Genomic DNA, 143226 nt, shown 5'->3' with positions numbered 1-143226 from the left:
GCATCCACAGCGTACGGAATCGAGTTCTTCAGATGTTCGACTTTATCAGCAAAGTGCCTTGCCAATTTGTCACAGGAAGTCTTTAAATGCTCCAAGGGTTCCTGAGCGACTGGACCGACCAGGCTTCGGACCACCTGGAACAGCTTCCTGGGACAGCACTCTGCGGATGCAATAGAGGCAGCAAAGAAATCTTTCTTTGTTGCCTTTATTGCCACCTGGTAGGCAGCTATTGCTATCTACACACTTAAATCCTGTGTGAAATGTGGCCTCCATAAGGCTAATCTGGAGGCAAAGTTTCCTCCTTCCACTCATTCGATAAATTGATTTCCCAACACATTCCTCTTTCCTGTCCAGCTGGAAACCAGATTGTGGAGATGCTTAAACTAGTGGGGAATGGAGTGTAGATCTCATGCAGATAGATTCTCTCTCTCTCTCTCTCTCTCTCTCTCTCTCACACACACACACACACACACACTTGCAAATCACCCACTATTTATAAACTAGCCTAAAAAGTTCCAGTCTCAGTGGAATTGTCTTTTGCAAATCTTTTTAAAACTGGTGGGAACAAGGGCCTGTAACAAGAGCTTCAAAACATTGTGCTGTTATCTGATTTGGCAACTGCTCATGACCACACCAAGTGACACTGAAGGAACAAATCCATCCCATCGCTCCATGAGAGCCCCTGCTTGGACTTCCCATAGCTTTCCACCTTATTATTCCAAGTGGGGGGACAGTTCGCAACTGGACAAGATGCAGGATATACTCAATTAGGGGGGAATGTGGAAGGCGTTATCGAGGGCCGGGTATACCCGATTAGGATCTCCCGTTGTTTTTTCTAAAAAAGTGAAAACTAAGGAGGAGGGACACAACAGAATCTGATTAGTGCTGTGGTAGTGGTAGGGGGTTCACCCCTTACCCTGTATTATTTTCCCAGTATAAATTGTTCCTTTCAAAGTTGCATACACCATATGCCCACCATCAGCACCAATAAAGCATGTAAGTACCATTTTAGTCATTTGTTTATTTAAATCAGTCCAATCCATCAATGTATAGGCAGCTTAATATATGTATTTAAAAAATCTCTAAGCAGTTTACAAAATAAATATAAATATAATTAAGTGATTATATGAGTAAAATGCGGATGCCCACTGTCAATAAAAACCCATTCACCTATTTTGACCAGTGTTTGGCCACACAGCTGATTGTCTGCTGCATCCATAGACGCCTACGGGACATGGCCATTGCTTCTGTCCTGTTTGCTGTGATCATCTAAGAGCAATGGGGAATGCAGCCTAGCTTTCACCAACATGGTGCCCTCCAGATGTTTTGGAAAAGCACTCACATCAGCTGTGCTGGCTGGGACTGATGGGAGTGCTTATCCAAAGCATCTGAAAGGCACCAGGCTGACAATAGCTGGTGCAGGTAACCACTGCCAGTGACTTTCTCTGTTCTTGAAAGTGTGGAAGGAGCAAGGAAGAACTTCAGGAGACCTAATATAACATCTTAATGTGAGCATAACATGTGAAACAGATACATTAGCCCAGAGCAACAAGGAGGAAGGAATTGAATCAACAGAGAGGCAGGAACAGATTGCCGCTGTTCATATAACTCTGATACTGCCAAATTCTTACCATGGTGGGGAACAAATGACTTGCTCAAGTTGTGGTGGTGACAGAGAGGGAGGACAGAAGAGCTGATAATGAGGCTCACTGTGGACTGAGGTCACTTCTGTTGCTCAGTCATGACTGTCCCATCCCTCAGTGAGAAGAAGGGGCAGTCAGGATGGCACCCGAGGCACTCGTGATGATGATGCACGCGAATCACCAGCGTGGCTCTTCAATCCATGGCCATGGGGAGAGGGAGGCATTTCTCAAGCCCCCATAAGAGCCTCACAGGCCTCTCCACTTGTTAAAACTCATTATGAGGTTCCACACACCAGAGAAATGTGCTGTGTTCCCTAGGAGCCTGCTGCATTGTTGGTTTGCTCAGGGCCTGTGCGGTTTACTCATTGCCTGACTGTTTAAACACAGAGAAAGACATAAACTACATGAATGGTACAATGCAGCTATTCTGGGGTCGGTATTGACATCGGTGCTTCTGTGGCAGCTACACTTTGCTGCGGGCCCTTGTGCAAAAAACTTACTGGGCTTCCCTCCCTCCCAAGCAAATTCTACTAGAGAGCTGTATCCAGTTATGTGCCTTTTGATCAGAGATGGAATGTTATTATGAGAAGAAGAAACTTAATTAAATATAAAGTACGTATCTTCAGTGTGTATATTATTGTTATCGTTGTTGTTATATCGTCACCCTTTCTCCAAAGGAGCCCAGGGTGGGAAACTTGTCACTACTAAAGTAATACCATTAAAACTTCTAAAGACAGTTAAAAATGTTGGACTATGGCCTGGGAGACCAGGGTTTGAATCCCCACAGAGCCATGAAGCTCACTGGGTGACCTTGGGCCAGCCACTGCCTCTCAGCCTCATGAAAGCCCTATTCATGGGGTCGCCGTAAGTTGGAATCGACGGCAGCACATACAGCTTACATAGATCAGGGATGAGAAGCCTCAGGCCTGGGCCAAATGCGGCCCTTCAGGACTTTCTGTCTGGCCCTCGGAACATTTCCCAGGCCACACCCCTCACCTGGTTTACACTCTACCTAAGTGTTTTTTCCTGGCTGGAATTATGTGTCCTTGAACTCTGATGCCTCTTGTTTGTCCAGGTGGAGGACGAACAGGGTATGTGAGTGTGTGTAGAAACTAGCCTGCTCTACGAAGATAAAATTGACATGAGCTGCTCCGCCCACTTTTGCCTCTGGCCCCGCCTACAGCTGGCATGTGGCCCTCGGAAAGTTTCCTAGAAGGGAATGTGGCAGGGAATCTCCACCCCCTGCTAGAGATGCATCTTTATATGTAATATTAATAGATGTGGCAATTGGCACGGTGCATTACTGTTGGAGAAAAAATATAAACAGCCTGAAACTATCATATAACTATCATATAACTACTGTGTACAACACCATTGTTGTAGATGATAATTTTAGTTTAAAAGATTTCTGGCTTTTCTGGCTGTGGACTCTTGTGCACTGCACACCTTGCACACCCTAAGTGGCCACCAATGCTGCACTTTCTTCTGCAAACCTGCCTCCACTTGTATCAGCATTACTATTTTCTTAGATCTGGGGAGGCGGGGGCTTAGTACCACCAGAGCTACATCTTATGGAGACCCAGGCTAGGGCCTTCTCTGTGTTGGCACCCCAACTGTGAAATGCCCTCCCCCTGGATGTATGACTGGTGCCAATGCTGTTGGCATTTCAGCACCAGGTCAAGACCTATCTGTTTGCCTTGGTGTTTGTGGGATGCCAGAAATGGATTGCTGGTTCCAAAAAGTTGCTGTGTTTGACTCCATTGGTGTTTTAAACTGATTGTAGGATGCATAAATATTGCTTCTTATTGGCACTGTTTCATATTTCTGTGTTTTGCATATTTAAATTGAATGTTAACCTGCTCTAGGATGAAGTATGGGTTAAAAATATAATGATAATGTCATGTAAAGTAATATCATACATAACATAGCTTTCCTTAAACTTTACTTATTTTCATGCCAGTTACTTTTCAGCATCAAGACTGTGAGGAATGCCTTGCTAGAGAGTCTGCAATACTTCCTTGGTTGTGTCGGCAAACTGGCATCTTCCACAGAGACCTGAGACTATACAGATATAAGGAGATGCCAACAGTAGCCTTGGAGAAGTCTCTTTCCATCTCTTGATCTCAGCCTCATCTCTACATGTTATTGAAAAAGAAAGAGCTCTCTTTGATGAGAGCTCATCAAGGACTGATTTATCTCCCAAAGCCCCTCTCTTTCTCCCACCTCATCTGTTTCCTTTGTCTGGCTGATTCTCAGCTGAGTGCCATTGGGGGGGGGCTTAAAATCAGGCAACAACTCTAACAAGGATGGAAATTTTCGCTGTCAGTTTTGCCTGCTAGCCCCTAGGAGGATGGACTGCTGAGATGGATTCCCTGTGATCTGTGGCCTCTCTTCCCCACATCTCCCTTTTATCTATAAATGAAGTGGTTTCCCCATCCCCGGCAAAAGTTAATGAGGCTGTATGCAGCCAGACATAAAGCAGCTGAGCCGCTAGGTTTAAGGCAAGGAGTCAAAGTCATTTGCAAAACAGCCCATGTATGCAAACATGTGGGTTAGCTTCTGTGTGCCTGGGCTAAGGCCACAGAGACCTCCTAGGTTGGGAAAATGGAGACAGAGGAGCTTCGGACAGCCATAGGCCAGTTTTTCCATCCATCTAGATTAAGTCTGATTTTTAAAAAATATTGTTTAGGTGTCTTGAGGGTTGTTGGACTGAGAAGGTGATTTCCCCCCCCCCCGGCTGTAATTATGCACTTGTGAAGGCCTCCACGAAACGCTATGTGAAGGCGGTGAGGATGGCGAAGAAGCGATACTTCGCTACCTCCATTCAGTCATTTTGTAACCGCCCAGCGGAACTTTATAAGGTTGTCCGGAGACTTTTAAACTCTGGTTCTCCGGACGCAATATTACCATCAATAGCCCGCTGTAATGAGTTTGCGAGGCACTTCCAAGACAAGATCATAAACATCCGTCGGGACCTTGACTCCAATATTGTAACAGTTGAATCTAATGAGGTGTCCAGAACACAGTCTTGTCCTGTTTTATTGGATGAGTTTCAGTTGGTACAGCTCGAGGATGTGGACAAGGTGCTTGGACAGATACAGGCGACTACTTCCGCTCTGGACCCTTGCCCCTCGTGGCTAATAAAAGCTAGCAGAAATGGAACGGCCGGCTGGGCCAAGGAGGTAATTAATGCCTCGTTACGAGAGGGAGTGGTCCCACCTTGCCTGAAACAGGCGGTAGTGCGACCGCTCCTAAAAAAGTCCTCCTTGGACCCTGATAACTTTAACAACTATAGGCCGGCAGCAAATGTTCCATTTCTGGGCAAGGTTCTAGAGCGCGTGGTCGCTCGCCAACTCCAGGCCCTCTTGGATGAAACTGATTATCTGGATCCATTTCAATCCGGCTTTCGGCCGGGGTTTGGTACAGAAACAGCCTTGGTCGCCCTGTATGATGACCTCTGTAGGGAGAAAGACAGAGGGAGTGTAACTCTGTTGGTTCTCCTTGATCTCTCGGCGGCTTTTGATACCATCGACCATAGTATCCTTCTGGGGCGACTCGCGGAGTTAGGAGTTGGAGGCACTGCTTGGCAGTGGCTGTGCTCCTATCTTGAGAATCGTCTCCAGAAGGTGATGCTTGGGGAACACTACTCGAGTCCCTGGGTGCTCCAGTATGGGGTCCCGCAGGGCTCAGTTCTGTCCCCCATGCTTTTTAATATCTATATGAAGCCGCTGGGTGAGGTCATCAGGAGTTATGGAGTGCGTTTCCAGCAATATGCTGATGATACGCAGCTCTATTTCTCCTTTTCATCTTCTTCAGGTGAGGCTGTTGCTGTACTGAACCGCTGCCTGGCCACGATAATGGACTGGATGAGAGCAAACAAACTGAAGCTCAATCCTGACAAGACTGAGTTGCTGTTAGTTGGGGGGCCCTCTGCTCAGATGGTTGATGTCAGACCTGTCCTAGATGGGGTTACACTCCCCCTAAAGGAACAGGTCTGTAGTTTGGGGATCTTATTAGATCCGCTTCTGTCACTTGAGGCCCAGGTAGCCTCGGTGGCACGAAATGCGTTCTACCAGCTTCGGCTGGTAGCCCAACTACGACCCTATCTGGACAGGGAGAACCTAGCATCAGTTATTCACGCTCTGGTAACCTCTAGATTGGATTACTGTAATGCTCTCTACATAGGGTTACCTTTGAAAACGATTCGGAAACTTCAGCTAGTGCAGAATGCTGCGGCCAGAGTTCTTACTGGGACGAAGAAATTCGACCACATAACACCTATTCTGGCCCAACTGCACTGGCTTCCAATATGTTTCCGGGCCAAAGTGTTGGTCCTTACCTATAAAGCCCTTAACGGCACTGGACCGCAATATCTGATGGAACGCCTCTCCTGCTATGTTCCTACCCATTCACTCCGCTCGACGTCTAAGGCCCTTCTCCGGGTCCCAACCTATACAGAGGCCCGGAGAACAGTAACAAGATCTAGGGCCTTTTCGGTGGTGGCCCCCGAATTATGGAATGCCCTCCCAGATGAGATACGCCTGGCGCCTTCTCTGTCATCTTTTCGGTGCCAGATAAAAATCCACCTCTTCACCCAGGCATTTTAAAGTATTTAAGCTTTTAATCTTATTTTTTTTAGTTTTCTTTCACTTTGTTTATATAATATTTATATTGTCTGCGCAATACACACTTGCTGTATTTTAAATATTGTGGTTTTATCATGTTGTACACCGCCCTGGGAGCTGCTAGCTATAGGGCGGTTTAGAAATGCAACTAAATAAATAAAAATAAATATTTAGGGACCCTCCAGATGTCCTTTTCAGTGAGCATTCATGATTATTGGTGCACATGATGGTATTTGGGGTGATTATACATAATCCTGCTTTCAATACTGTTTGCACCTTCAAATGTTTTAGGGTGCGCATACTGTTTTGTTTCTGATCAGTGTATGTTGTGTAACTTGCTGCTGAAATCCTGTAACATTTGATAATACACATGTTTCCGTTTATGTTTTCTCCCACTTTTGTTGCACTATCGCGCAAGAGTGCCCCTCCAGACAGCAACAATTGTGATAACATTGGGAAAGTGCAACAGAGCAACTAACAAAGCAGAAAGATGTGTGGACAGTCCAGTATAAATCTACCACTAATGTGCTATTATTACATCAGTGGTATGTTGCAAAAAAGCACCCATGTGGAGGGGCCCTTATTTGTTTGTTTTGTTTTAATCTGTGCCACCTTTCTTAAAAAGTTCAGGGAAGCTCACAGTCAAAATAACAAAAACAATCTGGGGGTCTGCATGATTTCTAGTCAGACTATTATCTTAAAGAGAAGGGTCTAGGTGTCTTTGTGTTGATCATGAGGTGATCATCAGCCAGCAGTGCAAGGCTGCAGCTAAAAAAGCAAACACAATCTTAAGACTGCATTGACAGAAGGAAAGTGTTCAGATCACAAGAAGTACTAGTTCTTCTCTTTTCTTAGCTGGTCAGGTGGAATCTGGAGTACTTTGTCCAGTTCTGGGATGCCTCATGTTAAGAAGGACATTGGCAAACTGGAGCACATCCAGAGGAGTTGAGTGGTCTGGAAGCCAAGGCTACTCCCAGACTTTCACTATTTTATGGGTGGGATTCAATCACATACCTGCAAATTCAAGTGAGGCAATTAAACTGGATTTGGTGCTCATGTGCAACACATTCTGAAAACATTAGGACATGAAACATTCAATGTGCAACATTAAAACTTGCCCGCTTGTTAGCATAAGAGCCCTTGTTAGATGCTGGATAGAAGCCAAGATGTGTCAACAGATTCATGGAGGACTGGTGCATATCTGCATATATTTACCATGCTAGCTAACGATGGATCCTCCATGTTCAGGAGGACTATACCTCCCAATTATCAGATGCTGGAGACAAAAAGCAGAAGCTGAGTTTGGCTCTGGAGAGTGTTCCTCCCCTTGCAGAGCACAGCTAGGCCAGCCATTGATCTGTGGATTCACTTAGGCACTGGATAAACATCTCCGCTTAGGAAAACAGATCAAATTGAAACATGGAGTCAGCAATAATTCAATCTGCTTCTAGGAAAGAAGTTTGGGCACCTCAGGGAGGCTGAAGAGGTCCCAGCCCAAGTGATACAGGGAGGGTGAGGAGTTCTGAAGCAAGCATCTTTTTCAGATTGGCAAGAGGTTTGAAAAGTCATTTCTAAAATCATTATGAGCGATGAGGAGAAAAGCACAGAGATAAACAATTATCTTTCTCTCACATAAAAGTAGTATAACTCGCTATTGTCAAAAGAAATGAATTGTTGGCATCCCCAAGATGGACACAAAGGAAGTGACTGAGTGCTTCATTATCTTATGTAATTCAGCTCCGCAGGAAGTTATGATGATAAATACATTGGGTGCATCAGGCTATCAAGGACTGTGAGCTGAGATAAGCTCAGAGGCAATTTACCTCTGTTTGGGAGACCCAACTGTACCTCGTTCCATGTTATTGGTGCGTTCAGCGCTGTCCCTCTCCATCAGTCTGAGATAGTGGGATGCAAATATGCCACCCTGGCATTTCAATAGCAGGTAACAGGGAAAAGGTCCAACTAGGAGCCATGATGGCTATGATCTATCTCCACTGTTGGAGGCAGTGTGTCTCTGACTGCCAGTTGCCCGAAATCACAAATGGTGAGAGTGCTGCTGTGCTCTGATCCTGCTTGCAGGCTTCCCATAACAGGCATCCGTCTGGTCACTGTGAGGAGGCCGGATTAGATGGGCCTCTGGACTGATCCACCAGGACTCTTCTTATGTTCTTATAACTACGCCCCTGGTGAGCTGCTGCTAGTCAAAATCAAGGATTCCACACTGTTAGCATTTTGCAAGAGAGATTCAATTGCACGTCGGGAAATTTAAATGTGCACAAATAGAGTGGATTAAAGGGCTCTTTCATCATAGCACAACAAATCCCCTCCCTTTTTTTAAAAAGTAGACTTTTGTGGCTAGGAAAATGACAGGGAAATGCACAGAAAAGTGTGGGATGAACGACTGAGTCACGGGAACATGTATGACCACAGTGGAAGCAAATTGGGATGAACTGAATGCTCCATAAAAACTGGACAGTAGACATTGTCTAACATCTACGTAAGTGCTGAACAAGCACAACAGGATGAATGCTCCATAAACAGGTACTTTGGAACTGGAGCTCCTATTCCCATTTTGAAATCCTGGAGGGCGGGGGAGGGAGGAGAAGGGAAGCCAACATATTGCAGAACTCCTTTACGTCTGGTGGGCAGGGGGCAGTGCAGCTTGAGATTTGCAGTTATCTCAAAGTATCCCCCAAACCCATTTGTGTGAGCCTGCTAAGTGGTGCCCATAGAAAGCAATATGTGGGGGTAGCCATAGCTCAGTCTTTCCTGCAGGGCTCTGACTGGGACAGGGGCTGGCCAAGGCTTCTTCTCTGGTCCCAGATTTTCCAGTGTGAGAACAGCAACCCAATTTGGGTGAAAGGTCCTTTATTTTTAGCAAGGGAAGGAAGCATGCTTTCTGCATGCTTGCCCAAAATAGGCCTCACTGTGCTCATTTCCCCAAATATTTCTGGAATGCGCCCAGCTGCAGAACTTTCCCAGTGTCCGAGCAAGCTGCAAATCTCCTTGGGATTTCTGGTCTCACCTGGAGGCTTCAAGGATGCTGGGAAGAATGAATCTGATTGGTTTCACCCAGCACTCATCTTTTTGGCACCAAACCAGTTCCCCTCAACCTCTTTACCAAGCTAGGTCAGGAGGTTTGATTTGACTTTACTTTTTTGTGTGTGGGGGTAGCATGCTTTTGGAGCTGAGACCGTGTAGGGGAACCCAGATGATCCGACCAAAAGCAAACCTTAGAGGACTGAGAAATGTGGAGCTTCAGACTGACCTGGGGCGATCTCAGTTTTTACCAACAAATGACCTCGGCCTCCCTGCCCAGAGAAAGCACTGTCCAGGTCAACTCTGATGACGGACATCTATTGCGAACGACGCTTGGACCATAGAGCCAGAGCCCCGGGCTGTGTCAGCAACGTAACAAAGACATGTTGTATCCTGCATCCTGGGGCTTTCACAGTAAGACTGGAACATCAGCAGGAGCCAACATTCCCCTGTTCTCTCTCCCCACACCCCAGCTGCAGGATCTGGAGCAAAAGGGGGCCCTCCGGCTTCATTGCTTTCCCAGATTTTGTTTGTTTTTGATAGAACATAAAAAATTGCTAGAACAAACCAATGGTCCACTTTAATTGTGCAAATGTAAATTTCCCAGCATGAGCCTGTGTCCCTCCCACAAAATACTGACAGGGAGCCAGCCAGCCAGCCAGCCTGCCTGGGGGGGGGAGGGGGGGGAGTCCCAAGGCTAGACAGAGTCCTAGAGAGCTGTATTTGGCCTCCGGACCTGAAGTTCTCCAACCCTGAGTTAAAGGCATGCTTTTATATCTTTCAAGGCTCAGGGGGTGTTTCTGTATTAGCAAATGAAAGAGGAAATATTAACGATGGCCGTTACTTTGAATTCAATGGGACCTGCTTCCGAGTAAATATGCACAGGGTTGGGCTGTAAATTTATTGCATTTTAAATGTCCCTGTACAGCCTTCAGCATCTCAAGAAAGGCCTACATTGAGGGAATAATTATATGCAACCTTGCTTAGATTTAAATTCATCACTTCATCAGTTCAGTGATGGAGGATTAATCAGATTGAAGTTTTTTCATTTCTGGCACACAAGAAATGAAACCCTCTTTTAACTCTCTGCAGGGGGGAAAAGGGCACCCACTTGTCTCTTTATTAGGCTGTGGTAAAAGGCACAGGAGCAGGGATTTCTTCTAGTGATTAAAAAAACCCACAGCACTCTCCAAACAGAGATGTATGTTTTTCCTATACAGAGGTTAACAAACAAAATGCCACCACCTGAATCTTTTCATTATTTTAAAGACTTCTAAAATGTTCTGAGAAAGACAGAGTAAATATGTACATATACACACCCATTGCATACAGGCAGCATAACCTCACAGACTCAAAATGTACGGGGAAAATACCCTCATGCATGAGACCAATCTTATCAACAAGATCCGTTCTAGAGTTAACTTGGCCAGCAAACTTTCTAACTCTGGGCTGAGGGAGCCCCCTAGTGGTTAATGCACACCATGCATCCATATCAGCTGGGCTACTGCTTGGGGCATGAAAGGGAATATATGGGCCATTTCCAATATATATATTCTTTGAGGCCATGCTGCGAAGACAGACGGCGTACTTGGACAGCATCCTTGCAACCCTTCTCTTGCCCCATGCTACCAGACAGGAAAGAGGCGCTGTGTCTACACACCCTTGTGGCAACGTTTTGCCTTTCCTTACCAGAGAAAGCAAGGAAACTACACAGCCAGGGAAGTGTTTTCCATTTTTTGGGTCAGAAGAAAAAATGAGGGTGCAAAACGGGGTGAGCAGTGATGGCCCGTTCCTTGCTGGGAATGTTGCCCAAGAGGACCCTGGAGCTACAGTTGCCTGTAATGGTTCCTGGCACTTTCTGACAACCACTACAGGCGACCATAGCTAGAGAGTGCAGGGAGGCTTCTGTGCATGCGGTACCCCATTAAGAGCATAACGTTGAACAAAACCCATTCAAACTCTTACTGTTGTTTCGAATAATGATTTCTGTGGTATTTTTCATTTGCACAATTCCTCTTATTTCCCTGTGCAATAATGCCTTGTAGCAAGTTAGATTGATGTCACGGCTGATAAACGGGGCTTTGAACCCACCTCCCTCTCCTCTGCCCTATTCTGGACTCTCTTCAGTAGGGAGCAGAGAAGTTGGGAAAATAGCCCCTGGCCCTACCAATCTGACTGCTTCTGAGGACAATGTAGGAACGGGTGGCCTGTATACTCCTCAAAGACTAGACTGTTTGCTAGGATGCGGAAAGTGTGACTTAGCTTCTCTGCTGGACAGCTACCCCCATCGACAATGGGAGGAACCTATAACCTCTTTATGGGCATTAGCTAAAGGAGCGTGACACTCCTTGCGTTAAGGAAGAGCACATTTATCCTCGCTGACCACAGCAGTGGCGGAGCCAGGAATAGGAACCCAGGAGTTCTCCGCTAATGGCAGGGCGGCACGTGGTCGGTCAGGCAAAGACGGGAGAGTTTTGCCAATAGGAGTAGACTAGGAATCCAGTGAAGGTGCTGTCTGTCTTGACACTGGAGTAGAAGCCAAGGTAGTCTCCCACCCCGACCTGCACCCAGACTTCATCCTCTGGCTCCAGCCGCACCAGGGTGCCCCCAGACAACGAGGTAGGCTTGGGCCAGTTGCCATAGAACTGGAAGAAGGAGGCCACTGACTTCCCATTCTTCATAATGTCGAACTGGAGGCTCATGCGGTACACGGTGGCATGGACGGCAAAGTAGTACAGCCCCGGAATCTCGCAGAGGAACTTTCCCGTGGTCCCGTCGTAGTGTCCCTGCTCGTTGATCAGCACCACGTCGAAGACAACTGGCTGGTCGGCCAGGGGAGGGCTACGTGACTCAGAGCGCTTGGCACTAAAGGCTGAGCGGGGCGCCACTGCACACTCTCCTGGCACGCCCTTCTCTCCCGGAAGCCCATTTATTCCAGGGCTGCCGCCTTCTCCTCTGGGGCCGGCAGGTCCTTGACAGGATTAATAAATATGATAATTAAAGGACAGCGTTAGGACATGGTTGAGAAGCAGAGATACAAACCACTCTGAACCCAGGATCAGCAACTTCTGCACCAGCCTTGATCAGTTTCACAGACTGGCAGAAGACCATGAGTTCTGTCTTGTCTTCCCACAAATTCAGGGGCTTGCCCAAATAAATCACAGCAACATGATTGGGCGGGAGGCAGGGGGATCAACAGTAGGTGGCGCCAGAGCCAAAGACAAGAAGAGCCACCCCTGGCTGGTTGTAAGTAAAACGGCAGGCAGTTGGAGTCTGGCTAAAGGTGGTCTGAAGTTGGTGGAGCAGTGCCCCATTTGCCCTCACAGATCAGCCTTCACTGGATCACAGGTGGTGTTGGGAGAAGGAGTGTAGGATTTGTTAGGCACTGGGGGATATTTTGGGACAAGCACTGTTGCAGTCAAGTCCTGCTGGTGGGCTTCCCATGGGCATCTGGCCGGCCACTGTGAGAACAGGATGCTGGACTAGGTGGGCCACTGGCCTGATCTGACAGCCTGGCTCTTCTTATGCTCATATGACCCCCCCTCCCCACATACACCAGACAAAACAGTCTGGTAAATGCTGCAAGGAGACAAAATACCAGGCAGCCAGTACGAAACCCTCCACAGAACTGAGCACAGCAGATGACTCAAGGAAGCAAGCCAAGCTACACAGGAATGCAAAAGAACGGAACAATTCAGCACACAGCAAAATGTCGGCCAGCCCCTCTTCTTGCTTGCTGTGGCTACAACGGTTAGAATCTCGGCTTGAATACGACGGCCTCCTTTCCCTGACAGAGCTTGCTCTATAGGAGGCGTGGAGAACCGCCAGCCCATGGCCCTAATCAGGCCCACTAGCCCCCCCCCCCCATTTGGACCACGCGCCTGTTTTGGCCAAGCCATGCCCACTTGCTGATTGCCAGGGCTTGGCTATTTCTGATAATCAGCTGATTGTCCACATGGGCAAAAATGGGTCACCTGACCCTATTGTGAAGTCAGGGGCAGTGGCGGCCGCTGACTCCATGTCAGCGGGGCAGCGGAATCCACTTTGGGTTTAAGTCTGAACTTACAGAGTGATTGAAATCGGCCTGGAACTGTAGCTGCTTTGCTGCCCTAGCCCCCATACCACGCCTGAAGGCCCAAGGATTTCCCTTTGGCACCTGGAGGTCTGCAGAAGCTTACCTGGTTGGCCATCTTCACCCTTTTCTCCCTGCATGCCTGGAGCTCCGTCGCGCCCGTCGCGCCCATCTCTGCCCGGCAGGCCTTGGTTGCCATGGCTACCCGGGGTCCCTGGGATTCCAGGCTGCCCAGAGCACAGGCTGGGGATCTTGTTGTCCTCAAGTTGGACAGAGTCCCTGGCCAGTGTCAGGAAACAGAAGAGGAGGAGGAGGTAGGGGGCGTGCTCCATTTCTGAGGGGCCTGCGGAGAGAGGAGTCTTGTCAGCTAGCTTCAAAGGGCAGCCTTGCAAAACACTCCCACCAAATGCTTCCGGATGGGAGAACATAACTAGATGCCCCTGGGAAGCAGCCTGTAAGCAGGCCCTGAGCACAAGAGCACTCTCCGCTCCTGCGGTTTCCAGCAACTGGTATTCAAAAGCTATACTGGTCCCAGGCTACGGTCTGCAGGCACATGAGCCAGCTCCCTGCTGAAGCTAAGCAGGGTCAGCTCTGGTCAGTACCTGGATGGGAGACCGCCCGGGAACCATATGTAAGCTGCCTTGGGTTTCTAGCATGGAAAGAAAAGCGGGGTAGAAATGTAATAAATAAATGATGCCTCCAATAGTGGAGGTAGACTTTCTGATCAACTGTTGAGCATCTGCAAAGAGGCTCTCTCATGGGGGTGGGGAGACCATCCTCATCGCATATCCCAAAGGCCAAAGAGATGAATTGTACTTATGTATTTAAGTTTAGATGATTTCTTTTGTAATATTGAATTTATTTTATGTTTGCTGAATTGTTTATTTTTGTCTCATTTGAATGTATTGCTATGTTTCGTAAACTGACTTCTCTCCCCTCCCCCAGTGCTTTTATTTTGAGTATTTGTTGTAAGCTGCTGTGGAAAGGTGGCATATAAATAAACCCAATCAATCAATATCCGATTCGGGAGGGCTTCAAGATCAAGCCGGCTTGAATCAGAATGGCATTCTACATTTATTTATTTATTTATAGAATTTATTAGTCGCCCATCTGGCTGGCTGTCCAGCCACTCTGGGCGACGTACAACGTAGGCATACAATACCTAGACATTGAAAATCTAAAAACGATGAAGATAAAATCTAGCCCACCCCAAAAGCCTGCCGGAAGAGCCAGGTCTTCAAAGCCCGGCGGAAACTCATCATAGAAGGGGCATCTCGCTGCAGAAATTAATCACAGCACACGTTCCCTGAAAAGCAGGAGGAACTCCAGCAAAGTGTGTCACCCCAGTATCCTAGGAGGGCAGAGCATTGCCCCTTTGCCACCCTCTCCATGGTTCCTGTCCCAGGGCTCACCGCCAGTCCTAATCCATTTGTAAGAACAAGTGCGCAAGCTAAGACCATGAATGGATTTGATTCCCTGTCTAACGACATGTCATACTTGGAAACATCTGGAGCTTCCAGTGGCTCAGAATTCCCTAGATTTCTCAAGCTGTGTTTGTGTATTTTGTGATGAGTGACAGGGCGGTGGAGGTGGGGGGGAGAGAGTGAGAGAGAGTGAGAGGAGACATTCACTGGCTTATTAAGCAACTGCCTGGGATGTCACGCTTCTTTTGTCCTCTTTCTCTCTCCCCATGGAGTCAGAGAAAGGAAGCCAGCCTCCCAAGCAGCTAGTCCTCCAGAGGCATGTTGGATGCCAGGAGCCAGCTGGGCATGCAAACAGGATTCAAACCGCAGAGTCAGTAAAGCGTCTGTGAACTTTTATTTCCTTCCCAGCCTCCTCCTGCCTGCAGGCTTGTCCTAACAATCTGCTGGTCTAATCATTCGTCCTTTCTGCACCTCTGCCTTTTCTGTCCAACCCCACTCCCCTGCCCCCCCCCAATCTTTTACCACTTTTTGAAAGTGCCCAGGTTGTTTTCGGAGCTCGAGACATTTCGGCTTCAGGATTTAGCTGTAGCTAATGGGTCTGGAATGCAGTGAACCCATCCAAAATCTCTGCTTTACATTCTTTCAGCATTGCCTCCGCCTGCCCACATTAGGATGGGCGGTGTAGGGGGCTGGCATATCCTTTTTTTGGGGGGGGGAGAAATCTGGGAGGGGGAAAACTTAGCTCCTGTGTGGCTTCATCCCACCCTTCCTCCTGGAAGGAGCTCAGTTCCTTATTCAACACAGCCTGAATAATGCCCTAAGCACCCATGATCCAGCACCCCAAAATGGGCTACCACATATCATATCCCTCCATGGCTGGGGGTGGGGGCAAGGAATGACTTTTCCCTTTAAGATGGTGAACCAGGATTTTCTCCAGACCAAATTTATTATTTTTACACAACTTTTCTTGAAGATGCAATGCCTCCAGGCCACATATAGGAATAAGGAAATGGGGGAATTGCACCCTCAAAATAAACGTTGGGATTAAGGAGATGGGAAATTAGGAACCATCTTCAGCCTCGTGGAGAGGTGGGCCTAAAAACAGTCCAGGAAATGTGTTGTGGTGGTATGGCAGCAATGAGTAAGCCTAATGGGGAGAAGGTTGCACCTAGGAGAGCTGGGTTCAAATTCCACTTTTGCTGCCAACTGGATGGTTTTGAGCATGTCAGTATGTCTCAGCAGCGCAATCAATCGCTGTAAAATAGAGAAAGGCCCTCTCAATGACACTAAAACCTCAGTTAACAAATCCTCCAGGAAAGAAGCTCCTTTTAACAAAGTCTTTTTTGGGGTGTGGGGGGGCACACACTCTGACACAGTCAGAATGTGCCTCCTTGTCTACTGGATTGCAGCTGCTGCACTAACCTCTCTCATGTGTGGCTGGAATGGCGCTCCTAGCCAGGTGGCAAGAGCACCTTAAATTACACCCAGAAATGAACTGGCAACCAATGCAGCTGTTTTAAAACAGGGCTTATATGAGATCTGAAGAGAACCCCCGCCAGTAATCTGGCTGCTGCATTTTGGACCAGATGAAGTTTCCGAGTTGCCTTCAAGGGCAGCCCCACGTAGAGCACATTGCAATAATCCAGTCTGGAAGTTACCCGAGCATGGAGCACTGTGGCCAAGTCTTCTCTGTCCCAAAGGGGCCGAAGCTACAAAAAGGCACTGAGGCCACCTGAACCTCCAGTGACAGTGATGGATCATGGAGTATGTGATGTGATGTGTCACATGTGGTGTCAGTAGCGGTGGGATACGAACAACAGAGAATCCAGATACAGTGGTGTGGCAAACAGAAATAACAAAACAAGATTACTTGTGAGAGTGACTGGCAAAGAGTGTGTGGCAAAGAGTGAGTGAACTCAAACACCATGGCTGAATACATAAAAATGAAAAGGGAGGAGCTGGTGGAGAAGTGCATAACATTCAATTTACCTCACGAGGGTAAAGGGGTAGATGAATTGAGGGTAGCACTTATAGGATTTGCAACTGCCCAGCAAAAACAACCTGTCAGAGAAGAGACCCCAGAAGGATATTTAAGCAATCCCGCTTATATAGAGTACTTGAGAGAGAAGTTAAGATGGGAGGCTGATGAGAAAGAAAAGCAGCGGGTCTTTGAGGCTGAGGAAAAAGATAAACAGCGGGAGTTGGAAGCTGAGAGATTGAGGATGGAAGGTGCAGAGAAGGAAAAACAGAGGGAGTTGGAAATTGAGAGAATGAGATTGGGGTTTGAGGAGAGGGAGAAGCAACGAGCATTGGATGCTGAATTACAAGTAGAAAAGTTAAAATTTGATAGAGAGAAATTTCACTCTGAGGAGACAAGGAAAGAGAGAGATGGAGCAAAAATAAAAATTACTCCAAAGGACTTTGCTGTCTATGAGCCTGGTCAAGATCCTCAAATTTACCTCAGCACCTTTGAAAAAGCAGCTCAGTTGTGGGGGCTACCTGAAGATAAATACATGCAGTATTTATCAAACCTGATTAAAGGGGAATTGGCTGAGGTATACCAATATTTCCCCTCAGACAGGCCCGTCACCTATGCTGAATTCAAAGAAGCAGTGTTTAAAAGATTCAGACTGGGGCCTGATTATTTTAGAAAGCTTTTCAGAAACTGCCAGATACAGACAGGGAGGTCTTTTGTGGAACTGGGAGCAAAGTTGATGGATACATTTGGAAAGTGGATGAGTAGTGCCAAAGCTCAGTCAGTGGAAGAGGTGAAAAGCCTCATGATACTGGATCAATTATACCATCAGTTACCACCAGAAATAAGGCTCCTGGTCAAAGACCGTTCCCCTACATCTGTGCAGGAGGCCGCAGAGATGGCGGATCACTTCGCCTCCAATAGAACTGGCTGGGTGGGGAAAACATCAAGAGAGTTTAAACCCAGACCATATAGTGCTGGCAGAAGGGATGTGGTTCCACAGCGAGTGAGTCCTCCATTAAAATCTGAAGGGCACAGGACACCCCAGAGTGGATCTGTGTACCCTAAAAGTGAGGAGAAATTATGCTACAAATGTGGTAGACCGGGGCACCTACGTTTTCAATGTGAGGTTGCCAACCCCATTAGTAATCCTGCTCAGACAAGGGTAGTGAAAACAGAGCCCAAGGCTTTAGAAGCAGCAAAAAAGGTTCAGCTCTGCCAGATAAACTGGACAGAAGTAACAGACCTGGATTCAAGTCTGAGAGAGGAAGTGAGTGTACAAGGGGCAAATTATTGGGCATTGCTTGACACTGGTGCCGCTCAGACGTTACTGAGGCCAGATTTAATAAAATCTGAAGAAATATTACCTCAGGAAATGGTGAATATCCAAGGAGTGAGGGGTCAACCAGAGAGTTTGCCTGTGGCCCTAGTGAAAATGGAATGGAGAGGCCGAAAGGGCCAATATAAAGTTGGTATTAATGCCCAGCAACAAGAACCAGTAATACTGGGAAGGGATGTCATGGGCGCCCAAGGAAAGATCTATGTAGTGACCAGACAGCAAATTGGCAGAGAAAAAGAAGCCATATTAAGGGGGGCTGAAACAAACAGGGTGGAATCTGTTAACCAGCCTCAGGTCACCATAGCAACCACTAGCAGGCCTGCTGAAGAAGACAAACTGTATCAAGTGGTCTCTGGGGAAGAAGCAGATCAATTCAGGGAAGAGCTGCATAAAGATATAAGTTTGAAGCAGATAAAGGAAGAGGCTGTGACCCAGCAGATTCCTTTCGCTGACAAGCTGAGGAGTCAAGTTGTGTGTGAGAATGGGATTTTATGTGGACTGTGGATGCCTGCTGAGAGAGGGGGTGAATGTGAACCAGTGAAACAAATGATGGAAGTAGTGAAAGAGAATTTGAGTCATGCACAGGAGAAGGAAAGTTACTGGTATGACAGAACAGCCAGAGAACGTGTGTATGATGTGGGAGATATGGTTATGGCGTTCATACCCAGGAAACATGACAAATTACAGGCTAACTGGGAAGGACCATATACCATCAGAGAAAGGCTTGACACAGTGACGTATGTAATCACCACAGACCAATTAAACAAAAGCAAAGTGGTTCATGTAAATATGTTGAAGCCTTACCATACCAGGGATGCACAGGTGTTGCAAGTTACCTTATTCCCTGAGGGAAGTGGGCCTGAACTTCCAGATTTGGTACAGGAAAGCAAAGACAAAGGAGGGGTAGATCAAGTGGAATGGTCAGAGGAGGTAGAGGAGGAAGTAAAAGAAGAGATTCTGAGAGTTTTGAAAACCTGTAGGAATCTCTTTAGCAACAAACCTGGCCGAACCAGTATAGTTATACATTCCATTGATACTGGAGATCATGCCCCAATCAGATCTGTTCCGTACCGTGTGAATGGGAAAGTTTTGAATGAGATCAAAAAGGAGGTGGAAGATATGCTGGAATTAGGAGTGATCAGGGAATCCATCAGTCCCTGGGCCTCAAGTATTGTCCTGGTTCCGAAAAAAGATGGAACGACAAGGTTTTGCATTGATTATCGCCTAATCAATAAAATTACGGTCCCAGATGCGTATCCTATGCCTAGGGTAGACGCTATGTTAGAGTTATTGGGGGCAGCAACCATTATCTCTACACTAGATCTCTGTAAAGGATTTTGGCAAATGGAACTAGACGAGCAATCCAGAGCCAAAACTGCCTTCAGTACACCAGATGGGTTATATGAGTTTGTGACCTTACCCATGGGACTAAGGAACTCACCAAGTTCATTTCAGAGGCTAATCAATACTGTGTTGCGAGGCATGTCAGATTTTGCAGTGGCCTATATCGATGACGTGGCCATTTTTAGCAAGTCGGTGCCTGAGCATGTCCAACACCTGACAACAGTATTGGAGGCCTTAAGAAAAGCAGGCCTCACAATAAAAGCTAAGAAATGCCAGTTTGGACTAAAGGAAGTAATCTATTTAGGACATAAGGTGGGGAGTGGGAAAATCACCCCCTTATGGAGCAAGGTGGAGGCAATACAAGCGTGGCCGATCCCCTTAACCAAAAAACAAGTAAGGGCATTTCTGGGTGTGGCTGGATTTTATAGGAAGTTTGTGAGAAATTTTGGGGAAATAGCAACCCCCTTGCATGAATTAACAAAGAAGAAGTGTTCTGAGCGTGTGGTATGGACGGATGAATGTCAGAAGGCTTTTGATCTGCTGAAGCAAGCCTTGTGCCAAGGACCCATATTAATAGCACCAGACTATGAGAAACCATTCATTGTGGCTACAGATGCGTCGGACCTCGCGCTGGGAGTCATCTTGCTACAGGAGAGAGAAGGCACTAGACATCCAGTGGCGTACCTGAGTCGCAAGCTGACGCCGAGGGAGAAAAACTATTTGTCGGTCCAGAAGGAGTGCCTAGCGGTCGTGTGGGGACTGAACAAGTTGCGCCCATACGTGTGGGGACGAAGATTCACAGTGACTACGGATCATCGGGCCTTGTTATGGTTGCAGACTATGAAAAACCATAACACTATGCTGCAGAGGTGGTCCTGGGCCCTACAGGACTATCAAGTGGACTTCCAGTTCATAAAAGGCAAGGACAATGTACTGGCCGATGGACTTTCCAGGCAAGTGGCTGGGACTGCAGTGACGTGACCAGACAGAGGAACAAAGAAAGACATTTTCCCCATAGAGACTTTTATTTGTTAACGCGACGTATAAATCCTGGAACAGGAATAATACTCTGCTGTTGTTTAAGGGGGGGGAAATGTGATGTTCCTATATTAATGTATATATGGTAAGTGTTGTTGTTTTAGAAGATACATGGTAAGTGGAGTGAAAGAGGAGGGGGAGTGACTGGGCAGTAGAATGCGAGATGATTGGCTGAGTGTTTAAAATGGCTGAATGTATAAAAGGAAGAGTGAGAGTGGAATCGGGGGGGGGGGGAGAAGAGAACTGAGTGGGTTGCTTGGTGGGGTTTAGAGAGTTGTTTGCCAGGAGAGAGTGAAGAAGGAGGGAGGTGGAGTTCGGATTAGTATTGAGTAAAACCATATGCTTATGTGCCTTAAGAAGAAATCTTGTTAATCTTGTTAGCTTTGTTATCTGTAATAAATACTTAATTTGGTTTACCAAAGGCCTGATCCTTGGCTGGGGTTTCACAGACCAGAAGGGAGGGTAAGGTAATGACCAAGGCTGAAGGGGAACTGTAACAAATGGTGGCAGCGGTGAAGAGAATAACAATACCAGTATTCAGAGTCTCTGGGAATACTAGTATTGGGACGTTACTGGTGGTTGCCTAGCAGGGGGATCTGTTGAGATCTGTGCTAGAGCGGATAGGTAAACCATAAGAGAGAGCGGTCCGGACTGGTGGAGTCCCTGGTGGTGCCTAGTGACAGGCAGTAGCCACGTGCAGGTAGGAACCTGACAGGGAGAGCCAGGGAAGGACGCCTCACAGAGTACCCCCAGGCTCAGACCTGCCCCTTCAAGGAAAGAGCAACCCCATCCAGAACAGGCCGTCTTCCCACCTCGTGGACATGAGAACTGTGGACACATAGCACCTCTGTCTTTTCAGGATTCAGCCTCAGTTCATTGGCCCACATCCAGCCCATCACCGCCTCAAAGCACTAGTTCAGCACCTCAACTGCCTCTCCCAATCCAGATAGAACAGAGAGATAAAGCTGGTTATCATCTGCATATTGATGGCACCTCGCTCTGAATATCCTGATGACAGCTCCCAGCGGCTTCACACAGATGTTAAATAGCATGGGGGACAAGATGGAACCCTGCAGAACACCACAGGACAGCTCCCATGGTGCGGAACAGTAGCCTCCCATAACTACCTTTTGGAAGTGGCCCTGGAGGTATGAGTGGAACCATTGAAGCACAGCGTCCCCAACTCCTACCTCCCTGAGATGTTCCAGAAGGATACCGTGGTCAGCAGTATCAAAACCCACAGCGAAATCAAGGAGAATGCTAGGGGCTAGATTTCCAGCAGGGATAAAAGAATCTGTCCACTTCAATTCTCCCAGTTTCTAATTGTCCAATCTTTTTCCAGTTCAGTTCTTCACATTTCTGTAGCAATTTGTGATTTTTTTTAAAAAAAAATCCTAATGAAAATTCTTCAGGGTTTTAGTGCAAATTTCTCATAATAAGCACAGCAAACAAATCTGAAAAAATGCTCAATCAAGACCCGCTATCATCTAACCTTCCAGGTAAGCTTTGTGCAAGCAAATCAGGATGAATGCTCAATAAACAGATCACCTGGATGAGCCATCTTTTCTGTCTTTATACCTAGCCTACCTGACAAGGTTGTAATGAGGATAAAATGGGGGTGGGGAAAGCCATGTATGCCCTTCCGAGCTCCTCAGATGAAAAGAAGGAGGGGATTTTTTTTACAAAAATGTTAGAAATGAATCAGCATAGACTCTGACTTTTCCTGATCAGACCATTCCTCCCTAAAAGCCACAAACTTTCTCTTATTTCAGAGCAGATGAAGTGTCCAACAGTGCCCCCCCCCACTGAAGCAGCTGTTTTCTCCCCCCGACAATGCATTTTTTGGGTGGCTGAGATCAAACCTGAGTTGCCGATCAATCTGCCCCCCACTCCAGAGAAAGAAAGTTTCTTCTCCCTACTGGGGCCAGGGAGGGACACAAGCATTTCCCTCCCGCCTCTCCTTCTAGGGGACAGAGTTTGGGGGTCAGTACCAGAGGAGCCGCGGCCCCAAAGAAGGCACCCCATCGCCGCCCAGCCACCAGTGGCTCCCCATCACCGACTCGAGCGCAGCGTGCGGCGCCCTACCTGGCAGGCTTGGCGTCCGCGGCTTCTTTGGGAAGGGCGCTTTCGCGGAGCCTCTCTGGGAGAAGGAGGCCGCAAGCAAGCAAGTCAGCTCTGCCGGCCGGCCTGCCTGCCTTTCCCCCTTCCCCACCCTCCTCTCTCTCTCTCTGTCTTTCTCCTCCCCCCAAACTCTGAAGGAAACCGGAGAGCCGAGTAGCGCAGCCAAGAGCGACGTGCAAAGGGGGAAACGAGGGATCGCGCTGAGTCCCAGGGAGAAGTTGCGGGGAGGGGAGCGGAGCGGAGGGTTGCCTAGTGGTTAGAGTGTTGGGGTAGAGACACTCTCACTGTGCTGCCGGTTCCAGTGCGTCTCTACCGCTCTGTTCTGAAAACGGGGCCACAAGACGCTAGTTAAACTCCACCCCTTTTTGCTGTAAAAGCTGATGGGATCAGCTCCAGTGCGTTTTGTTTTTAATTCAGCTTCAAAGAGATTTCGCAACTGATCGGCAGATCGACCCGTTCCCCCTCTAGGTGTGGCCAATGGAAACACTTTGATCTGGCCACTAATACTTCGTAGCCTTGGAGCTGAGAGAGCCAGCTTCCAATCCCCTGCTCAGCCAGGACTCGGAGTCTCGCAGTCTAGCCTACTTCACAGGGTTGTTGTGAGGAGAAAATTGGGGAAGGGGGGGAGACGCAAGGCCAGGCGCACGTTCTCAGCTTAACCTGCCTTACAGGGTTGTTGCAAGGATAAAATGGTTTTTCAAGTATGTATTTATCCAGTTGTGTGGTTTTTAATGGTTGGTTGACTGCAATAAAATGTTGTTGTTGTTGCTGATAAAATGAAGGGAAGGGGCATGCTGACTGCCTTGAGCTCCTTGGAGGGAAGGTGGGATTTAAATGTAAAAATAAAAATATCTTTTAAAAAAAAACAGGTTCCCAGAGAAATCCCCTTGCCACAAAAAAATCAGAGAGGGGATGAAGGATGGGCCATTTCTGCACTTTCATTCCAGGGCCAGAGCTCCAAGTCAGCCCATCCTGGGATCTCCTGTGCTCATTTTTGCAAAGTCTGAATTAATCAAAATCAGAGCAAAGCACTCACTTCGGTGAGGAAGGAGGGTAAATCCTTCCAGCGCCCTCCTGGGAGGAATCCAATTGCCATCGAGTGAGCTGCCTGAGGGAAGAACTGTGAGGCAGGAGCTGCCCTGTCTGACTGGCCTGGAGGTTGTCACCAGCTGTGCTCCTGGATCAGCTTTGGGGGGGGGAAGGAGTGCTGAGGGGGGCACTCTTTATCAAGACAGCCTGAACTACCACTTGAGATGGGGTGTAACTTGAAGAACTTGTGCTTGAGCTTGCTTTCCCCTCCTCCCTCCACTGCCTTTTTCCTCTAGTGTCATGATGGTGAGCCTGAGCACAGGGACTGCCTTAGAAATTATTTTTGTAGGTTGCTCTGAAACACTTTTTGGTTAAAGGGAGGGGCATAAATGGTGTAAACAAACAATAAAACTGCAATCAAGAACTGGGTTGATGATTCTCTTTGCTCTCTTGCTATTTCTTGTTTTTACCTTGGGTGGACAGGCATTAAGGCTCACCAAGGCTTAGGCTCAAAGTGTGTTCCACCATCAGCCTCAGAACAAGTAAAATAAATCAAGGAGTATCATTGAGCATCTACAGAGTGCCTGTTGGTCATTACTGAGTTAAGGCGAATTAATAGTATTGTGATTTTTGTAAGTGGTTTTAAACCGTTTTAAAGGTTGTATTTTAAATTGTTGTAACCATCTTGGACCGCTCTTTGAGAGTTTGGATTAAAACCTGGACCTGATTCCACTGCCCCACTGACATGGAGCCACCAGTGGCCACTGTTGCTGTTAAAATACAGGATACGGATAATGGATGGTAGCACATGCCTTTTGAACAATGTATGTTTTATACTGCAGTCTGGGTAAACGGAAGCCCTTGGATAATGCACATACAGACCGTGTCTTCTTATCGTTGACAAAATCCACGTCTGCCAGAGAAGGGGTGCAATATACACCTTGCAAACTCCCACTGCATAAGGAGAGCCCTTACGTGGCCATAGCTCAGTGGGCAGAGTGCCTGCTTTGCACGCACAAGCGCCCAGGTTCAACCCCCAACGGCATCTCCAGGAAAGACCCCTGCCTGAAATCCCGTAAGACTGCTGTCAGGCAGTATCAACGATACCGAGCTGATTCAGTATGAGGAAACTTCCTGTGCTGCTCCTGGATCCGACCAAAGGCCCATCTAGTCCAGCATCCCATTCTCAAAGGAACCAGATGCCTATGGGACATGAGCACTCGGGATCTTCAGCATCCGGTAGTCAGACAGGCACGCTGTCTCCGACACTGGAGGTAGCGCACAGCAGTCACTGCTCGCTTTATCCCCCATGGATTTGTCTAACCCCCCTTTTCAAGCCCTCCAGGGTGGTAGCTATCGCTACCTCTTGTGATGGCAAATTCCATAGTACTGTGTGAAGAAGACCTTGCTTTTGTCTGTCCCGAATCTTCCAGTATTCAGCTTCCTTGTATTCTAGAGCTTTATGAGATGAGGGTGGGACTTCTCACCCCTCATGTATGTGCACAAGTGTACTGCAAACACAGTCAGGCATGCATCCCACCCACAACTGGTTTGCAGTGTTTGATAGACTGGACTTGACGCCCAGAAGGATCTGGGTGTTTTTCTGGTTTGACAGCAGCAGCAGCAGCAGCTGGGCAGGCTTTGCTCCCAGATCAGTTTTGCAGACTCTGCCGTTGCCAGCTCCCTTCTGCAGAAACTCCTCCCTTGTCTTGGGGCGATACTTCCCAGATTTAAGCATGTCTCCGATGATCTCAGAAAATACCACGCAGCAGGCACGTGATTATGGAGCATTACTAGAGAAAAACAAGCCACGCTTGTGGTGCAGAGCTGCTAGGACTGCCCCATCTCACACTGGGCTCCTGCTGTGAGGAAGGGCCAGATATAAATCAAATAATAATACATACATACAGCTGGGCATTTTAGCATGTTTGAATAATCTTCTAAAACGTGTGCACCTGCATGCATATGCGCAGTGAGACTAGATCTCTCTTACTGACATGCTAGTTTTCTATGGGTGGGGAAATGATAGGAAATAATTAACTGTGTTCTCCCAGCTAAAGCCTGAAATACTACAGTGTCAGGAATAATGCATGTAGTTTCTACAGGGAAGGTTTCTACAGTGGTAGAACACATGCATTGCATACAGAAGATCCCAAGTTCAATCTCCCAGGGCTGGGAGAATGTATATGGTTCTCCATCTCTCCATTTTATCCTCATGACAACCCTGTGAGGCAGGTTAGGCTGAGAGACAGTGACTGGCCCAAGGTCACCCGGTGAGCTTCATGACTGAGTGGGGATTTGGACCCTGGTCTCCGAGGCTCTAGTCCGACATTCTAACCACTACACCACACTGTTGGCAGCAAGGTGGAAGAGATGTCAGGTGGTTAAAAGTTAAAATCCCACCATCAGAGTGGAGGAGGAGGAACAATGTGTGTGTATGAATGCCCGTTCAGCAGAAACTACTTGTAAGTGGAAAAGTTGCATAGCAAGAAATGAAGCTCTCTCCCTTACACACTAGCTTTCTTCTTGTGGGTTTTTTTTGGCTTTTGCTTTGGTACTATTAAAAAAAACAAAAATGGGTATCATCTCCCACCTGCATTCTGAAGTAGTACAGTCTCTTCGACCGCATCGGGCCACTGCCACCTCATTCTGCTGTGATAAAAGGAAGAAATTCTGCAGCGCTGACAATTATTGGGGGGTGCTGGTGTGGGGCAGTGTAGAGCACTTCCATATCACCACCCACAGGTCAGAAGAATCTTCCTTTGGATATAGGATTCCAGGAAACACTGGAAGCCCCCAAAGCATTTGCCTGCCTTACTTCAGTTACTCTGCGGGGGTCATAACAGCTCCATCTCCAAATGAGGCAACTCTGAACTCTTCATAACCCTGGCACAATCATTATTCAACCAAATGTGTTCTGGTTTGAAATAGATTCAAGAAGGCCTTTGCTACAAGGGCTGGATGCATTTCACAGTGCCCCCACCCTCTCAGGATGAGCAGAAGCGGAATACGTTTTGCAAAATAAGGAAAAATGTACTGAATTTTGCTTGATTTGCATGGTTTATACAGGATCCTCAATCCAGCTCTCTGACAAGTAATTTTGAGGTTTTTTTGTTTTCCATACATACAGAGTCCTGAATGAAGGGCAGAGCTGAAATGGAGACTCATGTAAAATCACAACGCAGTGAACTGCTACAGTGCAATGTGGTGCTGCGTTAAATGGAACAAAAAGTTCTTATTTGCTGATATATAATCAATAACTATTAGGGTTGTCACTCAGATTTTTATTCAATGCATGAATCACCTAAGTCTGAATGAATCTGCATACAAACAGCATAATTCCCATGGACAAAACTCTCATTCTTTGTTTTCAGATGATACACGCATATGCCACTGACGCATAACTACATGTGCAGCTGCAGGCATCCATTTCACAAGAGGCTTTTGCTCCCATGCAAGAGAAGAATTCCTCCTCTAAGAAGGGGCTCACAAGCTGTGGATTCGTACATACGTATGTTAAAAATCATTAACATTAATCATTAATTTTGTAAAAATCTGCCTTTTAAAATCGATCATAAAGACTTCTAAATCAGCCAAACTAAATAGTGCAGCTCTAATTCTGATGGAAGGCCCTGCAGCCTCCGTTATATTATCATTCACTTTATTTATACTGTGTCGTCAAGTTGCATAGAGCTTTACAAAGGATATGAGGATGGGGACAGGTCTCAGCCTTGAGGTGCTTATAATCTAAAATTTGACCCAATAGTGCCACTTGGGCTTCTGATGTTGAGACTCCACTCCACTGATTCCTTAGAGAGACATTTGTGAGTGATGCCGAGAGAGTGCTGAGGCTGGACTCGATTTCAAGGCCCTTCCGGAAGGAACTTCCACTTGGGAACTGGCTGCCTCCAAAGGTTCTCCCACCAAGGCGGGTGACGATGAGAGGGGTGTTCTGCTGACATGGCACCTCAAGTGGAGGGTCCTCCTGACTAAGCAAGGGCAGCCCCTTTATGGCAGGACGCACTCCAAAGGGTTGGTGGACTCAGGCAGAACATTACAGTTCAGGGGCCATGGGAGACCCAAAAGGGTGAGGGACTGCTGGCAGCTCTGTTCAGCTGCCAGGCACACAGAGCGACAAGGCTGCAGGATGCCCCCGTCCGGCGTGCATTTTGGTACAAAGAGGCTGCACATTAGCAAGCGCAGAGATGGATAGCAAGAGAAGTCCTTCAGCATCTGAAAAAAAATATATGAGCAAGGGGAGGGAGGGAAGACTTGTCAGGAGATGGCTCATGCACTTGGCCTTGGCCAACTGACTTTGTGGGCCTTTTCTCAGGGCTTCCCAGGCCCTGGAACGAGCCAACCAACCAACCAACCAACCAACCAACCTACCTACCTACCTACCTACCTACGACAAGGGGATAGGGAAGCCCAGTGGGCCAGATTTTTTATCTCTCCCCCTCCATCCCGCAGCAAAGAGCTCTCTCTACCTTCTCCCACGCCAACAGCCCAGCACCCATGGCCCTCCCTCCCTCTTTCCCCCACCTTCTGTCAGGCTCACCATATAGTCCAGGAGATGCTCTTCAGCCTCTTGCTGGTCTGTGATGGTCAGCCAGATGTTGGGGAAGGAGGTGGCGTTGTAACTGAGACCCAAACACATCTCCACCTCAACTGGCTCACAGGATGGCTCTGCAGGTGGGAAAGGAGAGGGTAAAGAGGTGCTTCTTTAGCATTTGCCAAAAACTGTATAGCTAAGGTGCTAGATACCCCTCTGTAGAGAGGGAATTCCACAACTTCAGGGCTGCTACAGAGAAATCTCTCCCCTGGGCCACCATCCCCCGAATGTGTGAGGGTGGCAGAACTACCACAAAGGCCCACCCTGTTGATCTCAATACTCAAGAAGGTCTGTAGGGAAGGAGATGGTCTCTGAGATATTTGGGGCCTAAGTCGTTGAGGGCTTTAAACACTAATGTGAACACCTTGAATTGGGCCCGGAAATGAACTGGCAGCCAATGCAACTGTTTTAGAACGGGTTATATGAGTTCTAAAAGCAGCCCCAGCAAGTAATCTGGCTGCTGCATTGTGGACCAGTTGAAGTTTCCGAGTCATCTCCAAGGGCAGCCCCATGTAGAGCGCATTGCAACAATCCATTCTGGAAGTTAACAGAGCATGGAGTATCCTACATAAAACAAAATAATATAACACCCACCCCCACATAGCCACAGAAAGCTTTGACAGCACACTAAAGCAAACAGCATTATCAAATACCTGGGGAAAGAGATGTCTTTAGCTGGTGCCAAAAAGATGTTCAACAACATCTGCAGACCCAAGGCTGAAGAACAGTGTTTTACACCGATGAATGCAGGAATCTAATAAAATTGTGTTTCATGAAGGACTAGCACTCACCGATAGGTAAATAGGAGATGCTTGTGCAGTTGAATTCGTCGCTTCCATCTAGGCAGTTGTGCCAGCCATCGCAGACCAGCTCCTGAGCTTGGCATTCACCGTTTCTGCAGGAGAACTCCAATGGGCTGCATGTTTCTGCAGGGTGGGGTGAGAGAGGCAAGAAAGAGGACAGCAGAAATCATGGGTAGCTCCGCCCTGCTAGATGGCAGAGTCAGTCTTACAGTCAGGGATAGGGAACCATTGGCCAGAAGTTGCTAGAGTACAGCTCCCATAATACCTGAGCATTGGCCATGTAGGCTGAGGCTGACGAGTCCCACAACATCTGGAGGGCCACAGGTTCCCCATCCCTACTTAAGGCTACATTCAAATGGCATCCTTGGCCCTTTTCTGGAGGAAGTGCTAAAGAAGCTCAGACAATCTGGAGACTCAAGTTCTGTTCCAGCCTCTGCCACTGAGCTCTGAGTATGAATGACCTTGGCTACCTCACTTAACCCTTTTTGTTTTTTTTAAAAAACTAACAACTTCAATTATCTGAAAAACTGGGCTAACTCTGCAGAGTTGCACTGGGAGTGGTTCAGATGCAATCTTTTTACAGTTTTATCTCAGGGGAAAGCCCTTCCCCCTTGAGAATCTGACAGGACTTGGTGTGTGTAGGTGCGGGTGTTTGCACCTGCTTATGTACATTTGAACACACTTTGTTTCAATCACCTGTCAAGTGTCTGCTTGGCTCCGCCCAACTTCCATATCCTCAGAATTCCATCGGCATGCTTTGTTGCAAACTTTGAACCCCCTAATAATCCTCCCCTCACTGGGTCATACTTTGCAGCTGTTTAAACACTAACTTATTTTAATTAACCTCTGCAAAGCTTTCTCTTCCTTAATCTGCACAGGAGATGAGATCCTGCAAAGTCGTATGCGCAGATAGTGTCATTATATGGTTTAGTCACTAGGTGGCCACTAAATCTGGGTAGTAGAGTCAGGAGCTTCCAGTTGCTTTGCTCTTCTTAAGAGAAACAACAACATTCTTCTAAAGAGTAAAGGTGGTCATGTTGGCCCATAAAGAATATTCCAAAGTTCACATTTGGACGGTACCTTTATAAGGCCCAGCAAAATGTCATAAAATGGTGTGCAAGCTTTTGAGTTCCCCAGAACTCTTCATCAGGTTAGACGGGGGTGAGGACGAGAGACAAGGCTGTTGGTATAGAGCCATCCATAGGTACCTTCGGACTGTCAGTATTTTATGGAAGATTATCAGAACTTTAGGTTTGCACATTTAAAGTGGATTATGTGGCTCAGGACCCCGATACCTCAAGGACCGCCTCCCCCCATATGAACCAGCTCGGACCTTGCAATGGTCACTGGAGGCCCTTCTTTGTGTGCCCTCTCTATGGGAGGTTTGGAGGTTGGCAACATGAGAAAGGGCCTTTTCAGTGGGGCCCCCAAGCTGTGAAATGTTCTCCCCAGGGAGGCACCAGGCAAAGATGTTCCTCTTTACCCAGGCCTTTGGCCCTTGATGGCCTCTTTTAGTGGGGTGGGACTTGTATGCCTGCCCTTTATTTGTATTGGTTGTTGTGTTTGCTTTAATCTGGTTTTTAATTGTCAGAGGTGTTTTTAGGTTGCATGGATTGTGTTGTTTTAATCAGTTATGTAACTTGCTTTGGGTCACCTGGTGGGAAAAGGGACAAAATAAATAAACGTGTCCTGTCCCCCTAGCACAATAAATCCAGTTTAAAAACAACACGGCAGGACTTTTGTGGTTTGGAAAGTGGCGGGGAAACGTGTGGGATGAATGACTGGAAGATGTGTAAACGAACACCCTGCAAGCAAATCAGGATGCTCATTGTCATATAACCATCCAGCAAACAAATTGGAACAAATGCTCAATAAAGACCTCAGTCTAACCAGAGGGGGCTGGTGCCCATTGGGACTGGTAGGGGGGAAGGCAGGGAGGCCAACAGCAGGTAGAGCTAAGGCCAATGATATGCAGACCCAATTGATTCTAGTCCTTTTATGCTCTACAAGGGCAACACTGAGCCTATGGAAGAGGAAGCTGACAAAGAGTGCCAATCCCTGGACAGGTTGTAAGTAAGGTGGCAGGCAGGTGGGGGGGGGCTGGCTGATGCCAAACTGAGGTTGGCAGGGCAGTTTCCCATTCACCCAAGTATGCCAGCCCACACTGAGACTAACCACGCATAACTATGCAAGCAAATAGGGATGAATGCTGCTGGTTGTCTGGAGGAGTCCAATGCCTGCATCTAGTGAGTTTATGAAGGAGCATGGGAGGATGTAGTAGACATTCAAATGAGGTGTTTTCAGGTTTCATTTTGCACCGCAGCCTCCTGGGAAGAAGGAACACCTAATGGCTGAGCCCCCATCTCTGTTGCCAATTCAACAACCAGCTCACAAAGAGTCCCAGGGAACTTGAAAGCTTGCACACTATTTCATGATATTTTGGTTGGCCTAGCTAGCATTAACATTCCTGTCCAGCTTCCTGGCTGGTGCACCGCCTAAGTCTTCCATTACAAGCTTCTAGCTACGACAGCTACGTTCTCCCTCTGTTGTCAGGGCAGTTTGAATTTGAGTTGCTGGGGATCACAAGCAGGGAGAGTGCTGTTGCGCTCAGGTCTTCCCATTAGCCTTCTGGTTGGCCACTGTGAGAACAAGATGCTAGACTAGATGGGCCTTTGGTCTGACACAGCAGGGCTCTTCTGATGTTCTCACTTGCATGTGAGCTGTCATCAGAACATAATGTTCTTATCGGACAGTGACTCATTAACTGTTTAGGTTATAATTTTCAAAGTTCAGCTGCCTGCCAGGGGGCAGGGGGAGAGAATTAAAATTTCCACCTCTGAAAATTGCTTTTTTGGCAAGAATTGAAAGAAATATAGACATTTTGTCCAAATAGGTAAAGTGTCTGTGTGCTGTGCATGCGAGTGAGACTTTCAGCCAGACCCAAGAACTTCAGCATCTCTGGAAAGGAGGATTTAGGCCTTCTGAATAATTATTGTTTCATTAGAATAAAAGTCTATAACGGTCTACCGATGTGAGCTAATGCTTGGGACAATGCCACCCCAGTGTACAAATCAGAACTAAATAGTTGATTTTATTTGTATCTTGATAAATGTTATGTCAATTTGTTTTTTAAGTTTTGAGTTTATCTGTATTTTTAATGAATGTATATATTGCTGTATGTAAACCTGGTTATTGCCACCCTGTGCTCTTACTGGGAGGAAGGGCAGGATATAAATCAAATAAATAAATCAAATAAATAAATAAACCACTTAAAGTTTTTTGTTGATTAAGGGGCATATAAATCTTGTTCAATAAGTAAAATAAAAACTTGGGGAACATAACACCCCCCATAAGTGAAGGGGGAAGAGTCTCTGTCTGCATGTGAGTGAGGGAGAGCGAACACAGTCCAGCACATTGTTTGAAGGCATCTTGAAAGTCCAAGGTGTCTCTCTTGGGGGACTGAAGCAGAGTAACAGATTTGTTGCCTTACAGAAATGTCTCCTGTTTGCCTCCACGTATGCTCTCCGCAGAGCTTGGAAAAGTTACTTTTTTGAACTACGACTCCCATCAGCCCCAGCCAGCATGGCCACTGGATTGGGCTGATGGGAGTTGTAGTTCAAAAAAAGTAACTTTTCCAAGCTCTACGTATATATTTATAAATAAATATTACAAAGAGTTTCTCCAGATGACCTGTTTATTCAGCATTCATACTCATTTGCATGCACACTGCTTATGTGGAGGTTAAACTATGTCCAGTCTTTACTGAGCATTTGCTTTGATTTATTTGCAGGGCTGCCATTACTGCCCCTTACCATCTGCTATAGTAGTCACCTCACTCTGCCTAATAATAGGGCCGGCCCTGCAAAGGAAACAAGTTTGGGTGGTACTCTGGCCCAGAATGCCTCATCATTCGAGGAAGCGGGGATTGTGTGCTAGTGATGGGTGAGACATTAGATTTTTTTGGAGTTTAATGAGAAAATGTCCAATTTGCATTTTCTATTCTTTGAAATTCACACTTCTCCGAATTTTGTGATGCAGTTCTTCAACCAAACAAGGTATAAAAAAATTAAAATACTGGGGAAAGGGCACATAAAAAGGCATATAGTGGTGAAAATAACATACAAGAATGCATTATATTAGGGGAAAGGGTTTGCAAAAATGAATAAAAACTGCATACAAAAATGCAGGAGAATTTTGCACTAAAATTCTAATGAATTTTCACGACTCCCCCCCCTTTTTTGCAAATTGCTATGGAAATGTGGTGAACTGAATTTAAAATTGGAAAAATGAGAAACTGACAGAAACCAAAACTGACACATTTGCCCATCCCTAGAGTGTGCAGTTCCACAGCTTAGCAGGTCTGGCTTGGAGTCAGATAAAAGCTTTCCTTTATTTACATGAGAAGCTTTGGAATTAGCGGTATTCTCGCTGAGGGATTTCTCTCTCCCCAGGATGGAACTTTCCAGCTATAAGTCTAAGCAATAATTATGGAAATCAAACAAAAGAACCCTTAACTGCCAAAATGCATATAATCCCAGAAGAGCAACATTTGTGTGAACAAACAAATGTCATTCTTCTCAAGAGATGTGGGCAAACAACGTGACCCCTCCAGCACCACCAGGGCCACCTCAAGATTTTTGTGTCTGTGGCTGAGGCCGCTTCTCAAAGCTCCACTACTGAGAGAAGTTCAAACTGATGTGGCAAAAAGCAGCGGCTTCATGGCGATTGGGGATGCAGATGTTGTGGGCAAGGGCTGGTCCCTTTTGGGCTACTCGGAACCTTTTCTCTGAATTTCTCCTCTCCCCCCCCCCTCCCCTGCAAGCTTTCAGTTTAAGAAAAAGCGAGCTTTTAGGACAGTGAAAAAAGCAGGTAAGAGAAAAATCAACTCCTTTGAAATGTGGTGTTGGAGGAGAGCTTTGTGCATACCATGGACTGCGAAAAAAGACAAGTAATTGGGTGTTAGAACAGATTAAAACAGAACTATCACTAGAAGCTAAAACGATGAAACTGAGGTTATCATACTTTGGACACATCATGAGAAGACATGATTCACTAGAAAAGACAATAATGCTGGGAAAAACGGAAGGGAGTAGAAAACGAGGAAGGCCAAACAAGAGATGGATTGATTCCATAAAGGAAGCCACAGACCTGAATGTGCAAGATCTGAACAGGGTGGTTCACGACAGATGCTATTGGAGGATGCTGATTCATAGGGTCGCCATAAGTCAAAAATGACTTGAAGGCACATAACAAAGTCCTGTTTGTTTACAGAAATAGAAGGGGAAATGAGAGAACAGCACTGCTGGTTCATTAGTGCAAATGGGGCACTGCCCCATGAATCTCAATCTGCTCTCAGCCAGCTCCCATTCACTTGCCTTCGTACTTACAAGCCAGTCCAGGGGGTGGCAATGCCTCTCAGCTCCCTCCTCCATAGTTTCAGTGTTGCCCCTGTAGAACTCAGCAGGGAGGAGGGGGATGGGGAAACAACTAGGCCTGCAGACACGCTTAGTTACTTCAAAAGCAGCCAGACTGTTTTCTCTGGCTTTGGTTTAAAACGTATTTAAAATGTGTTTGCCCCTGGCTGGACACATCTCCCATCCCCACTGCTGATCTCAGACCTTTTAAGGACCACCCACAATGAAGCGCTGGGCCAATCACTCTCTCGGCCAACCTACAGTAAAGTGTTTTCATTGGACACACCTCGGAGTGACAATGAGTTTCTCTACCAATCAGTTTTGATTTCAGCTTCAAGCTGATTTCATGGAAAAACGCAACGGAACTGGATTTCCCCAGGTTTTAGGCTGTGGGCATGCTAGTCGCTTCACAAGCAGCGAGAATGGTTTTTCTGACTGCACTTTGAAGTGGCTCTGCCCTTGGCTGGCCACAACACCCTTCCCCACTGCTGACTTTAGACCTTTCAGGTCCACGCACAGCAGTGTTGGGCCAATCACAGTCTCTGTCTGAGCGTGCAGCAAAGAGTTTCCATTGGCCACACCTGGAAGGCAAGCGGGTTGATCTACCAATCAGCTGCGACATCTGCCTAAACCTGAATGAAAAACAAAACAAAACAAAACACTGGAGCTGATCCAACGAGGTTTTAAGAGTAAAAAGGGGCAGGGTTTGACTAACGTCTTCTGTGCCTTCAGAAGAGAGAGATAGAGACACACTGGAACTGGCAGCACAGTGAGTGTGTCTCTACCCTTAGAGTAAAAATGGGTGGAGTTTGACAAGCGTCGTGTGTCTCAGAAAACAGAGGTGGAGCAGCTCTGAAGCCAGCACAATGGCAAATGTCTCTCTGTCCTAGTGGAATTATTTGGCTCTGCCGGTCATTGGTTCTGACTCCATCTGCTGTTGGTGTCCCTGCCTACCAGTCCAAATGGGCACCAGCCACCACGGTAAAATGGTGTAGGCAAACAGGGACAGTCAGGGACAAAGCCTTGCCACCACTTCCACAGCAAGGTCACTATTTACCACTCCTCGGTGTGACAAATCAATTAGCTTTTCTCTGAGACAAAGCCACCAGACAAGCTAAGTAGAGTATTGGCACATGAGGTGCCGCCTTATACTGTGTCAGATCACTGGCTCACCTACCTCAGTATTGGCTACACTGGCTGGCAGCAGCTCTCCAGGGTTTGAGGCAGGGAGTCTCTCCCAGCCCTACCCGCAGATGGTGCTGAGGATTGAACCTGGGACCTTCTGCAAGCAAAGCAGATGCTCTGTCACCAGAGCTTGGCAAAGTTACTTTTTTGAACTACAACTCCCATCAGCCCAATCCAGTGGCCATGCTGGCTGGGGCTGATGAGAGTTGTAGTTCAAAAAAGTAACTTTTCCAAGCTCTGTCTGTCACTGAGCTACAGCCCTTCCCCTTGTGCTAATACATGCATTTTTTTGGTACACTTTTCACCTAAGACATGAATATTGGTACCCATTGTTTGGTTGGAGAAGCACGTCACAGGATCTCGAGAAATGCAAATTTCAAAGGATAACTATGTTTCAGTTCGCGTATTAGTAGTTCAAAATTAAAAACAAATTTGAACTTCTCCCCAACCCTGATAATGAGGTTCCCCCCCTTATAAAGGGGGAGTACAGAGTTAAAAAGGAGAAGGTGCCTCTGAAGCTGAGCACAGGCAGAGTTGCCCTTCTCTCATCGAGGCCTAGATGGGGAGGGAAAGCTCCAGAAGAGTTGTGTTAAGAAGGAGATGGTGAAAAGGTGCTGATGAAAAAAAGGGAGAAGAGAGCTGGCCGGCCCATTCTAACTCAGCTGGTGGTAGACAAAGGCTCCAGGAGCCATCATCACCTACTTTCTGTGGCGTTGCGGGCATGGTAAGTGGCGAAGAACCCGTCATCAGCTATGCCCTCATCTGCCACGAACAGGACCGTCATGACATGTTGTGAGGAGGTCAGGACAGGGGGCATGTTGGAGCTGCAGAACCTGCAAAAACAAGAAAGGGGAAACGGACTTTTAAAGAAGCACCCAAGTCGAAACAGGGAAAACCGAGCAAGCACACATTCATCCTGATGTTGCTGGGACTGTTGGCCTGGAGGCAAAGCAAGCACTGACTGAACAGGTAGATGGGGTTGCGCAGCCTCTGATAGATGTTTGGCCTTGTCTCAAGTGACGAGTTGCTCAGACTGAGTGAGCAGGACCAACAGCAGGTGGAGTCAGAGGGTTTACAAGCGGGGCCTGCAATAAAATCTTGCTGTGTGGAATGCAGCATGGAATGTTCCTGCTCAGGGTTCCAGACACGCCCTCTTCCAAGATACTCCATTCCACCACCACCCCCGTTTTCTATTCCCTGGTATAGCACAATGGGGAGGACAGCCTGGCTGGGAGTCCAGAGTCCGAGTTCAAATCCCCTCTCGTGTCTCCTGGGCGTCAAGGGCCAGCTAAAGATCACGCCCACAGTGAGTGGCTCAGGGGTTATGTGCCCTGCCACCTGTGCAGCCGTGGGCAAGCTGCATAGTCCCAAGGAGCCCAGTTGCCCCCCAGCTGGCAGTTGCGGGCAAGGAAGGGTCTGGCTTGCGCAGCTGTGGCAAGCTGAGCAGGCCCTAGCCAGCTGGGGAGGACTAGCCTCAGAGGGAGGCCATAGTAAACCCCCTCTGAATACCACTTACCATGAAATCCCTATTCATAGGGTTGCCATAAGTCGGGATCGACTCGAAGGCAGGCCATTTCCATTTTCCCAAAAGGCAGTCAGTATTCTGTGCCTACTGAGAACGCTCTGTACATATTGAGGTGGTTTATTGGGGGAGGGGTCATCCCTTTAGTACTCCCCCTCCCCATTTAAATATATTCAGTATTTCTGCAAACCTTGATTTCCCTGAAAATGGCGATCCCTTCCTCATGAGTGTTGATGGTGCGGCTTTGGCCACATAAGGACCAGCACTTGGAGACTGAGTTTGCTATTTGCATATAGGCTTGAGTCGGGGGATCCTAAATGTAGCACAGAGCAAGCCAAAGGCTCCCTCGCTGTCATAGCAGCACAGAGAGCCAAGTGTCTGGCTAAGATGGTGCAGAATGTACGCTCCTGGTTCGAGACCCGCCACAGTCTCTTTTCCTGTCAATTGCGAATAACATGCCCACATCTAAATGGACAGGTTGTCCCACAGCAAACACAGAAACGAAAACTGGAACCCAAAATTTATATCTGTCGTGCAGAGCTTGGAAAAGTTACTTTTTTGAACTACAACTCCCATCAGCCCCAGCTAGCATGGCCACTGGATTGGACTGATGGGAGTTGTAGTTCAAAAAAGTAACTTTTCCAAGCTCTGCTGTCGTGTGGAAACCTGACCATTTAAACATGCACGTGTATGGTTTTGCCACTTAAAAAACAAAACAAAACATTCTAGGCTAGTGTTTATCTTATTAACCATTGCAACCTGGGAAATTTCCCCTTGATCTCCCTTTTCCCTTACCCCCACCCCACCTTTCTTCTACCCCCCAAATTAATTATTATTATTAACGTAATAATACGTTTGGGAGATATGAAACTGGCCCTGAAGAGAGGAAGGGGAATTTGTCGGTAATTCTCCAGCATGACTGAGGGTGTGTGTGGAACGAGGGGCCGCCACTATACCTGCCCATGATGCTGGTTGTCCCCATTCCTGCGCTATCGTACACCTCCACGAAGTCATAGTTGCAGTCCTCCTGCGACTCGAGGCTGAAGTTGTGGAACTGCAAGTCAATCACGTGGCCCACAGGCACGGAGATATGCCAGAGACAGAGCTGAAGGAGGAGAGCAGGCCCGGGAGAAAAGCTGGATATTTTGGGGAGGGGTTCTTCCTAGTGAGACCCTGGGGAACATAGGAAGCTGCCTGATACTGAGTCAGATCATTGACCCATCAAGCTCAGTGTTGTCTGCACTGACTGGCAGTGGCTCTCTAGGCTTCAGGCAGGGGTCTTTCTCAGCCCTACCTGGAGACTGAACCTGGGGTTTTCTACATGCAGAGCAGATGCTCATCTACTGAGCTACGTCCCCGCTCGGCAAGCATAAATTCAGCTCCTGGAATTTTGCTACATTTTGAATTTGTGTGTAAATTTCCGTTCGGCTGGAGGGTCTGGCAGCGATGCTGTCATGTGTTGCCATTCACCTCTCAGCAATGCAGTGTTCTAATACAGGGTGGCGAACTTTTTTTCAATTTGAAGGCCGCATTCCCTCGTGAGCATCCTTCTGGGGGCCACTTTCCAGCACTGTGCAGGGACAAAGCCACATCCCCACACTCTCATTTGCCCCCATTCATACATCCGCATATCCTCATTTCTTGTTAGAGAATGGCAGAAGCTGAACCACTGTATATACAATTAGAGATGGAAGGATTTTGGTGCTCGCAGTTTCCCATTTTCTCATTTGGTTCTTCACATTTCTACAGCAATTTGTGAATTTTAGTTAAAACAATCGTCATGAAAATTCATGTTAGTTGAAATTTCTTCTGATTAACACATTTTTGTATGCAGTTTGGACTAATGTACATATTTCTGTACGCAGTTTTCACGTATTATAATGCTCTTTTCTATGGTATTTTCACGTACGTAGGAATTTGTATGCACTTTCCCCTAATATATGCCTTTTGGTAAACACTGTTTGGTTTATGAACTGCATTGCAAAATTTGGACAAGTGCAAATTTTCAAGGACGGCTGTGTTTAGGTTCTCATGTTGTTTTGAAAGTGCAAATTTGATAGATCTGGTTTTAAATGTGATTTGAATTAAGTTCTCCCCCCCCATTCCGAGCCACTGTGAAATAAATAAATAAATAAATGCTCTACAGACAGTTTCTCAAAGTCCCACAGTCACAGTGGTTTTATAAAAATGGACAGTCAGGTGGTTCAGACCCTGCCATATGTTACAGCACTGCATTGCTGAGAGGGCACACATGGGATAGTGTGGGACACAGGCCACAAAGACCAGTGGGGCTGGGGTGAGGTACCCCTCTGGCCTGTGAAGGTACTCAAACCCTTCCTCACCTGCAAATGTGCATATGGCCGAGGGTAATTTGGGGAGAAAAGTTCTCCGTCCAAGTCGGTCAGGGTTCCCTCACATCCTGTAAAGAAACAAATAAATCATGGTGATGGGAGAGCTTGCATTGTTGGTACCAGAGATCAGAATATGTGGCTTAGCTTTGCCTTGCTCTCTGGTCTCTCTCTCTCTCCCCAAGATCTTTTTCTCTGCTCCAAAGGAAGTTTCCTGCCAGGGTTTCAATAAAAAGCCTCCCTCCCACACAAAAAACCCACGCACCCTTTCTTAAGTGTGGACCTTTGGCAAATACCTGACCATACTAACCCTTGATGCCAGCCCTGGACAGGAGGAGCGGACACAATTAAGTTAATAAAAGCACACCTAGTATGGAGAGAGTTTGCTCCTTCTCAACTAGAACCTGAGGACTGCACATATGAAACCAACTAGAAGGAGATTCAGGACAGACAAAAGAAAGGACTTCTTTCCACAGTGCAGAATGGGTTCCGTGCTGGAAGATGATGCGATGGTGATGGCCAAATAAACACATGGAGGAGAGCTCTATCAATGGCTAATAGTCACACAGGCTATATGGAACCTACAGGTTCAGTGGCAGTCTACCAACAGCAGCAGAGGGCTGTTTTCCTTCACACCCTGCATGGAGTTCTCCCAGACATCTGTTTGGCTACTGTAGAAAACAGAATCCTAGACTAGATGGGCCGCAAGAGTGATACAGGAGAGCAATTCTGGAGGTTCTTATCTTTAGAAAAGGAAGATCACAATTTGATCCATAGTTAGTTTCTCCAGTATCGGTATTGGCTACTCTTTGTAACAGCCCCACCCTAATTCTTTTATCATTGCCCCATTGCAGTACTGGAGTCACCTGTGCTGGCTGCTGCATCCCATACCTTTGTGCTTTGTGCTACAGTTGGCTTCATCTCTCTTGTCATGGCAGTCATAAGAACCATCACATACAAAGACAGAAAGAAGGCACAGCCCCTGGTCGCAGAGAAATTCATCCCAGGAACAGTTCTCTGGAACAGACAAATATCCCTGGAGAACAAGAAGCTAAGAATTCAAACTGGCTTGAAGCTGTTTTGGAACCGGTTGAAACCTTCATGGCTTCCCCTTCCTCCCAAAGGGACCTTGGGAACTGTTCATTTCTGAAGCAGCTGATGAGAACTTCTATGGAAGTGTCAACCGTGTGGTCTCAGGTAGTGATGGAGATGGTGGGGGAACCATGACAGTTAAATCTGGTTTCAAATCAGTGTGAGGTTGTAGACCAGGTTTGTCTCTCAGTTGCTTCTCCAATCTAGAAGTTTATCATGTTCTGAGACCAAAATTAGCCAAGGTACTCAAATGGCCAAAAGTTATATATCATTCAGTGCTCGGACAATTTGCAGACTGGGCATCGCTCGAAATTTTCCATTTAGTCATTTGTATGGAGAAAACCATTCTCCCTTGCTTCAAACAACGATGACAAAACTTTCTTCCTTTCTGCTCTTTATGTTCATTCAAATCGCTCCTCTTTCATGAAGCCCTCTCCCCAGTTCATATCCAAAATTGCACTGCAGTCTAATCCAGGGGTTCCCAAAGTGTGATCCACGGACCACCAATAGTCTGCAAGCTACATTCAGGTGGTCTGTGGCCTATCTGTGAATTTGTGGTACATGGCAAAACCATCGCATTAAATGTTTATATTGATTTTTAATTGTGTTTTTATGGCTTCTTTTATTCTTTATATTGTTCTGCAATTTGAATTCTATGGAATTCCATGGAATTCAAACTGGAATGCAAATTTATGTATATATATATATGAAATAAAACAATAAAATGCAATTAAAATCATACAACATCTAGTACAGCACATTATAATTTCTACAACAGGCAGAAAAATCATTAAGTGGTCCTCCAAGACCATCAGCAATTTTCAAGTGGTCTGTGTGGAAAACGTTTGGGGACCACTGGTCCATCTCACTTTTCAGGGACCTCTGTGAATTGTAACTCTGCAAGGGGAACAGGGGTCTCCTAACAACTCTCAGCAACTTTTCCAAACTACACTTCCCAGAATTCTTTAAAGGAAGCCAGGACTGTTTAAAGTGGTAGAACAGTGCTTTAAATGTATAGTGCGGACACCCCGCCTCACCCCACCCATTGGATGCACTTACTTTCACTGGGTGGAATGGCCCGATACCAGGCAGTGAAGCCTGAGGAAGCAGTGTCATCATCTGAAACAAAGACAACCTGAAGCCGGCTGGAGTTGGTGTTGATTGTTGCAGGTGCCACAGAGCCACAGTACCTGCAAAAGCTGCCTGTTAAAAAGGGAGCCAAAGGGAAACAGCTAATATTTTCCCATGGCCCCTGGGAGAGAAAAGGGATGGACATAGATTCATTGATTTCATTTATTTATACGCTGCCTCTCCACAGTGAGCTGTGCCCAAAGTTGTTTACAACAGACACCCGCTTATTATGAAAACACAAAACATTATTGGTTGGTGGATGGTGGGAGGAAAAGCTGTTGACAAAAACATATCAATAAATTCAAAGACAAAAAACAACAGTTTAGCAAACATAGAATACATTCAATACTTTAAAAGAAATATTCTAGGCTTGAATACAGGGAAAAAAGAAAATTAACCAATAAAGTTGCAGACGCTGATCTTATTGCATTCCAAAGAGCCGCAATGGTCTGGCTTCAATGCAGTTCAGAGGCGGGGGCATGGTCTTCTCTGATTTGCAGCTGGCTCTTTCATCGCCTCTAGAGGCAGTCGATGGCTGCAAAAGGGAAATGCTGGGGAAGGTGATGACAGAGTCCTCTTCCACAGCCTTCTGGATGTTCCAGCTGCTGGTGCTAGCTTCGAGAGAGGGTATCCCAAAAACATGAAGCCTGGGAATTGTGGAGTACGGTTGAAAGAAGGGTTGCCAACTTTTCTTATTGGTCCCTACTTTTGCACCTTTAACAGCAACTAGAACTGCAGGGGCTAGGCCTCCTGTTCCGTGAAGAGCTTTGTCTCCTGATTTTGTGTAGATCCACTTGCTGCTAAAGGCACATGAGCTACCTAAATCAGTTGTTCTGATCAGCTGGCAACCCCAGGTGAAAGCAGGGGTTTTTTTTGGGGGGGAGGGGACTATTTCTCAAGGGAATTCTCCAAAAATGAGTTTGCAGGAACACTCAACTCAAATGTTCAACAACAATCACAAGTACGATTGTCTGTACAGTTTTTATCTTGCCCTGTCCCCAAGGAGCTGAGAGATGGTTGACATGGCTCCTCTCTGAGCTGGGTGAATAGGGCTCTGCCAGGGGTGTCTACTTGTTTTTGCCTTTTTCTACATCTCCTGCCATTTTCTGTAATGTTTTAAACTGGTTTTTTAAGTTGCTTTTATTGCATTTTGTATATTGCCTCGAGACGCGTGGAAGGTGACTAACAAATAAATAAAATGTTTTATATGTTTGTTTTATTTCCAACTGTATTGTTTTTATGTTTTGTTCTGCGCTGCCTTGGGCTCCTTTGGAAGGAAGGGTGGGGTAGAAGTGGAATCAACAACAACAACAACAACAAATCGGATTCAGTTTCCTTACCTGGCACTCCCATCCCACAATGAGGAAGCATTCTGCTCCTGAAATATCTCCAGCCTGTCATAGAGGCACGAGGCAGAATGCTCAAGATCCAACACCTCCACCTTCAGCTGGATCGCCATCCCTGCCGTCACCTGGATGTGCCATTCACACAGGATATTGGGAGGGTAGGGGGCTGGGTAATTGGGGGAGCTGAAGGTGCCCTTGGGGCCATGTAGGATCCCCCCACATGCTGTAAGAGGAGACAAAAACCCAACAATGCACTGAGTGGATTTAGGAGAGGAGAGGGGAAACCTTTTCGACCGAGGGCTACATTCCCTTCTGGGCAGCTTCCAAGGACCACATGCCAGTGGTGGGCGGGGCCAGAGGCAAAAGTGGGTGGAGCAATGCATGTAAACATGTCCTTTGTACAGCAGGCTGGTTTCTGCACACAGCCTTCTCTATGCTTCGTTCAGACAAGCAAGAGGCACAATCAGAGTTCACCTTCAGCATACAAAGAGTAACTTTCGCTTTGGGCAATGTTTAAAAGAGACTTACTGTGATGATCTAGCTCCTCTGAGCTCCTCTACCTACAGAGTGTCTCTGACCTGTCATTTTTTTTAATGGTATCAAATGGAAATCAGGCATCACCCACACAGCAATGGTCTACTCACGTGGTGCTGGAGTTCTGGTTCCGTGCGATTCTTCCTTGGTAGGTGTGCTTGTGGACTCAGGGATTGGCAAGGTCCTGGTGATGGGAGCTGAGGTAATGGTGATGGTGTGAGCATCAGAAGCACCGGGTAAGGGTTTGAGTGGCTCAGGGGATTTCAGCTCTGCTACCATAGAAAGACAATTAAAAAAAGCAAAGAGAAGTCTGACGTTGGCAAGAGGAGACTGAGGTTTGGCTCTCAATACTCAACCAGAGCTGCTTTCTACCCAGCCAGATGCAGTGGAGACTGGGGGCTCCGCTATCAGTGGGGCTGCGAATCCGCTCCTGGTTTCAGCCTGAAGTTTCAAGGAGCTCTCCAAGGTGCTCAGACTAGCACCAGAGCCACCAGTCTCTGCCGTCCAGATCCTAACTGAAGGGCATCACGCAAGATCCCCCTTCTGCTTCTGTTGAATCTTCCAGCTCTCCCTTTTTCTAACAGCAGGAAGAGGCTTCTCGGAGAGGAAGGAATTCGGAAGAGGTCTCGGGGGTGCCTGGGAACTTACGGGAGGTGACGATGATGACGACCAGTAAGGCCAGGAGGAGCAGAAGGACTGTGCTGAGGACAGCCACGCAGAGCCAGGAGAACTTGCAGTCCGGCTTGAACTTCCTGCTAGCGACGTCCCAGACCTGTTGGGCTGCAGGAACAGAAGCAGATTTGCAAAGTAGTATCACATAGGGCAACCCACCCCCCAGTCCCCGCTGGGACATAGGAAGCTGCCCCATTCCAGGTCAAGCTGTTGGTTGATCTAGCCCAGCATGACTTCCTACTCTGGGTTGGCAGCAGCTTCCCAGGGGTTTTAAACAGGTGTCTTCCCCGTCAGCAGCTCCCTGAGATTCTTTAACTTAGGGTTGAGGAACCTCAACCCTGGAGGCCACATGTGGCCATCCAGGCCTCTCCATCTGGCTCTCCCCAGGCTACAGCTCCTCTTCAGCCATGACCCCTCCCCCCAGGCCACACCCCTCCCCCTCCTTGAGTGCTTCTGCCTGCCGAGAATGTGTCCTTGAACTCTGAACTCTAAAGGGAAGGGTCGTGGATTAGTGGCAGAGCACCTGCCTTGCATGCAGAAGGCCTCAGGTTCAATCCCCGGCATCTCCAGGTAGGGCTGGGCTGGAAACACTGGAGAGCCACTGCCAGTCAATGTAGGCAATACTGACCCAGATGGACCAACTCAGTATAAGGCAGATCCCCATATTCCTATGATATTGTTTCTTGCCTGCCTGGATGAATGATATAAAAGAGTGTGCCGAATCTAGCCTATTGTACAAAGGCAAAATTGCCCACTTTGCCTCTGGCCCATGACTGGCCTGTGCCCCACCCCTGAAAGGTTGACGAGAATGTGGCCCTCAGACTGAAAAAGTTTCCCCACCCCGGGCCTATGGCATGAAAAACTCCCCACCTTTGGGCTCAGGGCCCTGAAAGGATCCTCCCACTGGATCACTTGCTCTGGCTCTCTGATGCCAACACCGTCAAATATCGCTATCTAGTGACTGCTGGTGGCTCCATGTCAGTGGAATCCGCTCCAGGTTTTAATCTGAACTTTCAAGAAGCTGTCTAAGGTGCTTCGGCAGAAAGTTAGGGTTAAAACCCGGAGCGGATTCCATTGCCCCACTGACATGGAGCTGCCATCTGCTGCTGCCTAGCAGGTTCTGCCAGTGCCTCAACCCCGTCCTGCTTTCCCTTTGGTGATACCAAAGCCGTTGGCGGAGAGTTTTGTGTGGCTTCCGTTCTCGACGTCTGCTTGACTCTGGTCTGGCCCTTTGTTGTCCTCCTCAAACACAGGGTTGGAGAATTCAGTTAACAAGAACCGAGGCAAAGATGGAGCCACAGGGTTGGCGTTTTCCTGGGGGTAACCAGACACCAGTGAGCAGGGATGGACAAATCTGTCAACTTCGCTTCTCTCCATTCTTCATTTTTTCCAGCCTTAAATTCGGTTCTCCACCTTTCTACAGCAATTTGTGAATTTTAGTTAAAATAATCCTCATGAAAACTCTTCAGCATTTTAGTGTGAATTTCTTCTAGAGACACATGTTTGAAACCAGACGAATATACACATTTTTGCAAGAATTTTCCCCAAATATAATGGATTTTTTGGGTATGTTATTTTCACGAATATATGCATTTTTATGCACATGTTACACTAGTATATGAATTTTTGATTATGTCACTTGGCTGGAGAACTGCATTGCAAAGTTTGGAGATGTTCTGTGGTATAAGCAGAAGGGTTAGCCAGCATTAGTCTTACATGATCCAGGGTGTGTTTAGATGTGTCTCTCTCTCTCTGTGTTAATTTAGTAAACAGATCATTTAGATATCACAAACGGGTGGTTGGCAACAGCCTTTTCAGCTTATAGGATTTCCTCCCAGAAAGGGTAAATCTGGATTAAAGGGGGGGGGAGGACACAGGTTGGCATTTTGATGCCAACTACATTGTGTGGATGCTGCAAAAAATTGCATGAATGAGGAGCATCCATTCCATAGAACATGCCTCTCTGCACTTTTTTGGCCCTTACAATAATATGTGTTATACTATTTGCAAAGCAAGAGCACATACTCTGGAATCTCTTAACTGTACAGTTAAGGCAAAACTGATCTTGCTTTTGCTTAAGGACAGAAGAAGACCTTTGTTGGATCGATGGGCGCAGCAACGTCCACTTAGTCCAACACACTTGGTGAGGAGCATCCCATAATTAGGTAGTTCACCAGCAACCGGCGGCCAGTGGTCACTGTCTAACTTCTGCCCACTACTGATGTAGTACATTGAGTGTCGCAGGGCCGGCTGGTGGCTCCATGTCAGTGGGGCAGTGGGATCCGTTCTGGGTCTTAGTCCAAACGTTCAAGGAGCTGTCCAAGATACTGAGCAAGTTTGGACTAAAACCCAGAATGGATTCCACTACTCTACTGACATGGAGCTACCAGCCGCCGCTGGAGTGTCAGCCTCAGATCAGAGAGAGCATCAGTTCAGAGCCGTGGCTAGCTACGAATCCCAGTGGTAGGATATTCATGTTTCCTTGAAAGCCAGCTGCACTGCGTTCAGTGGGGCTTACTCCTCAGGAAAGTGGACTTACGATTGCAACCTGGCTGACCTTGGGCCAGTCATTCCTACTTCACAGGGTTGTTGTGATGATGAAATAGGGCAAATGGAGAAACCAGGTATGTTTGATTTCTATGGAGTAAGGACAGGACCAAAACCAATGTCGCTAAGAATAAAGCAACAACACAGCAGCTGTGAATTTAAGTATTCAGCAGCCCTGGGCATTTTTCAGTGTCTGATGCAAAACCTAAATACCGCTCAGGATTCCCCCCCCCCTCAAGTTTGGGCTGCCTGGTTACAAAGCAAGGAAGTCTTGCCTTGTAAAGAGACTGCAGCTGGAGCTTGTCGGTTCTAGACTGCACCTCTGCCCTACTCTCTCTTCCCTGCTGCTGAGTAGATGCTCTTCAAACCAAGACAGTGTGGCTTCCGACAGGGAAGGACCATGCTGGATCTCCTCCTGCGTACTTTCACAATATGATAATTGGGTTTATTTTTAGGAACTGGAATGAGAGCAAGCAAGCGCTTTAACATTAATCCAGCCCATAAGGAATAATAATATGTAGCCCTCAGCTACATCAACAGGCGCAATCGCCACCCCAACAACTAATAATAGCACTCATATGCCAGATTTCCAAGTTGTTCAAAGTTCTAAGTTTCCATTATCTTACTGGTCCTTACAACCACCCTGCAAGGTGGACCAGTATTGCTACAAGCATTTCCCAGAAGCGGAGTAGCTGAAGCTAGGAGACTGTGTCATGCCTAAATCCATGAATTGAGGTTTGAACTGGGCACTTCCCAGTTCATTTTCAGCAGCTATGCTACAGTGAGGGCTCATTCACATGGGAACTGAACTTCGCAGTAAAGACGCAGCTTTTGCCATTGTGACAGATTTGAAAGATTCACACTTCCTACCTTCAAATCCGCTGTTTTCCTTTCACACAAGTAGGCATTCCTCTGGAAAGGTCTAGTATCGCTGTTTCCTTGTGGCCTGTCCCTAAGTTTACACTGAAGACCCTGTTTCCCACAGTGGCTAACCAGATATCTCTGGGAAGCCCACAAGCAGGGACTGTAGGCAGTCTCCTTCTTCTTGTTGTTTCTCAGCAATTGGCGCTCAGACAGGACTGCTGCCTGCCTCTGGTCCTGGGGGTGGCATGTAACTATCAGAGCTAGTAGCCATTGATAGCCTTATCCTCCATGAATTAATCTAATCCCCCTTTCAATCCTCCATCTAAATTGGTGGCCATTCCTACCATATCTTTTGGAAGTGAATGCCACTCATTAACAACACGCTGAGCTAAGAAGTGCTTCCATCCTCCCAGCATCCAGGCTCACTGAATGTTCCCGGCTTCTAGTTTTATGAGAGAGGAGAAAAATATGCCATGAGTAATTTTATATAGGATGTGTCACCCCCACCCCTTACTTGCCTTTTTCTAAACTGAAAAGCCCCAGTCTTTCCTCTTGCTCCAGCCCTTTGATAATTTTTGGTTGCCCTTTTTGGGACCTTGTCCAGTTCTGCTATATCCCTTTTGAGGTGTGTCAACATGAACTGTATGCAGTATTCCAAGCACCTTTAACCTATCTTTAAGAGTAAATCTTTAACTTATCTCCTCTAACATTTCACAGGAAAAAAAAATAGGGATGTACTTGCAACATCTCAGTTCTTAGATATCTTGTCAGCAGCCCAGTGGAGCAGCTGGAAAATTGTAGACCCTGAACTTAATGGTTACACAGGAGACCCAATTTAGATGGATATGTGTATTACATCAGTTATGAAATACCAAAGAACATTTCTGTGCTCTCCTCTCTCCCTCCCCCAATTCCATGCTTTACAACTGCTTCTATGTTCTGAGGACAGGTTTAGCCAACTGGTGCTCTCCAGATGTTATTATTTAGTTATTGATTGTTTGTTTGTTTGTTTGATTGACTGAATGGTTTAAAAGCATTTATGAGCCGGTTAAACATTTCAAAAATCCCTAAGCGGTGTACAGTCTAAAAAACAAATAATATATCATTAAAACATAAGTACAACCAAAATGCAGCATAAAAACACATAAAGGCATGTAAAAGCAAATAACACAGAAATTAAGAGGTCTCAAAAGCATAAAACAGGGCCCAATCTTATGGGGCAAGGAAACCCTGCATAAGAAGTCTGAAGCAACTGATGGTTGCTGCTTCATGCATTCAGATGTAAAACAGGGTCCAATCTTACGGGTCAGGGAAAGCCTGGACCAAAAGGTAAGTTGAGCTCCATCTTCCATCAGCCCCAGCCAGCATGGCCAATGGTCAGGGATGATGGAAGTTTTAGTCCAACAACATCTGGAGGGTCACAAATTTCCTACCTCTAGACAAGCCAGTGTGGCATAGCAGTTAGTGTGTTAGACTATGACCTGGGAGACCAGGGTTCAAATCCCCACACAGCCATGAAGCTCACTGGGTGACCTTGGGCCAGTCACTCCCTCTCAGCCTCAGAGGAAGGCAATGGTAAACCACCTCTGAATGCCGCTCATCATGAAAACCCTATTCATAGGATCACCATAAGTCAGGATTGACTTGAAGACAGTCCATTTCATTTTCAAGCATGATTACGTGGGAGTAAATCCCATTGAAAATAAGCAAGCAAATGATCAAACCTGCCCTCCTCTTCCTCCCTCCCATCACCTCCCTCTTGTCCCTCCCCTCCCCCATCCTTCACCCTTCCCCTCCCCATCCCCTTCCAATCCCCTCCTTCCCCTTCCCCTTCGCCTCCGCCCTCCCCCTCCTCCTCCCCCATGGTCAGTTTTACCTATCCTAGGACTACGACCTGAGAGACCAGGGTTCGAATCCCCACACAGCCATGAAGCTCACTGGGTGACCTGGGGCCAGTCACCGCCTCTCAGCTTCAGAGGAAGGCAATGGCAAACCACCTCTGAATGCCACTTACCGTGAAAACCCTATTCATAGGGTCACCATAAGTAAGGATCTACTTTAAGGCTGTCCATTTCCATTCCCGCTCCCCCCAGACAAGCTAGATGCTTTGGTTCAATGTTTCTCACCAATCCTACTTCTAGATCAGGGTAGCCAACCTGGTGCCCTCCAATTGTTGCTGGACTCCAATTCCCATCAGCCCAAGCCAGCATGGCCAATGGTCAGGAATGATGGAAACTGTAGGCTGACAACATCTGGAGGGCTTGTTGGCTACCCCTGTGTTAGAGAAATTCCCCTGAATGCCTTCTTTCAAACAAACCAAACGGAGTTTGCCAACCCTTATAATAATAAATAAATCTGCTGGATTCATTTACATCTTGCACTAATTCAAAAGCACAGAAGGTCTTTGCTTTTGATCTAAAGATCTAGGAAAAAACTCTAGAAACACAGAATTTTAGAGCTGGAAGGGACCTTGGAGGTCATCCAGTCCAACACTCTGCTCCATGCAGGAACCATTGCCAAAGCTTTCAAAATGGAGCACATGAGCACCAGTGTGTAACACAACACAGTGCCTTGGTGTTCACGTGTGTGCTCTGGTATCTAGATGCCAGCCACTCACAAGACTGAGGCTGTGTAAGCACCATACATTTACAGCACATTTCCCCCCCTAAAAAAAAAAGAAAATCATAAGAATTGTAGCTTCCTAAGAGTGCTGGGAATTGTAGCTTTGGGAGGCATAAATTATAGTTCCCAGGATTTTTTTTTTTGAGGGGGGGGAGAATGTGATTTCAATGTATAATGTGTATACAGCCTTAACTTCTAAAGACCCAGGAAGTTGTGAAGAGAGGGACTGAAAGGGGGAAAACACTGCTTAGAACTGCTAATGATTAAGCAGCATATAAATGTCTTAAGTAGATAAGGAAGAAAACTTTATATTAATTAATTAATATAATTAAGCAACTTTATATTAATTAATCAATTAAATTTATATCCTACCCTTCCTCCTCAGCAACTTCAGCAGCTCAAAGTCACCCCCAAATCTCCCTAAAAGCCAGTCACAAGAACACACACAAATAGAGTGGCAGTGTTATCCTGGGGACAGATACCAGCCCATTGGCGATGTCCCTGGTAAAGTAGCCTGAGGGATAGTGCATGGGGGACAGCTCCCGTGACACTGAAGCTTCCCCTCCTTTTGCACATACCTTGCTCTGATCCAGTGCCTCGGGGTACAAGATGACCTCTGTGTCGTCCTTCATGGCTGTTGGGGAAGGTGTGGGAAACATGGACAGGAGACCAGCTCGCCCTCGGCTGCTGCATCCCCCTACCTCTTGTGGCATCGGGCTCCTGGCTGCCTGGCAGCGCCTTCTCCTGTGGCCTTCTGATGTTCACTGCATTGAGAAGGAAAGGACAGCAGCAAGGACCCCCTTCCCTAAGGATGTGCAAGAACAGGAGCTGGGACTGTGCCCAAGGCTTTTTTTTTTCCCTGACCCAGAGAGCCTGATGGGGTAGTTGAACCAACAGCGCCTGTTGCTGCCTCCCCACCGGCAAAGACCATGGGTTTCCTGGCAGGCAGGCAGGCTCATGGGGCAAGGGGCCTGTCAGGCTCCTGGGAAATGAAAGAATGTACAAGCATTAAAGTCACCAATCTTCCCCCCCCTTCTTAATCCAACTCAGCTGAGGACTACAAGGTCAGAGGCCCTGGCATTGACAGCTACCGTCTTAAAGGCGCAGGGTTGCCAAACTCTTTCTCTTTGCCCAAGCAAGGCTGGAACTGAACAGGGAGAGTCCGAAAGGGTCATTACCAAAAAGTGGCATCTCTCTTTGCAACACTGTGCCTGAGTTATAAGTGGCACCTGCTGCACTCCATTCCAGGAGCAGCTGAATTTTTTTCCTGCCATGTACATTCAGGGTGCAAACGACAAGGGCAGTTCTCAAAGAGTGGTGTAGTGGTTAGAGCAGCCTTTCCCAACCAGTGTGCCTCCAGATGTTGTTGGACCACAACTCCCATCAGCCTCAGCCAGCATTGCCAATGGTCAGGAAAAATGGGAATTGTGGTCCAACAACGTCTGTAGGCACGCTGGTTGGGAAAGGCTGGGTTAGAGTGTTGGACTGCGACCTGGGAGACCAGGGTTCGAATCCCCACACAGTCCTGAAGCTCACTGGGTGACCTTGGGCCAGTCACTGCCTCTCAGCCTCAGATGAAGGCAATGGTAAAACATTTACCATGAAAACCCTGTTCATAGGGTTGCCATAAGTCGGGATCGACTTAAAGGCAGTCCATTTCCATTTTCCCTGTCCTCTTCCCTGATGGGTTCTACAAAGGCCCCAAAGGACACTGAGACTTAAGGAGGAGGAAGACGGCAGCTCTTGGGCTGTTTGCTTGTAAGAAGGTAGGCAGGTGGGAGCTGGCTGAGGGCTGGTGGGGCACTGCCCCCTTTGCCCTAATGGATCAGCCTCCATGGGCCCAAAACATAGGGCCCTGGGGAGCTGCCTTACGCTGAATTAGACCTGTGCTTGGTCTGACTAACTTGATATTCTATACACTAGCTGGCAGCAGCTCTCTGGGGTTTCAGGCAGGGAGTCTCTTCCAGCCCTCCCTGGCGATGCCGGCAATTGAACCTGTAACCTTCCGCATGCAAGGCAGGTGTTTTACCACAATCTACGGTCTATGCCATAAGATCTATGCCACATATAATCAGGCCAGCTCTGACGAGGCCTCTCTGAAGTGCTGAAGCACCGGGACAAACCCTCGTTCGCTGTCCCTCGCGCTTTTCTTTTCGTTCTCTTTTATTCCATCCCAGAAACACTTGAAATGCTGACGAACAAACCCACAAACCAAACAGGGCAATCAGACTGGAGAAGACGCACCAGGGCTGCCAACCCATGGAGAAAAAAAATGGGCGTCGGTAACTCACTTGTCTATTTTAAGTTATCAGCTGATCAAATGTAAAGCAATTTTATCACTAAAACCTTAATATCCCTTTGTGGAATATCAAAGGAAGTACAAGGCAACACAGCATTGAATAAACCACACTGGCCACTTGTTGTTTGAAGGAAAGGTCACCCTTAATGGCTTATTTCATTCCATATTAATTACAGAACCATACCAGGACCAAAATAGCTTTCCCAAAATAAATGTGGCTTTTTAGCACTCAGTTCGCAGATTAATCAATTACAGGTTTGATTAACTGGTTGTGGCGGCAGCCCTAAAAGATTATTTACAGCAGGGATAGCCAATGTGGTGCACCCCACAACTCCCATCATCCTTGACCGTTGGCCATGTTGTCTGTGGCTGATGGGAGCTGGAGTCCAACAACATTTGGAGGGTACCACACTGGTTACCTCTGATTTTTCAGAATGTCTTCAAAGCACAGAATGTCAGTGTTTGAGGCGATGGTGATGCCAGTTCTTTGGCCCTTTGTGTACGCTTCAGTCCTTGGCAGCAATGTGTCTTGTCAGGCTGCAACCCACAAGCTTAATAAAAGTAAACAAAATGCCCAGTACAGCAGAAAACTGTTTAGAGATGGGTTGGGGGACCTGTGACCCTCCAGATGTTGCTGGACTATAGCTCCCATCATGCCTTATGATTGGGCAATGCTGGCAGGAGCTGATAGGACTGGAGCTGATAGGACTGGAGCTCCAACAACCGGAGGGACACAGGTTACTCAGCCTCTGTTGCAGAGAATCCAGTCTCAGTTCCCTCTTCAGTGCATCCTCATTCTCCAAAATATAACAAAATATATGCACACGAGACATCCGACACTCTAATTGCTAGTGGTATTGTGATAAGGACTCCAAGCACCAATTTGCAGAGAGCTGGGGGCACTTAAGAAATGGAATAGCATTATATTATCCGATGGAACACGGGTTATTTCCCAGGAAGCAAATATCTCTTGCGTCTTCCCCTGCCTTTCCCCAATAACGCTGGCATTACAGCCAGCTTTTGTGGTGTCTCTAGTGCCGTTGCTAAGTCATGCACATTCCAGGAGGCTCTTAGCACAAAATCTCTTTACCCTGTTACTAAAGCAGAAGAGAAAGGGGGCATTGTCTGAGTGCTGGATTGTTGGGGAGGGAGGGAAGAACTACTTGGGCTTCTTGTGGTCTTGGCAAAAGTGTGTATTTGAGGGATTATTTTGAAGTCTTGTGGCACATTCCCCCATGGTCTTAGAGACAACCTTGGGGAACTATCCTAACATGGAAAGAGGCAAAGTGCACCACTGGAAGAGATCAGGTGCATGAACCTGGAACCGTTGAGGTCTTCTCCTGGTGCCCACAAAGCTTCTGAGTCTCCTCCCCCTCCCCCCACTGTCCCTTTGGTCATGGAGCGTGGAAGCAGCTACCCCTTTTTCTCTTGAAAAGTATATAGCGCTGAAGGAGGGAGTTGGAAGAGAGACACTTCCAGAAATGGCTAATGAGCTTTTGTCAGCAATTCACAGGCACAGATTTGCATTCACAGTCACCGGTAAGGGTGGGGGAGAAATTCAGGTTTGTTTACATTTTAATGAGAAACTACCTGACTTGTGTTTATTGACTCAATCTACGAACCAAAACACAACTATCCTCAAAATTCACACTTCTCCAACATTTGTGGATACTGTTCTCCAGTCAAACAGAGTGTACAAAAATGCATTGCATCAGGGGAAATTGCTTGCAAAAATGCATACAAAAATGTGTATTTTAGGAGAAATTTGCACTAAAATGGTGACTAATTTTCATGAGGATTTCTTTTAAAACAGTCTTCTGCTGAAATGCTGAGAACTGAATTTAAGACTGGGAAAAAATCGGAAACTGGTATCGAAATTGCCAGATTTGTCCACCCATAGTCAGACACGTATATAAATACACACTCAAAACCCATTGTGGTGTTCGTCAAGCTACACTTTTATTTCTGTACAAGTCTCCCTTTACGAGTGACAGGAGTCCCTCTGCTATCCTTGCTTACACAGTAAACAAGCCGTAAAGACAAACTGGAGGAAAAAAAACATAAACCACAAAACAAAAAGGAAGTCCTCCTCACACAAACCATGTCCATCTTGCGTTACTCATCCAGCCCTTCCCTTGGTGTCCTTTGCGTCAGCCGTGATGAAATAGAGTGAAAATTGTAATGAGATTTTTTTAATAAGTAGCTTCCCTTTGAATGCCATGTGTGTGTGTGTGACCCTGAAGAAGGGCTTCACAAGAAAAAGGGTGAAGGGATTTTCGGCACTACCAGCCATTGGCTATTTCCTGGCCGATACGGCTATCCTATATGGCCACTTAGGCACCTCATACTCTGCCTGATTCACTATTGGGGGTGGGTGGGCGAGGCTGCCTCCTTCCTTTCCTGACCAAGACTTGGCGCCTTTGACAACTTCATGAAAGGAAAAATAACAATAAAGTGCAGATCCAGCACACAGGTAACGAAGAGCACACCCCACTGAATTTCTGCCTGTCATGAAGCTGTTAAAGAGCCTTACCAGGTACATAATATTCTGAACATGGGTTGAAAAAATGCTAACGTTCGTGTGAGAGGAGAATAAATAAAAGTTTAAATAACGTGACTGACATTTGTCGGCTGACCAAAACCTGTCACTTCCAAGCTGCCTTGACCCTTTACCTCTCAGTGAGGAACGTGCTGTCGGCAAGAAAAGCCACTGCCCTCACGCAGCCTGAGGTGGGGGCTTGTTACCTCAGAGAAGCAAAACCAAAACCGAAGCAAGCGTGTTCCTGAAACACAACACCAATTCCCCAAAGCTGACTTTCATCCAGGATATGAGCAAGGGAAATGAGTTGTGTGTTTGTGCAGGAGAACTGCAGAGAAAGCATTTGTGAAGGTTACATACTCCCCGTGCTCCTTCAAAAGGGCATTTTAGCTCATGTAAAAACACCTCATGTCTTCCTTGGAGGGTTCTAAGGCACTGCTGTTGACAGGGAAAGGTAGGCATTCCACCAGAGCAACATCCCCCTTTGCTGGAGTCTGTCAAATCCAGCTGGAAGTGCTTCAGGTTTTATTAGGAAAAAGTTTGTTTCAAAATAAAGCAAAAATGAAACCAAGAAGCATCCCCCAAAACATGGGGGGGGGGAAGAGAGAGAACAGTCGCTCGAGATCCTCGGTTCCCGTAGGAAACCAACTTGTGCGCTCGTGCAGACTTGTAACAGAGCCACGGAGCTTTCCTCTGTGAAACGTCTGTGCTGTCCACGAATGTATAGTCACACACAGCAGGCGTCTCCGGTGGTTAACCAGTCACTTTGCTCGCCAGTTTGGAAGAGTGGCCTTCCTGGTCTCTCACCTCCATCTGTGTAGACAAGACAGTGTTGCAGGCGGGGTGGTGGTGGCAGAAACTCCGAGTTGGGTTCCAGAACCCTAGTGCAATTAAATATTTTCTCAAGACGCAGTGCTTGCCGCTGTCTCCAGGTGGCGCCGTTCCATGAGGAGAAGAGTAGAACAGGGGACGACTCCCAGAGAGAGCGAGAGAGGGAGGCTCTTTCCGTGCCCAGGCCCAGGCCTCAGATTCCTCCTCATCACACTTTTGCCCCAACGACGGGGTACCCACGGGGTTGTGTGGATAAAACGGGACAGACATGTTTCTGCCCCTCAAGAGCTGCTCTTCATGGTTTATTACATACCAAATTAAAGGGAAAAAGAGGGGGAAATAAAATAGAGAGACACACACAAGAAAGAAAGAAAGGTAGACGAGAGAGAGAGAGAGAGAGAACTTAAAAACCACCCCTAATAACACTAGGAGAATGCTAGAGCTGTGGGGGTGCCCCCTGCGCTCCAATTCCGGCGTTTTCTCCCCGGCGTCTGTGAGGCTGATGGGTGCGCTACTCTTCAACGTCAGCCCCAAAGCAGGAGAAAGGCCTTCTTGTAAAAGTCAGCATCTATACTCAATGCTTTATTAGGACTTTCCTTTTCTCCCTTTTTTGTTTTGTTTTTGATTTTTTTAGAAAAGAGAAAAACCTGGCTTAGAAAAATCCCTGGAGTCACCATTGTCCTAGGTCCTGTCCTCCCCCCACCCTTGTCTTTTTTGCATCAGTGAGCTGGCTCTTGGCTCTCTCTTCCTCTTTCCGCACGGATTTGCGGCAGGGGGAGGGCACGTGGAAGCTACATTCGCGAAGATGGGCTGGCCAACTCGAAGAACAGCAGGTAGGCGTCACTGCTCCGGACGTGACTTGAGGAGAGTGGTGTGACGCTATGAAGAGAAGGGAAAAGGCCATTAGTAGGGCAGGGTACTGGCGCTGGGGTGCGCTGGGGTGCACACAAACAGAGGTATCAAGAAGAGAGCATACATAAAAGATCATCAGAAGAGGCTGGGCTGCTGGATCAGGCCAATGGCTCATCTAGTCCAACATCCTGTTTCCCAGAGCCAATCAGATGGCTCCAGGAAGCTCACAGGTGGGGCAGGAAGGCAACAGCCCTCCCTTTTTGATACTCCTCAGAACCTAAGAAGAGCCCTACTGGATCGGGCCAAAGGCCCATCTGGTCCAACATCCAGTTCTCACAATGGCTAACCAGATGCCTCTGTGTAGCCTGCAAGCAGAACCTGAGTGCAACAGCCCTCTCCCCATTTACATTACCGAGTGGAAGGAGAATGCAGACACCATGGCTAGTAGCCATGGAAGAAATCTCCAGAGAAACAGGAAGCTCTGGAGGAGAGGAGCAGAAGGAGACCTTGAGAGTGGGCTACCCTGAAACTAAAGTTTATGGGGAAAACAGGCAGGCATATGAAACTGGGCATATTCTTCATGTGAAATCCAGAATTTCAAAACTGTGTTTCAGGTTTTAACAGTTTTACAGTTCTGAGGGGCATGTAAAACAACAACAACACCTTAACCTTAAGTCACCACTGATACAAAAAATTAAAGATGGATGAGCCAGGGGTGGTGAACCTGGGGGTCTTCCAAATGCTGTTGGGTTACAACTCCTGTCAATGGTGGCTGGTGGCTGTGTGCCAGTGGAATCCGCTCCAGGTTTTACTCTGAACCTTGGACAGCTCCTTGAAAGTTTGGGCTAAAACCTGGAGTGGGTTCCACTGCTCCACTGACATGGAGCCACCAGCCGCCACAGACTCCCGTCATCCCTGACCATTGGCTCCTCTGGCTGGGGCTGATGGGAGTTGGAGCCTGGAAGGCCAAAGGTTCATGATCCCTGCCAGACAGCAGTTACCTGCCTTCTCATTTGGCACAGCTAATTCAGCTGGTCTGCACCTGGCAAGGGCCTCCTCAATCATTGAAGGTGCCTTACACGGAGTCGGGCTATAGGTCCATCTAGTCCAGTATTGTCTTTTCTGATTGGCCGTTGCTCTCCAGGCACAGAGAGTTCCCCACCCCCAGCCTTGTGCTCCACAGAATCCTTTTAACTGCCGGTGCCTGGAATTGAACCGGGAGCATTCTGTGTGGAAAGCATGTGCTCTACCCACCACTGAGCTACCTTATACTGGGTCAGTCTATTGGTGGATCTAGCTCAGTATTGTCATCTCTAATTGGCAGCAACAAGAAGGTAGAGAAGGGCCTTGCCCAGCCCAAGATCCTTTTAAGATAATGTCTGAACTGGGAACCTTCTCTATGCAAAGTGTATGCTCTGCCATTGAGGATGGGCATCCACAGGGAGGGGGCAAGGGGGCACTTGCTCCTCCACCCCATCCAATGAACCATAATCCCCAGATTTTTTTTAAAAAAGACTAAAACTCTAGCATTTGTAAAGCCTGAGTTATGAGGCAAAATGCACACGCCCTGATGTTCTCCTGCAGATGCTGATGCCACAGAGATACAGCCCCGTTCCAACAGCAAGCCACCACCAGAAGCACCCAGCTTACCGTGAGTCATTGAAGGCGTGCCACTCTCCCGACACAGGGTTCTTGCAATAAGCGGTGTAGTGACCCCCCATGGTGGTCCCGCTGTGATTGGAGACAGCATACAGGTTGTAAATGGCATGATCTGCAGGGTGGGCGGGCGAGAACAAGACAGACACATACAGCATCACTTTTGTGTTCCGTGCTCTATTCGTTACTTTATGGTGCTTAAAAAAGGAAGAAATGTATGCGTCAGGAATACACGAACCACACACATACAAAGTCTGGTGAAATTTTGCTGGCCAGAGTACACGGCACATATTTAAAGCACATTACTTCTCTCAAAGAATCCTGGGAACTATAGTTTACCCCTCACAGAGCTACAATTCCTAGCACCCTTAACAAACTCCAGTTTCCAGGGCTGTTGTGGTGGGTGAGTGGGGAGTTTAGTTGCTCTTTGGATGCTGCCTCGAAATTTCACTCCTGCAGAAATCTGGTGGGGGGGTGTCTTCTTCACCATCCCCTGGCTCCCAATAGGACACCCAGAGTGGATGAGAGGTATATGGTGATGTCCACAGCACAGCCTGACAAACTAGCTGCATTCATGTTTCTGTGTGTCTGTGTGCAATCTCGCCAGTCCTATTGAAACAAGCATGTTCCAAACCAAGGGTTCTAAGTAGAGGTGGGGCATTTAAGGCTTGTGTGCACACCATACATTTAAAGCACATGACTTCCCCCCAATAATCCTGGAAATATGGTTTGTTAAGGGTGATGGGAATGGTAGATCTGTGGGGGTAAACTACAATTCACGCTGAGACCACTCTCATTGGAGCCCCTTGGGATTTCCTGGAAACCATGGCTTCCTGGGAACTGCACCTTCGTAACACTGAGCCCACCCATGTAGCCGGTCATACTCTTGACCTTGTATTTGTCCTGGGAGTGGTGGGGAGTGTTCTGAAGTTGGGGGCCATTTCTTTTACCCCCGTGTCATGGTCAGATCACTATCTGGTGAATTTTGCTTCTCGATGCCACACACACTCCGCAGGGGTAAAGGACCTATTAGAATGGTCCGCCCCAGGCGCCTGATGGATCCGGATGGATTCCTGACTGCGCTGGGGGATTTGGAACCTGCTGAAGGTCGTCCGGTCGAAACCCTGGTGACGGAGTGGAACGAGGGAATCACCAGGGCATTAGACCGGGTGGCTCCGAAACGTCCTCTCCCCCTGAACAGAACTCAGACAGCACCGTGGTATACACCTCGGTTGCGAAGTCTGAGACAGGAGGTGAGACGACTAGAACGCCGGTGGCGGAAATCCCGCTCTGAAGATGCTCGAACACAGGTTAGAGCAGCAATAGCTGCCTACCAGGTGGCAATAAAGGCAACAAAGAAAGATTTCTTTGCTGCCTCTATTGCATCCGCAGAGTGCTGTCCCAGGAAGCTGTTCCAAGTGGTCCGAAGCCTGGTCGGTCCAGTTGCTCAGGAACCCTTGGAGCATTCAAAGGCTTCCTGTGACAAATTGGCAAGGCACTTTGCTGATAAAGTCGAACATCTGAAGAACTCGATTCCGTACGCTGTGGATGCGGTAGAGGATCCAGAGTTAACCAGTTGTGATCCGGTTCAGTGGGATCGGTTCCGGCCTCTTCCTTCTGAGGATGTGGACAAGGTACTTTCAACGGTGAAGCCTACCACCTGTCTGATTGATCCTTGCCCATCATGGTTCCTTATGAACTGCAAGGAGAAATTGGGCGAAGGGATCAGGGCGGTGGTAAATGCATCCTTGAAGGAGGGTGTAATGCCACCGGCCCTCAAGGAGGCAATTATAAAACCCATTCTAAAAAAGTCCTCCTTGGATCCCCAAGTTTTGAACAACTTTCGCCCCATTTCGAATTTGCCATTTTTGGGCAAGATCATTGAGCGAGTGGTGGCTAACCAGTTGTCAGCACACTTGGATGAAACGGATTATTTAGATCCATACCAATCGGGTTTCAGGACTGGGCATGGTACTGAAACAGCCTTGGTCGCTCTGGTAGATGATATGAGGAGGGCACTAGACAGGGGAGAATCCACCTTTCTTGTCCTCCTGGATCTCTCAGCGGCTTTTGATACCGTCGACCACGGTATCCTGTTAGATCGCCTGGAGGGATTAGGAATAGGAGGCACTGTTTTACAGTGGTTCCGTTCCTTTCTCTCTGACAGGCATCAACAGGTAGCATTGGGAGATGAGGTTTCAGACCCTTGGCCCCTCACTTGTGGAGTACCACAGGGTTCTATCCTCTCTCCCATGCTATTTAACATCTATGTAAAACCGCTGGGAGCTATCATCAGGGGTTTTGGGCTGCGATGTCACCAATATGCTGATGACACGCAGCTCTATCTCACCTTTAAATCTTCACCGGAGTTGGCTGTAGAGACCTTGTCCAAGTACCTGGAATCCGTGAGTGGGTGGATGGGAAGAAACAGGCTGAAGCTCAATCCTGATAAGACCGAGGTGCTACTTGTGGGTGACAGGGGAAGGTTGGGTGTTGCTGACCTGAATCTTAATGGGGTAAAATTGCCCCTGAAGGATCAGGTCCGCAGCCTCGGGGTTGTTCTTGATTCCAAGCTGTCCATGGAGACTCAGATTTCGGCAGTGAGCCGGGCAGCTTGGTATCAACTACACCTCATACGGAGGTTGAAACCCTACCTTCCTATTCATCAGCTCCCACTGGTGGTACATGCCCTGGTTACCTCTCGTTTAGACTACTGCAATGCGCTCTACGTGGGGTTACCCTTGAAAATGGTCCGGAAACTACAACTGGTGCAGAATGCGGCGGCACGCCTGCTTACAAACAGCCACCGCCGTGATCACATCACGCCGGTGTTATTTCATCTACATTGGCTTCCAGTTGTTTTCCGGGCCCAATTCAAGGTGTTGGTCTTAACCTTTAAATCCCTATACGGTCTCGGCCCAGTTTACCTGAAGGAGCACCTCCAGTACCACCAACTAAGCCGCCCGACCAGATCAGCCACACAGGGCCTTCTCTCCGTCCCACCAACGAAAACAGCTAGGTTGGTGGGGACTAGAGAGAGGGCATTCTCAGTGGCGGCCCCCACTCTCTGGAACTCCCTCCCGTTCGATCTTCACCATGCCCCTTCCCTAGATACATTTCGCCGAGCCTTAAGAACATGGCTCTTTGGACAGGCCTTTGGGGTCCCCGGGGTGGGCTAATTTCTTTATATTGTTTTAAAATTGTCTATTGATGGCCCTGTACTGCCGCTTTTTAAAATGTTTATTGTTGACTGCATTGTATTTTATTATGTATTGTATTATTATGTATTGTTGAATTTAATGTTGTACGTCGCCTAGAGTGGTTTCCGCCAGATAGGCGACTCAAAAATTAAATTTATTATTATTATTATTATATTATAATTCCCAGGATTCTTTGGGGGAAGTCATGTGGTTTAAATGTATGGTGTGTACAGCGTTGTCAGCAGCAGAATGGAACTAAAATGGCCAGATGCTTTGGGGTGCTGGCAGGGAGCAGTAGCAGACGGCGTGGCAGCATCACTTATCTGACCTCCCAACAGCTGAGTTACTATTACTTGCTGAGTGGGGGAGAGATGAAGTGGCAGGGAGGTTCAGCATGGGGCAAATGCATCTGCCTAGAGAACTGGATCTGCTCCAGCGACGTCTTTGCACTGTCCTGACCCCTCTGCTGTCTTGTCCCTCTTCCTCCTGATGAGCAGCGACGACTCAGCTGTCAGGAGGTTAGAGTAAGTGCTGCCGCCCAACCATAGCATCTGTTACTGGAACCATGCCTGTTAAACAAGTTTCAAACCAGTTTCATTTTACAGTGTACACAAGGAAACTAAGAACGGCTTTGCTGGAGTGGATCAAGGTCAATCTAGTCCAGACCTCTGTTTCAAAGAGCTGTCAGCCTCAGGATGCTCTCACACAGAGCATGACGGTGATGGCCATCTGCTGATTGATTGTTTTTTCCTAGCTTCTAGTATTCAGATAGGCTGCCTCTATCTATGGAAGCTCTATTTAGCTATACTGGCTAGTGGGGGTTGATAATGTCAGAGCTTGGAAAAGTTACTTTTTTTGAACTACAACTCCCATCAGCCCAATCCAGTGGCTGTGCTGGCTGGGGCTGATGGGAGATGTAGTTCAAAAAAGTAAATTTTCCAAGCTCTGGATATTGTTGATGCAACCTTGCCACCTGGAATGCCCACCTTGCCCCTCTTGGGCTTCTCCCACTTACTCTCACTCCTGCCAAAAAGCAAAACAAAAAGCACCACTCACTGCAGTTTTGGGATGCAAATTCCCTCAGGTCCAGGTCCTTGAGTGGGAAATTAACAAACGTGGTGAGCTTGCTGGATCGCATCCTGGCTTCAGAGAAACGCTTCAGGTCTGGGGTGAGAAGTTAAGGAAGAAGAAAAGAAGAACTGATAGGACAGGCATATTATGGGATAGAAGAGGGGCTAGTGGGTGGCTTGTAGGACCCATTTCTCATGGTTGGGGCAGGGGTCTGGACCCACCTGGCGCTCTCTGCTCAGGCAAACTACTCTGTGGAAAATGGGCTACTCCACCCATTTTCAGGGTGTCTGTGTGCTTTGCTGTATTTCATATCAAAATCCTAAGAAGAGCTGGATTCTACAGCCTGCACAAACTATTCCAATCAAGTGCCTTTGCATATGTGCTTTGCATATTTTGAATAATTTATTCTGCACCTATTAAGTTATTTTGAATATTTTAAACTTTAATGACACTCTTAATGTTTATCCTGTTCTTCCTCCAAGTTGCTCAGGCTGGCATACAAGGCTCTCCTCTCACAACAACCCTGTGAGGTAGGTTAGGATGAGAGGGACAGAAAGAAAGAGAGAGTGAGAGACTGGTAAAGGACATTGCCAGTTGGGCATTTGAACCTGGGCCACCTCATTTGACACTTTCATTACTTAGCCAGGCTGCTTTCAAGTTACAAGAAGTGGCACTGGTGCCCCATCCTTTTAACCAACCCTCTAGCTCAGGCTTCTGAGATTTCAGCAGACCTTGCTCACATAGGGCTTATCCAAACGGAGCGGGATAATCCACGGTTTCCATATTCGGTTTGTCATCTGATAGTCCTGACTTTGCCTTTTAGTTCGCTCTTTCCCAATTAAAAAAAACGCTTGTTTGCACCCGCACACGCAGCGGTAAGACCCCTACATTCTTTTCGCTTTTTCCAAGCTCCGCCTCTAAAACCTCCCCCATCAACCAATTGGTCAGCAAAAAAATGACGTATGCTCCTCTCCCCCTTTGCAACGAAGCACAATATGGCTGTAAAGGAGTTCTCGCCTCGGAAGGAAAGGCTGCTGGTCGGTTTCACGCCTGCCTTGTTTGTATTTGCGATATTATGCTTAAACGAATGTATGCTTTTCTGCCTTTATTGATATTTAAGGAGATACACACTCTGGCAATTGCACTTATTTCTCCAAAAAAGCAAGAAACGTATCACCCCCCCTCCTTCTCCTTTTCCTTCCCAGGTGAATGAAATTGACAAAGCTTTTAGGAGCAGGCTTGAAACCGACCAGAAGCCCTTTTCTAAGTTTGTATTTGGGATATTACACTTAAAGGAATGTATGCTTTTCTGATTTGAAGCAAAACCCCCAGCAAGTAGAATGAAATTGACAAAGCTTTCCAGAGGCAGGCTGAAACCAACCACCACCCCTTTCTCGCTTGCTGTGCATTGCAGATCTCACCCAGAGCGGCCGCCTAGTTTGCAGGGTGGCAAAAAATAAAATGCATCTGTGCAGTAGTTGCAGACCCCCCCCCCAACACCCCACCATTGCGATGATTGGTTCAATTTTCCTGGGCTTATTCTCGCACATGCACAAAAGTACAGATACGTGATTGGCTGGAATGAGGAGAAGGGGCAAGGGGAAATGCCCAAGAATCGCCCATCAGCTGTAAAGTCCATGGTATTGCATCCTAACTCCTGAAGGCACAGCGGATGATTCCCGATTTTAAACAGCAAATTGCATTTTTGCTGGTATTGCAAGGAGCGGATTTAACCCGCGAAAATGCGTAACAGCACGAGACGTCATTTGGACGACCGAAAAATAATGAACACACATAGTGGGCGTGTCACACATTTTGCATACTTTGCAGCTTCTCTCAACCAATGAAGACTAGAATCTTGTGTATTTAAAATAAAAATGTTAAAAGCTGAGATCTCAGAATGCTGAATTCTGTGCTCAATACAAAATTCCTATGCAATGCTATTACAGAATAGTCGACCACACATTCACACACAGAGCCCTGTTTACTACTCGTTTGCCATCTATGTTCTTCAGAAAAGGACCATAACCACAGCGAAGGCAAAGGATACGCAACACCAAAATCTTTGGAAACCTCTGGATGCTGAACTTTTTCATGCACTTTGTTCTGGCTTTGCAACGGCAGCAAGTCTAGAAGGAGAAATAGGTTCCTGATTAGAGGGAAGCCATAATTAGAGTGCCATGTGGTAGGAAGAGGCTGCCCTACCTCTTCCCCTCCCTTCCAATGGCCATCACCTGCTCAGGGCTTCTGCCTCCTGAGGCAGCGGCTTCCTGCATTCCAGGGTCATTGTGCCTCTTTCTTTAAAACATTACACATGCACACAATACATACAGGAGCACAGGAGTGTCATCAGGGAACATGGCTATGAGGGCTGGGTCACCAGCAGCTATCAAGAGTTTGGGGGTAAATAGCAGTATAGAAGAGGGAGAGATGACAGCAGTGAAGGCTGCTTGGAGCTGGGATGGGGGAGAAATTAGTTTGGTTTGCCTTTGAACATGCAAATGTGCACTTCCCAAGTTAATAAATGAAACTAAAAAAAACTGTTTGAAATTTGCCTTTCTCTGAATTTTGCAATGCCATTCTCCAACCAAAAACTCTCCCCCTTTCCTGATCTGGACTTTCATTTTGGAATATCCCTTACTGGTTTCTCATCGCCGTCTAGGATGTCCTCCTTGGTGAAGAGGCGCATGCAGTCAATCAAGTTCACCTCCCCGTAGCTCTTCTGCGAAAAGAAGATGACACACTCAAGAGTTAAAAGAGTCCCGCCAGAGCTGGTAAGTTGGGGATCTGGGGTGGGAGGTCAGGAAGTCACAGAGAGCACGTGGTTACCTTGGCAATGGGCAGGGACAGATCCCAGAAGGGATCAAAGGCGGTTGAGCAGTGGCCACACGCACTGCACGTCAGAGAACTTTTCAGCTGCCCGACAAAGAGATCTGAAGAGGCAAAAAGTTGGAGAGAATGAACACAAGAAGAGCCTGGCTGCTGCTGGATCAGGCCAGTGGCCCAACTAATCCATCATGCCGTTCTCACAGTGGCCAACCCAGTGCCCCAAACGGAAGCCTGCAAGTAGCAACTGGCATTCAGAACCATACTGCCTCCAACAGCAGAGGCAGAACACAGCCACAGTGTCTAGTAGCCCTTCATAGCCCCATCCTCCATGAATTTGTCTGATCTGCATTTTAAAGCCATCCAAGTTGGGGGCCATCACCGGGAGGGAGGAATGCAAGGCTGAGCGGAGAGGCTGTCTATAGTTGCTGTCCAGGCTAACCAGAGAAGGTTCTGGAAAGGTTATCGGGAAAAACCTGACGCCTTTCCCAAAGGCTGAAACAGTTGCTTGGCTGGGGCAACTGGTAGCCTGAATGTTACACCTGCCCCAAAACATCATTTTACATGGTGCCTGGCCAACTCACTTCCCATACCCACGTCAAAAGACTGCTATCCTCGGTTGGCCTCCGGGTGGGATCCTTGTTGTCGGGGCCGGTCCCACCATGAGGCAGAGTGAGGCAGCCACCTCACTGAGGGGCGAGGAGTGGAGAGAGCTGTCTCTGTTCCATGTGGCCGGGCCTGCGTCTCTCCCTCCCCCAGCAAGCCTGCTGCCCTCGGGTAGAGGACATTGTCCTGTTCCCAGTGCTGAAATTAGATTCAACTGGCAGCCTGGTAGGCTTCTGTAGAGAGAATTGAGGGAGGCACCATCTTGTCCATAGCCTCAGATAGCAAATGGAACGCCTTGGGCTGGCCTTGCTGCTAATCTATGTCTTTCTAGGCGGGTTGAACCCAAATACCACAGGTTCCATTTTGCATCTTGAATGCCATCTCCTTCTGCCTGCCTCCTAAAGGCTGTGGTTTCCATCCACCCTCCCCAATTGGCCTCAACAACTCAGAAAGCAATCTGGGCTTTAAAATGGACCATCAAAGCTCTCTCAGCTCCTGGAACCAAATTGGGCACCCTTCCTTATCTTACTACAAGCTTTGAAATCTGAGGCCGTTCTCAAGCTGCTGTGATAAACAGCCCCACTCTGACAGAGCAATCCAATCAAGATGAAACTTGTAAACCAGCCATTGTTCCCTGTGTGCAATTTTAAGTAACCACATCAAGGCTCACTTTTGTGCCAAACGGTCCTTGAAAGGGCCTTCTAAGGGCTGAACTAGATGTTGACTGCAGTTAACGTATCTCACTTTTAAAATTTAAATAGCAAGCAAGCACGTGTGTGTGTGTGTGTGAGAGAGAGGGAGGGAGAGGGAGAGATTATGTGATCATTTAAAAATATTTGGCACCAAATGCAGCTTCCCTCCCAGCGCTAAGATCAGCTTCAAAGGAGGGGGAGAAGGGAAGAGAAATTTATCGGATTGCTGTGGGAGTGGAAGTGTTAACTCCCCATTCACCCCTTTCCAGCATGACTGTATGGCTCTTGGTGTCCAGATTCTGAGCCGAAATCACTACCACATCTACCTGGGATCCAGGTGCCTTCTCCCAATTCCTGTGGGATGAGTTCTGACATGCAGCGTGTGGAGGCTCTTCGGTCTCAAGGGCTACACCGTGCACCAGATGTTGTTCGATTCCAACTCCCATCAACCCTATTGACCAGCATGGCCAGGGATGATGGGAGTTGTAGTCCAGCAACATCTGGAGAGCCACACATTCCCTACTGTCCCTGCTCTCCTGTCAAAAAACCTACCCCCAATCCGGCTGTCTTCTCGTGCCAAGTATTTCATCCACATTTGCCTGCCCTTTTCATCATCGCTGCAAGAAAAGAGAAAGAGAGAAGGTGAAGGAAGCCCATCCAAGTTGCACAAGGCTCTTCCGGGGTCAAAGGGAACTAGCACGAAAGACTGCAGGTTGTGTGAAATATTCAGCCAAAAAATGGCTCCCAGAGCAGATGGCACTGCCTTCAAGTTTACAATCTAACATAGACGACACAAAACTGAAACAATTTCCCTTTCCCTCAGTTTCTTATTTTTCCAGTCTGAAGTTCTGCTTGCTACATTTTCAATTATTTTTTTTAAAAAAGTTCTCGTGCCAATTCACCAGCATTTTGGTACACACGTTTATCCTAATATACATATTTTCGTAGCTGCAATCAGCTTTTCCTAGTATAATGTATTTTTGCACGTTATTTCCATTAATGTATGCATTTTTATGCACACTTTCCTCTAATTTACACATTTTTATACCCTCTTTTTTTTTGGTTTGGAAAACTGCATTGGAAAATTTGGAAAAGTGCAAATTTTGGAGGCTGGCTGAATTTTGGTCCCTACATTGTTTTGTGAAGCGCAAATTCGTTTCCAGGGCTCCCCATTATACTGGTTTAAGCTTGTGGTATCTATGCTAGCCTTCCCTGACCTTGAGCCCTCTAGATGTTGCTGGAGTCCAACTCCCATCAGTCCCTGCCAGCGTGGCCAATGGGCAGGGAAGAGGGGAGTTTGCTTATTTATTTGAAAGCATTTATAAATTTATCTTATAAGTCACTTTGAGACTTTTTCTTTTCTATAAAATGTCTGGCACATATAAATAATCATAATCACGCTTAATAGTTTAAAAATCTCTAAGTGACATGCGACATAAAAAACACACATTATCTATTAAAACAAAAATACAACCTAAAACCAATAAGACAGTAGCATAAAAGCACATAAAAAAAAATAAAACAGGAATCCAGGCTATTCAAACATAAAACAGGATCCAATCATATGGGCCAAGATCAGGGAAGGCCTGGGAAAACGATAAAGTCTTCACAAGAGATCTAAAGAACCAGGAGGTACCAGGTTTGGGGAAGGCTAGTCTGGCCCACCCTCTTAAATTGCGCTGCTTGCAAGAAAAGAGGAACATCCGTTCCACTGGGACGTCCCTGACCTTGCTGTGGGGAGTCAGCCATGTGGAGTGGGGGTTGCAAACACAAGCAGCCCCGTGTGTCCCATGCCTCCCCCCTTGCCCACTCCTTCCTCTTCCGTGGCACTCTACTGTGACTCACAGGAGATGGTCCAGGTTGTCGTGACTGCCTTTAGGCCTCACCAACACTCGGTTCACCTCGCTGTGGAGCCCATCGAGAAGGAAGCGCAGGAACTCCTGTGCATCTTGCTGGCTGCAAAGAAGAGGGGGGAAAAAGGCAGGCATTAACTAATTAAAAAGGCAGGAGGTTGGACTTCATGGCCTTACAGGGCCCTTCCAACTCTATTGTTCTATTAATCTATGATTCTATGGACTAATCCCCATCAGAGACACAGGTGTGGTCCCATCGATGTGGCGTCATGATTGGATCATGAAAACTGGGAACTTAATTCCCACTTGGCTGTTTTTCTTTTTCTTCCTATCCAGATTCTGAGAACAGGTTCAGGGCAAACTGACCAGGAGAGAAGCCTTTTGCAGGAAGAACTGGCAGGTGCAGGTAGGGTTAAATGTCCCTGTTCCTAAACAGCCTGATCCTAGCAATGTTTACAAAGAAGCAATTCCCACTGCATTCAATGGAACTTAAATTCTATAATGGGACATAGCCCACTCTAAGGCCACATCCACACTACACATTTTAAAGCATTGTGATACCACTTTAACAGTCATGGCTTCCTCTAAAAGAATCCTTGGAACGGCAGTTTAAGGGGCTGAGAGTTGTTAGGAGATCCCAATTCCTCTCAGAGAGTTACAATTCCCAGAATGGTTTAACAATCAATCCCTCTTCCCGGGAAGCGCTGGGAATTGTAGTCTCCTAACAAATCACACCACCATTAACAAACTACAGTTCCTAGGATTCTTTGGGGGATGCTGCGGCTGTTTAAAGTGGCATAATTGTGCTTTCAGTGTACAGTGTGGATGTGGCCTAACACCTCCCCTTCACCAGGTTTCAAACTGAAATGATATAAAGCAATCCAAAATTCTGGGACAAAGGACCCCTCCAGACTTTTTTTCCTGCATGTGTATGTCATTGACACAGTAATAGTACTTTAGTGGTGAATTCATACTGGACCGTCCACACAGCATTCTGCTTTATCAGTTCTATGTTGCTGCGCCAATGTCATTGTATTATTGTCATCCGGAGTGGCACTCTTCCACAACAAAAGCGGGACAAAAAACATAGCAATGGAACATTTGTGGTATGAACAGTTTATGGGGCGTTCAGTGGTAGGAAACGAAGCAGAATGTCCGCCCCAAAACTTTTGCAGTCACAAACAGTATTGAAGCAGGATTGTGTATAACTGCCCCGAAACCAACAAGAGCAGAAATCATCATGGATGCACAATAAAAAGGATGTCGGGGCGGAGAGGGGGCTTAACAGGAACAATGAAGTACTAACTAACTAACCCTCCCCAACAAATTATTTTCTGTTAGAAAATGAGTAGGGTGGAAACGTCTCTTACTTGTAGCCAACAAAGCGAGGGGCGTATCTTTGAATCTGTGTCTTGAACTCAGAAGGACTCACGGATTCATTGGGAGATGATGTCCACAGTGCCTGGATGAGCTTGGCGAACTCTGGAGGGAGGAGGGTAGTGATGGAGGTGGGTGGGAAGAGATTAGGTTCCAGAAGGTGAGATTTCTCAGGGAAGGACAGTGATCTTGCCAAAGAACAGTGGCGGCTGGTGCCTCCGTGTCAGTGGGGCAGTAGAATCCATTCCGGGTTTTAGTCCGCAGCACCTTGGACAGCTCCTTGAATGTTTCGACTGAAACCCACAATGGATGCCACTGCCCCACAGACATGGAGCCACCAACCACCACTGTTCCACGGAATATCTTTGACAAAACATGCATAAATGGCCCTAAATCTGCTCTGAACAATTTGTGTGACAGCACTCCTTCCCCCCTCCCCCCATTTCCCCTTGCAATGCTATAATTGTATACAGGACGCCTCCAGGCTGACGTTATTTTGTGGGAGAGATTCTAGCGCATGCTGGAAATGTAGGTTTGTGCAATGAAACGGATTGAGGGTCTCTGCAGCCCAAGTGTAAGAAATCCAGTTCAAAAAAGAACCAGACTTTTTGCTGTTTGAAATGTGACAGGGAAGATGCGCTGGAAAGCAGGAGACAAACAAATGACTAATGGGAAGAAGATGTACTGTATGGACACCCAGTAAGCAATTTAGGATGAATGTTCATGGTTGTAAAACCTCTCTCTCTCTCCCTGCTTCAAATCAGGATCAATACGCAGTAAACAGGTCATCTGGAGGAGCTCATGGATCCAACTGTTGGTCCACCAAGCTCAAAACAGTCAACTCTGATTGGCCAGTATCTGAAGCGAAGATCCCCTAATAGCTCTAGATGCCAGGGAAATGCCCTCTCTGCCAGATGCCTGATGACCCACCCCACCCATGTTTTGGCAGTCTTGGGTATGAATTCAGGACAGGAGTCTCATCAAGATCAAGCCCACCATACATGGCTGGTGTTTGGCTCTCCTATTGCAGAGGAGAAAAAAGAAGAAGAGGACACTATTAAAACCCCAAAGGGCAACTTAGCATTTCATCAAAGTTCCCTGTTATTGTTTTTCAGTATCGTTTTGAGGCTCACTTCTCTTTTTTGCAGAGTTGTGGAGGAACCACCGACTTTCCTTCTGTTGCAAGCACCCACTCACCTCTCCCTGAGGCTCCTAATAGTTAAATCCGCACCTGCAAGCGGTTTTATCTTTTTGAAGGGAGGGGAGTGGAATTGTACAAATCTATGGTGCAACCGCACCTTGAATATTGTGCAGTTCTGGTCAGATCGAAAAGGTTACAGTACAGCTGGAAAACGTTCAGAAAAGGGCAACCAAAATGATCAAAGGTATGGAGGAGCGACTCCCCTATGAGGAAATGTTATAACGTTTGTGCTTAGGAAAAAGACAGGAACTTGATAGAGGTATATAAGATTATGCATGGTGAGGAGAAAGTGGATAAAAGTAAGTTTTACTCCCTCTGTCCTCCTACGAGAATTCAGGGCCACCCAACGACGCTGAACGTTGGAAGATTCAGGACAGATAAAAGGATTTCTTCAACGAGTGTAGAGCTAAATGCTGAGATTCGCAGTCACAGCAGACAGTGATGGACACCAACTTGGATGGTTTTAGAAGTGGATTAGAAAATTCATGGAGGATAAGGCTATCAATGGCTACTAGTCACAATGGCTGTGCGCTACCTCCTGTGCCAGAGGTGGTGTGCCTTTGAGTACCAGCTGCTGGGAATCACAAATGGGGAGAGTGTTTGGGGGCTTCCCTTAGGCATCTGGTTGGCTACTGTGGGACGAGATGGGCCACTGGCCTGATCCAGCAGGCTCTTCTTATGTTCTTATGCTCTTCTTACATAACTATTGGAACAGGCTGCAGCTCAGTGGTAGACACTGCATACTAAAAGTCCCAGGTTCAATTCCCAGTTGGACCAGGGCTCTGGCTTACACCAAGGCAGCTTCCTATGTTTTCAGATCCTTCTTCTCTCCAATCCCCCAATGTAGTTCTGGGAGATGATGAGGGCTACCTCTCCAAGTACCGCTGAACATGTACGAAGTGCTTTCCCTCTCAGAACTAGCGACCTCAGCTAGCTCCCACGCAATTGGAATGAGAGTTAGAGCCATTGCTGAGTGATAGGCCTGCAAAATGTTCCGGGTGCAGTCCCCAGCTGGAAAAGGCCCTGATGTGAAACCCCCGGGGAGCTGCTGCCACTCAGTGTAGAGAATATGGAGCTCAATGGTGCAAGGGTCAGATTTGGTTCAAGGCAGCATCCTGTGTGTGTGAATTCCCGCATCTCTTACCAGACATGAGGGCCATCTGCATGCGGCTTTTGTTGTTCAGGTCGTGGAGGTATTGGTTCTGCAGGCAGTAATCACGGAGCTCTTTGGTGTTGCTCAGACACTGCAGGACTGAGTTCATAAAACACTACAAGAAACAAAAACAACAAACACATGAGAAGTGTAAGGAAGGATGAAGGTCCATTTTGGTTTCTCATTTTTCCAGTGTTAAGTTCAGTTTGCCAGATTTCTGAATCTGATTTTTGTTAGTTAGAAAAACCTCGCGAGAATTCATCAGCATTTTAAGGCGCACTTATTCTAATATACACATTTTTGTATGCAATGCATTTTTAAGTCCAATTTTGCCTTACGTACACAGTTTTGCAAGCAGTCTTCTGTACTGTAATGAGCGTTTAATGTTATTTTCATTAATATATGCACTTTCCCTAATGTACATGTTTTTGTAGACATTATTTGGTTGGGGAACTGTAGCACAAAATTTGGAGAAGTGCCAGTTTCAAAGGAGAGATGTGTTTCAGTTTGAGTACCGTTTGGGGAAGTGCAAATGAGGTAGTTTTGCATTCAGATGCAAACCAGACTAAATTTCTACCCCTTTAGGCTCCTTGAGTCATACTATCTGGTGCCTGCCCGATGTTTTGGACTACACCTGCAAATAGCACCTACAGAGGAGGGATTTTTAGTCAGGATCACAGGAGGGGAGGAAAGGGTTAAACTGATGCTGTTTGGGGCTGATGGGAGTTGTAGTCCCAAATATCTGGAGGGCATCAGGTTAGGAAGATGCCCTTTACAAACTTTATTTATTTAAAGCATTTACATATCTTGCCTTTTTTCAATGGAGCTCTGCTAGGCAGCTAACAGAAATGAAACCATAACGTAACAATTTAAAACATCACCTGCAATCTAATGCTAAACAGCAAAACAAACAACCCTTCACAAAACCAGCAACAGTTAAGACCACAGTCAATAAAGCAACAACTGACATTTACAGCCCAAAGCCTTCCTAAAAAGGAAGACTTATTTCTTAAAAAAATCAACATTAGAAAGGCCATTAAAATGGAGGGGGTGTTAGCTTGCTTCCCTGGGGAGGGAGTTCTAAACTGGATGTTTCATTATTGCTTAAGGAGTCTTGGGGCCAGGGTCTTTTAATGGCTGAAACTCTCTGGACAATCTTTTTGATCTACAGCTGACTTGAAATGCATCTTTGCATTTAATGTGTAGGTGTTTTTTTTTTAAATACAAACAGCATCAGTTTAACCCTTTCCTCCCCTGCTGTGATCCTAACTAAAAAACCCTCCTCTGAAGGTGCTATTTGCATTGGGAGGAAACCTCCCATTTCTGCCAATGGGGGGAATATTTCTCTCCCCCCCCCTGCCCCAAAGCAAATACCAGCTTCAGGGGAGGAGTTTCCCTCAGGGTTGCAGTAGGGGAAGAAAGAGTTTCAGTCCCACCTCCATGCCTGCTGTGATTCCATCAGCTGTCAGTACCCTCAGCAACACGAACAGTGTTGGACCACATGGTTACTTAAAAGACCATTTAAATTTGTACAAGCCTGCCTGTACCTTAAGATCCGTGCCTGAGGCCTTACTGAGATGCCCACCAGGATTAGAAGTTAGGCTGGTGAGCACAAGGATCTGATGGTTGCCTCACAATTGTGGAATACAATCCCATGTGATATTATTTTTTATTATTTATATACAGCTCAATATTCAGAATGTCCAAGTGGCATACATAATTTTTTTAAAATGACAAGAATAAGAGCAATTAAAACTCATCAGAGAACAGAAAACTGCCTTGAAATGCCTGATGTAATAGGAAAGTCTTTGTCAAGTGCCTGAAGTTTTGTAGGAAAGGGGCCTGTCCGACTTCCGTTGGGAGGCAGTTCCATAGGATTGGGCTCAATGCATAGCTCCTAGTAAGTTACAAGCCATATATGGGGGACCGTTGGGCAGGGGGCATCCCTGGATATTTTCAAACAGGTCTTTAAAAACGTATCGTTTCATCTAAATGTGCAGCAGCTGCATTTTCAATGTTGATTTTTTATGTTGGACTCCTGCTGACCCCTAGTGTTACTAATATGGAATATTTTAAAAATGACATTTATTGTATTTGCTATACATTATGAGAACTGCCTTAAGAGGAACGTTATTATTGAAAGGCAGTGTGGAAATCTATTAAATAAACAAACAGTTTGGCCTTAAAACAACCCCAACCCAACACTTGCATATGAAATATAAAGGAGCATTTGACCCCATGTCTAGTTTGGCCCTGAACTGCCAATGCTGGGTGAGAATGAGAGGTGAATACATGACGCAGTTTCCTGAGACAGTTACACAATTGCCTTCTGATGTATGCAAGTGTGGCAAAAAGGGCAGGGAATTCCCAGCAAAGCTGTCAAGGAAGCGGAACTGAAGTATTAATGGCTGAGGAAAGACCTGTCAAAACTTCCTCCGTGGGTGCAGCACAAACCCACCTGGCAAGCTTGGAGAAGACCTGAACTGTTCGTCACAATGCTAATCCGGCTGTGACCCTTGGGTCAGCATAGCTTGGCCGGTGTGGTATGCAAAGGGGAGTGCCGTGCAAGTCAAGGCGGTAATTACGGCATGCTAATCGACGCATGGGGGCACTAGGAACCTGATGAGCAAGTCTCAGAGAGGAGGCTGCTTGGCGGTACCCTCATGCCAAGGTGTCCTTGCGAGGTCATCCGAGGACGGCAAATTTGGCAAGGGCATGCAAATAGCTGCGCCTGGGAATGAAACAAGGGTGATCTCCATGGCAATGGCAAAAGGCTACCTGCACAGAGGCTCTCTCTAAACTTGTACTACTTTTCCAATATTCATTTCAGCGAGGTTTTGTTCAGTGTTGTGATGAAGAGACTCAGTTATATGAAGCAGGAAGCCCACAGTGCAAATCTTCCCTCTGCCGTGATGTCACTAGAAAGAGGTGGCTTCAGGCAAGCCATTCTCTCTCAATTTCAGTCTGTCCATCTGCAATATGGGGGCAATAGCTGCAATTAAGAGAGCAGCTGCTGCTGCAGCAGGAACAACTAGTGGACAGGAGGGAAGAACAGCCACCCTCCAGAATGCCCCTTTGCTGCTGCCACCACCTTTGAAGGGAGCAGAACAAGGAACCACATGGCACCACCACCAACAGCGGGTAGTCTGGATGTATCATTGCAAGGACAATGCCACCATATCTAATTTATGATGGCGAACTGCTTGGAGAACTGTTATGGTTTAAAAGCAGTACACAAGCATTGCAAAATGAAATTGACAAGCAAATGCAAATCATCACTTTCCTTACTAGGTTATTGTTAATGGTTACAAGATAATGCAAGCAAGGCACTTTGAATCCTCGAAAGTGCTACAGAATGCTGAATAATTCTTTACCCGAAGGGCGAGGAACCTTCTTCAGAAGCCTGGAGGCCACATTCCCTTCTGGGGCCATATGCCAGTGGTGAGCAGGGCCAAGGCAGAAGTGGGCAAATGTATATTGTGCAGTAGGCTAGTTTCCACACATGCTGGGCACACCACTCTGTATCCTCCATCCAGGCAAGCAGGAAGCTTCATCAGAGCCCCCAAGGGCGCATTCTAGCCAGGCATAAACACTCAAGGAAGGTGCTAAGCAGGGCTGGTGAGGGGTGTGGCCAAGGGAGAAGGGGTGTGGCCTGGGGAGAGTTCATTAGAGAGGCCCTGAGGGCCGCATATGTCTCTCAGGCCTGAGGTTCCCCATTCCTGCTTTACACCTCTGCAACTGTTGCAGCTACTAGTACCGCAAAGCCCTCCAGCCACAGGCAGGTGCAAAGCAGTGGCCCATCTCGGCAGACGTAAGCTAAGGACTGAGAGCCAGCATGGTGTAGAGCAGTTAGAGCATTAGACTAGGACCTGGGAGACCAGGATTCAAATCCCCACTAAGCCATGAAGCTTGCTTGGTGACCTCGGGCCAGACACAGTGTCTCAGCCTATCCTACCTCACAGGGTTGTTGTGAGGATAAAAGGGAGAGGGGAGAACCATGTACGCCACCTTGAGCTCCTTGGAGGAATGGCAGGATAGAAATGTAATAACACATAAATAAACACAATCAAGAATTAAGGAACAGGGTGCCTCTGACCACATGCTCAGCCCAGAAATGAGTCATTAGCAGTGCCAGTATCAAAATCACAAATCCTTTCACACAAAGACCGACTTCTGTGGTTCCCCCACCCCAACCCTGCACATTCTTTTTCAGCAACCTAATCTGTGGGTGGGGGAAAGCTTTTCGGTTGCTGCTGCCCTTAGAAACTGGGAGTCAGAAAGTCTTGCTTGTCTACTGCAATTCTGCAAATCGCTCAGAGTCCTATCAGCAGGTCTCAATCCATGACACATTCTGCCCACCCTTGGTGCAGATATGGCCAAGGAGCAAGGAGAGAGAGTGGAGTAGACTTACAGTGTTGCCGAGATTCCGGAGGCCGGTCAGACCCTGCACTGTTTTGGAATTCTGTGGAGAGAGAAGAATGCATTTGGTGTGAGAACGCAGCACTCTGGTTGGGGTTGGCATGCAAATAAAGTCAAATCTGAGAAGGTGTGGGACATGGAAAGGGAGAAGGGGAGTTGTGCTTCCATAGATTTGGGTTTAGGAGGATGGAGACTTTGGGCCAGGAAAGCTACAAATTGCAAGAAGGCTCAGACAGACCCTGGCATCAATCTTCCAGGAGCAAGGCTTATAGGGAAGGTTCCCTACTGAGGATGGAGGTTTGGAGGGTGGGTGGGATCAAGCAACAGAACCTACAAGGTAAAGCCAGCTCCCCACTTTTTTCTGTTCTAAACACCAGAAATTGAACAACTACCAGCTCCAGCAGCAGCTATTAAAGCCAGTGGGAAATGTCTGCAATCAGAGAATTGAAGGTTCTATTGCAGCTGCAGATATTTATATCTTGGGCTCTGCCAAGAGATTTCAGCGTTTGGACTCAGCCCTAGGTTACAGAAGTCACGATACAGGGGTGGTGAGATAAAGAGAGGGGACCTCAGAGCAGGTACAAAGAGACTTCTCTTTCCAAAAGTCAGTGAAGGCAATCAGACTTTACAGAATTGGGGTTTGAGGGCTTCCAGGAAATTTCTGAGTGTCCTGTCATCTTTTATATGAGGAATCCAGGATTCTCTGAAGGACCATATGCTGCAGTAACACTGTTTGCAGGAGGCAATTAGGCAGCAAAGTAAGTGGTTGTCAAAAGTCCCATGGATTCTATTCTTTTTGGGAGTGAGTGCACAAAGGGCCTCTTCAGACTAATGTTTTTTCTGCAACATGTCATTGATGCAGTAATAATACGTTAGTAGTGGATTTATATTGGACAGTCCAGACATCATGCCTCTTTCTTAGCTTTTTGGGGGATGCTTCCCCAATATTACTGCATTATTGCTACCTAGAGGGACACTCTTGAACTACGGTGCAACAAAAGTGGAATTCCCAGAGCGTAGGTGGTGTAAAAAAGTGACAGGAGTTCATCAGGAATTTATAGGACACGCTAAGGACTGCTTAGCCTCAAAGCCTCAAAACTTTTCCAGGCACAAATAATGCTGAAAGCGGAATTGTGTATAACTGCCCTGATAGCATAATGAGCATAAATCATGATGAATGCACAATAAAAAGGGCATCTGGAGCGGCCCTAAGAAGATGTCTTAGATTCAGATCTTCCCTTTGCCAGGCACTTAACACCAGGTCTCCTTAAACCAAGCTGCTCATTCTCTGCTACCTTCAGCACTCTCTTCTGCAATGCAGGGACCATGATGGTACCAACCTACCTTTTGGGGTTGTCATTAAGGATTACTTGAGATAATGTGTGTGGGGTGTTTCTGAATGCTTAAAAATGTTCAGCGTCGTTGCTACTGCTAACATTTTTCTCAGCTCCAAAACTGATTCTCCCCCTTTTGACCTTGGTGAAGCCCTTTTCCCATGGACATTACACTACGCTGCCAGCTATATTTATCCAACAGATACTCAAGGCGATGTACGATAAAAACAAAGACAAAATTAGGAAGCGAGAAAGGAGGAGAAGAAGAGAAATTAGTATCCAAGAAGGCAACAATAAAATGTCACCATTAAAACTGGGAGCCTCTGAAAGAAACCAGCCAAAAAGGCTAAGGGTGAAAAGGCTTTAAAAAACAATGTTTTTTGGCAAAAGGGGACAGCCAGGGTGGAACTGGGCTAGGGGGGTAGGGCAGGACTGGTGAGCTACCCTGGAAAATCTGTTGGGCAGCTGAAAATGTCCCACTTTGCACGCCTGTTTTCTTGCTCTCATAACACCCAATGAAGCTGAATGTTGGAGGATTCAGGACACACAAAAGAAAGCACTTCTTCAGGCAGAGCATAGTTCAGCTATGGAATTCACTCCCACAAGAGGCAGTGATGGCCACCAACCTGGATGGCTTTAAAAGAGGATTAGAAAAATTCATGGAGGAAAAGGCTATTAGCGGCTACTAGCCATGATGGCTACGCTCTGCCTCCACAGCCGGAGGCAGGATGCTTCCGAATATCCAGTTTCTGGGAATCACAAGTGGGGAATAATAATAATAATAATAATAATAATAATAATAATTTAATTTGTGGGTCGCCTATCTGGCCAATGGCCACTCTAGGCGACGTACAATTTAACAATACATTACATCATAATAAAATACATCATAAAATACAATATAACAATAAAACAATAAAACAGTTCCAGTACAGAGTAGTAGGCTATTGGTCGTAAAATTTAACCCTCCCCGTAAGTCCCAAAGGCCTGTCTGAAGAGCCAGGTCTTCAAAGCTTGGCGGAATACATTCAGGGAAGGGGCATGGCGAAGGTCATACGGGAGGGAGTTCCAGAGAGTGGGGGCCGCCACTGAAAATGCCCTCTCTCTTGTCCCCGCCAACCTAGCTGTTTTAGTTAAGCAATGGGGAAGAGTTAAGCAATGGTCTCTCTCTCACAAGTAGGTTCACAAGAGGATTGTCAGCTGTGCTCTCCAAATGCCTCACTCACCATGCAAGAGTGGCCAGAGGCACCGCTAAGAAAAGGCACTTTGACATGGTTTGGCTTCCTTTTCTAAATGTTGTGAATAATAGAATGTTTCTCCTCTGATTTCTGAAGTTACTTTCTGGAGAGGGGACTATACACCACAAAGAGTTTTTCACCATAGCCTTGCTTACGCACTATTTATGTTGTCTTGGCATATTGTAGGGTCTTTCATTATTATTTTTACTGAACATTATTGTTACATTTTTTCTCCTCCCCCCTTTCTGTTATGATGTCAGCCCTATAAACTCAATAAAAACTAGCTGAACGGGAAAAAAGCAAAGAGGGTTGCTGCTGCGCTCAGGTCGTGCTTGCAGGCTTCCCATTGGGGCACCTGGTTGGCCAACTGTGAGAACAGGATGTTGGACCGGATGGGCCACTGGCCTGATCCAGCTGGCTCTTCTCAGGTTCTTATGATGGACTGAGTGCATCACACCATCAGTCCCTTCTACAGAACACCATGCTACGACGCAAGCGCTCAGGCATCAGACAAAAACTGTTCTTTCAGACCAGGCATTTAATAGCATGTGACACTAACAAAAGGTGTGCTACTGTTACACTATGCTTTTCTCAGTCTCCTCGTGTGCTCTCACTGCCTCATTGTTTTTTTTTAAATTGTCTCTGTTATATCTGAGAGCCAGTGTGGCCTAGCGGTTAGAGTGTTGGACTACGATCTGGGAGACCAGGGTTCAAATCCCCACACAGTCATGAAGCTCACTGGGTGACCTTGGGCCGGTCACTGCCTCTCAGCCTCAGAGGAAGGCGATGGTAAAGGCCCTCTGAATATCGCTTACCATGAAAACCCTATTCATAGGGTCACCATAAGTCGGAATCGATTTGAAGGCAGTCCATTTCCATTTTAGTTATATCTGTTTATGTCGATATTGTTTTAAAGGGAAAAATGGCATGCTGGCAGCCCAGGGGCTGAGCCATGTGGATGTAAGGTGGGGTGGGAATGCTTTGAACAATCAAGCAAAATAGGAAAGGCAAAGAAGGGCTTCAGCAGAACAGCAAGGAATGCTTGGCAGGAGGAGTCCCCGGAGCCTTGCTTAAACTGTTGTAAGCACAACAGCAGGGAATATTCAGTGTGCGACTTAAGGGGTTAATTCTGCGACTGGTCTGGCTCACAGCAGACTCTGCTTGGCTGGAGGCTCTAGTCAGCTGGGAGTTAGCTGTTAGATGGTAGAGATTTGACAGTTGGAGAGGCTGGCGGGAAAAGCAGCTCTGAAGTTTCCCCCCTGCGTGCGTAGGCCTGACCTAAGGAGACAAACCTCTCCGTTGTATTTCTCCTTGCATTTCTTGTTCAGTTCACCTCAGTAAAGCACTATCAGTGCCTTTCCTCTCTGGACTCTGTCTACTTTGTTGCAGCCATTCTGCTAACAATAACTCCTTGCCCTCTCGTGGGGGTGTTTGCAAAGCACTCGGCTGACCTCTTGGGGGAAGGCGCCAGCCGAGGCGGGCAAAGTCCCCTTTCTGGTACATGTGGTGCACCGCGCACGGCGACTCAGCAGCCACGGGGGTGACCCAGCTTGGCAGGTTCCCAACAGCAGCAGCGGCAGCCTGGTTTTTTGTTGGACTTGGGGCACAGACTCCTGCCAGGAGTGTTTGGAATGAATCCAGTTGGCACCCAGCGGTGGGACAGAGGTCATGCCGGCATTGGTCAGGGGACGGAGAAAAAGAGAAGTGAAGCAAGTAAAGGCTGGGAGGGAAAAAAACTTCACACTGCGTAACAGAGACCTCCCTGCTTTTTGCACTTCTGGGGTAGGCAGCACAGCACGCCCACAATCCTAGCAATGGGGAAGGACCGCAGCTCAGTGGGACAGCATCTGCTCTGCATGCAGAAGGGCCTCGGTTCAATCGCCGGCAACTCCAGGTAGGGCTGGGAGGGACCCCTACCCGAAACCCTGGAGAGCTGCTGCCAGCCAGTGCAGACTCGATTTAAGGCAGCTTCCTATGTTACGAACCGGAGAAAGGCAGACAGAGGCTGCCTACTGAACAGACACAGTAAGCCAAGCAGGGCTCTACCGTTGGGACTTCTCTGGCTGAATTCCTGCTTGCCATGCAGCTTTAGAGGCCCTGCCTGGAAAGGAGAGGAAGAAAAAAAGTTGGCCTGGAGGTATTTTGCTTGCCAACGGCCTCCCTTCTTTGCTCCCAGCAGAGCATGTGCTTTGTGTGCAGAAGGTCCTGGGTTTGGTCTCACGGCTCGGGACATAAGAATGCCAGAAGGGCTTTGCGATGGCTCTCTTAGATGGTTCATTAAAAATAAATAAACAATATTTATTTAAAATATATCCACATAAATATATAACATATGCATATATTGTTATATATTTATTTAAAGCGCCTATACCCCACTCTTCAGTCAAAAAGGCTCTCAGAGTGGCTTTCAAACGCTAGTCGTATGACTAGTCTCTGCCTTCAGGCTTCCAATGTAAAAGACACAGCACATGAGGAAAAGAGATGAGGCAGGAGGAGGGGAAGAGTGAGCTCAGGTCCCAGTTCTTGAAGCTACAGTTCTTACAATGCAGTTATATAGCTCTTTCTGTGTAGATTCTGGCTGTCTTGGAGAGCGACCCTGCCCCAGATGAACTCCATGCCCCCCTCTCGCCCCTGGATCAGACACAGAGGAGAATAGATGACAAAGCCCAGGCTAGCTGTCACCTATTAATTGTTATTGGCCTGAATGGAGCCTCCATGGTCAGAGGCAGTGTACCTCTGAGTAACAGAAATTAAGGCAAAACAAAAAAGGACAGCTGTTTTCTTTTAGTTTGGCTGTAAAATCTCCCAGGTGCCTCTGTGAAGCTGCTGCTGCTGCTGCAGACAGAGGGAGCGTTGGACTTGAAGGAGCTTTGTTCTGATCCAGCATTTCACTTTAAAGGAACTAGTGCCTGAGTTTTCCTCCCCTCTCATCCTTTTTCTCTGTGCCGTGTCTTTTAGACTGTAAGCCCAATGGGCAGACACGGCCTTGTTTTAACTAGTTCTATGTAAGCCACTCTTGGAGCCTTTTTGGCTGAAGAGTAGGGTGTGCGTGCGTGAATCCTATTTAAGCTCAGGTGTGGGGAATCTCTGGCCTTCCAGATGCTGCTGAACTACAGCTCCCATAATCCCTGGCCATTGGCCATGCTTATGGGAGTTCATGGGGGTTGTAGTTCAGCAACATGTGGAGGGCCACAGATTCCCCACACCTGAGATATTACACAGAGTGAGAGAGAAGTTGTGGGCCAGCTCCTTTCCTAGGCAGCAGTGATTTGGTGCATAAGGCTGGATATAGGGATGCCCCTATTGCTTCCCCTTTCTTTTCCTGTTGGACTGGTTTTTGGGGGATTCAGTGGGATAAGGTGTCAACCCCGTTCTTATATCGCTGACACCCCAGAAAATGAAGAAGAGGAGGAGGAAGAGCGGAGTAGAGGCTCCTGCTGCGCTTGCAGCTCCAAAATAGCAGCACTCCGCATGTGCTTGTAGGAGGGAAATAGTCTTCTCTCCTGTCCCTGACAACAGCCCAAAATAGACCCGCTCAAACAGCACACGCTTTGCTCTGACAACACAGCCTCATGCCACCCGTGTGTGTGTGCGTGGGACAAATGGACCCCTCTCCTCTATCTCTCTGTGTGGGCAGGACTTGAATTATGGGGAGCAGAGAGAACGGAAGGGAGGGGGTCCTTAATGAAATGCACAAGCCTTGATCCCTCACTTCACTATTGTTAGCCAAATCCCACCCTGTGGTAGCCGTCCGTGTGTGTTTGTGTGTGTGTGTTTCAAAAGGTAATGGGCCAGGCCCCCTGTGCTCCCCTATAATTTGAGCAGTGGGGAGGACGGGGGAAGTCAACCAACCAAGCATTTTGTACTATGTGCACCGTGGACATAGCCCCAACAGTAACAGGGCAGAAAAAGCCTAGGCCTGCGTGTCTTTTGAGAGTGCTATTCAGAGTGGTATAACTAGGGATGTGGTAGAATTTCACCCAATTCGGTACTGAATTTTCCATTAATATGCTTATTTTCAATCATTGAGGATGCAGTAAATTTCCATGGCCTTTTTTTGGAAAATGGACTTTAAAAAAAACCTGCTCTAAAACATCAACTGTAAGAATGATAATTTATCAATATTTCCTTTTAAAATAGAAGTATTTCCTTCAAAATATCAATATTTTTTCTGAGCTGGAAAAAACCCACGGATAGGTAAAAGCAGTGGCTAGTGGATACGGAACGAACTCGAATCAATGCCAGCCTATCAGGTTGACAGAATTGCTTTCAACCTGGCACTGGCCAATGGATCCCATCCCTAGGTGTAATTAATCATCAATAGCTCTTCCCAGGGAACTCTGGGAACTGTTGCTCTGCGAGGGGATAGGGGTCTCCTAACACCTCTTAGTGCCCTTAACAAGCTACATTTCCCAGATTCTATGGGGGAAGCCAGGACTATTTAAAGTGGAATAACAGTGGAATAAATGTATGGTGTGTGTGTGGCTATGAATGTGTGTGTCCTGGGTGTGTAATGGCCTGGCCACATCCACAGCTGGCATGTAGCCGGAGGGTTGGCAGAGGTTGGATGTGGCCTTTGGACCAAAAAGGTTTAGCCACCCCTTCTCTAAATGAAGAACTCCACACAGAGGCCTATGCGAGCTGACAGGTGGCCGAAAACGCTGGTTGAGAGAACGGAAGTGTTCCTCCCCATGACCCTTGCATCAAAACCTTGCACTTTTGAGCACTGGGAAAATGTGATATACCTTGTCAACAGAAACACAGTTTTTCAGTAGCCACATCTAGATCTTGAATGGCAACTTAGGCACTGACTGTTGCTCAATGCTTACGCTCAAATCAATCCCTGTGGAAAGATCCTTATAGCACCATCTTAGGGTTGTGATCCTAAAGACATTTCCTTGGAGGTAAGTTTCAGCAACACCTAAAGAAATTCAGTTGGATCTGGCTGTCACTGCCACTCAGTTAAAAAAATAAAATTGACAACTAAATGTTGTTTTCTGAGCAGCAAAAGGCGGGGTGGGGAAGACTGAAGCACTGGAAATGCCCAAGAGGCATGTCAAAGGGCAAGCAGGTTTGGAAAGGCTGGGACAAAGGCTGCTGAATGCCTTAAGGTCCCTGCTTCATCTGCATCTTTCCTGAAGAGTTTCCCAGCGCAAGGGAGTGGACAGAAAATTCCTCAAGGAGAGGGCCAGGAACTGAGAGTGCACTGAGGAAGGGCACATTACCAAAGCATGCAGGACCAGCCAGCCGGCATTCCTTGGCTATGGAGAGGAGGCAGGCCCCAGATCAACGTCCAGCCCACGCAAATCCAGATGAGGAAAGCCATCCCTTGCCCTGGAGCACAAACACCTTGTACTACAAAATCGCACACAAACTGCACTCCTGGGGCTGACACTCTCAATAAAAGAAGAGGCGTGCATTATCTGGGACCTACCCTGGAGTTTTACACTTCAGATGTGCAAATGTGGAAGTTTCTCTGTCTGACCCAGATGCCCTGGCCTCTCATGGAGCACAGGAAGTTGCCTTATGCAGAGTCAGACCATTGGTCCATATAGCTCAATAGTGTCAACCCTGACTGGCAGCCGCTCTCCAGGGAAAGGCAGTCTGTACATATTCAGTGGAACTCTCTCTGATTTCAAACGTTCCAGGATATGCCCTGGCATTGAAAGCCAGTTTGGGGGCTAGCCTGAAACAAATTAAGCCCTGCAGGTTCCCTTTTACAGCACCATTTACTGAGGCAGAATTCATGGCAGTTCACCTCCCTGTCCGGGCATGTAGGTGGCTCTTACGTATTGAGACCACCGTGGCGTGCAAAGCTTAGCAACCATCAGTCAAGGTTTATCCAGCAGCAGGATGCAGGTTGACATGCAAACCAGCCCCACATCTCTTGGTTTGAAAACCAAGTGCTGCTTTAAAAATAACACTAATGTACATTCTACATTGTTCCTTGACTCGTACCAGGGAAACGAAATGAGGTCCACTGTGGCAGGAGCAAGAAGGGAAATGCCCCCCTTTCCTTTTGCCACACACTCCAAAGTGTGGCCCAGAGCAGCCACCTGGTTTCACACAGCTCTGACAGTCCCTCTCTCCTCTGCTCTGTCCTGACAGGCGAGCTCTGCTTTGCTTCCCCTGATTGGAGCTCTGTGGCTGCCCCCAGCTGCTTGGAGCACAGCAGGCTTGAGCAAAGTAGGTTTCAAGCTGCAGGCTGGGGGAGAGAGGCACTGACAACTCTTACATAAGAGCCCCTGGCTCCATTCATTGGGCAAACAAAGGGGCTGACCTGCCCTGAGCCACAGGTGCCGTGGGGGCGGGGGAAGGGAGTCCGTTACATAACGGCCAAACAAAGACACTCCCCAAACGGCGCTGACCCTGCGAGGTCAGGACAATTTGGGCTGCACGGGGGAGGGAAAGGACAGCGGACAGCCATGGGGGGGGAACCCTGGAGTCCTGGCGCCTGACCCTCCCTCCCCCCAAACATGCTATGAGATCCCAGCTCCATTTTAGTCCAACTCGGAAAAACCACCAATGCACCCTTGCATTCAGAGCGCAGATACACACTCACACTGTCTTCACCTGTAAGTATGCACTGAAAGGTTTTGAGTACGGCAGGAGGGGTCAAAAGGTGAAAGGCTAACTGATCGTCATGAGGGTGTCTTGGGAACATTCCCCTTAAATTACTGGGGTCCCTGCCTTTTCCAAAAAGGGGGAGAACCCAGGATACCCTGATTTCCACCCTCCCCCTGCTGACTGTGCCCCCTCTGTAAATGCAACACCCCAAAGGGTGATCACACAGTGGAAACACTTGGGATGGAAGCAGCAGCAGGCGTGGGATGCCTACTGCTTAGGGATCATTTCCACAATCCCAGGCGATTCGTGCAAATGCCATCTTCCACAGGACAGAGAGGGGTGGAGGTCTCCTTGTCTCTTCCAGCTCTTCGAAAGAGAACGCCTCCTTTGCAACAGCCAGTGTGTGCACCCACACAGATTTCTGGGGTTGTGGAGAGGGGGTGGGTGCGAAATCCATCCCAAGTCTTCTGCTCCAGCAGATGGTACCTACCTCCTTACATTCATCCCCCTCCCCACTGCCACCTGCTGTACGCATGGGTCCATGAAGGGTGCAATGCGATAAGGGCGGAAAGAATGTGATTTCTGACCTCTGGCTTTGCCACAGGTGGGCAACCCCCACACCTTAACCCTCTCCCGGCCTGCTGGAAGCAGGGTTCAGCCGCTGCCCCAAGTCCATGTAGCGGAATCAGTGGCAGAGCACAGGCGAAGGTCCAGGGCTCCTGCTATCATGCTGGCTGCTAAGATCCTACGTCTGCCCATGCACCACCTGTTCAGCAGTCCCTGAACACAAGCGGCATGAGGATGGTGTGTGGGGGTGTGTGTGTGCATGGGCTGAAGCTGGGCTGTACCTTGGTTTTATTGAGCACCAGACCCACGAAGGCAGAGACCAACAGGGATCCTGGCATGGGGGTCTTGGTCCGCAGGTCCTTTGGCATCCCAGGGAAAGGCGAGATGGGGGGCTCTTCAGGGAGGGTGACCGTGTAGGAATTCCGCATGCTGCCAGGTGAGACCCTTCCCCCTCTCTTCCCCCGCGGGCTTCCTCCAGGTCCAGGTACGAAGAAAGGTGAGGCTTAGAGGGGTCTGCTGCTCCACTCACACACAGCTCTGCCTGCTCAGATATCAAGGCAGTTTCTCTGGAGCGCTGATGGACCCAGTGTGACGACAACAGAGAGGTGCTGCTGAGATAGGGGTACCTTCGACAGGACTGACGCTCAGTGCTGAACTTCACATGGGCTTCTCCTCTGGCCAAACGGAAAAAAAGTTTGCCAGTTTCTCCTGGCTGCCCGTGGAATGCTGGCAGTGTGCAGGTGACTCTCCACGCTCTGTAAAGCCACGTTTGCTCTGACTCGCCTTCCTTTAAAAATCGGGTCTGTGGCAAAGCTGTCACTCCAGGCAAAGCCGCTGCCGCTGCTGCGTCCGCTTTTTTGCCTTTGCCTCCTCCAGCGGGGGAATCTTCGCAGAGCTGCTGACGGCACCTGAATCACTCTGACATCAAGCCGGGGAGGTGGAACAGACGCCCAGGCACGCCTGCACAGAAGGGCTCCCTTGAGGGAGGTACCGACGGCCAAGGCAAGCGTCTGCACAAGGGAGGGGGGAAGCCAGGGGGAGGCGTGAGGGGTGGCTCTGCCCAGTCCTGGTCTGCTGGAGTGTCACAGCAACCTGGCTAAACAGGCCCAGTGATTTCAAGCACGCACACAAACACACACCAGACACTGGGCATGTAGAAATCACTAAACGTTTTGTCCGGGTGAAACCATGACTCTCATCTTTGCAAGACAAAAATACTCAGTGCTCTCTATAGTCTGTATTTCGTTCCTTTCATTGGAGGAGAAAAGGGAAGGATGTGCCCCCCCCTCATTTAAACTCAGATTTTCACATCCTCCAAAGCAGGGTTAAGTGACCACTCTGAGCCCACATGAGGAGGCAGTGACAAAGCTCAGAATAAAAGCTGTCCGTCCTGCATGCAAAGTCATGGAGAAAGGGAGCCAATTAATACCACACATTGCCCATTCCGTGAACAGTGCCCATGAGTGGCAGACCCTCACTGAGTGCTTCCCCTTTCCCTCCCACCACACCGGGATGGAAGGATCCTTCAGGTGTGGCTCTCTCCATTCCTCATTTTTCCACTCTCAAATTCATTTCTCCACACTTCTGCAGCAATTTGTAAATTAAAAAAAAAATCTCAAGAAAATTGCATTTTAGTGCAAATTTCTCCTAATAAACACATTTTTGTATGCCGTTTTGACTAATGTACACATTTTTTCAAGCAATTGCTCCTAATATGCATTGTGTATGGTATTTTCACGGATATATTATTTTTAATGCACACTCTCCCCTAATATAAGAATTTTGAAAACACTGGTAGCAGAACTGCATCGCAAAAATTGGATACATGTGAATTTCAGTGAATTTCGGAAAGTGCAAATTCAACCATTTCGGCTTTAACTGTGAACTGAATCGAAGTTCTCCCCTATCTCTACCAGCACATGAAACTCTCCACACCCCACCAGTGGGAGAGACAATGCAGACAAGGAATGGAACTCGTCTGGAGTTCACTGGTTGTGCATACTGCCAGCACTAAACCCCAACTTGCGAGCAACGGTGTTGGTCGATCTTTCAGGAATCCTGCCAAGGTGTCTAGACTTGGAAGAGCACAATGGTGACACTGCACCTTATCAGAGGAAAGGTACTCTAGAGACTATCTAGTCCAGCTCACCTTACACCAAAAGGCTGTTATTCACCAACCCATCACAGATCAACCTGAGCCTATCCCTTACAATGAATCCTGCAAGCAGAGAGTAGAGGAAGGCTGTTTTGAGCACCTGAGCCCTCGCATGTGAATGTTCTATGGTGACATCCCACAAAGTTGAGTTCCTGTTTACCCACCTTCCCCTACTGAACCACTTAGCTAGACATAGAGAAGCAGAAAGCCGACGAACAGAAGGTAACAGGCTGTGTGTGGGGAATTGCAAAGGCAGAGTCCTCCAAGCTTTAGGGAGCTGTCAGTGCCTTTTGTGCCACCAACAGCCATTACGCCAAACCCCTCTCCAACCTATTTGCATGCATAGCAACCAACATACATCACAGAAAGGGGCAACAGATGCCATGTTTAGCAGGCAGGGAAGCAAAAAGGTCAAGAAGGGATGTGAGCATACCAAGGTGAGCAATGGCCATTTGGTGGCATCTCACCAGGTTCGCGTAATGCTGGCCCACCTCCAGATACATTGCAGATGTCAGCATTCTACACAGGGCTTGAGGTCTGATGCCAAATTCAGTCCTGGCTTGGATTTCAATGACAAATATTTTCTCTGCAATAGAGCGCTCCTGACAAGACTGTGCTCTGACAGGCACACATCCTTGTTTACACCGGGAGAAAACTGAGGCATAGAAACAGGGGATGCTATTTGCAGGTCTGCCAACTATGTTGCCCAGGATCCCAGATGTTCCTGCAAAACTCACACATCTCCCACAACCATCGTCACAGCCCAGTGACCTCTTAAATTTCCAGGCAGAACCAACCGAAAGCCAGATACAAATCTATAAATTCCCTGGTTACAGATCAAATTGTCCCCTGGTAAGTTTCCATTGTTTGTGTCAGACGATTTCAAGAGTCAGGATGAAGTTTTGGAAAGTTGCACGTGAGAACGTTATTGTTCTTTGGATGTGCACAGAGGCCAAGATCACACAGCATCTCCCCTCATCCCCCCTCCTTGACATAAAAGATCATGGTCAATTTAACTCTTAATGACGAGATGGTGTGGGCTCATTTCAACTGGCATGCATGTAGTCCACTTGTATAAATGTTGTGAATGACCAAACAGAAGAGAAAATGTATATGCTAGGATTCTGTTTTATGCAGAGCGCATTCATCAGCCTAAAGAATAGTACAGCTTGGAAGAAAAAAGTGTGTATTTTTTAAAAATAAAAATAAATAAAAGCAATTTGAAAGAAAATCTTTCACATAAGGGAAGGGCCGTAGCTCAGGGGTAGAACATCTGTTGTTTATGCAAACATCCCAGGTTCAATTCCTGGCATCTCCAGGTAGAGCTGGGAAAACCCTGTCTGAAACCACAGAGCAGCCTTTCCCAACCAGTGTGCCTCCAGATGTTGCTGGACCACAACTCCCATCAGCCTCAGCCAGCACTGCCAATGGTCAGGAAAGATGGGAGTTGTGGTCCAACAACATCTGGAGGCACACTGGATGGGAAGGTTGACATAGAGGCCCGCTGCTAAGTCAGTGCAGACAACATGGAGCTAGTTGGACCAGTAGTCTGACTCAGTATCAAGCAGATTCCTATTCTTCTCAGTCCAGGTGCAAAGTGCTGTCGGGCAACTTTAACTCCCCCATTCTCCTTTGTTAAGGGTCTTTATACCAGACTCGGATCAGGCAGCCCCCCCTTCAAACAGAGGCTGCCTTCAAATAGACGACTGCCCTCTGTAAAGCAGGTCACATGGCCACACGAGGCATAAGCAGGGGTGGGATGTGTGATTTTTAGAGGATAAGGCAGCTTCCTAACACGGTTTGTTTATTTAATTTAACAGAGTCACATCCCACATTCCAGGATGGCTCACCGCAAATGGAGGGGTGGGGGAATCGGACACTAGTTTAGGAACCAGAGGTTAAAGCTGAAAAATATTCAGAAATATGTGCTCCAGATTCAAGTTAGGCACCCTTGCATGCTGCACCCCTAGTTCACTGTTCTTCCACTTTGGGTCCCCAGATGTTGATGGACTACAGCTTAGCTACTGGTCAAGGGATCATGGGAGTTGTAGTCCAACAACATCTGGGGACCCAAAGTTGAAGAACACTGGCCAGTTGTACTTCCAAGCTAATTCTTGCTCAGCAGGCCCTGCAGTCTGAATTTATTTAAGTTAAAACTGAAGTTAAAACTGAAGTTAAGTTTTAAACATTTTCTGATGCAAAACTCTACGGGAGGCCGGTCAGCTCAATCTGGGTCCAAAGGAGACTTCTTAAATCAGGGATTGCCAACATGAACCCTCCAGATGTTGCTGGACTACAGCTCCCATCATTCCTGACCATTGCCTGCACTGGCTGGGGCTGATGGGAGTTTGAGTCCAACAACATCTAGAGGGCACCATGTTAACTATCCCTGCCTCTTAAATCATGAACGTTTTAGGGTCACAGATGCTGATTAACAGCAGCAAAACACCAGAGGGGGATGAATGAAAAAATGAAAAGGGGATGAGTGCCTCTGAGCATGCTCACCTTCCCACATAGGTTTGTTCTGCACAATATAGGAAACGGACCTTTACTGCGGTGGCACCTACCCTGTGGAATTCCCTCCCTTTGAATATTAGGCAGGTGCCATCTCTGCTATCTTTTCGGCACCTTTTGAAGACTTTCCTCTTTCAACAAGCCTTTTAAGTTGAGACCTATCCCAGTCTGCTTCTCTGTTGGAATTGCTTTTTAATATGTGTTTTTAATAATGTTTTTAAACCTTTTTTAAAGATGTTTTTAAAGTTTTTTAAAAAAAATGTTTTTAATGTTTTGTTTTAATGTATTTTAAGATCTGTTTTGTGATGTTTTAAAGTGTTTTTGGTGCTTCTGTTTGCCGCCCTGGGCTCCTGCTGGGAGGAAGGGTGGGATATAAATCAAATAATCAATCAATCAATCAATGGCCTACCTTTCCCTTTTAATAAATCAAGCACCGTTCGGGTTTTTTTCCCACTGCTTCTAACCCTCCTCCGTCCTCCAACCAAATCTCTTTGTGCAGACATTGCAGGGAAACTAACTTTAGCTTGGATAAGGTAGGGCTATTTTGGGCAGCGTTAAAAATAAACCCAGGGATATCTATATATATAGCAGCATTATTTATCTTCAGGAATTTTAAACCTCTGATCAGCATGCCACTGTCACTCCAGTGAACACAGTCTGCAAGCACAGAGATAAAAGTGCAAGGTTATATTGGGGCTATATTGGACATGCTGAGGCACAAAGCCAAACAAATGCTCCCGTGCGCACACAGGTGATGTGAACAGCGCATTGTTATACTGTATACGGACCACAGCAACAGCAGAAAATGTAATAATTTTGTATAACTGTACCCAGATTGTCCTGTGCTGTGCTCAACATGCTTTTGCAATCATGCCCACAGTGGGAATGCAAGCCTGCTACCCACATGGAGTTGAGAGTCCAGAAATACATACTGCAGTCTAATATTCAGACACTCAGAATATCATACAGAAGGACAGGCAGATAAAGGCAGCTTTCAGGTTGTTGCTATTTTTAGAAGGGATTCAGTCAGACACTGGAAAATCCAGGTTGTGCAATTTTAGCTGATTGGGAGGTCTTGTGTAACAACCAACTGATGAGATCAGAATTTCTGCGATAAGGAAAGTGACGGGGAAATGCCGTGGAAAGTGTGGGATAGCACTTACTTTGACACAACGTCATCTAACTTCCAAGCAAATTAGGATGACTGCTCAGTAAACAGGCCACCTGGAGGGTTTGTGCACGTTTGCTTCGGTGGCCCAAGTTATCCAGGAAAGGTCCCCCGGTCGGGCTGTTGGAGGTCCTTGTGTCACTCCCATTCACTTCAGATGGACCAGTGCTGGAAAACTTGCCAACAGATTGTGCTCTAAATGCCCACCTTGCCCAGCCAGATGCCTCGGAGATGACTGCCAACTCTGAACATCAGAGATCTACTGCTTCTGACTATGGAGATCCCAGGTCCAATGCCAGCATCTCCAGGTAGGACAGGAAATATCCCACTGGAAATCCTGGAGAGCTACTGCCAGTCAGTGCAGACAGTACTGAGCTGGATGAACCAGTGGCAGCTCCCTACGTTCTTAAGTGTACACACTTTTCACTGTTCCTTGATGATCAGCTGCTGAATGTGTGAACTAAAAACACTTGGGAAATATGGTTACCAGGGTTCCAAATTAGACATTACTAGTATACAGCTACACTTCTTATTTTTTCTTCCTAATTTGCAGGGAGATAAGCCTCTCCTCTCCAAGTGCTGTGTTTCCTGTAAGGCTCCCCCTCCTGCTATGCTCCTCTAATTTAGGAATGTAATTCTAATGTTATTTGCATCAAGATTATTTAATGGCTTGTAGGATATTGCAGAAGAATGTCAGAAGAGCCTGGCTGCTGGATCAGACCAAAGGCCCCTCTAGTTTGGCATCCCATTTTCACAGTGGCAAACCAGAGGTCTCTTCTGAGAAGCCTTCAAGTAGCGGGACGTGATGTGAGCACACCAGTACTCTCCCCACCTACGTTCCCCAACAACTGCTAGTCAAAGCATACTGCCTCCAGCAGTATCTATTTTCATTGATTTTTGTAAGCTGCCCAGAGGACTTTGGTCCATGGAAGTCTAGAAATGAAATGAAATAAAATGGTGTTATAGGATTGGGGGGTAGGTCTGGATGATGTCTTTGGGTCCACTCCAAGCCTGTAATTCTGTATCTGGAAATTTGGGGTCTGCAGTACAGAAAGCTGTTAAGTACCTGATCTACATGTCTAAAGACTTGGTCAAGAGCAGATGTGTTGCCATAGGAACAACTGAGGTGATGTTCCCTCAGGAGGGTGATGAACACACGTGTGTGAATTGGCCCTGATTGGCTGAGCAGTGTATGTCCACGTCAGTGGTGGTGGGGCAGAGTACAAGAGACTGAGGTAGTGAAGACGCAACACATCATGCGTGGGCTGAGGAAAAGCCTCACAGGACTGGAGAAGTTGTTTGACAGGCTAAGTCCTGTTTATTTACAAAGGCTTTTAAACCCATTTAAGCTCCATTTGGATCTATCGTTTTTATGGTTTGCTGGCTTACTGATGTTAGTCTGTTGCTCGTGCTTCTGGCTTTAACTTTTCCATTGGTCATAATTCTTTAAAAAAATTATCAACTTTTGCTTGCTTAAATTATCTACACCCCTTTTGCTCACCTGGTGCCCTCCAGATATTTTGGACTACAACTCCCATCAGTCCCAGCCCTCGGGCTGATGGGAGTTGTATCCGAAAACGTCTGGAGGGCACCAGATCAGTGAAGGCTGATCTACACAGTGGCATTTTTGGAATATTTGAGGGTCCATGTGCTTAGTGATCCCATCTGCACTCTTGCCTAAGGACTGAAGGAGGACCTTGCTGAACGGGCCCAAGGTTAAACCCAACGCTCTTTACAGCAGGGGTGGGGAACATTTTTCACCCAGAGGGCTACATTCCCTTGTGGGCAACTTCCAGAGGGCCATATGCCAGTGGTGGGCGGGGCCAGAGGCAAAAATGGGCAGGGCAATGCATGTAAATGATACCTTTGTGGAGTAGGAAGGTTTCTAAACACACTCACACAACTCCTCTCTATCCTCCATCTAGTCTAGCAAGGGGCACGGTCAGGCCACATTCCAGGTGAAAACACACAGGGGTGCAAAGCAGGGCTGGTGAGGGGTGTGGCCTAGAGACAGTGGGTGTGGCCTAGAGACAGTGGGTGTGGCCTAGGGAGAGTTCTGAGGGCCAAAGAGAGAGGCCTGGAGGGCTGCATTTGGCCCCTGAGCCTTGACACTTCTCACTCTTGCTTAACAAGTGAGTGCTGGTGGGGAAGGGGGCAACAGGGCTCTTGTTCCACAGTCTACTCATTGCCCCCCCAAACTGCAGTCTAATGTAAGAAAGAACCTTAGGCTGAAACAGGAAAATTTTGCTTCTCTTTAAAGTGGTCCTGTTTTCAACTCAGGAGCCCCATGCCAACATGTATCCTTCTGCCCCACCCCAAAATAGTAAAGCGCTCTCTCTCTCTCTCTCTCTCTGCAGCTAGAGCAGCAGGTCTGAAATGTAATTCCTTCAGGTCACTTGGGGTTATGGCAGCTCAGGCTGAGCTATTTGGTAACTGAATACGGCACAGCCTGGGGGATTGAGAGGAGGAGGGTTCAATGATCCCTGCTGCTTTTTCCCGGTCTTGGGTTTTGATTTTCCAAGCCAGGAAGCAAAATAAGAATAATTTCAAGACAAAACAAAAAAACAGTTAAGTTGTACATTGCAATGAAAATTTCCAAAATGGGTGTGCGCGTTTTATGGGACTTGGGATGGAAAGGGACTGTGCCCTACAGCCAAGGGCTGAGTTCCACACCATTAAACTGACAGTGGTGTGGGTCACGCCAGTTACATGTGATCACAATGCATGAACATTGCCAGATTACCACTGGATGTGGCGCAATCCCTGCAGGTTTGGCATGTGACCGGCAATAGTTCGGTGTTAAATTTCTCCTGTATTTCCCTGCTGTTTCCGCAAGGATACTTGAAAGAGACGGTAAGAGCATAGAAAGAACTCTTGCTGGATCAGATCTCCATCTTCCCTCAGCCCCAGCAGCCAGGATGGCCAGTGGTAAGGGAAGATGGGAGTTGTAGTCCAGCAACATCGGGACAGTACCAGGTTGAGGAAGACTGCCTGATACTCATGTTGCATTGTGTGAAGAAGCAACTCACAGAGTTTGGAAAGAAGCACGTGACTGCTCCTGAAGTGAAAAGGAGGAAGGGGGTCCTTTTACTGCAACAGCATCCCGCAAAGGCAGTGTTGGTGCTGGCAGCTGAATCTTATTTCAAAACTGGCAATGGGATGGTGGCCTCCATCACACCTTAGAGCAGCTGGCTAGCGATGGGGGCGCAGAACAGGCCACACGGGGCACACACAACTCTGAGCCTCAAGCAGACGGGTTTAGCCAGGAGGCTCAGGTGGAACCGCTCCCCCTGTGCCTCCCAGCAGAGGCCACCAGAGGCAATCGCCTCCCTCTGGCTAATGGTAGAGCCGGCCCTGATTATTCACACACTCCAATCCTACTGGATATGTATTCAGAGTTATAGGCAGATCAGGGCAGGCAAAATCCCTATTATTCCTGCTGTCTTTTACACCTGCACCCTCTTCGGCCTCAAATACACCCCCCCACACACTGTACACAGGAAAAAGCAACAACTGCTGGTACAGTCAGGGACCCTCAGAAGGACCCTTCCAAGTCCCATTCCCCCCTTCCCTGCTGCTTTGTTGGCCTCCTCGGTAGGTGTCTGTTCCAGATGGAGCCAGATGGTGTGCGCGCCCATGTGAGGGGGCATCTGCCATGCTGGCAGGGAGGCTGGCAGGCCCCTCCCCTTAACAGCCAAGCCTCGTCTTTGCTTAGTGCCAGCCAGAGAATATGAGAGCGAGGAGGAAGAGTGTGTGTGTGGGGGGGGAGTGAGATGGAGGCAGGAATTTCTGCAAATCAACAAAGTTGAGGTGGATGGAGAGAGGGAGAGGATTTGGGGGGTGACAGGGAGAGGGCAGAAGAGGTATGGAGGAAGAGCTGGCTCCTTAAAAAAAAGATCTGTCTGCAAGAAAAGGATTAATTGGGAGGACTGGATGCAGAGCTAAGACTTGCATTTCTTCAACGGCAATATTCAAAGCCATTGGGGCAATGCAGGCAGGGCAGGCCTACCTTACTAGCCCCACATGTCGCTGCCGGTGCCTGAAAGGAGCAAAGCACTGGGAGCTCAGCACGGTATGGTGGCAGGAAAATCAGACTGGCTCCGCTGTGCCCGCACAGAGCTCCCTGCACCTCATGCCTCCCTCTCTCAGGAATCGGCAGTGATGTTCAGTGTTGGGAAGTCAAGCGAGAAAGGCCATGGTTGACAACCGTTATTGCTGGGGTTGGGGGACATTTCAACCTCCCAGGACACCCTCGCCCCCTCCAGACATCCTTTCCATTGTGCAATCATGATAATTTCTGCTCATGATGGTACTGAGGGAGTCATACACAACCCCACTTTCAATACTGTTTGCGCCTGCAAACATTTCCAGCCGGTGCATGCCCTGCAACGTCCTGAAACCCTGTAACAGCAAATGTTCTGCTTTATTTTTTGCCCCACATTTGTTGTGCTATAATAGCACTAGAGTGCCACTCCAGATGGAAAAAAAGGCAGTAACATTCGCAGAACAACTAATAAAGCAGAATGATGTGTGCACGGCCCAGTATAAATCCACCAGTAATGCACCATTATCGTGTCAATGAGATGTTGCAGAATATGCAGTACCTGCATCTATCTGTCTGTCTGTCTGTCTGTCTGTCCGTCCGTCCGTCCGTCCGTCCATCTATCTATCTACCTAGGCTGGTGGTGCCCTCTGTAAATGACTTTAAAATGGCCAACCTGGAGGTGAGGAAATTCATAGGGGAACTGCAACATGAAACCACTGAAAAATATCAAAGGGTTCAATGTGATCACTTGTGGGACTCAACTGAGACAATTTTTTTTTTTGCACATTGTACCTGTTACCAATGCCAGGATGTGTGTGTGACCAAAACCTGTTTTGTGAATTGCATTTTTTAAATTCGGTAATTATCACTGTCTGTACTTCTTTGCATTTCAGTTCCCCTCCACCTGCCACAAACCCTGTGTATGTGTGTGTGTGTGTTAACTCAGGTTAAAACTTCGTGCATCTATCTGATGAAACGGACTGCAATCCACAAAAGCTTAGGCCATAATACATTTGTTAGTCTTCAAGGTGCCACAAGTCTCTTAGTTATTTCTTAAATGAGAACTGTTAAGGGTTCAAACAAAAACAAAGCAGGAGAGCGGACCAGGAACTAATATTGAGGCACACTGTGCAGAAAGTGAACGAACATAGTCAGAGATGGAAAGCTGCAGTTAGGTACAGGAATGGTACCAGAGGTGGGATAGCCAGCTTTCTCCGAGGACGTGATTCCAGTTGTTTTGGACCACAGTTTCCCATCAGCCCCAACCAGCTCAGCCACTTTGGACTACAACTCCCATCAGTTGTAGTCTGTGCTGGTTGGGGTGGATGGGAGCTGTAGTCCAAAACATCTGGAGGACAGATGTTGGCATAAACTGTGAGTTTTAAAATTCCATGCATGCCCCCATTAAATTATAGGGCCACGAGAGTGGCTGTATACTATAGCCAGTGTGGATTTTTCACATTCCGCAATGTTAAATTGAAAATACCCCCATGCCATTTTGATGCTTTCTGTAAGCTCATTTCAAAACAAAACCTTACAAGACTTATAGTCCTGAACTCAGAAACACTTGCTTAACAACCCTCTACATTTTCATGGCGATACACAAAACAGTCAGAGAGAATTGAGAGTTCAAAGTGTAAAAAGAGAGAGAGAAAAAACAGACCCCTTTTGAACTTTTTTTTCTGTCAGAGTTCTCATAATCTGTTGAAATTCATTAAAAATTAGCCATGTTCACAGAGTACCTGTAGTCCTATTACTGACCTTGCCCCATACTCTGACCTTCGTCCTTTGCAGTTTAAAAGTTTAAAAAATGCCTGTCTGATAATTAATTTAATAAATTTTACATTGAACTCAATGATAACGTCAGGCATGCTCAGTAAGAACTAACTGTCAGGGCTCTAAAAACCAGACTCACAGCTGCTTGGCTTGCCTAATCAGGAGGCCACAACCATGCCAGACATTTATTTCACTTTAAACAGTCATGGCTTCCCCCAAAGAATCCTGGGAGTGTAGTTTGTGAAGGGTGCTGAGAGGAGACTCCTATTCCCCTGACAGAACTCCAGTGGCCAGAGGGGTTTAACAGTCAGACATTCTAATTGAAGCTCTGTGAGGGGAACAGGGCCTCTCCTAGCACCTCTCAGCATCCTTCACTAATTACACTTCCCAGGATTCTTTGGGAGAAGCCATGACTGTCTAATGTGAAATAAAGGTCTGGAGCGCATGTGGCCAGTGACAGCTTTGGTTTAAATTTGGGTGGGAGGCTACATGTGTCTGCTGTAGAATAAAAAGGTGGGGGAAACGCTGAAAAGCAATCATACTGTTGACAATCTTTTCCTTTTGGAAAGGAAAGGGGCTTCCCTTCTGCCCAGTGTCTACCCACCCAATCTCTTTCCCCCTCCTCCTCCCCTCCCTCAGGTCAGTTTCACCTATCCTAAACATGATTGCACAGAAATACATCTCACTGAACTCAAAAAATATGCAAATGATCAAACCCACCCTCCTTTCTCCTCTATCCTATCCCCTCCCTCTTGCCCCTTCCCTCCCCCTTCCTTTGCCCCTCCCTCCCCCTCCCCGTGGTCAGTTTTACCTATCTTAAGCATGATTGCATGGGAGTAAATACCACTGAACTCAATAATCATGCAAATGATCAAACCTGCACTTCCTTTGCCCTTCCCCCTCTAATCCCCTCCTTCCCCCTCCCCCTCCTTTTGCTCCCCTCTCCCCTCCCTTCCTCCTTCCCTCTCCTCTCCCCTCCCCCATGGTCAGTTTTACCTATCCTAACCATGACTGCATAGGAGTAAATCCCTTTGAATGCAATAAGAATGCAAATGATCAGACCTGCCTTTCCCCTTCTTCCCCTCTCCTCTCCCTTCCTCCTCCCCTCCCCTCTTCCTTCTTCCTCCTCCCCTGCCCACTCCAGCCCTCTGTCCCTCCCCCCCTGGTCAGTTTTACCTATCCTAAGCTTGATTGCATAGGAGTAAATCCCACTGAACTCAATAAACATGCCAATGATCAAACCTTCTCCTCCCCTCCCCCTCCTGCCTGCTCCCATCCCCCTCCTCCCCTCTGCCCTTCCTCTGTTACCAATTTCTTCCAAGCTACACAGGAAGTGGATTGGACTGTGAAAGACCAACCCAAACGGTGTTTGCATTTTTTAAATTTGTAGGGCAGTACAATATCTCAGAGAGGAGGCCAGGTCTCCTGCTTTCCTGGTGTATTCACTATAGCTGCCCAATTTCCCTGCTTTTAAAAGTTTGATAGAAATAGCTGTGGGCTATAGGGAGGTTCTTAAACCTCGAGGTTTTTTGCCTGTTAGTGAATAATAATAATGTTTGACTGCTCTCAGAGTGCTGGCGATGGGGGTGGGGATGGCACTGTGCATTAGTTGCGTGTTTAGCAACAGACATTATGCCACAACTCAGGTTTGGCTTACAGCCCTGCCATCACTCCCTGCTCCTTAATTCTAGGCATGAGGGAACAGGTTGCAATTTTCCACTGGTGAGAGGAAAGGCATTCTGTACATGCTCAGAGGCGTTATTATTATTTCATACCTCCTTCTGCAAAAAGGAGGACTGCTACAGACTGGGATGTGGGAAGAGCAGCATTAAGTGAGTGGGGCTTGAGGAGTGGTGCCACTCCAGCCTTCAGCAACCACAATTCCTGTTTCCGGATTACAAGGTGTGATGTCAAGGCAGGCTGAAATGCTGGTAACACCTTGCTTAAGAAATTGAGGCGTGGTGCCTACCCATGCAGCACTGAAAAGGCAGCATTTTCTGTTCCACCCCGTATTCGTCATACACAATTCTGTTTCTGCTCTACTTCCGCCAAAACCGATGTTTATTCGTCTTGCTGTCTCTTGTGTGGTATTACGTAACTTGTGTAATTTACATAATTAATGATGTAAATTACAATATTCCACCCCATTCTTCAGTGCAAAGGAAACACAGTACAAATGGGAGGAAAATAATATAATCAATTATGTCTCGTTTGCAGACAGAAAACAACAACAAGAGCGAATACCAATTGTATCTGGCTGGACTGATTTCCATTCCGGACCAGGGACGATTAAGCAAATATTGGCAATTTCCACTCTCATTTTTTGTCGGAATTCTCTGACATCCCGGTGCAGCACACTGAGGTAGCAGAGTTCTGGGATGGGAAAATGAACGGAAGGGCCACTTTAGACAATGTCCATGGGGTAGAGGAGGAAACTTGGATTGCTCTCTCACATTGTTTAAACAAAAGCCCTTGGAAGTTAGAAAGAGAACCACACATTGATATGCATCAGAGAAATGAGGTCCTGGCCCATTTCATTCCGTGGTCTGCTAGTTTTCTATTTACAAGGATCTACCTCTATTTAAAAATAAGGGAGAATTAAAAAGGGGACCCTTTCCCAGCCTGACACCTGCACTCTGAAGTGGCACTGTCCACTCTACCACCATCACCACCACCTCAGGATGTGCCACAGGTGGACTGTCCAGGCCTGAAGCGTTGGGTCCAAGAATGTAGACCACCCAGCCCTGCTTTGCAATCCAGAACTGGCTCAGAATGGAAACCAAAGTGGAAAGTTACCAGCTTGGGAGTGAGAGAGTTTAACAAGGCAATCCGTGCATGCAAGAGCATGTGATCCTTTGCAAGACAGACGTCTCCCAGAGCATTAAGTGCTCTCTGCCATCCCTGTTTCTAGTATATGGATTTACTGCAAACATAGAAAACGTCCCTGAGTTATGGACATGACTGGTGACAGTGAAGTAAACAAACAGGCCCTCCCAGGGCTGAGCTATCAGAACTCTTCTGCATGCCATGCAACGTGTATTGAAACAAAACCCCTGAGCACATCTTGAGTGGCTCCCCACCAAAGTCTCTAGAACTCGCATTCAGTGCCCTCCTGCCACTCCTGAGATTGTACCACGCCTGGCCCACACTATTCCAAGCATTTTATATCTTGAGGACCAGAAACTTGCTTAAAAAACACCACCACTGAAGTTTCCAAGATGCTGAATCCTGTAAATCACGCCAATTTATGTGTTGCATAGAACTGCAGTATGCACCCGGGCCCTGCTTATACCCTCTCCTCTAAGCATCCTTTACCCAAGTAAGTGGCAGCTAGTTGCTGCCAACTGTGAAGGAAAGGCATTCTGCATATGCTCTGAATTACTCCATTACCCATATGACTACCTCAACATTGAGAAAACAGGTTTTGGGAATGAACTCTGGCTCGCTTCACAATGCGGCATGCATCCCCCCGCAGCTGAGCATCAATGTGGCAACCCGCAGCTACTCCACAGACAGGAATAAGGGCCTGGGCCATGGAGGAGGGGTGGAAGCACTGTTCAAGATCGGCAGGGTATCTCTGTTGTTTCCAGGGAACAGCGCCAGCTGGATCTTCCATCTCTGCCCTACCCCTCCATGGTTATGTCATCTCTGCTGCGTTCACAAGCAGTTGGTGGTGGCTGAGCACTGAATGTACCAGCGCACCAGCCATGCAGGCAACGCTTCCTGCTCCTCCCCTGCCATGCGCCCCTTCCCTCCCCCCGCCACGCTTCCAGCTCTAAACACGAGTCCAACAAACAGCCTAATCCCTGAGCCACAAAAGGAGGAGGGTGATGGTGGTGGGGGGGGAAGAGCAAAAAACTCTTTCCGTTCCCTAGCACGCCTTCCAATGCTGTACAGGCTCTTCTGAACCACAGTTTGTTGGTTTTGAAAATGACCGGTTGGTGCCACTGATTTGAAAAGCGCAGGAACATCTGCAGAACAGAGGAAGCTGCCTTATACAGAGTGATAAGGCTGGTCCCGCTAGCTCAGTGTTGTTTACACTGACTGGCAGCAGGTTTCCAGGGGTTCAGGCAGGGGTCTCTTTCTGGCTTACAGCAAAGTGTTTCCATTGGCCGCACCTGGAAGGGCAACGGGTCAATCTGCCGATCAGTTGTGAAATCTCTTTGAAGCTGATTTTTTTTAAAAAATGCACTCGAGCTGCTCCCACCAGGTTTTACAGTAAAAAGGGATGGGCTCTGACTAGCATTGTGCGCCCCCGATTTCAGAAGAGAAAGGTAGAGAGAGACGCACTGGAACCAGCAGAACAGGGAGTGCCCTCTGTCCTACCTGAATATGGGGGGACTGAATCTGGGATGGAAAGTGGAGGCTCTGCCAATGAGCAACAGCCCTTCCCCTCCTGGATCAAACCAAGGGTCCATCTTGTCCAACATCCTGTGCCACACAGAGGCCATCCAGGTGCATCAATTAAGCTCACAAATGGGTCATGAAGGTAGCAGCCCTTGCCCACTGCTGTTCCCCTCAGCAACTGGGACTCAGATAGACTCTCTGTGTCCATGGAGATTCCAAACGATAGGAAACAACATTCTCTAGGGGTTTTGTTTTCACACGCGACACTTCCATTGATTTTTGCATTTTCCTCATCTGTGCTTCCCTTCAAACACTAATATTAGCTGGAGTGGTCCACTGATTATTTTTGTTAAATGACACCCCCCCACACACACATACATTTTTCTTCAATGCCCCTCTGTATTCATAATATTCATGTGTGCAAAAGAAACCACAGCAGGAGGCAGGTTCTTGAAAATATGTTTCGATCTGGACATCCTGCCCTCTCATCTTAAACATGTGGAGACCAGTTGCAGTTACTCAGGCAAGAAAGGAATGCACTCTGTGCGCGCTCAGCAACATCGCGGCTATTGCTCTCACACGACGGAGGCATGCCATTCAAAAAGGTTGAGGGCCTGAATCTGGAGACGCTCTCCCTGACACCCTGAAGAACAGCAGTCTAAGGATGGTGACTTTATGATGGATGGAAAGAGAGATTGGGAAGAAGAGAAATGGAACAGTTTCACTGTTTTTGAATTGTGCTGAGGGGAGGTTGTGTTCTTCTTTGGAACGCAGGAAAACCGCCTTATTCCACGAGTTCATCTAGCTCGGTGTGGTCTAGATCGGTGGCTTCTGCTGAGGGTGTTGGAAGGCCACTTCATGATTTTTCTGCTTGTTGTAGCCATTGTAATGCACTGCACTGGATGCTGTATGATGTTTTTTTTTGCTTATTTTATTTCTTATGTACTGTATTTTATTGTATTCCGTAGAACTCAGATTGCAATACAAGAAATTACACTATACGAAAGAAAAGAAGCAACACATTTAAACATTAATGTGAATATTTAATACGACGGATGTGCTGTCTCCCATTTTCAAGCAGAAATCCACAGATGCACTGTGGACCACCTGGATGAAGTCCGTGGACCAAAATTTGGGGAACTCTTGCCCTAGGTCATTACGACAGGCTGTGACTCTCCAGAGTTTCAGACTGGAAGCCTTACCACGGATTGAACCAGGGACCTTCTGCATGCAAAGTTGATGCTCTGCCATGTGCTGAGGTCCCAGGGTGGGTTACAACAGTATGAAATCCATCATTAAAAACAACGCGGAATCACAGCATCACAAGCAACATTGTCTCTCTCTGTGCGAATATTATATCACACTCACAAACATTTAAGAATTCCAGAGCACAATGCTCAAAGTTAGCTAAAAGCAGCAAGATACAAAAAGATATTTGCTTTGCTACAGTAGTTATTAATGTAATAACTGTAAAATTTAATAATTAACTCAATTTGATAGCTAATAGTTACTTTGCCATTATGCCTAGGAGCTCTGTGGGTGGCGCAAGTTGGGCCATTGGCACCCTGCTTATGCGTCATTGCAAGAGCTTCCTAATGGATGAATGCAAGTGGGAGAAAAAGAAGACAAGAAATATGAGATGTCATGCCCAGGAGACAGGCACAAACCCTTTGAGTACTCGGGGCTGAGTCTGGCAAGAAAAGCTGCTTGCTGCCAGCCCTTTTTCAGCAAGGCACCACCAGGTCACCCCCAGAAATGAAAAGGTGAACTTGTTGCAGAGCGCAGAGCCTGCGTAATTTAGGTCTCCTTGCCAATCTCTCCCTCCCTGGCTGGCACTAGTTCCCAGTGTTTATGTAACAGGTATAATTGTTTAATACTCGCTTGAGAACAAACACACACATAAACTCTTGCCATGTCAACAGGCCCGCGAGGAGCAGATTAGAGAAGGCTCAAGGCAGTTGTACCCACAGAGCTCCCCAGAGTGTGTCACGGACTGAGCCAGCTGCCTCAGCACATGGAAGGACGGGTGTGTTTGTGTCTCTCTCTCTGGGTATGTGCACAGAGCGTGCTTCTGTGGTCCATGCAGTCCATTCCTCTGTGCATGACAGAGCCACGTGGAATTAGTTTATCTTTATGGATGCAATATACATAGTTCGCTTTATAAGATCACAATCGCACCATACATTTAAAGCACTCTGATTTCACACTTTAACAGTTTTCACTTCCCCTCCTCCCCTCAAATGGCCAGCAATTTGGATTAGACACATTCATGGAGGATAAAGCTATCAATGGCTACTGGCCACAATGGCTGCGTACTACTTGCAGGGCTGAAGATGGTATCCCTGTGAATACCAGTTGCTGAGGAACCCAAGTGGGTAGAGAGCTGATGTGCTTACATTCCGCCTGTGGGCTTCCCATTGGGGCATCTGGCTGACCACTTTGAGACCAGGATGCTGGACTAGATAGGCCTCTGGTCTGATCCAGCAACCAGGCTCTTCCTATGTTCTTAAGGGAATAATAATAATAATAATAATAATAATAATAATAATAATAATATTTAATTTGTTTGTCGCCTATCTGGCAATTAGCCACTCTAGGCGACGTACATTAAAATGAGATAAAATACAACAATACAACAATATCAAATGCAGTCATATTATTATGATAGATGGCAAAATCATAAAGATTTACCCTTCCCAAGGACCTCAAAGGCCTGTTGGAAAAGCCACGTCTTCAGGGCCTTGCGGAATACCTCTAGGGAAGGAGCATGTCGAAGGTCACATGGGAGGGAGTTCCAGAGAGTGGGGGCCACCACAGAAAAGGCTCTCTCCCTAGTACCCACCAACCTAGCTGTTTTGGTTGGCGGGATTGTGAGAAGGCCTTGAGTGGCTGATCTAGTTGGGCGGCATAATTGGTGGCGGTGGAGGCGCTCTTTCAGGTAAGCTGGGCCGAAACCGTATAGGGTTTTAAAAATACCAACACCTTGAATCGGGCCCGGAAAATAACCGGCAGCCAGTGTAGGTCAAATAATACTGGCGTAATGTGGTCTCGGCGGCGGCTGTTGGTAAGTAAGCGCGCCGCTACATTCTGTACAAGTTGTAATTTCTGGGTCGTTTTCAAGGGTAACCCCACGTAGAGCGCATTACAGTAGTCCAATCGAGAGGTGACCAGGGCATGCACCGCGAGTGGGAGCTGTTGAACAGGGAGGTAGGGTTGCAGCCTACGTATAAGGTGTAATTGATACCAAGCTGCCCGGCTCACAGCCGAAATCTGAGCCTCCATGGATAGCTTGGAATCAAGAACAACCCCGAGGCTGCGGACCTGGTCCTGTAGGGGCAACTTCACTCCATCAAACACCAGGTCAACATCTCCTAACCCTCCCTTGTCTCCCACAAGTAGTACCTCGGTCTTATCAGGGTTCAGCTTCAGCCTGTTCCTGCCCATCCATCCACTCACAGATTCCAGGCACTTGGACATGGTCTCCACAGCTCTCTCCGGTGAAGATTTAAATGAGAGATAGAGCTGAGTGTCATCCGCATATTGGTGACACTGCAGCCCAAATCTCCTGATGATCTCTCCCAGCGGCTTTACATAGATGTTAAATAGCATGGGTGAGAGGATAGAGCCCTGTGGCACACCGCAATTGAGAGGCCAAGGGTCTGAAACCTCATCACCCAATGCTATCTGTTGGCGCCTATCAGAGAGAAAGGAGTGGAACCACTGTAAGACTGTGCCTCCCAATCCCATACTCTCCAGGCGATCTAACAGGATACCGTGGTCTACGGTATCAAAAGCCGCTGAGAGATCCAGGAGGACAAGGAAGGTGAGTTCTCCCCTATCCAATGCCCTCCTCATATCATCGACCAGAGCGACCAAGGCTGTTTCAGTTCCATGTCCAGTCCTGAAACCCGACTGGTATGGATCTAGATAATCTGTTTCATCCAAGTGTGTCTGCAACTGATTTGCCACCACTCTCTCAATGACCTTGCCCAAGAATGGTAAGTTTGAGATTGGGCGAAAGTTGGTTAGAATCTGGGGATCCAAGGAGGACTTCTTTAAGATGGGTTTAATAATAGCCTCCTTGAGGGCTAGTGGCATAACACCCTCTTGCAAGGATGCATTAACCATTGCCTTGATCCCCTCACCCAATCTCTCTTTGCAGCTCATAAGGAGCCACGATGGGCAAGGGTCATTTAGACAAGTGGTGGGCCTTACAGATGAGAGCACCTTGTCCACATCCTCAGCAGGAAGAGGCCAAAATCGATCCCATTTGACCGGTTTGCAACTGGTCAACTCTAGCTCACTCACTGTATCCACGGCGCACGGAATCGAGCTCCTCAGGTGTTCGATTTTATCAGCAAAGTGCTTTGCCAATTTGTCACAGGAGGCCTTAGACTGTTCCAAGGGTTCCTGAGCAACTGGACCGACCAGGCTTCGGACCACTTGGAACAACCTCCTGGGACAGCACTCCGCTGATGCAATGGAGGCGGCAAATAATTCCCTCTTTGCCGCCCTCACCGCCACTTGGTAGGCAGCTATTGCTGCTCTAACCTGTGTCCGAGCATCTTCGGAGTGAGACTTCCGCCACCGGCGCTCAAGTCGTCTCACCTCCTGTCTCAAAGTATGCATCCGTGGTGTGTACCATGGTGATACTTGAGTTCTGTTCAGGGGGAGAGGACGTTTTGGAGCCACTTGGTCTAACGCCCCGGCGATCCTCTCGTTCCACTCCATCACCAGGGCTTCAACCGGGCGACCTTCAGCAGGTTCCAATTCCCCAAGCGCCGTCAGGAAACTATCTGGATCCATCAGGCGCCTGGGATGGACCATTCTAATAGGACCTTTTCCCCTGCGGAGGGCGTGCGGCATCGAGAGATCCATCTTTGCCAGATAGTGGTCTGACCATGACACAGGGGTAAAAGAATTAGCCCCTAACTTCAGCACACTACCCTCCCCCCCCTGGACAAATACAAGGTCAAGAGTATGACCGGCTACATGGGTGGGCTCAGTATTACTAAGAATTACTAAGCAGAGGACCTCCTGCAGATACCATCTTATCAGGAGGCCCATTCCCCACAACATAGGAAACGGACCTTCAGTGTAGAGGCACCGACACTTTGGAATTCCCTCCCCTTAAATATTAGACAGGCACCATCTCTGTTATCTTTTCGGTGCCTACTGAAGACCTTCCTCTTTCAACAAGCCTTTTATGTAGAGACCTTATCGCAGTTTGCCTCTTTGCTGGAATTATTTTAAGATTTTTTTAAAGCTGTTTTTTTAAAAAACTGTTTGTTTTAATATGTTTTAAAGTGTTTTTGTTTTTAAAATGTTTTAGAGTGCTTTAGTGTTTTTGTTTGCCTCCCTGAGTTCCTTCTGGGAGGAAGGGATAGATCAGACAGACAGACAGACAGACAGACAGACAGACAGACAGACAGACAGACAGACAGATATAGATAGATAGATAGATAGATAGATAGATAGATAGATAGATAGATAGATAGATAGATAGATAGATAGATAGATAGATAGATAGATAGATAGATAGATAGATAGATGGGCTGTGATGGGAGTGGATTGAAGGTAAAGGGTTTAACCCCTACAGCTCTGATCCAACACCTCCCCCCCCAGTAGCCAATTTTAAATGAAGGAACATGATGTTGGGATGTCTGATCATAGACATCCATTATTATTATTATTATTAAAGTTATGTGTAGTTTGGCCCTCAGTGCAGGAATGGACAATCTTTTGCCCTCCAAATGTTTTTGGGACCCCAACTCCCAGTAGCCAGCATGGCCAATTGTCAAGGATGATGGGAATTGTAGCGCAAAACAGCTGGAGGGCCACAGGTTCCACATCTTCATCTTAGCACATCCTCATGCAGGAGACTTATTTCACCTTGGCAGCCCTCTCACACACTCCTTACGAGAAAACCTCACCTATCTACGCCAACAAGAGATGTGGAGGAGAGGCATTTGTCACGCAAATGGAAGTTCTGGCCAAAGCATATTTTATGCCGCGTTACAAAGCTATGGAAGCACAAATCACTTTAAACCTGATCACCCTTAATTTAAGCCTGCTGTTCTGTGAGCAGGAGTTACAATGAGTCAAATCCATGCCCTGCTGACAGAAGTTTCCATTCCCTCCAGACAGGGACACTCAGCTTCTCCTAAGTATGAGAGGCGAGTTGGTGACCGGACACTGTTCTTTAGAAAAACATTTCTCACTGCCTGTCATTCAGGTGTTCCTAACCCAGGAACACTGATTGCCTGGGGCAAAGGCTTGTTGAGGGAACAAGTGACCCAAGTTTGACTGTGTTTGACCTGACATTAGCATGGCAAAGATTGGATCACTGTAACATGACCGTGTTGCCCCGTGGGTGGGTACCATGGCCACTCAAACCTGCCACACTCCGGAGTAGAGATCTCAGGGCACATGCCTCAGCTCTGCAGGGCTGCCAACAACGCTGATGGGTACAGAAAAAATCCAGGCGAAGTGCATGGGAAGACAGGGACAATGTGGATCCAGAGCCGAATGAGAGCCAAGGTTTACCTATGCTCAGCTCAGGACCTCTGGTTGGTTCAAAATGCCAACAGCCATCCCAAGAATTCTGAAGCAGGAAACAGGCCTGTGGGTATTTGGAAGTGACAGCTCCTCCCCGTGCAAAAAATCAAATAAAATTATGCAGTACACTAAGCCAGCAAAACCTGCTAGTCCACACACAAACAACCTGAAAAGGAAAACAAACAAAAGGACCAGATCTGTTCCAGTTTACAAAAACTCCTGCCTGGAGGGTTCCTTGCCACAGCCAAGGACCCACTTCCATGCCCAAAGCAAACCAAATTCTGCAATTGCTTCTTGGTCTTGCTGGGGCTCTACTCTATAGCATATTTAGCAAAACAATGCATCTACTTCTGCCTGGTCCTACAATGCAAGACCACTCGGCCCCCTCCTATCCCTGGAGCCAAATGGGCACCTTACCGGGGCCTCCTTGGCCAGGATGTCCGTCCGGCTGTCTGTCCTCTCCCATGGCTGAGTAGAGCAGCGGCTAGTGGGGCGCAGAGTGGGGGTGATGACCTCCGGGGTGGAGCCATGGAGGTTGGGGACCGGAGAGCGCCCGCCCTTGCGGCCGCAGGACTCTAGATAGTCTTTGATGTAATCCGAGTGAGGGCCGGACTGGTAGTACCCTTGCAGAGAGCAGAGCTCCTGGCGGCTGCGGGCAATGAAGGTGCCACGGGCAGGGGGGGCTTCAGTGCGGTATGAGTCCGACAGGTGCATGGAGGTCAGGTCCCGCGCCAAATCTGAGTGGCTGCTGGATTTCTTGCGGCCCAGCGTGGTGCTGTAGCTGGTGGAGGCTGTACTGCCATATGAGTAACTGGTGGCTCCGCCACTCAGCCCTCCGCTGCCCGGGGTTCTCACTGGGACCCGTCCGTAACTGGGGCTCAGCCTGGTGCCAGAGTCGGGGCGCTGGAGCAGACGCCCACCCCTGTCATAATTCAAGGAAGAGGAGGAGGAGGTGGTCCCCGACATCCGCAGGTGAGTGGAAGTCAGGTAGCCGGAGGGCGTGGTGGGCTTGTAGCCGATTTTTTCCTTGTCTGGGTAGGAGGAGGACAGGTTGGAGGAGTAGGAGGGATAGCTCCCATAGCTGGTGGAGGCCTTGCTGTACGAAGAGGTGTCCGAGTAGCGGGGAGTGTCGACATAGCGCTTCAAGGTGGAGGAGAGCTGGGACATCCTGAGGGGTGGGGCATTGGAGGCGGCGCTGGTGGCATTGGCTGGAAGAGAGGAGGACACAACAGCAGCCATTAAACCACACTTCCCCTGGAAGAGTCTAAGGGCACATCGCAGTGGGCTGTGTTAGTTGCGCAAAATTTGGCTCTTATTCCATACGTACTAGTGCAATGATCCCATCACATTTCTCACCATGAAAAAGTCAGACAAGGAACGGAGTGGAGAAACTGCACTAGAAATAACCTCCATATGAGGGTGTATCAGGATAGATGCTCAATAAACAGGCAGCGTTGTATGACCTTCAGGCACGTTTTGTGCAAACATATCAGTGTGATTGCTCAGCAAACAGCTGATCTGAAAGCTTCGTAGGAGAAAAAACTCCACTGGCACCCCATACTGGGTCAAACCACACATGCCTGTCCATTAGGGATGGAGCAATCTGTCCATTTTGATTCTCTCACTTTCCCAATCTTAAATTCGGTTCTCCCCCTTTTTGTAGCAATTCTGCAAATTTTTTTAAAAAAAATCTCATGAAAATTCTCCAGCATTTTAGTGAGAATTTCTCCTACTAAACACACTTTTGTATGCAGTTTTGACTAATGTACATGTTTTTGCACAAATTTCTCCTAAATGTAATGCATTTTTGTATGTTATTTTCACTAATATAGTCATTTTTATGCATTTTTGCAAACATTGCTTGTTGGAGGACTGCATTGCAAAATTCAGATCAGTGCGAATTTTGAAGGACGGCTGAGTTTCAGTTCTCACGTTATTTCAGAAAGTGCAGATTTGATAATAAATGCAAACTGAATCTAATTTCTCCTCCACCTCTAATGTATGTACATCATCATAATTGTTATTATTTATTATCATTATCATCACCATTTATAGGCTGGCTGTTAGGGTGTAGTCCTCACTATGTGACTTACATAAGGAGTAAATAAAACACTTTTAAAAATAAGTCAAATAAGATAGCATTTTACATATATCTATGTCTATATCTATCTATAAACACATAGGGTAGCTGCTTAAAAAGACAAATGATTAAAACAGCCCAAAAGAGTCCAACAAATTAGCCGTATGAGAACACTTCCGAAACAGTTCCATCCTTTAAAACACTGGCATTAAGAGAATTTGCTGATGAGAAGGTCAAAATAAACAGGTTTAAGAACATGTGCTTTAAAATGTGTAATGCTGGAGCTACAAACACCTTGGTGAGGAGGGAGTTCTCTAACCTGGGGGCCACTACAGAGAAGGATCCCATCCTGTCACACTGGCCAACCAAATCAACCTTACAGGCAAAACTTCAAGAAGGGCCTCCAATGGAGGAGAAATTTGAGGCAGTTCGCATTTAAAGCCAAATTTGTCAAATCTGCACTTACACGAGAACCTCAGCCATCCTTCAAAATTCGCACTTATCTGAATTTTGCAACGCAGTTCTCCAACTAAATAAGAAACGCAGATCTGAATGCCTAGGCAGGCTTATATGGGAACATAGGGACCTGCTTTATACTAAATTGGACCATTGCCTCAGCTTGCTCAGTACTGTCTACACTGACTGGAAGTGGCTCTCTAGGGTTCCAGAAAGGGGACATTCCCAGCCCTACCTAGAGAGGTTGGGGATTAACCAGGGACCTTCTGCATGCAAAACAGATGCTCTAACCACTGAGCTATGGCTCTTCTATGGGTGTATCTGGCCCTTCAGATTCATCCAGACTGAGCAATATTTAGAGCAATTCAAATGAAAATGAACCCAAAATAAATAGATCCAAAATAATCAACATTTTAAATATGGAATTTAAAAAAGAGGAAGCTTTTCAAATGCATATTCTAAAAACAGAGTGCTACATGCATTTGTCGGGCAGTGACAGGCTGTTGCCATTTGGCAGGTGGGATTCAGTCACATACCTGCAAAATTCAGGTTGCACTATTAAAGTGGATTCAGCACTTTTGTGCAAGAAACCCACTTAAAACAACAACAAACTTTTTGCAGTAAGGAAAGCAACGGCAAAATACGCTAACAAGTGTGGGATAGCAGTTGCTTGGCATAAGGTTGTCTAACCTCCCTGCAAACAAATCAGAATTAATGCTCAATAAACAGCAGGTGTTGCATAACCTCTCTGCAAAGCTTGTGCAAACAAACCAGTATGGCTGCTCAATAAAGAGGAAGAGACCATTCAAGAGCAGAAGGAGAGCAGTCCAGACAGTTGTGATATGGGAGCATCTTCTCTGTAAAACCAGGTGAAAGTGTTTGTGGAATTGGGATGAAAAATAAGATGACTAAGGGAGAGCATAAATACAGGATTATAAAATTATGAATTGTATGGATAGAGGGAAACACTCCCCCCATTTTATAATTTATCAGCAATTTTACTTCCAGCATAATTCCACTCCCACAAGATGCAATGATGATTTTTTTTTTAATTTTAAAAAAAGGATAGATAAATTCATGGAGGAAACAATGGCTAACGGCTAAGAAAAAGGCACCTGCATGAAAACGTTGCAGCATATCCTCAACTCCTAACAGGACCTGGATACGTTTAGCATGAAGAACAGAAGATGCATTGCATATGTGATTAATGCTCTTCAGATCCCTGAAGGGCTGTCACAAAGAAGAGGGTAGAGTGCATTATTTCCGGTCAAATACAAGGCCAAACTCTTCTCTTAAGGAGAAGGATCTAGGCATCTTCCTGTTGATCAAAAGCTGATAATCAGCCAGCAGTGCAATGCTGCAGCTAAAAAAGCAAATGTAATCTTAAACTACATACAGTAAACACCATATATTTAAAGCACATAACTTCCTCCAAAGAATCCCAGCACCATCACAAACTAAAGCCTATGGCCTGATCCAGATGCAGGGCTCTGCTGATGTTCTTAAGGAAATTCCAGCAGGTTCAGCTTGTCATGGAATAATGGGGAAAGTTGCCCCTTCTGAAATGCTCTCTTTTGTGCAACTACTACAAAGCTTCTGGTCGTTCTAGCTTGAACTCACATTTTCCAGATCTGTCTTTATGTTATGGACACACACAGAAGATCCTGCAAGATACTTGGCAGAACTGAAGGATTACAAAAGTGTGCACATAGACACACACAATGCAAAAACAAACTTTCCCCCAATGTGCATCTCATTTCAATCAGAAACGAGGCTACAAGCCATGATGGCTATGCTCTGCCTCCATAGTCAGAGGAAGTATGCTTCTGAATACCAGTTGCTGGAAACCGCAGGAGGGGAGAGTGGTCTTGCACTCAGGTCCTGCTTGTGGGCTTCGCATTGGGGCATCTGGTTGGCCACTGTGAGAACAGGATGCTGGTCTAGATGGGCCATTGGCCTAATCCAGCAGTCTTCTTATGACTTTAAAGGGGGTGGACTGGAGTCAACCAGTCCCATAAGGGGGTGTTGCAGAGTTAAACACCAAGGAGCCAGCTTCAAAACAGGAACAGCAGGTGGCATAAACAGAAACTCAACACCTGATTTCTTTGCCAGGTTCTGTTTCCATTTACAAGCGCTACGAGACATAAAAGGTACCGGCGCCCCCTTCTGTCTAGTTTTGCAAAAGAGCAGCAACCACATCAGGCCAGCAGGGGATCTTTTTACAAGGTTCAGTTTATATACGGCTGTCTGGCTCAGACCCTCTGAGAGCTGTTGTGCCTTTAACAGTAGAAGTAGCGGGGAAATTCCACTGGGGAATCTCCTGTCATTCAGCACCTCAACAGGGAAACGCTGCAACTAGCAAAATTCTCCCTCTTATGCAACTCTTAGAGAAATGCCCATTAAGCAAGTTTAAAAATAAGACATTCCCTCTCCCAAGGAATCCTGGGAGTTGTAGTTCTACGAGGAAGAGCTAGAGATCTCCAGCAGATCGTTTTCGGTTTGCAAACAATTTGCATTATTTTTTGGAGGGGATGGGGGGAACATATGGCAATCAAACTGTAACAAAACAACATGTAGTGGAGAAGCTAAGGGGCCCCTCCAGACGTGTTTTATTGCAGGTGTATTCTGAAACATGTTCTTGTCACAATAACAGTGCATTTGCGGTGGACTTGTTCTGCTTTAGTATGTTCTGTGATGCTTACCCAACGGTAACACATTATTGCTGTCTGGAGGGGCTGCAACGCTATAAAAGTAGGACAAAAATAAACCAGAACATTTGTGGTATAAAAAGTTATGGGATTTCAGCATGGAATTACAGGATATGTACAGACTGGAAATGAAGCGATGTGATTGCCCCAAAACGTTTGAAGCCGGAAACAGTATTGAAAGTGGTATTGCATGTGGCTGCCCTGATAGCATCATGTGTACAAATCATCATGAATGTACAGAAAAGGGTATCTGGAGGGGTCCCAGGCCTCTGAAGCGGGAGTGGGGAACATGTGGCCCTTCAGTAGTTGCCAGACTCCAACCACCATAGCCAATGTCTAGCAACATATGGAGGGCCACTGCTTAAAATATGTATATGCCCCTTTTTAGGGCAGAGCCCTTGCATAAGTCAGCAGGCAGGTAAAGGAAATCCAGAATCATAAGCCTCTGGAATCCTTAGCACACAAAAAAATGGTTAAATAAAGGCAGACTGGAACACAAGGCTTCCAGACATGTCTGAAGGGCTGTACTGGAAGGATCTTTTGTAGTTCTTTAGGAAGAGAATATCACAACTGTAGGGCTATGAGTGACAAGGCCCTCTTGTGGGCCTCTGTAGTTGAAGACGGGATCATTCAAGTGAAGGTGGTCCTTTAGATAAGCTGGCCCCAAACTGTTTAAACTAGGGGTGAGGAATCTGTGGCCCTCCAGATGTTGATGGAGTTCAACTCCATCAGCCTTGACCATTGGCCATGTTGGCTGGGGCTGAAGTCCAATGGCTATAGGGCCTTTCCCCTTTGTAGCTGACTCACAGCTCAGTGGTAGAGGTTAGACCTCTAGAGCAAGGCCATGTGTTGCATGCAGAAGGTCCCAGGTTCAATCCCTGGCATCTTCAGGTAAGGCTTGGAGAGACCCCTGCCTGAAATTCTGGAGAGCTGCTGCCAGTCAGTGTAGAAAACACCAAGCTAGATGGGCCAGAGGCCTGATCTGGTATAAGGCAGCTTCTTATGCTCTTATGCTACGCTGACCATGTACTATCACTCTGCATCAAGGTAGGGAAAGAACATCACCTGCTGGATTTTGGTCCGTCATCCAGCTGTTAAAGACAGAGCCTATCTCGGGAAATGAAATGAAAAAAGGTGGCAATCTGACAGAGAATTGTCTCCAGAGGCACCTCCCTGGGAACGGCACGTTCTTTTATGAGCGTCCGCACTTCCAACACACCTGCAGATGCCTTCAGGTGAACTTTTGCTGGTGGTGCTAGTCCCTTCTTAGCCCACCTGATTTAGCCACATGGCTGCCCGCTGTTGGCCCATTAGGTGCAATCACGAGGCACGCGGTGCAGGTCCCATGAAAGCTTGTCACGGTACGTGTTGTGCATGACAGCAGCCACCCATGTGCAGCTCTGCCAGAAAGCCTCAAGGCGCTTCCAGGGCTTACCAAACTGTTGTTCTCATGCACAGGACCATGGAGGCAAAAGAGCACCCCCTAGTGTCCCTTCAAAGGCACACTGGTTTATTGCCTTACCCAGTGCACCACCTTCAAGTAAAACTCCGAATCTGCTACCGCTAGGAGGACTCCTGCGGTTTTCTTTATTTCTGCTCTCTGCCTCGCAAGGGGCTCACCACTGCCCCATCCTCAGCTTAGGGTGGCAGACGGATCTGAGTGGCTGCTGGCTTTCATATTTGCAGAAGAGATCTACCCACCATCGTTGCCCTGTCCCAGCAGCTTTCGATGAAACCTGAACTCCCTTTTGCACCCAGCCCAATCTGACCCAACCCTTACCCAGCCTAATGCCTTCCAGCTGTTTTGGACTACAGCTGCCATCATCCCTGACCATTGGCCATGCTGGCTGGGGCTGATGGGAGTTGGGAGTCCAACATTATTTGGGGGGTGCGCCAGTTTGGTGAAGGCTGAAATAATTCAGCCTGCAAAATATCTGCTGTGCTTCACCGCAGACTGCTACAAATTGCAGCCTTTGTGGCAGCCTTTGTCAATCTAGTGCACTTCCACTGTTTTGGACTAAGATTCCCATCAGCCCCAGCCAGTGGGGGGTGGCTGGCCGGCTGATGAGAGTTGTAGTCCAAACGATCTGGAGAATGCCAAGTTGGCAAAGGGTTGTTTAGGATGTTCTGTTATGCTATGTTTTCTTTCTCTCCCTCTCTCCCCTATTTCAACATTAATGTTTATTTATTTATTTTTTATTAGATTTATATCCCACTCTTCCTCCCAGTAGGAGCCCGTTATGAAGCTTAACATCCAGGCTGAAGAAGAGTTCTGATGAACTCAAAAAAGCCTCTTTACTACTTTGCCACATTTTATTTGGTCTTAATAAAAATAATTACTTTACTGAATCTGCCCCCCTCCCCCCAAAAAGCATTACTAATTCCTGGCCTCACGTGTAATCATTTCCCCTAATGTACAAACCAAAATGTTTGATGATGATGATGATGATGAACCATTTACAGTAGTTGTATTCCACTAAAAGTCTTATCCAGCGGAGACCCACTGAAAGTAATGAACTGAAGTTAGTCATGCCCATTAACTTCAGTGGGTCTAAGCTGAGAAGGACTAGTGTCAATTATCACCCTTTGTCCAGCTGACATGCACAATAAGAATATCCCACAAATTAAATTAGGCAGTGCAAATTGGTATCTACCTGAAACTTGCCATTATAAGCCGTGCGTTCAAATGCAGAACATACCAAAATGTGAGCTCCTGTACACTTCACCACCATCTGAATCCTCCCTGTGCCGGAGAATTCAGGTGGTGAAGTACCAGCGGGGGGGGGGGATCTAAAATGGGGGCATTGAAAAAGAAATGGAATATATTGGCATGCTCAGGTGAACCCCAAAGTATGCTGAAGTACTAAACATTTTAAAAAGCCAAAAGGGTACAATGCCACCCCCTACTATCAAAGACACAGTCCAATGAGAACACACACTGTTGTTTGCTGAGTGTCAGTTGAAGAACAGCCAGCAGCTTGATCTCCAGGGCAGGGATGGGGAACCTGTGGTCCTCCAGACGTTGTAGGACTCAAGCTCCTATCAGTCCCAGCCAGCATGGCCAACGGTCAAAGATGGTGGGTGTTGGAGTCCAGCCACATCTGAAGGGCCACAGGTTCCCCCACCCTTCCCATCCCTGTGTTTGGGACTGAGGAGCATGCTGTGTGATGTTGTGTTGCAGGTCTCACTTGCTCCTGTGCAGTCATCACAAACCCCACTCTGCTCTTTTAATCACAACAATAAATGCTATGTTCACTAGTCATCTTACTTAAGTTCTCCATTTCAGTGGGATGATTGTCGGGGTTGACATACACTCCAATACAATTTTCTCTGGGGGTGACTCAATGGATGACTTGCCCATGGCCTGACCAAATGTCACATCTAGGGCCATTCATGTTCCCCCCGCCAGGTAAAACTGGCTAATGACTCTGTGGGAGTTTTCTCTTATTATTCCTGCCAGCAGGAGGCTTGGCTCACTTGCCTGAGTCATTCAGAGCTATTTTGCTCTGCAAGCATATTGTCTGCAGTGCACCTGCCAGTGAAACACTGAGGTATGAATCATAAAGGTCATTACTATAGAGAGGATTCTATCCAGTTATTGGCACCCCATTTTAAGGGGGATGTTGACAGACAGGAGCATTTTATTTATTTATTTATTACTGCATTTATACCCTGCCTTTCCTCCATGGAGCTCAAGGTGGTGTGCATGTTTCTCCCCCTCTCTGTTTTATTCTTACACCAACCCTCTGAGGTAGGTTAGGCTGAGAGAGAGTGACTGGCCCAAGACCACCCAGTGAGCTTCATGGCTGAGTGGGCATTTGAACCCTGGTCTCCCAGGTCCCAGTCCGACCCTGTAACCACTTTGCCACACTGGCTTCTTTTCAGAGAAAGGTGACCAGTAGGGATGTAAGGAGGCATGTGTTTCCATCTCACCAGATGCAGCACTGTTTCCATTCTACTGCAGTTTGGCTTCTGAAAAGAAGTACTCCCCCCAAAAAAACCCCAGCCTAATGAGGACTGAGTATGTATGCTCAGTGATCACAGAATGCTGAGTGACAGTAAAACAGGGGGAGGGGGGAAATGGAGTATTTTGGAAGAGAGTCAATGCTGGCTGGCTGGCTGGCACACGTAACAGGAACACTGCACACATTTTCTTGCGGGCCCCACTTGTTACATATATTTAAGACATTTTTGTTACTAATTAGGTTTCCTTTCGTTTGAGGAAACATAGGGCTCATCCAGACGACTGCAAAATGTGTGACACGCCCGCTAGGTGTGTTCATTATTTTTCGGTCGTCCAAATGACATCTCGCGCTGTTACACATTTTCATGGGTTAAATCCGCTCCTTGCAATACCGGCAAAAATGCGATTTGCTGTTTAAAATCGGGAATCATCCACTGTGCCTTCAGGAGTTAGGATGCAATACCGCGGACTTCACAGCTGATGGGCGGTTCTTGGGCGGTTCCCCTTGCCCCTTCTCCTCATTCCAGCCAATCACGTATCTGCACTTTTGCGCATGTGCGAGAATAAGCCCGGGAAAATTGAACCAATCATCACAATGGTGGGGTGTTGGGGGGGTCTGCGACTACTGCGCAGATGCATTTTATTTATTTGCCACACTGGCTTCTTTTTTTGCCAGCCTGCAAACTGGGCGGCCGCTCTGGGCGAGATCTGCAATGCACAGCAAGCGAGAAAGGGGCTGCTGTCGGTTTCATGCCTGCCTCCAGAAAGCTTTGTCAATTTCATTCTACTTGCTGGGGTTTTTGCTTCAAATCAGAAAAGCATACATTTGTTTAAATGTAGTATGGCAAATACAAACAAGAAAAGGGTTTCTGGTCAGTTTCAAGCCTGCTCTGGAAAGCTTTGTCAATGTGGGAAGGAAAAGGAGAAGGGGGGGGTGATACGTTTCTTGCTTTTTTGGAGAAATAAGTGCAATTGCCAGAGTGTGTATCTCCTTAAATATCAATAAAGGCAGAAAAGCATACATTCATTTAAGCATAATATCGCAAATACAAACAAGGCAGGCGTGAAACCGACCAGCAGCCTTTCCTTCCGAGGCGACAACTCCTTTACAGCCATATTGTGCTTCATTGCAAAGGGGGAGAGGAGCATACGTAATTTTTTTGCTGACCAATTGGTTGATAGGGGGAGGTTTTAGAGGCGGAGCTTGGAAAAAGCAAAAAGAATGTAGGGGTCTTACCGCTGCGTGTGCGGGTGCAAACAAGCGTTTTTTTTAATTGGGAAAGAGCGAACTAAAAGGCAAAGTGAGGACTATCAGATGACAAACCGAATATGGAAACTGCGGATTATCCCACTCCGTTTGGATAAGCCCATAGTTTTAGGTGCTTTTAAATTACTGCTTATATGCATTATTATTGCTACTTCTGCTACTAGTAATTACTGTTAATAAAAATTCATAGGACTGGAGGATTGAAAAGGGCTTTATGGAAAGGGTTGGTTTTATTTTATTTTTCAACAAAAGCTCTTAAGTAAGGGAGACAAGAAGAAACAGCGCCATCCACAAGTTCAGGATCACTATGTACAACATTGTTGATCTGTGTCTGTGGAATTATTTTATTTATAAACCACTTCATATTTCTAAAAGCTCTTCTTAAGTGGTGTGTTTGGTGGGGTTGTGGGATGGCTGGAACCTAAGAAGAAGCTGTCACAGACACACGCAGATCATTAGCCAAATATGTTCTGCTCTGACTGGCAGCAGCTCTCACAGGACATAGGAAGTTGCCTTATACCAGATCTTTCCAGCTCAGCCCTGTCTACACTGACTGGCAGCAGCTCTCCAGGTTTTCAGGCAGATGTCTCTCCCAGCCCTACCTGGAGATGCTGGGGATTGAACCTGGGACCTTCTGCATGCACAGCAGATGCTCTGCCACAGAGCTACAGCCCCATCCAGGGCTCAAGCAGAAAGGGGCTCTTTCCCATCACTGGATCCTTTTCAAAACATTGGTGCTCCTGGGATGAAGCTTTCTGCATGGAAAGCACGTGCTCCAGCCTGGGCCTGCCTTTCAGCCCAGCCCAGCCCCCTCTTCTCCACTCAGCTCTGCAAAAGCATCTTTTCCATCAATAATTCAGACCCTCCAGCCAACTCCAGGCTGATGCAAATGGGGAACAGCCTCCCCTGATCTAGCGAGGGAGCTGCCCCACTGGTTTTTGTGATAAAGTCAGGCCCCTCATGCCACCCCACCTGCAAACTGGGCCAGGCATTGGTATTCCAAGGGCACAGGGCTATTGGCTCCAGTACCCCAGAGGCGAGGCAGGCCTGGCTGGCATCTAAAGAACGGAAGTTTTGATCGGTGCAGGAAAGAGAAAAATGGACCAGGTATGCCATGTGCCCTTGACAGCCCACATGGGTCTCATGGCTGGTAGGTTGCCTGGTGATTTCCAGCTGAAACACTCATATTTCTATATGAATCATTTATATATCATCTCGTTGTCTTGCAGCAAATCACTTTTACAATTTTGTCTGCATTTGCTGTTACACAGAGAAGCCTTTGGCACTTCTTCACTGAGAGGCCATGGGTGAGTCAATCGCCTCCCTCTCCCCACCACTTTCAAGAACTCCTATAGTCAAGAAAATGCCCTACACAGTGGGAACAAGCATGCCAACAGTGGCAAAGTGTCATGGGGACAACTGCAGGTGCAGATATATAGTTCACACAGTCACACATAGGTTGGGAAGCTGCAAGAATGTGACTATTTACATGCATCTGATCACTAGCAGTTGTCATTGACATGTGGCTCATGCACGCCTTGTACTAAAGCAAGTTAGCTGTGTGAATTATGTGCTCAGCCTCAGTTTCCCATGTGTAAGATGGGAAGAAAACAAACTAAGGCTTCGGCAAGGGAGAACAGAACTAAGAATTATGAAAAAGACTTGGCAAACTTAAACAAAAAGTGACAGAAGCGACCCCCAATGAAGGGGTAGAGTGGAGTGATAACTAGGTTGAACTAGACCCCACGAGTTAATACTGTTTAGTTTTAGGTGGATGAACCCAGTAGATCTCTAAATCGGTCAACAACAAGGCCTGTGCTCTGGTTTGGGATATGGCTTAATTGGAGCCCTGAAACAGATGCAGTTATCCCTGAGTACGTGCAGAGTGCCTTTCCCTCACCATCCAGAGTGCAACCAACCCCCTCCTCTCCCCCTGAAAAACAACAACACACACCTCTCGGCAGCAGCGGAGTTAGGTAATTTTAGACTCTCGATTTACTGGGCTGCATCCAACTATGTTTTACTCAGATTAGACCCACTGAAATTACTGGACATAAGTCAGTCCTGTTCAGTAATTTTAATGGGTCTACTTCAAACGTGAACAATGTTGGCTACAACCCAAAGAGGCTCTTTTTTTTTAGTCCTCCCTTTATGGGATTCAAAATGTAAAAAGCCAGGTCTGCTGAGTGGGGCCTGGGTCTCTGCCGTAAAGTCCTGCCCACAAAGGCAGTGCCGCTACCTCTAGGATTACAGCTGACGTTCTCTCAAACTGGAGGGGAATACAGCACCAGACAGCAGGTGAGCCCGGACACCTTGGGCCTTTTTTGGGAAGGGAGAATAATAGTTTTAAAAAAGGACAAGTGTGCAACACACCCGCAAGACAGCAGGCCTCAGTGGCTCAAGCGTGCAAGGCCCCAAGCGGGGCTTGTCATGGAGACGTCATCGAAGCCCACCACCGCTCGGAGCCGCAGGTGGGAGTCACACCCCGACCCTTGCTGGCTACGCAAGGGGGGAAGTCTGTCCAAGCCTCACCTACCTGAGTCGGACGGAGCTCCCCGCAACGAGGAGGCAGCAGCGGGCGCCGCCCCACAGAGACGCGGCGGGGTGTCCTTTTAAGCGCCCGGCGAAGAGCGCCACGCCAGGTCTGGCCGGCCCTGGTCCGCCAGGCCAGCAGATCCCAGCCGCTCCCAAGGGGGAGCAAGCGCGCCGCGAGGAGGGTCTCTGCTCTGGCGCGCCCTCGGCACCGCCGTCCAGCCCCGCGTCGAACTTCGCTTCCTCGGACTTTCCGGCTGGAGAGCTCCCACGGCGGAGAGTCGCTGGTTGCTGGGGAAACGGCCCGCTTTCAAAGCCCTGCCCGGCAGCCCGGCACAGACTCCGGCCTTGGCTGGCCTCCCCCTGGCTGCGCGCCAGGCGGTCTCGGGGCAAGAAACCGCCGCCGGGGACAGGCGCTGCGGGGCAAGGCTCCGGCCACAAGCTCGGCTCCAGAGAGGAGCGCTGCGCAGCGGAGGCTCGCCCAGAAGGGCAAATGGGGCGGCGGCGACGGCGGCGCCCCCACCCCGCCTCAATCTGCCCGGCCAGCCCTCACCTGCTCTGGCTCAGGGGATGTCCCTGGCTGGCCGCAGCCTCTTCGAACTCAGCAGGGAGGAGGAGAGGGGGGCAAAGTCAGAACTGACAGACTCTGCCTGCCTTTGGCTTTGAGGTTTATTGTTTATGGGGGGGGGAGTCCTCTAAGCTGCTCTGTCGCAGTCCTCTTTTCTCTGAGCGCAAGGGGCACCCAGAACTTTCAGGCTCCTCAGATGAAACAGTCAGGGGGCAAAAGAGTTATGGTTAGAATTAAAAGACGGCGCCGATCACATTCTCAGCCGAGAAATCGGTATTCCTCACCAGAACTGAAGGGGGCTCATACAGCCTTTTCACTCAAAAGTCCACTCCTGGTTAGATCCCTTCATTGCGGCAGCCTAATTTCAGTGGGGGAAATTATTTTGTTGTCGCCACTGTTAAAGCAACCGGCAGTCAGAAACTATTGCCAATCTACTGTAAATCACAATCAGAAATCTAACAGGAGGTCCTGAACTATCTTCTGCTCACTGGTGGTGGATATCAATGTGTGTGTGTGGCATGATCATCATCATCATCTGTATCTAACTACTTAGAGTAGACACACTAAAATTAATGGACTTAAATTAGCCATGCCTATTAATTTAAATGCATCTACTTTGAGTAAAGTAGCCACCCTGGGCTCCTGCTGGGAGGAAGGGCAGGATAGAAATCAAATAAATAAATAAATAAAATAAAGTAAGACTAGCACTAGATAGAAGATGATGATGATGATGTGGCTTATAAGTTTCTCTGAAAAATAAACCTGCCCAAGATTGCTGACTTGCACAGCTGTAGGAGAATGTTGCGCCCATTCTAAAGCTCATGGAGAACAACAAGGCCTAACAAACAAGGCCCGCTCAGCACCCCATACAGTCTGAAGCTGGGTTGCCATTATCTGGCACAGCGTCCTCTGCAAAGGAAATGTAGAAGATTTTCACAATAGGCAGAATATTTGAGCACTAAGGTGCCTGGGTTCTTTGTGAATGTGTGGAGCTCATGTCATGGCCTGGGTCAGAGTGATCCTGAGCAGACTTGCAAAAGAAAAGGGACTACCAAGCTAAAAGCGGTGGACACCAGAGACAGGACATGAACTTCATGAATCTCTAAAAAAAATGAATCTCTACAGATTCCAAGTTTGCTTGTTCTCCAGCTACTCTGGTTTTTTAGTTTCAAAAGGCATCCACTGATAGAAAGACACTCTGCATATCCTCAGAGAGGCTCTTGCCACTACATGCCTTCCAGGATCAAGTCCTGGGACTGAAACCAGATGTTAGGAGGATGAAGACTCAATTCAGATAGAGCTCCTGCCTCTCAGCCCTTCATCCTGGAGTCCCAACCTTCTCTAAGCTAACTCTGGGTGAGGAGCAGGGAAAATACCCCAAACTACTTCTCCATAATGCTCCATTCCATTCCCATCTCACCTGGTTGTCCATTTCTCCTTCCCCCCAACAATCAGTCAAAATTCTGTAACCACTGAGCATGCTCAGTCCTCATTTTGGGGACTGATTTTGGGATTCCTCCCCCTGCCAAGTCCCCACACACTTGAGGATCTTTATCCCCTAAAGGAGAGACAGTGTGGTGTAGTGGTTAAGGTGTTGGACTATGACCTGGGAGACCAGGGTTCGAATCCCCACAGAGCCATGAAGCTCACTGGGAGACCTTGGGCCAGTCACTGCCTCTCAGCCTCATGAAAACCCTATTCATAGGGTCGCCATAAGTCGGAATCGACTTGAAGGCAGTACACACACATCCCCTAAAGATTGGTTGTACTTTGTAAACTCGGGGGTTTTTCTGGCTCTGCTGATAGTCACCTCCATCTTGTGCATGGATAGTGCTATTTTGGCTGCATATAAGCAATGGCATTCACCTCTGAAAATAGAGGGAATGATAATTTAAACATGGAGCCTCCAGGTACAAGGGCAGTATACCCCTAATTACACCTCTAGTTACTCACACAACTCTAGGGTTTGGAGAGGGAGCTGAAAGCCAGTAGACTTCAAACATACACACACACTCTCTCTTTTTAGAGTGAGCAGGTAGAAAGGAGTACTGGCTTCTGACCTGTTATTTTCAAATATTAGTGTCAACAAAGGGCATTTCAGAATGTGTAGCTCTTCCCACCATTGAATTTGTCAAAATCTGCTCTTCTGCACAAGAATCTTTTAATAAAAGGTACATAAGACCCATTCTCCTTTGGAGACGGTCACCCTTATACCACCGTTAGAACTCTTCCGAAACACCTTAAAAAGGGGGATATATCCATGGTCTCTCCTGCTCTTCCAGGGCTTATTTACTTTATTTTAAAGCATTTATATGCTGCTTACTATTTCAAAAATCTCTAAGCAGGTTGCTTGCCAGCTGGGTGAAATGAGGCTGAGGACCACGGCACTACAGTATGCAAAAAAGATGTGGGGAAATCCCAGCAGGAGAGATAAACTGGGAGCAAAGCCACTCAGCCATTCCAGGCTAACCCTGCCTAATTCTCCTCATGCTTTTTCAATGCAAAATCAACGGTGGATTCACACGTGCACTTTCCCCGTGCCAAAGTCTGTGGCTTTCCTAACAGGTTTTAGCACTGCATTGTATACACCCAACGCTGCCAGCCAAAGGAGTCAGTTCTGGATAATTCCAGAAAACTCCAGGCCACTGAACAGCTACCACAGAAAGAACCACAGTACCATGACTAGAACATCACAAGCGCCAGAACCTCACCCCCCAAACATTTCATCAAGCACACTCCCCGGTGACCAATTCCTGGTCATCGCTGTGTCGGCAGGTTCCATTTACCACAGAGGCCCAACGCACACTCAAAAAGTCTCATGCCGCCACGAATTCCATGGTTCCACCAGAGGACTGCGTGGCCCAGTCAGTGCCTCACACAGCCTCTACTAGATGGTTCAGCACAGGTCACATCTGTGGGCGTTGGAAGGTGGATGCCCGGTCCTCCACACGACTGCGATGAGCAAAGGAGGGATGAAGGAGTCAGCAGTCACAGTTCTTCAACAGGACCGCTGCAGGATGAATCCACAAGGGCTGAATGCTTTGCGGGCCCAAAACCATTCCAAGCGCAACAATTTCAGCCGAAACATGAACACAGGAAGCTGCCTTATTCTGAGTCAAACCATTGGTCCATCTAGTTCAGTATTGTCTACACTGACCGGCAGCAGCTCTCCAGGGTTTCAGGCAGGTAATCCCTCCCAGCCTACCTGGAGATGCTGGAGATTCAACCTGGGACCTTCTGCATACAAAAACAAACGGGCTCTATATTTTGCGACGTGCTATTATTACAGGTTTTTTGACCTCGCCCTCCAGAATGCAATCTGCTCAACTCTCAAGGTAGTCAAAAGAGAGACATGATATGCCTTAACCACACACACGCCCCGACCCTCCTGCAGTCAACAGGGTTAGCCCTGGCATAAAATGCCTGCAAGGGTATAAATTACCTTTTTTGTCCCTGGGAGTCATGTCTTCCTTCCTAGCTCTGGGAGGCAGCTGCTTCTGGGGTGGAACACTGCTGTAACTGATTGTTAGCTGAAGAACGTGAACAGGTTTGGCAGGGAGAATTGGTGAGGCAGGATATAATTAAGTGGGATGGAATTTGGCACGTGCGCCCAAGCCGACACCTCAGAGCATAATGCTAACACGTCATTATCTTAAGTAATTCCAACAATACGTTTTTGCAATGCAACAGGTAAGGTCAGAGCTCTTTCGCAGGGAGGTGTGCATGCGTGTGGACATGTGCAACAAGAACAGCATCCTCATGGCTCTTTTCACAGGAATACTGCTACTACTACTAATAATATGAAAAGAAGAGCAGACATTCAGTCAAAGTTCAATCCAGAAGGACAAATCCACAGCCACCTCAAGGAACAGCTAAGTTCAGGGATAGCACACAAGCTTTGCACACAGAAAGTCCCAGCTTCAGTCCCTGGTGTCTCTGGGTAAGACCCCTGTTTCAAACTCTGGACAGCCCCTGCCAGTCAGCAGAGACCAGCCTTTGGACTACAACTCCCGTCAATCACAGCCAGCACAGCTGGAGGGCACCACATTGCCAACATCTGGAGGGCACCACATTGACAAAGTGTAGACAACTCCAAGTCAGGCTGTGTACGCACCATACATTTAAAGCAACCCCCTCCCAAGAATCCTGGGAACTGTAGTTCCCAGCTAGCACCCTTGAACGATAGTTCCCAAGATTCTGTGCATGCAACCCTAGATAGTCTGATAGCATGATTTCAGATATGGCAACTTGCTATGTTCTAAGGGCACTTCCAGGTGACCTGTTTACTGAGCGTTCATCCAGATTTGCTTGCAGAGAGATTAGATAACTTTGGCTATTTAACAAATATTCATTCAGATTTGTTTCCGGGGAGGCTAGACAACATTGTGTTAAGGAAGGCTAGCACTTCCAGTGCATTTTCCTTATTGCAAAAAGTGCGATCTTTGGGGGAAGCAGGTTTGTTGTGTGAGACCTCCCAATCAGCTATCTAACTGTGCAACCTGAATTTCCCGTATGTGACTGAATTGCACCCGAAATTGGAAACACTGAAGCACCTCCTGTCCCTGAGTCTACGTGCTGCCTATAAACATACCCTCACAGTAAACAAAGCCCACCAGGGCAGAAAGCCCGTCGCTGGATAGCAAGCCTCATTTATTTATTTATTTATTTCACTTCTTGAAAAACGTTTATATACCACTTAGTATTTTCACAAATCTCTAAGCAGCATGGAGTCTACAGAACAAACAATGAAATCATTAAGACAGAAACACAACCTAAAACCAGTAAATCAGCAAGGTGAAAACACCTAAAAACATATAGGAACAAACTCAGTTTGCTTCGCCTGCAAGAAAAAGTCATTAAAACACAACGCAAAAAATACAATCTAAAATCAGCACAACAGCAATATTAAAAAAAAATGCATAAAAGCAAGCAAAAGAAAACAGCAATTCAGACATTTGCTTCACCCGAAAAAGAAGTCTAGTGCCCATCCATCCCCAACCCCTTCCCACAGGACACTTACCGTCTGTGACTGCCACGTCTATGAGAGCTTCGTTCCCTGTGATGTTAGAAGCAACTTAGCATCATACCATTTTGGCTGCTTGCACTGCAGGAGGGAGGGAGGGAAACGGCAGGTGAGCAACGCGTACACACACACACACGCACCCACATCCCGTGAGAAACTCAGGTGCAGGCAAATGGCAAAAGGGGAGAGCATTCTGATGAGAGAAAGCCCCTGGGGAAGGAACCTGTGCCACTTCCTGGCCTTGGTGTGGCTGCTTCTCTCTCTCTCTTAGGCGTCGCCAGGATAAATGATGCCTGCCACATATTTGGAACACCTCCTCACCTAATGACTTAAAAGAGCTTGGGAGGTGTTGCGGTTCAGGCAGGCCAGGTATGCAGTTGTGATTCCCACACTGCAGAGGTGGGGACACAAGAGGCACCCAAGGAGGAAGCGGCCAGTTTGCAGCTAATTAGGAAGGAGGGAAAAGCTGGGGAGAAGCGGTGGACCTGAAGTGGGGACACTGCTTTAAGTCCAACGAGCTGCAATCGTTTGGAAGGGAGGCTTCGGCTGCATACACACCATACATTTAAAGCACACGGCTTCCCCCAAATAATCCTGGGAACTGTAGTTTGTCAAGGGTGCTGGGAACTGTAGCTTTGTGAGGGGTAAAGTACAGTTCCCAGGATTCTCAGGGTCTGTGTGTTTAAAATGTGCTTTAAATGTGTGTGCATGCAGATTCTCAGCAGCGCTCCTGAACAACTCACACAGGATTTGAAGAATGAACCATCAGCATAACCCAGGTTTGTGTACACCCACTCTCCTCTCCATCGTCTCTCCCAGTGGTGGAGAGGTACATTTTACTGTGCAGTCGCTCTTTGTGACAAACCTCAGTAACAACACCCCTTTTAAGACTATACAAGAAAAACGGACTTTTGGCCAGTGCAGATATTATGGCCACAATAACTGCAGCTGTTTTTCTCCCAGACACACCTTCCGCTTTGCTTAACATCCAGCCTGTTGAAGATTTCTGGTGGGCTCAAAAGCTTGCTCATTTTATTGTGACATTTTGATGGATAATAAAATATAGTAAATTTTCTTGTGGAAAATTCCACTTTAACCCTTAGCCATGCATGCTAATATAACCCACCTCTTCTTCTATTTAGCTGCCTATTTGGTGGGTTTCTCTCTGAGGAAAGCTTATTTATTTGGCTGGCACAGAATTGGCAAATAGTACCCTAGGAGATGACATCATCATTCCTGCTTCGCTATACCAATGGCCTCTGCCAAGGATCACCGTCAGCGACTAGCTTTTCTAAAAATAAATAAATCTTTTTTTGGAAACACTTCTTTGAACAGAAAGATGGCAATTCCTCACCTCCTTTCTGATCATCAACATAGACCCATGACTAAAACAGGTCCATGTGGACAGATTATCCCTTGTGGACTAGTAACTTCCTTGGCCTGATTTGAGATGCAGGCATAACCAGCCTGGAAAACCATCATGAACTACAGCTATTTATTCTTATCCTTAAGAGTTTGCGTAGTACTTTCAAGTGTTCAGAGTACATCACATGCATTATTGAACTGTGATCCTTAAAACAACCCTGTAAGGCCATGCCGGTATTATTACTATAATCTCCCCTACTGCAGATTAGGGGTGGGGGTGGAGTGTGAGGCTGAGAGTGGCTTGCCTTAGATTACCTAGTCAGTTCATGGCAAAGATAAGATTTGAACTAGGGGACTTCCTGATTTGCAGGTCAGACTCTGAGCCACCAGGCTGCACTAGCTCTGCTGGGAGTCTGTCCGTCGATTACTTACATAGCCCTCTTCATTTTGCAAAATGCATTACAAGCTTCCTTGCTTATGCCTTCACAACAACTCCACAAGGTATGCCAGTGCCATTTACTTATTGTTGAAAAGTCACCATACCCACAGACATGGCACTTTTAAGAAGTTCACAAGCAAAAAGGTGGGTCCCTGCCTGCAAAGAGCTAACCAGCGGAGGCTGGTGGCTCCATGTCAGTTCCAGTGACATCTGCTCTGGGTTTTAGTCCAAACTTTCAAGGAGTTGTCCAAGGTATTAAACTGGGCATCCTTGAAAGTTCAGACCAAAACCCGGAGCGGATTCCAGTGCCCCACTGACATGGAGTCACCAGCAGCAGCTGGAGCTAACAATACGCACCTTGACAATGGGGAAGACAAAAACAGAAGATCGGAGGAGGAGAGGAGAGAGAAATGGGTAGCAAGAAAAAATGTGAGCAGTTGCAATTACCCATACCAATCCTAGTTTTACAGATGAGTAAGATAACAGTTGCTGGCTTGTCTTTAACTCCACAGTAAACTCACTGCAAAAGTGGGCTAGATTTCCAAAAGCCAAACTTAATTCTATTTCATCGTCCCTAGGAGCTACTCCCTTTACATCTATGGGTGCATTGCCCGATCTTTTCTGTCACTGGAAGGCTCCTGTAATCCCCTGCCTGGGCCAAGCCCTCACCCTGCAAGGAGACAAAAAAGGCTCAAGTATTTAATTTAATTAATTTATTGGATTTCTTAGTCGCCCATCTGGCTGGCCATCCAGCCACAACGTACAAAATGAACAAAATAACACAAAATGACACACCGATACAATAACATTAAAATCTAAAAGCGATAATGATAAAATCTAACCCACCCCAAAGGCCTGCCTGAAGAGCCAGGTCTTCACGGCCCAGCGGAAACTCACTGTAGAGGGGGCCTGGTGGAGATCATTTGGAAGGGAGTTCCATAGGGTGGGGGCCACAATTGAAAAAGCCCTCTCTCTGGTCCTCACCAGTCTAGCTGTTTTGACTGGTGGGATAGAGAGAAGGTCTTCTGAGGCCGATCTTGTTAGGCGGCATAGCTGATGATGCTGGAGGCGCTCCTTCAGATAGACTGGGCCAAAATCATGTAGGGATTTAAAGGTCAAAACCAACACCTTGAATTGGGCCTGGCAAGCAACTGGTAACCAGTGCAACTCTTTTAGCACTGGAGTTATGCGATCTCGCCAGCGGCTGCCTTTAATCAGGCGTGCCGCCGTGTTCTGAACCAGTTGCAGCTTCCGGACCGTTTTCAAGGGTAACCCCACGTAGAGCGCATTACAGTAGTCAAGGCGAGAGGAGACCAGGGCATGTGTCACCAATGGGAGCAGATGATTGGGAAGGTAGGGGCGTAGCCTCCATATCAGATGGAGTTGATACAGTGCCGCCATGTTCTGAACCAGTTGCAGCTTCCGGACCGTTTTCAAGGGTAACCCCACGTAGAGCGCATTACAGTAGTCAAGGCGAGAGGAGACCAGGGCATGTGCCACCAATGGGAGCAGATGATTGGGAAGGTAGGGGCGTAGCCTCCATATCAGATGGAGTTGATACAGTGCTGCCTGGCTCACAGCCGAAACCTGAGCTTCCATGGACAGTTTGGGGTCAAGAATGACCCCGAGGCTGCAGACCTGGTCTTTTAGGGGCAGTTGTTTTGCAACACACTATTTTTCAAGACAGACAGGTACCACCGAGAGCCCAGTGGCTGTTTTCAGACAAGGCCTGAGGCCTGGAATAAAATTTGCCTTTTGCTTATCAACAAAGTAAGTACCATAGGCCAAGGCAACCCAGATTTTCAGAAAACAGGGCTAGGTTCAGAACAACTGGTCCTGATCTGGAAAGGAAAAATGGAGCCTGTCCCATAGCAATTCCCAGAAACCATTTTTGGAGGGTCTGATATTTGGCAATTGTTTTGTCTAATATGAGAGAGAGAGGTTCATCTGGACCTTCTCTCTCATCCTGTCATTTGATAGTGCCTGCCTTGGATAACCAAGTAGTGGAAAGGAGAAATGGCTTGCAAACAGCCACTAGCCCAGTTGCCTATAGTAGGTTCCTTGCCAGATATTTTGTAGTGAATGAACCCAAGTGGGGTGGGTGTGGATTATTTCAGAACAGCAATACTGGTAGCCTTATTGGTTTAAAGCAGAGGTGGCAATCCTATGGCCTTCCAGATCTTGCTGGACTATGCCACCATCCTTGACTATTTGGCCATGCTGGCTGGAGCTGATAGAGTCCAATAACATCTGGAGATGTACCGATTCACCAACCCCTGGTTTAAAATAACTTAATGGTATTGCTTCTTACTGAAAAAATTAGGTAGAATCCTGCCTCCCTATGTCTCTACAAGTAAAAGGGCTAGAATCTTGTTTTTGAAATAAAAAAGGTAAAGTCAGGGAAGGGGCTGGAATACCTCCCCCCTTGTTATGGTTATTGCTCTGGCCTGTGATGAGCTAAGGCAAACAGACCAGAAAGCTTTACTCAAGTTGTGCCCCCCTTTTATAAGAATGACAGAAGAGCCCTGCTGGATCAGGCCAAAGGCCCATTTCCTCCATCAACCTATTTCCCACAGTGGCCAACCTGCTATGGGGAAGCACACATCCCCAACAAGTTACGGAGGAGCTGATATTTAGAAGTATACTGCCCCTGAACATGGAGGTTTCATTTAACCAACATGGTTAATAGCCACTGACAGACTCTTTACGATTATCACAGGCATAATATGAGACACATATTATGCCACATGTGCAGGCAGGCAGGTGTGTAACCATTAAAAGAAAAAGTTTGAGGGCTAGTAATTTTTATTTAATTAATTTATTTCAGGATTTATAAACTGCTCTACATTCAGAAAAACACATAAGGGCTGTACAGAAATAGAATATAAAACATTATAGATAATAAATATTGTATTTAAAAACATAAAAGCCAACAAGAATTAAAAACTGTAGAAATAAAATAGACTAATTTGAGGAGCCCTGGGAGAAAAAGATAAGTTTTCAACAAACATAAAAATCATAGCAATTTTGGGGCTTGCTTCCTTTCTCAGGGGAGACAGTTCTATACACCTGGAGCCAAAAATTGGGAGGACTTTATTGGCCAGCCTCATTAAGGAGCTATGGGATGGCATCTAGCTGCTTGCTGAAAAACCCCAGCCAGCCACTTTGGAGCTCTTTTGATGCTTGCTCTTTCCTGCAATGGAACTTTGCTCTGCTCTAATTTGTGTGACACAAGCAAGCAAAGCAAGTATGCCTTAGCAACTGTCCTCCGTAATTAGCTGTCCAGGCAAAGTGGTCAATAGCCGAAAAGGCCACAGAGGGTGAGAGAAACCATGAAAATTAAAGGAGAAACCATCAAGATGTTTTCTGTCCTCTGTGACCTGAGAATGAGCTTTCTTCTCCATCTTTTTTCACTTTTGCATAACAGCCTGGAGGGCTATCTCGGATGCCTCCCAACCAACAGGGCTGAGGTTGTACAGGGGCGTATCGCAGGCTGTTTTGCAACAAGCCACGCAAGGTTTTGGCCTGTTGTTTTGAACCAGATATTTATGGCCAAACTGCACAAGAAGTAGAGATCCATGATCAGATCTCCCAACGTGTCTATTTTTAGTGAAAAACAGCTGTGGTGGGCCCCTATTTGGATGGAGCAGTAATGCAACGCTGGTGGGAGTTTATTCCTTTCCCCAGTGCAGTTCCCCTGGTCTTTAAATTTACATTCCTAACCTGGAGTTGCTATATGCTTTACTACAAAATAATAATAATAATAATAATAATAATAATAATTGGTGGTGGTGGTGGTAGTGGAAGAGTTAACTCCCTCCATGCCATCTCACCTGTCTAAGTCAGCTTACCCTCAAATACCTCTCAGCAGGAGGCAGAGCTCCTGGGGGTGGTGCACCAGAGAGTCAGGGCCAGTCCAAGACATTTCTTGCCTGAGGCAAGGGACAAAAGGGTCCCATTCCATGAACAAAAGCACACCAGGCAGGCTGGCAACTGAATCTAAATCCCCATCTACAGTATCCATTTAAAGCACTGTGACACCACGGCTTCCCCCCCCCCCAAAGAATCCTGGGAACTGCAATTTGTAAAGGGTGATGAGCTCCCTATTCCCCTCGCAGAGCTACAATTCCCATAGTTCCCCAGGAAGAGGGATTCCTTGAGTGGTTTAACAATCCCTCTTCCTGGGGTACTCTGGGAATTGTAGCTCTGTGAGGGGAATAGGTGACTCTTAACACTCAGCACCTTTCACAAACTACACTTCTCAGGATTCTTTGGGGAAAGCCACGTCTGTTTAAAGTGGCACCATAGTGCTTTAAAGGTATAGTGAGGATGGGGCTGTTATTTCGACACTGGCAAGGGGTGGCTTTTTCGTGGTCCATGGTGTCCGCAAAGCTCTCCTCCAACCCCACATTTCAAATGAGTTGATTTTTCTCTTACCCACTTTTTTCACTGTCCAACTTTCACAGCCATACACGGAGATTGGGAATACCATGGTCTGAATGTGATATATCTTTACATTTGATGACCTTTTCTAGTTCTCTCATAGCTGCCCTCGCCATATAATTTCCTCAGGGGTGCTGCATGCTCCTTGGACTGAAGGAAATATGTTTTCCCTTTTCATATTCAATAACCGTTAGCGTTTTAAAATTCTAAAAAAGATTTAGGATTTTTCCTTCCCAAAAGAGGCCATCAGATGGGATTGTCAGCAATGACATTTTGAACATGGCTCCTGAACTGGTTTAACAGTAATTTCTTCTCTCAGGAAATCCTGGGTTCTAGAACAGCCTTTCGAACCATGATATAGGACTACAACTCCCATCATCCCTGGCCATTTTGGTTGGGGCTGATGGGAGTTGTAGTCCACCACCATCTGGAGAGCACCAGGCTAGGGAAAGCTCTTTGTGTTGTGCGTGTGTGCAGGTGTGTATGTGTAGAGCAAAGGAACACTGATGGACTCCTCTGTGCCCTTGCCAAGTGCAATCCTTTGGGGGAAGCCATGACAATTCAACGGACAGGAACCAACACATATCTCTGGTACACTTATTCTCCAAGAACAATGTCGAAGCTCAGGCCCATCTGCCGTGGAAAACCTTGCCCTTGCCCTTGCCCTAAAACAGGTCAGCATGCAGCATTCGGTGAGGGCATTCAGCACATCTTCACGATCACATCACACACTCTGGGGCTGCCGTTCAAAACAGGTTTCTGAGCTCTAGGAGAGCAACCTAGGAGCACGTGGCAAAGACTGGGGCTGGGGTCCACAGATGGATATGGGTGGAAAGGCAAATTTGCCAAATACAAGCTGGAGTGTTGCTAGTGGGCGAGGAAACATAGGAAGATGCCTTATACTACAGTCAGGCTGCTTGCCCATCATCTCCTATTGCCTCCGAGTGTTCTCTGTAGAGGCTGCTGGACTCTTCGCTTTCCACCCCAATGGGCACCAGCCCATTACAACTCCCATCATGCCTGACTGTTGGCAAAGCTGGCTGGGGGTGGTGGGAGTTGTAGTCCAATGCCATCTGGGGACCCAACATTCAAGAACGATGGTCTACTCTGACTGGCAGAGACTCTCTGGGGCTTCAAGCAGAGAGAAAGTTCTTTCCTGTCACCTGCTACGTGATCCCTTTTAAGCTGGCGATTCCAGGGGCTGAACCTGGGACCTCCCTGAAATAACATAGGAAGCAACTACCCATCTAGCCCAGTATTGCCTACTCTGACTGGCAGGAGCTCTCTCGGTTTTTCCCATCACCTGCTACCTAATCCCTTTTAAGATGGAGGTGCTAGGGTCTGAACCTGGGGCCTTCTACATGCTGAACTATGACCCCTCCCTGATTAACATAGGGAGCAACTACCCATCTAGCCCAGTGTTACCTACTCTGACTGGCAGCATCTCTCTGGATCTTTCCCATCCACTGTTGCTTGATCCTTTTTTAACTGGAGACACCAGGGCTTGAATCTGGCACCTTCTGCATCCTAAGCAGGCAGTCTTGTTACAGAGCTATGGTCCCTTTCCAAAAATGTAAAGGTATATCTGCTCCCAACCACCACCTCCGTCAGAGCGAGAGCCAATCGCTTTTGCTCCACAACCATCAGCTCCTGCCATCCATCCACCCAGGCACAAAGGAAGCTCAGAGCTGGAGGGGCCTGTGCCATCTAAGGTGAGAGAGCATCGCCTACTTCTGAGCATTTGCCAGCCGGCATTTTTTTGCCATGTGCCTACTAGCCGCACAATTTCAGCCTTCCTCCCTTTGAAACAAGCTCCAGCAACACTCCAGACAGACTCCCATTAGCTGGCTGAATTTCTACCACTCTTGTCACCTCTGAGTGCTGAATTAAAAGAACGAGCCTCACAATCAGTGGCATTTGGAAGCTCGAACAGCCACCCACAACACAAACAACAGGGGTGGATGGCATCCAAAAGCAGCAGTAGGAAGAAGGAGGGGGAACCCCACGATGCCGAAAAAAGGAAGGGATTCTTGAGTAGGAAATCCAAATCTTCTTTTTTAATAAATCGATTTGGATTTGCTACTCAGGAATCCCTCCCTTTTTTCGGCATCTTGGGGTTTCCCCCTCCTCCTTCCTACACCCACAACACAAGCCCACCTATGCGTTCCTCAATCAAGGCAAGCCACCTGGCAACTAGCGGTGCCATAGCTTTTCAGTAACACCAGTTTCCAGTCCCTGCACGTTAGCCCCGTTCCCCAACACATCAACGTGGGCTTTTGTTGTTGCTTTAAGTCAGGATTTCATCACAGGTCAACCGTGAGGACGTTAAGTCAATGAAAACAGACAGTAGGGGAAAATGATTTTGTGATCAGCGGTTCAGGAAGGATAGAGGGTAAATAGCCCATGCAATCTGTTGAGACCATATGCCTTTAAGTTCAGTCAAGTAATAATCAACCGTAAGTCGGGCAAGCTTTCTGTAGATCAGGATCTACCATCTCCCACCAGCCCCAGTTGTGTTGTCAGTACTGATGATGGGAGCTGTAGTTCAACAACATCTGGAGGACCCCACACAGGTGATCCCTCCTCTGGACCTGTCTAGCAATCTTCTCCCTTTTGGTTCTGCCTGATGAAATCTTCTGCAGCTTCCTTTTTCCTATAAACACCTACACTGGTAGGTCATTTACACGAAGTTGTGAAAAATAAAGTTTTTTTTTTTTTTAAATCCAGTTTGCATTGCTTAACAAGTTTGCATTAAGTGATGCACTAACTAGAGACTAAAAAACACTGCTACCATTAGTTGGGAAAAGGCATAAACCTCCCCCCCCGCCACAAAATTTCTCAGCCTGAGAAGAAACGGAATTGTTTTAGAGTTGTTTTACAGGCCTCATTAAGCCTCTGCCCGGTTTGTACCCACCTGTGTGTGTGGAACAACAGGCCTGGAGAGAAGTGGCATAGGGGTGGTGCTCTGGATGCACGGGGGCCTCAGTCCCGTTTCAGCAAGGTGCTTTTTCTGTGGCAGAAACAAGTAAAAGGGGTGGAGAGAAAGAAGGAAGATGATAGAGTCAGGAGGTACTAACCTGCTTGTGAAAGACAGATTTTTTGTTTTATTTTTGGCGACTGGGAGGGGAAAGATCTACAGCAGCTCAACTTCTTCAGCACAGAATGAACTCGAAAGCTGGAAAGCGCTGATAGTGGTGTAGTCCACAGCAGAAATTCACAGCTCAGGTTACCAGCAAGATAAATATAGTGTCTTATCTGACCTCACAGGATGGCTGGAGAACTCTCACATTCCAGCCTGGGGAGACTTAAAGGGGCAGCTCAGGAGGGGCCCAGCCCGGTGGGGGCTCATCTCTGATAGAAAGTGTGTGTGCTTGGGGGGGGGCAGGACCAGGCTCTAGTGTGAGAGGAGAAAGACAGGGTCTTTGGGATGGGAATCAAGGGAGATGCTTAGGCCACGACTAGAGAGGAATGGCTGAGAAAGTGGATTCCTCCGCGATTGAAGGCAAGCTAATTCATAAGGACTAGAACCCCCCCCTTTAAAATAAAACTGTTATTCACAGGATGCTGAACACTGCACCAGATATAAATTTTTCAGCTGGCTCTTGACTTTTATTTTAAGTTTTATATTGTACAGGCATAGCCTCACTGTTGTTTTTTTAAAGGCACTTATAAAATAATAATACAGACGATTATTACAATTCTGTGCTCATGCACAGCGAATGAGGAAGTCAGACGCGTACACACAAAGAACTTGATTAACACAAAGAATTTGATTAATTGGCATGACCCCTTAGGCACAGATGATATCTCTGGCATGACCCCTTAGGTACAGATGGTATCTCTTGGACTCAGTCTGTCATCTGTAAAATGGGAATATTAGCACAACCCGCCTAGCCACTTGACAGCATTGTCACAATGAGAAATGGGAGAAGGAAATAGTGTTTACATGCTCTAAACTTCAGAAGCAGAGCAAAAATAAATAAGGCAAGCATCAGCACACAATTCATAGAATCACAGAATCGTAGAGTTGGAAGGGGCCTGTAAGGCCATTGAGTCCAACCCCCTGCTCAATGCAGGAATCCAAAGTCTTTTCCACCAGTCCCCCCCCCAAAAAAAGCCAGCTAAAGGTGTCAGAGATTAAAGGGAGAGACAGAAAAAGAGAGGACTTTTGAACCCCTTTGGAACATTTCCTAAAGGAGTGTCAAGGTCCCCCAGGAAAGCCTTTAGAAAAGGACTTGCAGCACTGGGGTTGATGGGAATTGTAGTCCAACAACATTTGGAGGGCATCAGGTTGGTGTGCTGGCTGGGGCTGATGCGGGCTGTAGTCCAACAATGTCTGGAGGGCACTCGGTTGGCAAAGCCTAACTTAGGAGAACACTCTATGATGAAAACAAAATCACATAGCAACACAACAAGAGAGTCACACCATGAGACGGATCCATTGCGGCTGCTGTCTGCCCCAGGGCATATTTTAGGCAGTGACTCAGCCTGCAATAATAGGGAAGGATTCAACAAAGCTGACTGCATCATTCCTGGTGTTAACAACAGCTTTAGCGTTCGGGTCACATGCGCTGTGCCAACTCACTTGGGTCAATTCAGGCAGAGAGAACAGGCGGAGCTCAGCAGGCTTTGGAGTCAAATTGCTGGTCAGCCACAGGACTCAGTGAACATCTCTGGCCAAAACTGGTCTCTTGTCCCCACTCCCCTCATGTGTTTTATTATTATTATTATTATTATTATTATTATTATTGCATTTCTAGCCCACCTTTCACACAAGCAGCTCAGGGATGGTGTATATTATTCATTTATTTATTGCATTTATTGTCCCCACCTTTTCTCCAAGGAGCTCAAGGTGGCATACAAACATGGTTCTCCTGCTCCTCATTTAATCCCCACAACAACCCTGTGAGGTAGGTTAGGCTGAGAGGCAGTGACTGGCCCAAGGTTACCCAGTGAGCTTTATGGCTGTGAGGCGATTCAAGCGCTGGTCTCCCAAGTCCTAGTCCAACGCTCTAACCAATACACCACACTAACTCCCCATATTAAAACAACCCTGTGGGGTAGGTTAGGTTGAGAGGTGGAACTGGCCCAAGGGCATCCCATGAGCTTCATGGCCAGTAGCGATTTGAACTTGGCCTTCCACATCCTAGTCTGATGCTCTAACTACTAAACCATGCTGGTTCTGTTGAGTGTCAGGAAAATGCGCTGGAAAGTGTGGGCTAACAATGAATGGCTTGATGCAACATCCTATAACCTGCCTGCAAACAAATCAGAAGGAATGCTCAATAAAAAGATTGTCTGGAAGTGACCAGAGAGAGAGAAAGAGAGGAAAGAAAGGAAAAGTAGCATTTAATAATAAAATGTCTCTGAACATGTGCAGAGAGCCCTGCCCTCATATGAGACAGATTCATTGTGTCTGTCTCCAGGAAGCAGGGTGTCCTTACATCCTGGCAAGGGTTTTCTTTTCGGAGGAAAGGTGAGATATAAATTTAATAAATAAATAATAAATAAACTATCTGTCAGAACCCCTCCACCTGTCAAAAAAACCCACATCGTTAATGACGATGATGGAAGCTTCTAGACTACTTCCCTGCCATTGGCTATCCCCAGATACTCTTACGACAGATTTTTGATGCTCTAGAGAGAGTAACCTCGGATAGATCTCTACTCCGGGGTGAGATGGGAGCTCGTAATTTTTGAAAGGTGCGCGTGCGTTGAAGCCGCCTATCATCAGGGCGCAAGAATTCTCGGAGCGACAGGTACACACCCAGCCGCGATTCTTCTCCTCGCCTCCAATCGGACGGAGGCGCAACTCCGGAGTTACCGCGGACTGTCGCCGGCGGCTCTACCCCGAGTGAAGGGGAGCGCCTCCCCGCCCCGCCTGCCCGTAGTTAGGAGTGGGGATCGGGGCGTGCCCCGCACTCACCTGGCTCTCTCCGGGGGGGGGACGGGCCGAACCCGGCCGGCTCCATGGAGCCGCTTTGCCCGCCGCCGGCGCCTGATGTCACAATCCGGGCGCAGCTGACGCACAGCGGGCGAGCAGGCGGCGGCGAGAGCCCCGCGCCCGGGAGAGCTCCGGCGGCAAGAACGGCCCAGCCCGGCTGCTTGGAGCCTGCAAGGGAAGGGCCGGGAGCCAACGGCGGCGTGGGGGGACGACTCCCAGGGAAGAGGGGGAAACCTTGCAGAGGGAAGGAATTGGGAGGGAAGGCGGTAGGCCCTCCCTCCTTTCTAGATCTTCGAGGGCTGATTGGGGGTAGTTCCATGTAGGATAGAATGCACTCTGCATGCGCTTAAGGACACTCAACTCTTTGTGAGTTTTCTCAAAATGACAATGGATTACGGTTTTCACATTTTCAATGTAGTTTTCAATGTAGTATGAACACCCGGAATTAAATGACTAGCATGTTTTTTTGTTTCATAAGACACAAAAGATGTTAAGGATACAGTGAACAAGGGTGTTAACTTCTCCTTGAGGAACTCTCCTTCTAGTCTTGCTCCTGCCCTTTATATTTTTCTTCCGGTTGGACAATCAAGGGAAAATGTTTAAAGTGGTTGTTATATAAAAGGCTAACTAAGCAATTGGAAAATAATTTATTTTAACTGGTTGTTGGGTTTATATTTTTTCTGCCCAGAAACCCTGAAAAGGCCTCATGCTGAGCTGCTCACATTGGGAAAATCAGAAATTAGGTCTGAGTTACAGGCTAGGTGGCCAGCGAGCCAGCTAACTGTAGTGTGCACAGTGTATACAGCAATGGTTCTGTTTTTCTAGGGCTGTTTAAATCCTTTGCCGTCAAGTACTTAAAAGAAACGATAGCCACTAAGATTGTGAGAATAGTGAATGCTTTAAAAGATTAAAGGGGTAACTTAGGGTAGGTTTTTTCCCAGATGACTTTAAGTTATCTCTGTATTTCACCCCATAGCTATAAGCATCCAATACTGCTCTACTCATAGGTATGTATTTGTGCATGCAAGAGTTTGAGTGATAGAGTATGCAATGGCCACAAAATTGTTGGCATGCGCCCCCCCCCCCCAGGACTGGTCAGGGATGAATGTGGCCCTTGAGCCAAAAAAAGTAGCCACCTCTGTAACAGAGGCTGGTTGCTGTGTTATCACTCAGCAGATAATGCAGGCATACAGTTAGGCACTAGCATATATCCGGAGTGTTTACATTCCTCAGCCCTATGCAACACAACAGCTCTCTTATGATGGCAGCCAGTCTGTGCCAAGGATTGCTTGCTCTGTGCCCTTTCAACAAATTGCACACTCACTGCATAGCCATCTGTTGAGCTAAATCTCAGGGGTCAAGTGATTCTGGAGCATGTACAGTGTGCCAGCTGAACCAAGCTTCTCAGTAACGCTATTGTTTAAGGCACCGGAATAGGGATTGCTAAACAAAGCTGGCCACCCTGTCTTCTAGCCACCCCGTAAGATAATAGTGGCAGCTCAACAATATTCAAGGCAAACCCTGCCAAAAGTCGAACAATCATCCAAGAAAGACTCGCATAAGATGAAGAATTCAACAATCTAAGGATTTATTGTGTGCAAATTTTTATGTGTTTAAGAGAATTTTCGTTCACAATAAGCCATGGAAAACACTCTACAAATGTTCACAAAACAGGACTAGGACAATGAACAGTGTTGGGCTCCCCCACTCCAAATTCCCGTTCTTCAGCTGGTGAATTTACAATAAAGCTGAGTCTGGCTGGGCAAGAGATGGGCACGGAGAAGGTACCTGAGCAGTAAAACCCAGGAGACAGTAGATAAGCAAAAGGCATTGGCTGCCCCATCGCATCTAGTTTTGGCCCTTAATAAGTCCAGTTGTGTTGAGTCCAAGATGGCCGCCTCACTCAGGACGGTGCCAACTCCACGGCATTCTAGTAGCAACAGACGAGTAGCTAGTGGCTAATGGAAGCACTTCACACTCGTTATGGCACAATCCTATGCATCCCTACTCAGAACTAAGTACCTCAGTGTTCAGTAAGGGGTCTTATATGGCAAGTATTGCAACGTTCAGGATTGAAGTCTAAAAATGTGCCAACAACTGCCATTTTGGGAAGGTGGAAATTACCCCCCCCGAGTATTAATAAATTATAATAATAATAAATTTAATTTCTTCGTCGCCTATCTGGCTAATGGCCACTCTAGGCGACTTACAAAATTGTTAAAATACATTTGATAAAATACAGTAATACAATATAAAAACAACACATCTGCAGCAACAATATTAAAACTGGGCAGGAGGCATTTCAGTTATAACAATTAACTCTCCCCGGATACCCCGAAGGCCTGCTGAAAGAGCCAGGTCTTTAAGGCTTTCCGAAACACATTTAAAGAAGAGGCGTGCCGGAGATCTTGTGGGAGGGAGTTCCAAAGACTGGGGGCCACCACTGAGAATGCCCTCTCTCTTGTACCCGCCAATCTGGCTGTTTTTGTTGGCGGGATTGAGAGAAGGCCCTGTGTGGCCGATCTTGTCGGGCGGCATAATTGGTGGCGTTGAAGGCGCTCCGTGAGATAAACTGGGCCGGCACCGTGTAGGGATTTAAAGGTCAATACCAACACCTTGAATTGGGCTCGGAAAACAACTGGTAGCCAGTGTAGGTCGAACAACACTGGTGTGATGTGATCTCGGCGGCGACTATTCGTAAGTAGTCGAGCCGCCGCATTTTGTATCAGTTGTAATTTCTGGACCGTTTTCAAGGGTAACCCCACGTAGAGCGCATTACAGTAGTCCAAACGAGAGGTGACCAGGGCGTGTACCACTAGTGGGAGCTGATGAACAGGAAGGTAGGGTTGCAGTCTTCGTATGAGGTGTAGTTGGTACCAGGCTGCCCGGCTCACTGCCGAAATCTGAGCCTCCATGGACAGCCTGGAATCAAGCACAACCCCAAGGCTGCGGACCTGGTCCTTTAGGGGTAGACTCACCCCGTTGAACTTCAGGTCAATGTCGCCCAACCTTCTCTTGTCCCCCACAAGTAGTACCTCGGTCTTATCAGGGTTCAACTTCAGCTTGTTCCTTCCCATCCATCCACTCACGGATTCCAGGCAGTTGGACAAGGTCTCCACAGCCAACTCTGGTGAAGATTTAAACGAGAGATAGAGCTGAGTGTCATCCGCATATTGATGACACTGCAGCCCAAATCTCCTGATGATTGCCCCCAGCGGCTTCATATAGATGTTAAATAGCATGGGAGAGAGG

General features: G+C 47.3%; 3 protein-coding genes across 6 annotated transcripts; all 3 read right to left on the bottom strand.

Annotated features, from left to right (window-relative positions):
• Window positions 1-10557: 10557 nt before the first annotated feature.
• Window positions 10558-22861, bottom strand: C1QTNF5 (C1q and TNF related 5). The gene is made up of 3 exons (XM_061592548.1): window positions 22585-22861; window positions 13486-13722; window positions 10558-12278 (listed from the first exon to the last, which is right to left on the bottom strand). Exons 2-3 carry the CDS (start codon window positions 13709-13711, stop codon window positions 11761-11763), a joined length of 744 nt encoding a protein of 247 aa, XP_061448532.1. The 5' UTR covers window positions 13712-13722; window positions 22585-22861; the 3' UTR covers window positions 10558-11760.
• Window positions 22862-26926: 4065 nt separating this feature from the next.
• Window positions 26927-51200, bottom strand: MFRP (membrane frizzled-related protein). 3 transcript variants are annotated; one of them, XM_061592919.1, is made up of 13 exons: window positions 50920-51200; window positions 45472-45622; window positions 44285-44416; window positions 43747-43905; window positions 43097-43325; window positions 41685-41815; window positions 40425-40550; window positions 39528-39604; window positions 38142-38290; window positions 36366-36496; window positions 29053-29187; window positions 28208-28335; window positions 26927-27882 (listed from the first exon to the last, which is right to left on the bottom strand). In XM_061592919.1, exons 1-13 carry the CDS (start codon window positions 51052-51054, stop codon window positions 27658-27660), a joined length of 1908 nt encoding a protein of 635 aa, XP_061448903.1. In that variant the 5' UTR covers window positions 51055-51200; the 3' UTR covers window positions 26927-27657. The 3 variants fall into 3 exon arrangements, with proteins under 3 accessions (XP_061448903.1, XP_061448904.1, XP_061448905.1); XM_061592920.1 differs by lacking the exon at window positions 50920-51200 and adding an exon at window positions 47726-47797 and having other exon boundaries at window positions 45472-45725; XM_061592921.1 differs by lacking the exon at window positions 40425-40550.
• Window positions 51201-56718: 5518 nt separating this feature from the next.
• On the bottom strand, window positions 56719-126277 carry USP2 (ubiquitin specific peptidase 2). 2 transcript variants are annotated; one of them, XM_061592586.1, is made up of 13 exons: window positions 126203-126277; window positions 109603-110393; window positions 76909-76959; window positions 72489-72612; window positions 70137-70248; window positions 68759-68869; window positions 67466-67530; window positions 65619-65722; window positions 65431-65511; window positions 64840-64918; window positions 62775-62882; window positions 58513-58633; window positions 56719-56889 (listed from the first exon to the last, which is right to left on the bottom strand). In XM_061592586.1, the coding sequence occupies exons 1-13, from the start codon at window positions 126222-126224 to the stop codon at window positions 56802-56804; spliced, it is 1857 nt and encodes a 618-aa protein (XP_061448570.1). In that variant the 5' UTR covers window positions 126225-126277; the 3' UTR covers window positions 56719-56801. The 2 variants fall into 2 exon arrangements, with proteins under 2 accessions (XP_061448570.1, XP_061448571.1); XM_061592587.1 differs by lacking the exons at window positions 109603-110393; window positions 126203-126277 and adding an exon at window positions 86904-87539.
• Between the last annotated feature and the right edge of the window lie 16949 nt (window positions 126278-143226).

This window comes from Rhineura floridana, chromosome 12, assembly GCF_030035675.1.
Source record: "Rhineura floridana isolate rRhiFlo1 chromosome 12, rRhiFlo1.hap2, whole genome shotgun sequence".
Lineage (NCBI taxonomy): Eukaryota > Metazoa > Chordata > Lepidosauria > Squamata > Rhineuridae > Rhineura > Rhineura floridana.
This window is presented reverse-complemented; position numbering and strand designations above follow the sequence as displayed.

Coding starts and splice junctions, on each gene's coding strand:
- C1QTNF5 (XM_061592548.1), bottom strand. CDS start 13,711: ATGGAGCACGCCCCCTACCTCCTCCTCCTCTTCTGTTTCCTGACACTG. Junction 12,279..13,485: donor GGGTGAAGATGGCCAACCAG/GTAAGCTTCTGC, acceptor AATCCTGTCAAG/GACCTGCCGGCCCCAGAGGA.
- MFRP (XM_061592919.1), bottom strand. CDS start 51,054: ATGCCACAAGAGGTAGGGGGATGCAGCAGCCGAGGGCGAGCTGGTCTC. Junction 41,816..43,096: donor TTGTGGGATGGGAGTGCCAG/GTAAGGAAACTG, acceptor CAGCTTTTGCAG/GTACTGTGGCTCTGTGGCAC. Junction 29,188..36,365: donor TGCCCGCAACGCCACAGAAA/GTAGGTGATGAT, acceptor CCCACCCTGCAG/AAACATGCAGCCCATTGGAG.
- USP2 (XM_061592586.1), bottom strand. CDS start 126,224: ATGACTCCCAGGGACAAAAAAG. Junction 68,870..70,136: donor CCTCGCTTTGTTGGCTACAA/GTAAGAGACGTT, acceptor TCTTCTTTGCAG/CCAGCAAGATGCACAGGAGT. Junction 58,634..62,774: donor ATTTGCATCCCAAAACTGCA/GTGAGTGGTGCT, acceptor CCCACCCTGCAG/ATCATGCCATTTACAACCTG.